General features: G+C 39.6%; 4 protein-coding genes across 28 annotated transcripts; 2 read left to right on the top strand and 2 right to left on the bottom strand.

Annotated features, from left to right (window-relative positions):
* The first annotated feature begins 5,954 nt into the window (after positions 1-5,954).
* fmodb (fibromodulin b) lies at positions 5,955-8,930 on the top strand. Its single transcript, XM_080294589.1, has 3 exons — positions 5,955-6,085; positions 6,271-7,163; positions 8,173-8,930. The coding sequence occupies exons 2-3, from the start codon at positions 6,272-6,274 to the stop codon at positions 8,322-8,324; spliced, it is 1,044 nt and encodes a 347-aa protein (XP_080150715.1). The 5' UTR covers positions 5,955-6,085; position 6,271; the 3' UTR covers positions 8,325-8,930.
* Positions 8,931-10,064: 1,134 nt separating this feature from the next.
* csf1b (colony stimulating factor 1b (macrophage)) lies at positions 10,065-20,602 on the bottom strand. Of its 5 annotated transcripts, none has more exons than XM_026154879.2 (9): positions 20,361-20,602; positions 18,610-18,729; positions 18,472-18,534; positions 18,188-18,358; positions 17,826-18,039; positions 17,596-17,732; positions 10,815-10,858; positions 10,684-10,721; positions 10,065-10,533 (listed from the first exon to the last, which is right to left on the bottom strand). In XM_026154879.2, exons 1-8 carry the CDS (start codon positions 20,400-20,402, stop codon positions 10,685-10,687), a joined length of 828 nt encoding a protein of 275 aa, XP_026010664.1. In that variant the 5' UTR covers positions 20,403-20,602; the 3' UTR covers positions 10,065-10,533; position 10,684. The 5 variants fall into 5 exon arrangements, with proteins under 5 accessions (XP_026010664.1, XP_026010668.1, XP_026010669.1 ...); XM_026154883.2 differs by having other exon boundaries at positions 10,684-10,716; positions 20,361-20,601; XM_026154884.2 differs by having other exon boundaries at positions 10,065-10,529; positions 10,684-10,716; positions 20,361-20,601.
* A 6,035-nt stretch (positions 20,603-26,637) lies between these two features.
* Positions 26,638-51,051, bottom strand: ren (renin). 2 transcript variants are annotated; one of them, XM_026154279.2, is made up of 10 exons: positions 50,914-51,051; positions 49,821-49,914; positions 30,875-31,022; positions 30,281-30,404; positions 29,975-30,093; positions 29,668-29,864; positions 27,941-28,063; positions 27,692-27,833; positions 27,499-27,597; positions 26,638-27,151 (listed from the first exon to the last, which is right to left on the bottom strand). In XM_026154279.2, the coding sequence occupies exons 3-10, from the start codon at positions 31,004-31,006 to the stop codon at positions 26,990-26,992; spliced, it is 1,098 nt and encodes a 365-aa protein (XP_026010064.1). In that variant the 5' UTR covers positions 31,007-31,022; positions 49,821-49,914; positions 50,914-51,051; the 3' UTR covers positions 26,638-26,989. The 2 variants fall into 2 exon arrangements, with proteins under 2 accessions (XP_026010064.1, XP_026010065.1); XM_026154280.2 differs by lacking the exons at positions 49,821-49,914; positions 50,914-51,051 and adding an exon at positions 31,432-31,868.
* A 343-nt stretch (positions 51,052-51,394) lies between these two features.
* Positions 51,395-143,730, top strand: LOC113013040 (membrane-associated guanylate kinase, WW and PDZ domain-containing protein 1-like). 20 transcript variants are annotated; one of them, XM_080295198.1, is made up of 25 exons: positions 51,395-52,193; positions 80,034-80,150; positions 106,603-106,722; positions 108,500-108,688; positions 109,812-110,079; positions 110,360-110,407; positions 110,663-110,745; positions 111,334-111,372; positions 113,853-113,910; positions 114,067-114,179; positions 115,468-115,590; positions 116,731-116,916; positions 117,133-117,744; positions 125,962-125,996; positions 128,270-128,525; positions 130,883-130,974; positions 131,689-131,884; positions 132,028-132,330; positions 134,862-135,065; positions 136,294-136,378; positions 137,853-137,913; positions 138,708-138,851; positions 138,984-139,122; positions 139,678-139,769; positions 140,609-140,888. In XM_080295198.1, the coding sequence occupies exons 1-25, from the start codon at positions 51,896-51,898 to the stop codon at positions 140,663-140,665; spliced, it is 3,918 nt and encodes a 1,305-aa protein (XP_080151324.1). In that variant the 5' UTR covers positions 51,395-51,895; the 3' UTR covers positions 140,666-140,888. The 20 variants fall into 20 exon arrangements, with proteins under 20 accessions (XP_080151324.1, XP_080151315.1, XP_026009387.2 ...); XM_080295189.1 differs by lacking the exon at positions 139,678-139,769 and having other exon boundaries at positions 109,857-110,079; positions 140,609-143,730; XM_026153602.2 differs by lacking the exon at positions 139,678-139,769 and having other exon boundaries at positions 111,337-111,372; positions 140,609-143,730.
* The last annotated feature ends 449 nt before the right edge of the window (positions 143,731-144,179 follow it).

Here is a 144,179-nt window from a genome sequence, read left to right as displayed (position 1 = left end):
CTTTAAAAAGATGTCTTTGAGATCTGGAGAACAGTTATTCAATATTTTGTTTCCTGCAGGAGTCAGTGGAGGTCCCTCAAACGCATGTTCAAACTAGTTCTAGGAGCAGGATGCCTGGGTGAAGGTAAAGGTAAGTGTTGGCACTCATGTGTATATATTTAGTACTACATCTTTAATGCTGATTTTTTCCAGTACATTTATTGCTTTTTATTTAGGAAAATCATTTCCAAACAATGAAATCTGAATTCATGTATGGCGTGTAGTATTTTAACTGGTTGCATTTGAAAGTGAATGATGATACTCCAGCAAGAAGTAAGTGAAAGATTACAACGAATTAAGACTCAACCAGTCCTAATAAGGATAAAAACTAAATACACAACCATGTAGCATCCAGGCTGAATAATTTTTTCAACCGTTACCTAAATAACATGTATTAGAAACAAATGTTTTCATTAACTCTAAGGAAGGTAAATTATAGTATCAGTCTTTAGTCTGATAGTTTAATATAAACCTTCGTTCTTTCGTAACAACATTATTATTGTGTCTTTGAAATGATCAAACTTTGTGGTAAAAATCCATTAAGCTTTATTATTATTCATTTTTTTACTATGTAACATTACTGTATGTTCTTTAAATATGAAATTATTAGCTGTTCCAGAAAAAATGTTTCTTACTTTAAGGATTTTTTTTGTTTCCTAGCGGTGGTACAGTATATAGCTTTAATCACGCTCGCTTTCTCTGATTATGGGAAAATAATAACTGCTAATGATTCGGTACTAACTAAGCTGTTCAAGTTTCTAGATTATTTTTCTCCATAGCAGAAATTGGAAGCAGTAGATGAAGGAAAACAACAGTAAACCTTTAGATAAAGATAATAGTGCTGGAATATGGTAGGAAATGCTTGACATCGCTATTATACACTCAATTTTTTGCTATGAAATTTCTTTGTTTTCCTCTGAGGTTTTTTTTATGTTGTGTATTAAAATCAGTGGCTTCCAGCTTACTTGTAGTATTTTATATAAATTTTTTTGTCTTGTAAAATGTAAATAAAAACATTATTTCTGTCAAATAATGAGACTAAGGCCTATTTAAATTTACAATTTTTAACTATTGAAAGTAAAAATTCTCAATTTTAATTTGATGCCAGAACACAATTGAAAAAATTTGGTAAATCGAAAAGTTGTTAGCGCAACAGAGAACTTAAAAAAATATCCAAAAGTGGATAAAAGCACCAGAATTTGCAGGGAAAAATACTTTCCTTTTGAATTTTGATTTTTAATGCTTTAAACTGTAGTAAAGTAAATCAAGGTAATTGCATTGACATATATGTTATTGGCTGCTCCAGTGGCCCACTCACAGGTGCAGCTGCACAGTGCACTGCGCATTGAGAAATTCCTCTTGTACTCCTTTGATATCTCTAGGTTTGCATCTGGTGTCAATTTATTCCTGTGTGATTGAAAGAATGTCATGTATGTGATGCATGAAGGCTCGTTTACTCTTCACTCAGCTCTTTCATGCTTGCACAAACCAATTTTTTTTAAATCACTTATTCAATTGACGAATCCCGGAAATTGGGTAAGAGACATTATATTGGTGAATCAAGTTAATGAGGTTAGTTATCTAACTCTAAACCCTAAGAAGACTCCCACCTGTGATGTCACTAGTGTCAGCTGATCTACTGTGGGAACTTGTAAATTAAATTTTCTATCCAGATGTTCTGTGTTCTGCGCGGTCCATAAATAGTCTGCGATGTATTTAGTCCTTTTTTACTCGACTGCGCTTTTACACTGCAAATTGCATCCACAGACATATTTTAAAGTCTTGCACACACATAAACCCAGATGGATATTTGAGGTGTGTCTTGCACAAGGACACTGGGATGCAGGAGCTGGGGGATTTTGCCACTGACCCAATGAATAGTTGACATCCTGCTATAAATCCTGAGCCACCACAAACAACAAGAATTTCTTGGGAAGGGGGGGCATGGCATACGTGAAGATTTGGTAAACAGTGAGGAATGTAAAAATGAAATAGTATTACTTAATATTGTACCACATACCCAGTTACCAAATTATATATTAACAAACAAAAAAAACTTCTGAGTAAATTCAAAAGATGATTTTTCGTAATTGTATCCACTTGTGAATGATTTTTCCCATAATGTAAATGTATTTACTGCACATTAGTGCAGTAAATACATTACTCAAAGGTCACACCTTGTGGAACTAATTAGGTTAATTGAAACAAGTCAGAGAAGAAAGTGTTTTTGAGCATTTCAAATGTCAACATGGGAGGGTTTCCCAGCTTTGTGAAAGGCCAATAATTAGGCAATTTTAAAATAGCATTTCTCTTAGCGAATTCCAGGAATTCTTTACTTTTTAAACTAACTTAGTTACAAAATATGGCCTGGCCAAAACCCAGTTGTGAATGGACGTGATCTACAGGCCCTCGGGAGAAAGAACTCTGCATTAAAAACAGACACAATAAACTTCTGAAAAGCTTTGCCAGTAAATATAGTTTGTGGCAGTATCCACAAATGCAAGTTAAAATTGTACCAAGCAAAGAAAAATATATATATAAACAAGATCTAGAAATGCTGGCGCCTTCTCTGGGCCCAAGCTCATTTATGATGGAATGAGGCAAAGTAGAAAACGGTCCTGTGGTTTGACCAATTAAAATTTGAATTTTTGTATTTTTTTTTTAATCATGGACACAGCACTATGCAGGGTAAAGATGAGAGGGAATGATTGTTATATTGGATAGTTCAAAAGCAAACATCTGTGATGGTATTCTGACATATTTTTCAACGAAGATTGTGCTTATTTCAGGAATACGATGCCAAACCAGATTCTGCACGTACTACAACAGCATGGCTCCATTGTAAAAGACTCCAGGTGCTTAGCTTACATGCCTGCAACCCAGACTTCTCACTCACTGAAAACACTCGGTGCATGACGAAATGAGTAATATAACATAGTAGGCCTTAAACCTTTGAGGAGCTGAATCTCATATCAAGCAAAGAATGTTTTTGAAACTACAGCAGTTGCTCTCCTCAGTTCCCAACAGCGTTGTTAAGAGTGTTGTTAAAAGAAGAGGAAATGCAACACAGTGGGAAACATGCCCGCGCCCCAGGTTATTGCATTTAACAAAAACTAAAGTAAAGCAACTTGTAAAATAATTAAACCATGGGTAACTAAAAAATTTTTTTTAAAAAGACAACTTAAACAATATTGTGCACTAACAAAAATAATATAGAGAAAAAGTGCTTTAGTTCTCATTAATTTGGCCAAATGTACCAACCCAATTAACCTCAGACAACATTAATATCTATACAGAACTTCTTATATTTAGCTCTTTACAAAAAGATTATTCACATTAAAATTATTAAAAAAAAGAAAGTAAAACTAATACTGGAGCCAATAAAACGACAAAGCAATTATAACTTTGCTCTGCCCCAGCTTTTCTTAGGGATGTCCATGCTATGTTCTGTTTCTGTTTTCTTTATATTGAAGGTAGGACTTAAATTAGACACAGCACTGAATGGCCCCTGGGCCACTTCATGCCTGTTGGTTGCCTCTGATTACCCCTGTTATGTCATTGAGAAATAAGGTTCAAATTTTCAGCCAGTTTGATACACTCCCTATCAGAGAATAGTTTACTGTTTTATTTTTGCAGTTTTGTGGGAAATCACAAAAAAATTTATATTTTGAAGCCAAATGCAGATTTTTAACATTTATTTTTTGAATTTATATAAGCACTGTGAATGGAGTTTTACTGTAAATGCATTGAAACTGAAAGACCTGAAAGATTAAAAAAGAGTTTTTAAATTAGACATAACACTTAAAAGTATTTATTTATTAAAGTCAGATGTAAAGCCCTATTCATAGTTTGTGTTTTGCAAACCTTAGTTTAAGGATTGTTTTAATCACCATTATAAGATTAAACTTGCAGAGAAATACCAGAACTTCACTGATGTAGAGTGGAACCTTTGCTAGCAAGCTTTCCGGGCTCCACACATCCAGGGATGGAAAAGTCTAGATGAGCTTTGTGATTTCACGCAAATGTCATATCTGTGATAGAGCTCAATCGGAGGAACTGGCAGATATTCATTCAACGAAAGGGACTATGAGCAGGAATTCACACCAGCAGCTAATTTAGAATAACTAATTAACCTAACACACATTTTTGGAGTTTGTACTATTATTATGGAGATGTGTGGAGTTTGGAGTTTGTGGGTGCAAAAGGCCCCAGCCAGGCAGACCTAGAACTATCTTGCTGTAGGCAACAATGCCAACCACAGCGCCACTGGTCATGATTTAACAAAATAGCTGCAAAGTCACTGTTATGGTCGCTAACCAGCTTGCATCTCTAAACTGTTTGGAATGGTAGCATGCCCATGTTAGAACCATAGCATTTTATGTTAGGATTAAACTTAATGACATGAACTTCCCCCACATCCAACAGTTTACTGCCCTCAGTATAAAAACTAGTGTGTCCATATATACATGAAAATTAAAAACTGTTCTGCGGTCTTTGCCTACTCTTTCTTCCTCTAACTCTTTTAAGAATTCTTATTCAGAAATTTTCAAATTAGCATGCTTACTTCCTACTATTTGTATTCAGTACTGAAATTCATTTACAATAAGAAGTATCATATTTACCTGTTGTTGTCAGGTCACGAAGCAGAGAATGGGTCTGCTGAACATTTATTGTGTGGTGTGACGTACTCATGAGTGTAAGCCACGGTTAACATTGAGTCAGATGTTTTGGATTAAACACGACGTTCACATTGCAAGAAAATACCTTCGGTTTTATTCAAATCCTGTTTTAATTCAAACTGTCTTTGTTTTGTACTCAAAGAGAAAAAACAAAGCTGTTTATCTCATACTATCTAAAAATCTGGGTTGTATAAAGAAGATTAAAGTGAAATCTGGATTTTATGTGACAATGATTGATCAAGGCCAAAGTTTTCACACGGACATGGTTCTACTGGACAGATTTTAATTTCTTTCACCAATATTTCTACTTTGGAGGTACTTTGTGATGAAGCATAGCCATTTTTAATTGATTTAGCAGAATGATATTTGATCATCGGGTCTTAGAAAATGTAGCTACTTAGTTTGATAGTTTAGAAAACGAGTTCTTTAGGGATAGAGCGTCTTGTTGTTTCAGAAAAAAGGGGAAAATCTTCCAAGTCTTTCCTGGAACGCTTCCCATCTGTTATCCTCAGGTTCCCTCATCTTTCATCTAAGATCTAAGAGTTTGGTTAAGGTATGTTACGTCTTGAACCACTTCCATCTTAAATCAGCACATTGCCTCTCACTGTCTCAGAGGGGCGCAGAAAGAAGACTGGAAAGACACACACACACACATAATCCCTGAAACTCTGCATCCAATTTGGAGGAGGACATGAATGAAAAGGCCTATTCTGAAATCTATCCGCTGCCTGATAATGATGCACTTCTGTCTGCAGATGCCAGCAAAAACACATGTTATCTTTCTTCACCACTTGAATACAGTAATTGAGAAAAGTAGTGCTTGTAGGCAAAGATAGTAAAAAAATGACAGGGTTTGACATACTTTGTTGAAACATACTGCATAGTATATACTGGACAAAAACATACTGCCATTTAAAAACTGTACTTGAAATTATACTTAACTCTTCCAGTATTTCCAAGAAATAATGGCGCTAATTTAATTATCAAGGCAACAGTGCAATTCCATACCATAACCTCCACCCCAATTTTTCCATGACCACCACACCACAATAGTAAACATCAAGCCAGACTGCATGGCTGTACTAATGATAAGGCGTGACGCAGTAAAGGAAAACAAGGCTGTTAAAAAGCAGATGTCCATACTAGTTCACACATGGTATTGATATTTGCATAGCTGGAGGTGATATGTTGATGTGTAGATAGTGGAAAATATATGTGCACTAATGAGACAGAGTGGCTGGGGCCACAGGGGCTACAGCCTCAGAGAGAGGGGATTTACTCTATACCGACAACATTTTCCACTTATTCTGAGAAACACACGGGCAGCGTGAGCAAGGGAGGAAGCATCGTCTCAGATCGGCCAACTGGTAGGTATACTGCACCTACCTTACATTTAAAAAGTGGAGCAGGAAGAATGAGATCTGTCTGAAGTTAATACAGCAGCGTAAGTCAGTGTTAGTTGCCAATCATTTCCACAACGATCAGTGTTGTTAAGACTTATTATTACCTTTTCAACTACATAATTTCTCCCCGTTTTTCCTGGGTTTTTCAGAATGATCATGTGGACATTGGTGTTCCTCACAATAGGAATAGTGGATTTGGGTATTGGCCAACACTACAGCCAGATCCAGTGGCTGTCCCACCTGCGCAGGCGACAATGGCACGCTGGTTTGCAGGCTGAGGATGCAAATTGCCCCCTGGAGTGTAATTGCCCCTCAGTCTACCCCACAGCCATGTACTGTCATAGCCGCAACCTTCAGCATGTTCCCTATGTCCCCTCGCATATAAAATATGTCTACCTGCAGCATAACCAGATCACAGGCATCCAGGATGGGGTGTTTGACAACGCTACCGACTTGGTCTGGATTGTGTTATTTCACAACAAGCTCAGCTCAGACAAAATCGGCAAGAACGTCTTCAGCAAGCTCAAGAACTTGGATCGGCTCCTCTTGGATCACAATGACCTAACACACGTGCCTCCTAACTTGCCCACTTCAATCACAGACCTGCGACTTGGGCACAACAAGATATCAAAAGTCCTTGCCAGCTCATTCAAGGGGATGACCAACCTCACCACCCTTCATCTCCAAGCAAATGCCATAGAAGACGTTGGAGGTGTGTTCAAGGGGTTCAAGTCTCTGACAATGCTGGATATCAGGAAAAACAAACTAAGGAAAATCCCTGACAACCTCCCTGTGAGGGTGCAGCAGCTATACCTGGAATTTAATAATATAGAAAGCATTCCAGCAGATTTTCTCACCATGTATCCCAAACTGCAGTTTGTCCGCTTAGCTCATAACAAGCTGACTAATAAAGGACTTCCTTCCAATGTCTTCAATATCAGCACGTTGGTCGAGCTTGACCTGTCCTTCAATAAACTGGAAAAGATTCCTGTTGTCAGCATGAACCTGGAGAACCTTTACTTGCAAGGCAATAAGATTAAAGGTATGAGGACTTCTATTACTTTAAATTAGATAATGCCTTGAAATATTTTATGGGCACAGAAAGACAAAAAGGTTAAAAATAAGCAAAGAAGAGTAATGTGATTACATACACCCTCAGTGCAGAACTAATTTCCTGAATGTTGCAGGCTGTCTTTATGTAAGACTCGGAGCTCTCCAGTAGTTTAGTGATTTTACTCAGCGAGACACACACGATGCCACTCATGCATATAAAGCGAGTGATAATACAGAAATCTTGAAGACTTTAGATGTAATGTTTAAAAGGACTGTGCTTTGTCCAAATATGGTTTGTTAGTCAATTTGTTATGCTCCAGGATGCCTCCAGTGGTGTAATCCTCTCCCATTGCTTGGTTGATAAAGACTCATGCTAGTTATCCTGTATGCTTCTTAGCTATATTACTCAACTTCATTCAAACGGTCATCCAGCTTGTATGTATATATCCACAAATGTGTTTATTTGGCTTATCAACTTCCTAAAATTTAATTTTTTTCCCCCAATCTTTAAATAAGAATCATTTAATGCCTGCATGTGATGTTCGGGATCGGAGCTGCACATGCAGCAAAGAGAACATTTCAACCACTAGATGACAGCAAAAGCAAGATTTTCAAACTGTTTACCAGTTATTTAAATTATTCTGTTGAAGCAGGAATTTTCCACGAACTGTCTCTCAGTCATGGTAGAAACTTTACGAAACACCAGATATCCTCACACTAGAGCTCTCAACAGAAAACAATGCAGGTTTTTTTTTTTTGACAAACTCCAGAAAATAACTCTTTACTGACTCCATTTAAAGAAAGGTTTAGAGAAGATCTGCCCCTTCTGACACAGTCATACATTTTGGAGTTTGCACGGACTAATATGCATAGGTATATGTAGCAATGAGCTTGGTTTGGTAACACTTGTGGTGAACAGACATCATCAAGACATCATTTTTTGCTTCACATCTCAAAAGATGAGAGTAACCTATTTTCTCGCCCCTTTCCTCTTTCAGAGTTCTCCCTGAGCAGTTTCTGCAGTGCTGTTGACATGTCAAACTTCTCCAGGCTGAAGATGCTCCGTCTCGATGCTAATGAGATCAGTGCCAAAGACATTCCTGCTGAAGCCGCCTACTGTTTGCGACATGTTGCTTTCATTGATGTGTAGAGGTTTCCGAAATGTCTCTATCTGTAACACATGCCATGCTATTATGCTTCATTGCATTTTCCTTATATTACTCACTCTCCTCTTCATTAAAACATGATTGCATAATGTTTGTTTAAGCTGTTATGAAAGCTGTTAGCATTATTGAAATTATAAAACTAACCAAAAGGAAATACCATAGTTTTACAATCACATATCCGGGTGGCAGACATGTGGATGACAAAGAGTGAAGAGATCTGGTCTAACGAGTTACATCCGCTCAACTAATTAATTGGTTCCAGTTGTCTGGTAAAATGGTTAGTAATAATAGTGGTCAAGTATAATAGGAATATAATATAATATAATATAAAATATAATATGAAACTGCCAGCCATTGGATTTTTGCCTCCATCATGTGGCACCTGGTAGAAAGGAGCAGTAATTATCATCAATATGTTTTTGTGAACATTTTAAAATTATAATCAGTGATGCACACTGAGTAAAGCATTTACACTTTGTCTTCTGGTTATTCAGTCCATAGGACAATTTTGATTTTCTCCCTGTTCACATTTAACATGTGAAATTGTCTGGTTAAGTGTGTCTCTAATTAAATATGTATTCTACTTCAAATGAGCCGTGACTGTTATGTCTCACTGTTATCTAATTGTTTACTTCAGTTCACACAGTGACTTTTCAAGACCCTATTGGGCCACGTGACCCGTCAGAGTTTTTGACAACAAGTTAATTTGGTTTCCTCTAATTTGAAGGTAAGAAGCAGATGAGCTGGGAAAGAGGACTGTCAAAAGGTATCTCCACTTCTTCTAACTGATCTTAAGCAGTTCCCACATATTTATTGTTGAAGACAACTTGCCTTTTCATCTTCAACAGCTGCCTTTAATCCCTTGCAGAAAGGCACTAAATTGAATTAGAGAAATGCTTTACTTGTTTTGTAATGGTGCAGTGTCTTGGGATAAAGAATGGATCACTGCCATGCAACGGTGGTTTGCACTCTGATAAGCGGTAGCATGTGAAATTAAGTGTGTTATAGATTATGCTGTATTGCAGGTTGCAGTTGTTACTGCAGACGATGGGTCGAAGAGCTGTGTTTTCCGTCTCTGTTTTCTTCAAAAATTCATTGAAAACAAAACAGAGGCCAGCTCACATGCATATGCACATCCTTCGACATGATTTACTGATTTGGTCCTCTCAAAGCCACATGCAAATGTTTCACTTTTTGGGGAATTGTCCAGTTCTTCTGAAAACCATTAAAGTATTTATTAACACAAATAAAACATTTGGCCTGACCATCATGGAGTAAATACAAGTGAATACAAGCAACTGACAGCATTAGAGAAACCCACGTGCACAAAGCCTTTCTGTTTTCTCAGTATTATAACCAGTTATTTGTCATTACATGCAGTAATGATTGTAATGCGTGCGTATGAATAAATTGTGTTATTATTCCCACTAAAATCTGTCACCTCCATATGTAATAAAACACATTTCCTTTGAAGCTGCAGCAGTGATATGCATCTATTGTAATAATTTCCTAACTATTCTCGTAACCAACAACACATTATTGTACAGAAGTCATATTGAAACTGTTTGTACAGTTTTGAAATACTTAAAAAAAACAATCACATAAAAAATCGAATTCTCTTAACAAAAGAGCAACTATGTAAAGACTTTTTAGATTGATAAACTTTGCAAGTTTTTGCAAGAGAAAAAAAAATTCCAACACAAAATGTACAACAGTGGACACTATGAAGTGGCTATAAATCCTTTAATGAGAACATGACCCGCTCTTTAGATGTGAATGTACTGTGTTCAGTTATGAACTGGACAGCTGGTTAGCTAAATAAAGTTTCAGCTGATTATCGATGGTTAACTTTTATTACCAATACAGTGATTGAATAAAGTGACGATAATAAATAATTCTTGGAAATGTTTGGCAAATAACATTAAAAACATGATGTTAACTTGTAGCAAATAGAAACACATAATTCAACATACATAACTGCTTTAAAAAACACTTTTTTTGTGAACTTAAAAAGTTATCTGCAATAGAATATGCATAAACATAATATACATACCACATTATTAACAATAAGTTCCATCTTTGGTCTCAGATCAAGCAAAGCTTCTTATCCAAAAGGTGTGCATGATACATTACACACATACTGACACAAAAACTCAGGTTCACAAGTGCTCTGTCTGCTGCTGCAGTGACTACCTGGAGAGAGAAAACAATACTGAAAATACATAAAAACATAAAGACATATGTGCAGTTATACTGCTGCACACAATGCATTTGTTTAACGCATTTAAACAGCTCCAGATGCTTAACTGTTAGCAATGCTTTATAGGCCAGTAGGATACTCACATTACTGTCCCTCAATTTCTATGTCCTGCAGGTCTGTGCTTTAATAAGACCACAGAAGCATGCTTTAGCGTCATTTCAGTAAAAAAAACGCAACGTCAGTCTTTTTGCTTAATTAATCCGTATATTCTCACCTTGCGTTTGTTTGTAATCTTGATCCATAAGGGTTGTAAGTTTTCTGTATTGGGAAAAAAAAAGCACATTTTTTACACATCAACATATCTGAACACATAATACAAACAGTTGGACCTGTCTTTATTGAAAACACTGCATAATCACTCACATTGCCAGCTTGTAAAATGTGACTTATTCAAAAACTTCTTCAAGAAGATGAGATGCGTGGGTTGTTTGAGGCATGCAAAGTCTTGTTCATGGTTCACTACTTTTTTCAAGAAGGATTGCATTGTGAATCATGCCGCAATTGTAGAAACTTTCACAGAACTTTAGAAGAAATATTGTGAAGATGCACTTAGTAAGGCTACAGAAGTGTGTCTGAAAAGCTTGATGTTCATCAATTCACAATAAGAGAAAAAATGTCTTATGTGAGCAAATATAGGACTTACACAGTGCTATTTTTTATTTTTATTTTAAAAGGCACTACAGCACACAACAAAGCCTCCACCATGTCTCCCAGATGTTAGACATGGTGGAGGCACCGTTGTAGTTTTGGGCTGCTTTGCTCCCTTAGGGCATTGCGTCCATTGAGGGAACAATTCCATGTGGGAACATTTAAACAGCTTTTTTTAGGAGAAATAGAACAACATGTATTCACTGTTGTCTTAAGTCTTTTAAACCACTTTGAGCACCATGTAATGGAGAAAAGAAGTTTATATAAGTTACTGAAGCTCAACAGTTTGTAGCAGAGTATTTTCAGTCTTCACTGTGCTTGATTGCTCATTATGTTCAATAAAGACATGAAAAGTACAACTCTTTGTTCATTATTAGTTTACCTTTAAGATGAACTAATATCAGACCACATTTTTGTGTGTAGTCAACACAGAAATTCTCCTAATTCCAAAGGGTTCAGAGCTTTTTCTGGGAACTACAATGTCAAGTCATAAGAGATAAAATCAGTTCCACTGCTTGAAGTGGTCTTGTTAGAAGGAGGAGAATAAAGACTAACAGAAAAAGATACGTTTTTGATTAACAACCCCAAGTAATGAAACACACCAAGGTTCCTGTCAGTATGCAAAACAGTTGCGAAGATTAGCTCTCACTTCCTTTTTGGCATCCTTCTAAGTATGGCCAGAAGTTCTGTTCCAGTTGTGGAGCACATTCCAAGATGACTGTCCTGGGAATATTTTTAGATATTTCATCGTGATCCACTGTGACAGTCAAATTTGGTAATTAGAAGAACATTAGAAGTTCAGCCTCCCACTTTTCAACAGACAACAAATATTTGTTCAAAGCAAAAAGAAAACAGCCAAAATGTTATTTTGCTCCCTAATGGTTAAATACCACATTTCATGCTTCCCTTTCTGAAACTTGGTATTATATGTGGCACCATGGTGCAGTGGTTGACACTACTGTGTGCATTCTCTCTCTGTGCCTTATTAGGTACTCCAGCTTTTTCCCACAGTTCAAAGACTTGCTCAGTTAATAGGTGATTCTTGGCTGTATCTGTTTTTCTGTCCTGGACTGGTTGATCCAAGGTTTAACTCAACCAAATGACATCTGGGATAGGTGTCATTTAGTGCCCCAAATGCTTTGAATTGTGGCAGCTTTTCTGCTCTTTCATTTTGTAAAGGAAAGCCCAGAAGCTCCTATGCAAAAAAGGCAAGTAAGGAAGCACTGAAGCACCTGTCTTTGAACTTTCCTTTACTGAATTCATCTAACTTTTTTGTGTCTACAACTGAACTTCTTTGCTTTTAGTGTGACTGATTGTGCCCATTTTTTGTGGTGTTGCTGGCATAATTTGGCATAAACCTCCTTAAACTTTGAGAAATAATGTTTTCATGAATTGCTGTATATATCTGTGAGATAACCTAAATATTTACTTCAGTCCCCTTAGACCCAACACCATTGATTAAGAAGCTACTATTGGCTGCTCCCTTTTTCATATGTGGTTACCGCAACAGGCGGCACTGCATTTTACACTGAATAAAATGCGATCGTGGCTCAAGAGTTGGGAGTTCGCCTTGTAATCGGAAGGTTGCTGGTTCAAGCCCCGGCTTGGACAGTCTCGGTCGTTGTGTTCTTCAGCAAGACACTTCACCCGTTGGTGGTAAGAGGGCCCGATGGCGGCAGTGTCCAGCAGCCTCGTTGCGCCCCTGGGTGGCTGGGGCTACAACGTAGCTTGCCATCACCAGTGTGTGAATGGGTGGATGACTGGTTGTATAAAGTGCTTTGGTGTCCTTAGGGACTAGTAAAGCACTATACAAATACATTCTTCCTTATGCAAACCCAAAGATATGTGTCTATAAAACACAGGAAAAATGCTAGCGAAGGTTACTAATGATATTCTGATGGGCTGAGACAATGGAAAAGTCTGGGCTCTTTCCTAACTTCAGTGCATCATTTAATATGGTTGAACAAACTTTTTCCTACAAATACTAGAAGATACTGAATGTGCTGTGTTGGTTGCGATCATATTTGTCTGATAGATTACAGTTTGTATATACAAATGGAGAGTCGTGAAGTTCTACAGGATTCTTCCCACATAGCAGATATGTCTGCCCCGGTTCGGGTGTCAAGGCGGCACTGCTGGCTGACTTCTGGCATGTTAAGTGCTATGTCATCCACTTATGGGCCAGGCCTGGGTTAGATGGCACTGTTTATGTGATGGCATGCCACATCTGGCCCGATTGTGGTTTGGTTTATGTGGCCCAGGGTCATAGACCTGGCACTTCTGACTGACTGGTGACTCATGGCAGGGTGTATGTCAACCAGATGTGGCCCAGGTCTGGCAATGATGGCACTATTTATGTTCCTATTTTATTATTTTAGTTAGAAGACCCAAATCCCAAATGTTGCAATACTATACTGCTATGGTAGCCAACGTTTCAAATGCAGTTTTGACAGGTTTGTGAGTGTACACTTTATTCAAAACCTAGTGAGGGTTTACTCATGCTTACCACTAGGTGGCTGTAGCTCAGGACGTAACCCTACTAATCGGAAGGTTAGCGGTTTGATCCCTGGTTTCGCCAGTCTGCATGTCGAAAATGTGAATGTGTATGAATGTAGTTAGGAAACACTCGCTTTACAGAAAGTGTTTGATTGGGTGAATGTGGCATCTTGTATAGAGCAAGTACAAATACGCTATATAAGAATCAATCCATTCACTGTCTCAACAGAGTTCCGGCTTCTTACTTTTGCACTATTATGTTCTGGCACATGTTGTTGTTACATGGCTTGATTAAGGTACACATTAGGCTGACATCTGGGACCAGAGCTGAAACTGTTCTGGGCCAGTACAGGACCAGCAGTGTGTCTGTAACTGGCCTTGCGCTGGCCCATGTGTGGGCCACCTCTGGCAAACCAGATCTGGGCCACCAAAGGGCCGTCATTCAAGCACATGAATGGCCCAGATCTGGGCCATTGCAATTTCCGCTATGTGGGTTAGGCAACACTATTAGAAAACACTGCATTCATATCAATTGCTGCCTAATTGTTACCCAGTTAGGTTAATCAGAAAAGCCAGACCAGATTAAAAATGTGTCTAAACAGACCCATTAAATAAATCACTTCTTTCATTTATATCATATAAAAATTAAGAAAATCCTGTGTTAGAGAAAACTAAGTAATAGAGCTGAAAACATCACATTTTACCTATAGGCTGGGTTGTTCTAATCATCAATCAAATGTCCTCAAAGTTCTCTCACAAGCCTTCAGCTAATCCAAAATTCTTACTTAAAACTAGCTGATATTTTTCCCTAATATTAACTTATCTTTATTAGATACCAGTTATTGCAATGTGGGTGGAAACCAAACTATTGATGAAGCCCACACAAAGGTACAAAGAGAACATGGAAAAGCCACAAAGGCCACAGCTGACTAAGGGTTCAAATCAGGAACCCTCTTGCCACCCCTTTTTAAAATCCAGAAATGCTATTTAAATCTTTGATCATGCGCCATCACATCTTAACAACTTCTTGTACCCTATTATCCTAAGAGAGCACATTGTTCTCCGAATGCAGTCTTACTTGAGGTTCCCAAAAGTATAATGGAAGACAGAGCTGTAACCTGTCAGTCTCCACTCCAGTGCAAACAGCACAAACACTTGGAGAGAGACACCCTCTATACTTTTATCATTAGCTTCTAAAAGTGTGTAAAACAAATCCTTGTTAGGTTACTAGCACCACATTGCTGGAAAACAGATGTATACTTCCAGGTTATATTATTGAAGTGGCTTATGCAAAAACGGCTATTTATCAGCAAATGTTATTACAAAAAACTTTCTATGCAAATTGGCTACAGGAGACTCCCAAACAATAATGCAGGACAGGATTGTATACACATAAAGATACAACAGCTGTATTTTCACGTATTTTACAATAAATTGATAAAGTTGAACGATACTGTGCAGAAAAATTTGAGTATACAAGTGCTACACAAAGCTTCTATGTGTGATACAATATCTTTTCCACCTTCCAAACTTCCACTATTACATTTTCAAATCCAATCTTACTGCTATAAATTAAAAAACGCCACTGCAGCCTCCATGCTCCTCAGCTGAGTAACTTATAGTCTTTTTACAGCGATTTATTAGGTTTAAGGCTTTGGGAATGTAATGTTTATGTTACTGTCTATCTCATCCCTGTAGACAAAGCAAAGCTACAGTAGATCTTAGTTCTCAAGTGGTGAGTGGTGGCCCAAGGTAGGTCACAAATCATATTTACCAGAATTGTAGCCAAAATGATCTTTTGAAGTCAAACATATTTTCATTGGATTTTGATCAACTTGAGGAAGACTGTTTTTGAGAGACATTTTGTTTAGCTTTGGTTGCTAAAAACAGCTGTATGTTTGTCTCCTGTTTGGATCTTTATTTATGCAGTTGGAGGTTTGAATCAAGCAAAGTTTTACATCAGAACTACCATACTTTCTAAAAAGTGGACAGAGCATGCTTATATTACTGTTTACAACAAAGCTATAGTTTAAGCCATGTGGCTCAGCAAGCTATGACAGCCTATAAAATCCTTGAACATCTGACTTTATTTTCACTTTATTTGCCTTGACAGTTTTTTCCCCAGTAAAACATTATAGAAAAGCTGCATACTGTAATTAAACAGCCTACACTACAAACAGTATAAGCACCTTTAAAATGAGGCATGGTGATTTATATTCACTAATCTACAATTCAAGGTGAAATAACTTTGCATCCATGTATCAAAGAGGTTCAAAAAAGAAAAAGAAAAAAGCTGAACAAGGTCCAAGCTCCAAAATGCGGTTAGTTGGTTAAAAATAGCGTTCCACAACTGTCCAACACATACAGCACTTCACTGAGGTTACCAGTTGTCAATGTCAATGTTTCTGCACTCACCGCCAGCCATGCAAGATCCCTAATAGTCTGCTGCATGTACTCATGTCACTACATGTAATTAGCTAAACAACCATGCAAAATCATTAATTCCTGGAAGAGAAGTCAGAAGTCAGTTCCACTTTCTCATGCTGTCTGGTCTCTTTTCATCTATTTGTCTTTTTTTTTTCCTTTTAAATGCATTAGCTGCAGCATTCAGTGTAATTTCTGGTACACATTCCTTATTTGTTTAGCAATTACTGGTGAGTGTCACTGCCTAAAAACCTCAGTGTCTGTCTGATGTTGGATTTGATATCGGACATCAAACATCAAATCTGAAGTTGGATTAATCAATCTGATTCTGAATCAGCTTCTTAGTAATAATTGTCAAATCAAAATACTGATAAGAATTACATATGGACTTGAAAGAGCTACTTAAATTAATACCATTTGTTTGCCTTTATCCTATCACTGTGGAGGTCTAATGTGACTGTAAAATTCTCTGCAAGGATTAATAAAATTGAGTCTGTCTAACATGACACATGACGCTAAGCAAAAACATCTTTGTCAACTATCATTCCAGTTTTAGACTCTCCTCAAGAGCTAAACCATTCACGGTTTTCCCTTGAGTATACATTCTTGACAGCTGCTGCCTGTAAGAAGCAGAGTGCTTTGTGACCATGTTTGATTTCCACACAGAATCAATGTAAAAACGCATGTCGACTGCAAGAAAGCTATAGAGCATGGGTGGCCAAACATTTATAGTTCTGGGCCAAATGCAGAAAAATATGTCGAGTCTTAGGGGGGGGGAAGCCTATGTATTTCACACTTTTGTGCTTTTGTAACTTGAGAGACAATAAACCTTCACTGTAAAGTATTTTATCTCTTTTGACTTAAACGCTGTTCTGTTAGAGGTCTTATTAGCATATTATTGTTTTCAGTGTTCTTAGCATGCCATTTCATTGCTTTGCTTTATAGGATTTCTTATTAAACTTTGTGTGTGTGTGAGAGTTTTTAATAAGCTATTCAGCCTTTTCCAAAATGCATTTGTTGCATTTTGAAGGAATGAGTGAAGGTTAAAACCAGCATTATGTTAAAGTCATGACTTAGAGTCTGTGAATAAAGTCACTATAGATTGTAAGCCTCAGCCAGCTAAAAATCAGTGTACTCTAAATCATTCAGCTTCTCAAGCTATAGCTGACTGCACTAAATACCCTCAAATCCATAAATGCAATGCTTGCATTTGTGTATTTTTGTGCATGTGCTGCTGCAAAGTAGGTGCCAGCCTACACGGTATTTATTAGTGAGAGAGGGCCAGTGCTTCTGCAAAAAAGGAGTGCCCCGGAGAACAGAGCTGACTGCCAAAGTCTACTCATTTGCAATATGACTTGAATGCCTGGCTAACTTGACAAGGGCACATGCGATCTTGTAAATTAAAACAAAAACAGAAGCTCGGATACCTTGTGTGTGATGAGGCAGTAGAGAGTAAGAATGAACAGCAGTCCTCCACAGATAGATGCGATGATGAAACCCAGCTTGTACAGGTCACTGACTGGTTCTCTCTGAGAGCCCTGCACAGAATCTCTGTCATAACTGTCTGTAGGAAAGGACACACGATTTGTGATCTCTGCAGTTGCCGCAGACATCTGAGTGTTTCATCACAAACTACCCAAAAAATTGAGATTCTCACCTGTAAAGTGTTGTGTGATTGACTCTGTGTATAACTCTGTGTATAACTCTGTGGTAGAGCCAAAGGTTTCTGTGTATTCATGCTGGCACCTCCAGTCAACCGGTGCATCGCTCGTCGTTACCAGCTCCCAGTAAACCATTAAGACTTCTAAGACCTTCTGTAATGCATCCGAAGGAGACCCTCTGTAGAGCACTTCAAAACTCTCTGGTTTATCCTGAAGCAGATTCGAAGAAACAAGTATTTCATATGTCTTTAAGGTACTGCAGATTCATGTGCTCACACTATTCATATGATTTGTCATCTTCATATGACATTATAAAAGAAACAGGCTGCAAGTTCAGCATTCGGAAACTCACGCTGACCTCAATCTCTTCATTAATCCAAGGCACACATTTCTGAGAATAGATGTTGAGGATGAGCGCCCTCAGGGACTGAACATAGCCATCATTTACTGAACCCCGAATGTATTTGAAGTGGGTCGTAAGGAGCTCCAGTATCCAGGGTAATGCAGCTTTTACAAAGCAACATTTGCTCTGTTGGAAATCAGAACACAAGGTAATAAACACGAAAAGCACAAACCAGTTAATGGAAAACCTAAATCAAAGGTGTTTGGGGAAAAACAGTTGCATAAGGTTATATTACCCACCAAACTCCTCCGTTCTATGAATGTGTAGTTTATTGAACACCCACTTCTTAACTGGTTATCCATCTGCGGAAACAACAATTGCAACATCTCAGCCTGGGACGTGCAGGGTGATTGCTTTAATGTTGTTTCAACACCTACCAGTTGCCTAACTGTCAGCAGGTGTTCCCTAGTGATGGAGTGTCTGCATGGGCCAGGGACCTCAGCCATAGTCAGAGGGAAGCTCAGGAACATTATCATACACAGACACTTTACCTGCAACTAACACAACCACATAGTGTATTCATGAGAACTACAAAAACCCATTAGAAGTACTATCTGTAGACTAAAAAAACCCACTCAAGCAGACAGTCCTTGTAGACAGTGTGAAAAAAAAACCTAAACTGAATAATACACTCGAAAAAAACAACTAAACCACAACAACATTCTGGGCAGCCTTTCCTTAACATTTCAACATGCATGTACTCCTCACCCTGTAGCAGTCCAATTCAGTGACCCCTCCCAAGTTGTGCTAATCTAAAATTATTTCCAAGAAAAGAATAAGTTCAAAGCAAACCTAAGTTGAATTTCCACCTAATTGAGCTATAAAAATTTAACAGTAGTAATTCTTTCCATCCAAAATATCTACATTCGAAACGTAACAGCAATACTTTCTTTCCAGAAAACACAGTGTTTGTGTTTAACTGCTCTACGCCGTCATCTGGATCTCAGCTCAGATAAAATATCAGGTTTCAGATTGAGTTTGAGAGGAATGCATAGTGATTCCTTGCTGCAACACTACTAGTGACTGATGTTTAAGTAAGTGTGGAGGACTGTGGCGTGGGGGTGGATAACCTCAATTTTTGGTCAAATACTGCCCTCTACCATGGAAGCCTAAGCAGGGAGAACAATGTGCACAGGATCCAACTGTAGCTGATGTATGTCTGCTACCAAGCACCTTTTGGCAACAGTAACAGTCAAATGGGCTCCAGATGGAATTAATGCTTCCACTAAGGATTAAAACATGGTGATAAGCACATGTTCTTCACACTAAAAGCTAAATGATTACACAGAAAGGCATTTCATAGGTACCTCTTTGACTCACTTGGCTCCTAAAGTTTGATGCAGCTTTTGCAATAAATAGTCAAGATAGAGGGAAGTGAATGAAACAATAAAACAAGATTTATTTGTCTCCAGTCAACTTCTGAGATGAATTAAGGTAAATGGTAAATGGTAAATGGCCTGTATTTATATAGCGCTTTTCTAGTCCCTAAGGACCCCAAAGCGCTTTACATATCCAGTCATCCACCCATTCACGCACACATTCACACACAAAAGACAATTCTTTGAAAGCCGCAGAGACAAGAAATAATCTTTTTATATTTGGTTTTCTGTTCCTAATACAATTTTGAGCTGTTGAGTTTAACTCTTACTTGGTTTTCTGGACTACAAAGCACTAAATCAGTGCACATGGCAGGAAAGAATTATTGCCAGGACCAGGAGGAAAAATAAGTTCTGTGCCATCAAAGTTTTAAGTTTGATGCTTTGATGTAGATTTAAAGCAACATGCTGAATAATAATAACAGAGTTACTTTTACAGTAAAGTGGGATGGTACGTTAAAGACTAACATGCCATACTAATAATAGTAACCAGCATAAATACTTAATGATTAAATTAATGATATTAAATAAAACTATTAATGGGACTGGTACTTGGCAAATGCAGGAGCACATGATGTAAATGTCATCTATCACATGATTCATTTTCTCCATGGTGTCCAAGATATCTCTATGTAGGTCAGCAAACGCATGATCAAGCAGATAACTTCATATAGAGACTAACGCAAGCATTGCGCTCAGTGTAGTAGCGGTGTTTTTGAAAAAATTCTGATTAGAGAAATGTTCTCACCTACCTTAGCTTTGCTCTGAATCAGCGTGGACACAAGGATGGTCATCTGGTACGTGTTTGACAATGGAAAACACCAGACTCCTCTGTCAGACACATTGAAGCAAAGAGATCCTTTTCAAAAATTCACCTCCACTCCACCGAAAGGAATCTGTTATTAAGTAAATTTGACACTTCGTCATGTGGCGCTGCTCTTCAAAGCATTGCTTGATGTGTTCCCCCTCTACAGTGTGAGTTCAAACTGAGACTGTTTCAGCTGATGGACAGCCCTTTTAAAGACCTCCCACCTCACTATGTGGGACAAGATACACATTCCTGAGTCTGAAGACCAATGTTTTGGGGACTACAGATCAATTGACGTTTCTTAACAATTTCATTTTTTTGTATTTTAACATATCTGACTAAAACATTACATGTAAATATTAAAACTAAACGGGCAAAGAAAATTCTGTGAGCTTGAGGTGCACACTAACATCTGTTCTTGTCGAAATGCTTGAAGCGGGTTGAAAAGTGATCATAGTTTTTCCTCGGGAAATACAGGCTGTGAGTGAGTGGACCCAACTGAGCAAATGCGAGCAAAGAAAAACAAGATGTTCTGAGCACTCAAGGAGAATTTTTCTGACGATCATTTGGGGCAGAGGTTGTCAGAAGCAGGTGATGTTTCATGCTGCTTGAGGAATCCAAAACTCCTTTTTAAAATAACGTCACATTTTTCCAAGCCCGAACCTAAACCAAGGGAGAAGCACATTCACATAAATGCTTTTATGAGCTCTATTTTGAAGGGAAAACGAGGAAGAAAGGGAGAAGAAAAAAGAGTGGTTCGAAATTCAATGCCACGGGAAGATTTTACATTTTTCTCACATTCTTACATCTAATGTCATAAACGCCTTCCTCTTCCTGCTATCAGCCTGAGAAATGTACTGTCACTTTATACAATTCAATCAGCATTGGAAAGAAACCATTTAGATTAAGAGACGCCCTCCCCATCGTCTTGGAGGTGGCCCTAGCCAGAGTTATTATAGTTTTGTATTTTTTCAATAGTTTTTTTTTTTTTATTAAATTTTGACTTTCAGCTTTTCAGATTAGTTTCAGTTAGTTTCCAGATTTTCTTGTTTCAGTTTAATTTTTATTGTTTAAAAATGTTTAGTCTAAATCATGTTAGCTTCAGTTTTAGTGTTTTATAATTATTATGTACGGAGAGCATATGCCAGAGGCAAAATTCTGGAAAAACAGTACATGTATTGGAAGTGAGGAAGCCACTCACTTATAGACAACCAGAGTCTCAGCAGAAACGTCCACCAAAGCCTCAGCAGGCAAGTAGTAAAATCCTTTTTACCAAATTAACAAATATTAAAACTGAGATAGCTTGAGCTACCCAATAAAGGTTCATTCACTGTCCTCAGACCAATCAAGTTTGCCAATTGTGAATTCACACCCCATGGTTATGTTGTCAGCCCTCTTCTGTAATAATCTAAACTGTGGTGTGTTAAAACACAGCAGGCCAGACAGTCTTCACTCACCACCAGCCAACTTGCTATATTTTCCTCACTCAAATTTAATCTGCTTCCCGAACATTAAAATCAACTGGAAGGTTGAAGCTGTTTTGACTTACTGGAAAAGATCCAGCATGCATTGCCAAGGCACGAGTACAAGGGGACAAAACAGGACCTCTGTGGAGCAATCTACAGATTTTAAGTCAAGGGTTTGAAAAAAAAGAAAAATTGGGCCAGTTCCCAGAACTGTTGGGCGCTGGGGGTGGATACTTTAATCTTTATTGACTTAGTTATGGTTGATCTTGGAAGAATGCAGTATAAGTCCCAGTTTTCTTTGGTATGGTTTTTTGAATGATTATGGCTACATTATGCTTTACATGAGCTACTCTTTGTAGGCTGAAGTGGCTGATATACAGGAGGCCAAACAAGATGTTTTTCATTTCAAAATATGGCATTGTCTCTAGAGTAGGGCTTTCATGATACTAGAATTTCAAAGGTGATACCAATCTCCAGGAAATCCTCAATACTTAATGCTATGTTCAATATCACAGGAGGAAAAATGAGTAAATTAAGATGTGCATATTTAAAAAAAGAAAAAGAAAAAAAAAACATAATAACACTGCTATGTGCAAATGTATACCACTACAGCCCTATTTACTTTCTATGCTTCCAGCAAATTCGGACCATATTGCATTGCTTAGCAAATGGAGTTGAAAGGGTAGGTTTCTTTCTCAGATTCAGTCTGGTAGTTCAAGAGGAACACAACACCACTGTTGGCACAGAGTATTTGAACTTGACAGGCAAACAACTTTGATGGGTTGGGCATTTGGGTCAAGTCACTTTACTATTCTGCAAAAAATAAAAAATAAAAATACAAACAAAAGTAAAAAAAGAGTGCATCCATGCTGTCATTTGCAATTTTTAAGAAAGTCCATGCTTTAAAACTACACCACATGGATTAGAGTATCTTCACATTACACCTACTGGAGTGGCTTCACCATGAAGCTCCCAGCACACAGTTTTTGAGCTGATGTTAATGCCAGAGGACGTTTGAGCCTTAGAAGTTACCGAGTTAGAAGAGGGCTGGCGACTTTTAATCAACGTGCACCTCAGCAGTCTCTGCTGCTCTGTCACTTTGCTTGATCAACCACTTCTTAGCTGAGTTGTTATTGTTCCTAAATGCTTCCTCTCTGCCACAAAGAATTGATTGTGGAATATCTCAATAATTATTTCTTGCTTGGGCTACAGTAACTAATTAGCATTGGGGGTTTTTTTTTAATCTTTTCTCCTAACTTAATGTAACATAAGTTAGTTGTGTTTTTATGATGTGCCTGAACCCCCAAGACTTGTCCATAATGCTGGTGCTTAATAAAAAATTTTTAGACATAAATAATTATGTTATCCTGTTAAATTAATAGCTCCTACAGTTTTATTATTGTTATCTAGCTGCTTTGTTTATGATATCTTGACAGACAGCTAATGTGGCCAAAACTGCCATAAGGTAATTGCTAAGAGTTTAACGGCTATTTTTAATGTGCACTGGCCAGGTTAATGTTTATGATAAATGCTTAATGCTCAATGTTGAAAAAGAAGCCTTATTGGCCTCTTGAAATTCTTCATAAAACCCAGGGGTTCTTTAAGATTCTTGGCTAGTGTTGTTGCACTACTGTTCCTGTGTTTGGCTGCTAGTGGGGGGAGGGGCTTTGCACTTGCCTATCTGAAGTAGTACTGTGTGAAGTAGAGCTGTGCAATGCTACAAACTGCAAACTGCTTATACCAGTAATGATACTTTTAAAGTATAAAGGCAGTTTATACATGAAATAGCAGTGTGTCATTATTTATGACGTAAATCATCATCAGTTTTAAGACCATTAAAGACCACTAAAAACATTTCAAAATAATTTGATTTTCAACCAAAGGAGGTGAACACAGCACAACTGGTATTGATACTGTTGCAAATGAGTGTCTAATCTGATGGTCTGTATGAGTATCTTTTCTTTTTCTGGCAACCCTACTGTCTAGAGAGCATTTCCAGAAGGTTGCCAGTTTTTGGTTGGCCTGTAGTTCTGACCAAAAATGGGTCTCAAGAACTTCAGTTAGTCCCATGGTTTAGATTTTTATGCAAGATTTTCCATTGGTTTTCTTTTTGGTTGGCTAGTGAGGCTTGTTTTAGAGAAACCTTTGGGTATGTTATTTCAGTTTAGTGCTCATGTATTAACTCCAGTTTGTTTTGGTTGCTGGAATTTTGGCAAAACAGACTGTGGTTTGTTTTCCAACTGCAGGCAGTGTGTTTTTTGAGTTGTAATGAAGAAACAACTTTTTGATTTGTTGTAGTGGTGGGCGGATGTCAGAGATTGAACTCCTTTCCAGCCTATAAAAGCTGTACCATATGTTCACTTGGCCTCCCTCTTCCACTCTTCCACCCACCAAATGTTTTTGTTAATTTATTTTCATAAAATTCTATTTAATCTATTTCAGTGACTTTCCTCTTGTGCTTATCTTGAATCACTTTGTGTTAAAGGGTACATTGCTTTTTGCAGCACCGGGAAACTTTTGTTGCTAAGCAAACTGGGACTAACCATGTAAACACCAAACACTGATTACCCACAATGCTAAAACCAAGACTTAAGGGAAGTCTCACCTGTTGGAACGTGGACGCTGGTTCTCTATAGTGTTGTCCTGTGGGTAGTAGTGTCCAGATACTGGGAGGTGGTAGCAGATGCTTGCAGATATGAGCTTAGTGCATCTGGCTTGTTCTGGTGCACATAGCAGTAGCTCAGATCTGGGGAGCTTGGCCATAGCGTCTAACCTCTTTGCCCAGCTCGTGAGAAGCATCTTTTTTTTCAGTGTGGCTGCATTCTGCTAGGGAGGAGGCTGAAAAGGGCAGGTCTGGTCAGCAATAACATTTCATTAGCTGGGAAGGAGCAAGACATTGCACAACACTATCCATATTGTCAACATCAATAGGTTTTTTTTTATGAGAGTTGTTTGGTGTATGGTAAATATAAAATATGGAGGATCCTGCATGAAAAAATACAACAGTAGAATTACGAAGGTTATACCATATGTAATTTATTTAATTTTTTTCCTTTTCTTAAATGCACACCAGGATGAAACTTCAAGGGTGGGTTGGGTTATTGTCAATTCTAAAATTACATCAATAATTACTGCACCAGCTGCAGACATTTCTTAAATTTAAAAGGCTCACTTTGAACTGATATTCCCTTTTGGAACACAAACTCCCACTGCTGAAAAGAAAAGATGATGTCTTAAACAAATTCCAGTGTGTAAGGGTAATCACCCATCACTTAATTTAAGCTATAACAGGAATCTCTGACCTTTTGAAAATGCTTATTGGTTAATTGTACACAACTAGATGAAGGGAAGCAGCTATCCCAGCTCTGTTGGTTACAAATTCTGCACATAACCACCGGAGTCTAACATTTCATGGTTTTGCTTTTCTGCAGATAATAAGATGGCACTAAATACTAATGTCCCAACTAATGTGCTTTAAAAGTCGTGCGAGGGAGACTTGGTTAGTTCTTGAAAGAAAATGTGTCTTAAAAGAGCTTGAATTAGCTTAAAAGTACAGATGTATAAACTACTGTCTTTTAGTTTAATGTGTACATTTTAATTTGTGATAAACTGTTTTTCAAATGTTTATTGTATCACATTAGACAAAACTATTAATGTTACTAATACCAAAGACCTGTCTTCATTTTGAAAGTTCAAAAAAACATTGCGTAACAGTAAATGGCCATAGCATGGGATCTCTTTGAGCAACATTGCTGCCTGCATGTTAATTTTAAGTTTTTAGTTTTATACAGTTTACGGTTAGAAAAATATTTGGTAGGATTAACATAGATTGCATCTTACAAAACATTGGTTGTTTAAGTAGGTTTGCAGCTCAGATAGTTGTTGACTCACACTAAAAGATACATTTTTGCAGTTTTTTGACTCTTGATCGAGTGCCAGTATCAACCCTCGCCTCTCTGCACTCTATCAATAGATAAAATCCAAAGCAGACAATTCATGGATGTGAGGGGCGAGGAAGCATGACAACTCCACTGTCGCTCTGCTGTAGTATGAGAGGACTTCCTTAACCAGTTCAGAGAAAGTGGAACAAAAAGATCTGACCCGAGAACATGACAAATCTACATTTTTAGATTGTTATCTATGTTTTTTTTTTAATCTGCGTGTCCTCTGTCTGCTAAGCAAGCAGAAATGCCTTCCTTTTTTATTCACTCGTTGAACGACCTTAAAGGTTGGCATTTTGTTTTGTTTTTTTCTCCAAAGGTTTTGTCATTCAGAGCGTTTTATAAATGAGATTTACTCTGGTAAAAACAGCTGAAGCAGAGTAACTTGTTTTGCTGCAGAAAAAGGCAACTCCCAAAGACAGGGATCGTACACTGCTGAAAAACTTGAAAAAGCATGATTTGAGTTTGAAAACTAACTGACATGACGCCAGCCGGGTTTCACTCCTATTGTAACTTTTAGTTGCGTAAATGAAAGTCCCACTTTGCCGACATAACTGGAATGAAACAGAGCAAGGTTTCACATTACACTTTCTAGCGCATACTCTATGGCTGACATTTAATTGTATACCCAATAGTCACCTAAAAATAGGCATCCTTATATTATTAAGCGACAATGACAAATATTTCTGTGAAGAATGCGGTGTGGTTGATTAAATCTGCTACAGCAATCTGTTTCCAAGTTCAGCCTTGACTTCCACATGGTCATATAATGCATTAGCCAGACCTAGAAGGAAAAAATGCAGCAAATTTAGACTCAAGTTGAAACTTCAATTTTATTATTTCGTCAGAACAATATATATATAATTTGGTTGTGGCTGTATGACAAATACAAGAAGCAAGTCACACAGAAAGAAACATTGTATTTGTTGGTGAATGCATTTCAGAAGGGGTTTAGTGCAACTGATTCCCAAATATAGAATAGAAATGCATGCATGCATGCAAGAAATGTGAGGATGACATTCCTTACAATTTCTTTAATATTATTCAGGTCATGTGTTCACGTAAAAAACAAGCAAGGGAAGACCCGGACTAAAATTAAAAACATCGGGAGACAGCAACGAAAACAACAAGAAAACAGAAGAATGTGGTGAATATTTAAATTCCTGTCAGACTGCTGTGGCAAACCCTATCCGATTATTGCGGCGATCAAACTCTGTGTAGTAGCGTGCAATGAAGTTGGCTCCCAAAATCCATATGGGACCTGTAGGAGGCGGCACATCCAAGCCCCTGAAGGTAACGGTGCAGACTTCCCCTTCGATCTGTGATTGCTGGAGCCACAAAGAACAGATGTATTATAACACAATAACACACCAAACAAAGTGCTAGAAGTAAATGTCTACTATTAAAATTGTACTCAAAAGTATTATCTGCATAAAGGGATTACTGTTGTGGTCCTTAATTTTCATATTTTATAAGCCTAATATTACAATTCACAACAGCAGAATTAAAATACACGTAGTGCTGCAAAAATTTATTTAAAAAAATAGAAATACGTCACTAAAGTGCAAGTACCACAACATTGTACTTGGCTGTAGTACTTGGGTAAATGAACTGATTTACGTTTGAACAATGCATGCCTATGTTAATACAGTTCAGCATCCATCAACACTCTCACCCATAATATATAATCCTCCTGTGTGAGCGAGTATTCCTGGCCACCGAGGAGGAACGTGACACTGGGTAGCGTCTTCACAGTATCACAGTTGACTTTGTACTGGCGAACAACAGAGTAATAGTTGGTGACAACTCATGAATTTCTGCAAACATGCTTTTTTGTGGGAAACTGTGTTGCGTGTGTAAAAGCTTACTCCACTTTCATCCAGCTGTGCTCCGATGGTTTTCATCAGCACGGACACAGAGGAGGCCGGGCCTGTGATGTAGGAGGAGCCCGTGTCGATCACAGCTGTGCAGCCCTCTGCGCAAAACATCATCTCCCTCCCCACAGAAACACTGAAAGAATGAAAGAGGAGGTAGAAATGAAAACACATGTACTTTCTGAATGGCTGCACCTTTGTACTCATGAAAACACATTACATGATAGCAAATAAAGATCATACCCTTTCATGGTAAGTTCCCATTTGCCTGTCTGTCTGGTGTTAATATAATTAAAACTTCCAGTGTAGTAATTTGGATCTGTTCCACCGAGGACAAGCTCTCCGCCTGGGGAGCGTTTTGGGTCCCTGAAAATGATAAACAAAATACCCTTAAAGTTGTGCATTTTCTCTTTGACAGTAGAAATTGTAATTTTGCTGGTTCACACAGGTTGCTGAGCTATATCACATATTAAAAATACAGTACTGTGCAAAAGACTTGAGCCACCCCACATTTCTTTATATTTTGTTTCCAAGCAGTCAGACTTTCTTGTAGCTTTTGAAATTGGTATTGAGCAATATTGTTCCAGGATTTCTGAAGATCTTTCAAAAATTTTCTTTGGACATGTGCTTCTTTCTCACTCACTTTCAGTCCAGTGCTTCAGTCCAGGTGAATGTTTTTTTGTGTTGCTTTTTTATTTGTTTGTTTTTTAAGCCATTTAACACTGACCTATAAATCATTCAAGCACACAAATGGCATCTAACTCAAGGGATGAACACACATAACCGACAACTCAGAACAAAGAACACACCCAAATCACAATCAAAGCTTTGGGCGTGTTATTAAGCGTCTTGCAAAAGCACAGTTTGTTCCCATTTCATTATCTGTGAAAAATTTCAGAGATGCCGGCGAGGCGTGATTGTAGATGCCGTGCAGGTGAGATGAACTCACCTGCACAGCATCACAGTCCATGCCCCATTACAAAGAGCGTTAAATATCCTTCAAGAAGCCGGAAGAACTATTTCTGAAGACTACTTAGAAAAATCCTGCCTAAGAGAGTTTAGGCTGTTTTAACGAAGACAGGTGATACCAGTATTAACTTTCAAACTCACTGGTTTTCACATGTCTTACATTACAATCAAACGCTGCAAATATTTACCACTTTCCTGGCAAAATGTAGAGTGATGAGGAGTGGCTCAAGATTTTTGCAAACTTCTGTAAATAATAACAAAAAATCCAATTCCCTCTGACAGTAAATAAAGATCGTTTACAACTTAATCATGAAGGCACCTCAATTTTTAATATGTTTATTTGAGTTATACCTACTTCTTAAATCTTACATAAAAATGCAAGAGGCAAATTTCATGAGTAAAACATGGGTTGATGCATGTTTCATGAGACATCCAACACATATAAAACACAAAACATTTATTATATCTTTTCACTATTTCATTTCATATGGGACGTTCTTTTAGCTTAAATTGATTCTTTCGTATGGCGCTTCCCACAGTAAAAGAAAACATCATAATATTTTTTCAACTGGTTTATTCTGGATATAACCAAGTATAATAAATGACAAAGAACTATGAGAAAATACACATAAATTTTTTTGTCTATTTTCTCACAACACCCTTGTGTCTCACACAGATCCAAATCCATTTCGTATGATCTTCTTCAAGTTTGGGTTTTTCTTCTAATTCTAACTTTTTCAGCTCAACAAGCAGAAATTGAAAAAACGTGATCCTAAAATCTAACAGATGTCCTGACGAGACATTATTTATAGTTATAGTGTTTTTCTCTCTGATTGATCAATTCAACACTTGGCAGCAAGTTCATTTTTTCACTGCAGCATAAATATCATTGACAGCTTGATACATTTTCTTCAGCATCTAAATTATTGTCATTATTATTTTTTCCTCGTGCAAAAGCCTTTCATATAAAATGTCAGTTCAGTTGATTTACTTATACCCACCTGCTGTAGTAGATGGAGAAAACTTCTTCTTTGAGGACGTGTTGAGACATGATATGATCGAACACTGGGGTTATGCCATCAATGGCCGCGTTGGGGTATCCCATCCCCAGCACTCCATCAAACTTGGCAAAGATGAAGGGCATGGCAGACAGAGCCGTGGCTTCAGCAAACACTTGCACTACTGGGATGCCACCAACCTGCAGCAATAAAACACTGCTAATCAAAAGTTTAAAGTGTAGTGTGCAAGAGGAAGTTTAAAAAAGAAACAAAACCCATTTAATTTGTAGGTTTCAGACTTGAAACTCACCACAACCACATCCTCGCTCAGGAATCCCCTGACATTTCCAGAGGCATACTGGATGGAAAATCCTGTTCCATTCTCAATGTAAGTCCGGGATTTGGAAGCATCATACCTGTTGTGAGTAACTGAAAGTATTTAAGCATTTAAGTCCAACAGCGAATGTTTACCTGGGAAGTTTTAATGAACAATGTTCCCTAAAATATTGCATCTATTTTTTTTTATTTGGCCAGTGAGCATAAACTAATGTTGGCATATTGTCAGTTCATTAAGTTCACTAAGTTCAGAAAAAAATGTTTGAATATGTACACTTACAACAGGCAGTGGAGAACGGTGAGCAGCTTTGCGAAGGCACCCACAGGTTGGCTGAGCCTGTGTCAAACACCACATTGAACATCTGGGCCGGAGAGCCAATACTGATTTCTCCAAAGTACTGCGTCTATTGGAAGTGGAAAAATGTCCCACGTCATTGTTGTTTGAATAGTTTTTCATTCCAGTGTTTTATAATTTTTAAAAAAGCAAAAAAAACACAAAACCCCCCCAAAAAAAAACCCCAAAAAAAAGAAAAAAAAAAGAAAAAAAGAAAAAAGAAAAAAAAGAATAGTTTTTCAAAGGTTTTCCCACATGTTAAATGTCACTTTTAAGGCCAATGACAGAGAAACGTGGAAAGTCTGACTCATAAAAAGAGAATATTTCAAGAGGCTAATTCAAAAGCAAGTTCATCTGCTGTTGTCGTGAAGACATCTCAATGCTCATCCAAGAGCAGAGATGAAACCTTTAATCATAGAGGTTAAAGTCTGTATCTATCTTCAGAACTGAAATAGAAAACGCAGGTGGTTTCAGTGCTACATTTTCTATCACATGTATCATCTGTAGCTCTAATCAATGGATCACATTAAGGTTTCTCACATCCAAATAGTTGGTTAGCGGCGTGGGAACAGTTCCGTTGTTGGTGTCAGCTATGCTCTTCTGGGCCAGCTCAGTCATCACCTGCTCTACAGAAACTCCCAGCTCCTGCAGAGTCTCTCTGATAGATGGCATCTTTTTCAGGGCAATTCTGGAACCAGAGCGGGAAAGAGGAAACATTCTGAATGAATGCAAAGAGCAAACTCGATAGCTAAGGTCATGTTAAAGAGGTACATGGAGTTTATTTTCTGTGCTATGTATCTATTACATATGTCTGGGGATAATCTCAGTATGAACCTTTAACAAAGTACAGACCGCTTTGCTCTCAGCACCCAGCCAATCAGATGAACAAAAACACATGTGAACCCAAATGCTGAAATCATTAGCTTTTGTAATGAATCAATAAAACACATTTGTTTTCATGTCCTTATATAATTTATGGTTTACTGTCATTACGTTTCTCCAGAATGTTATCTATAATGCTGGTGCAGAAATCCAGCGAGTTAGATCCTTTAAGCAAATCAGGTAGGCATGTAAATGATTCTTTTCTTTTTTTTTACCTTCTCAAAGCATGGCTCGTGGTCACTGTCAGTGATAGAGCAACCAAATATATCCACTGATTCATCAGTAGTGCCATGGCGACTTCTCGGACTTCACTGATGTCGGTTCTGTATATAAAAGTTGGTTTTCCTGGCTCTTCTTCTCTCTCGCTCTCTCCGATGTCGTGCACCTCAACTCTTTTTATACCATGCCCTCTTTTAAGTGCTCTCACCCATGGGCCTGGCTCTGGTTGGGAGCTTTCCTGGAGGTGACCACTGGAAAACAAGCCCTTCTTCCCTCCCCCCACCTTGCACTCTACCCCTCTGCCTTGATCACACAACCTCTTCTGTGATAAACAGGTCCCAGTGAAAGATGTGAACTCTGACCCCTTAAGAAACACTGATGACAGAAAGCAGGGGTGAAGAGGTCTGCATATTAGTGACGTAGGTAACCTGGAGACCCTGTGTGAAGGGCTGTGAGAAAATTCGAAGCAACCAAATGATGCTTTGAGTTGTCAGGACAGATTAGCTTGTTTACTAAAGTCACGTTAAATCCAGATCTCGCTGTGCACTTTTACATTATTTCTCTAACCTGCTGATGATTTCATTTAATTAGATCAGGGGTGTAAAATTAGTTTTTGATCATGGGTAGCCGGCCCAGTGTGATCTGAAGCAGGCCAGACCAGAAAATCTAATCCGTAATAACCCTCATAAACACCTACAAATGGTTCCCTTTCGCTTTGGATTAAAGAAGTGCATTTTTGAAAAATGTTCACATTTATTGAACCAACCATTTACATAGGTCATAGGTGATGTCTTTGTCAAAACACATGACAGTCAAGACAAAATTGAGAAATTGAGCACCTGTGTAACTCAGTGAGTGAGCAGGTACTGATATGCCACGTGGCCCAAAAGTAGTGGCCTGGGTTCGAGTCTGACCCGTGGCTTTTTGCTGCATGTCTTCCTCTCTCACTATCTAATAAAGGCAAATGCTAAAAAAAATAATATTAAATAATATTAATATTAATTTTCTGGCAAGTGATGAATGACCCTTTGGGAAGCCAGCTGTGTCAACATTAGATGGGGTTTTGTTCTTGAAAATAACAAAAACAATGATAAGAATAATGATAAAAGAAACAAGATGCTTGTCTGCATTTAACACACCTTTGAATTTCTTCTATGTGAAACAGTCAGTTAGTCTTTCTGAAAGACACACACTGTTTAAACCTCTGAATACAATATCAATGCTGCAGATTATATTATTAATGCAATGGTAATGATGATGATTATTTACCAATAGCAGTAAAATAATTTCCCTGCTCCACAAGTGTTTACTGGGTTTTACCACAGGGAGGATTCCCATGGTATCTTGCCTGTCACAGCTGTGTGGTGAGTTGGTACTGTGCTGACCACCAAGTCAAGCCAGGAGATATGTGGAGGTCCATGTCTGGCGCAAGCTCAGACAACCGTAACAGAGGCCAGAGGTCAGCAGCTGAGATACTCCCTGTTGACAGATCTTCCAGGGAATGATGCCATGTTTTCATACAGATTATAGAGGCAGAGATGATTTACAGCAGAGTTATATTGCACTATGTTCGCTTAATAAACACTGGAAGATTCTACCGCCACTATTACCAGCATACTTTCTAAATAAATGCTTTTTTTCATAGTGATGACAAGTGACAAAGGGATGATTTACAATAATAAAAACATAAAAAGACTTTTCAGCTGAATCTGCAGCTCTCCTCAGCTTTACGGGGCTTTATGGGGAGTTTAAGCCCATCGTTTATACATCCGGCCGAGCATTACTGCTTTGGCTCACTCTTACTGCAAATGCAGATACATTTAGACACCAGCAATTCCACACAAAGCAGCATTCAGCTGCTATAGAGATCAAAATCAGAGCAAATAGAAGCAAGAGAAAGGGGAGTGTGTCAGGCTTATATGCATCTTGTTGTGTTTACAACTGTTTCAAGTGGCCAATAAAATAAGTTACTGCAGGTTCAAAGCTTTAATGATTGATTTTTTTGGCTTCTTGGCACATGTGCAAAAAGCCATAAACACATTATTATTGTCTAATAGAGCTGCTGTGGTGAAAGTATTACCAAACTATTATCCATTTACCAGTTTTACCAGAGGCTTGTTTTAAAAAAATAAAAATGGATAAAGAGGAGGATATGGACAAGTATTACCATCAGTTTTTACATTTTTAAGACACATATTACTTAGGAGGCCCATGCCTGTTTATTCTTTAATACCATTAGGCCTTACAAGCAGGTTTTGATAGTGCACTTTGGCAATCTCACAGACACCTGACTCTTGACCAGCTAGGTTAAATGGATACCCATAAGTTTCTTTCCCACACTGCCTAGGGAGACCCATGCGTCACTGCTGCATGGCCTCCCACCTCTTCACTTAGGCTACTCCACTGGTGCACATGGGAAATGTAAGATTATCTCCTGCATAACAATTTATATCAGTTTTATATTTGTTTTTTGTATGTCATTAATATTTCCTTGTAGGCCTTCACTTCAAGCCAAAATTTAGACTTTGGTCATGCAGAACTACTCAGAACCGTATAATAAAAGCTGTTGAAAAAGGTGCAACTGAGCAAACCTCAAATGTGTTCCTGCTGACAGATGCATATCAGAGGCAGAATTCGTGCGAGAAGCTATAGCACGGTTGCGTAGGGACTGTGTTATCTCTCATAACAAGAATGATAAGAAGCAGAGCAGTGGTTGTTAGCAGGAAACAAGACTCAAGGAAGTTATCACTCAAACAAATAAGCCTGACTGCCAAAGCCACAAAAATGCAACATTCTGCCCATCTGGCATGCATATAAATGCGACATGTCACTTTTTCTAATTAGTTAGTTCATATAATTAGCTACAAAAGAGCAGCGAACAACAATTTGGTTTCACAGATTTTATACCCAGTTATGTTTTCATCATTTGAAATCCATGAACTTCAAATTAGGAATGATGAGTCTGTGATTCCATCTGGAGACAATATGTATGAAAATATGTGGGGCAGTCTTCACATCAGGAGGTAAAAAATGTCGAAATTGAGATCAAAGGTGGCAGTAAAATCATGTTTTATGTACAACAGATTGATAGCCATCCTCAAAAGCTTGGTTGTATGATTACATTTGATCTTACACATTTTGTTTTTATTTTATATATTGATAGTTGGAGTTATCGTCCTGAATTGGTGCTTGAATTTTCACTAAGGAGCAGGGGTTTTTTTTTTAGACCTTTTTGCTGCTTGATTTCCGACCAGCAGAGGGCAGCAATTGACTGAAAAATCCACTAGGACAACTCTCAGGAGTTCTTCCTGTTCTTTGATCACATGCAACTCAGAAGAAAAACATTACTTATTAATCTCCGTGAGACTGTTTGTAGGATATGCACGTGTGTCTTCATCCTTACACTTCAAGATAAAGACTGTCCAGACTCATCTTTAAGCTGCACTGGGACAAGCTACCTCCAAAAGAATTGACATGATGTCTGAAAATCCCTGTTCTTTATATTCAAGCTTTTCCATTCTAAAATATTTATAATACATTTATAATTTAAGCATAGAATGGTATAACTCAAGGGATGCACAGTGTTAACAGACGACTTATTAGAAAAAAAACAACTAGTATTACTAGCAGCCTGTCCCAAGAAACAAATGTGGAGTGCAGAATGCTTGGACTTGAATGCAAGATACAGCAAAAAAAGGTTAAAAAACAACAAGTGAGACATTTATTTGTCTGGAAAAGTAAAACAAACAAACAAACAAACAAACAAACAAACAAACAAACAAACAAACAAAACACCCAAAAGACAAAAACAAAAACAAAACTGAGGTATAACATCCAAAGTACAAGGAGCCCAGGGAAAACACAGAGGAAAAATACAACACAACAAGGGAGAAGTAGAGGACAATATATACACAGGAAGACAGTGCCCACTAACAAGGGAAGCGGAAACAGCTGGAAACAGCTGGAAACAGCTGGTGATGACAATCAAGACAGGAGGGAAGAAGCAAAACTAAACATGAGACTAGAGACAAATGACTATCAAAGTAAAGCAGGAAATGAAAATCATCACAACTGAAACCCAAAGAGAAGAACATAACAAACTTAACAATGTACATCATTAAATGGGAAAAATAATCCCAAAAACTACTTAAATAAATTAAAAGAAGGCTTGTCTAAAAAGGTTATTTTCAAGCTCACTGGAGTTAGATGACGAGATATGAAAAGATATTGTGGGAAAAAAAAAGTTTTGCGCTCTATCAACATTAACTGCAATTCCCAGAGAGCTCTATTAGGAAGCAGGTGCACTGTTAGGATAAAACAGCTGGAGAACACACCAGAAACCATGGCAACTGCACTTGTTTTGCTGCTCAGCGTTTGCGACTCAACACAGTGTGCCCATCCACCTGGATCAATGAATAACAGCAGTCACACAGTACCTTAATTATAGTTAAACAGCTCTGGTTGGTACTTGCTTGGCTCATACTGTACATCTGAATTACTCCAACGTATGTTAATTGGTGGTAGTGGAGTGCATAGATAGATACTTCCTCACCACTGCTACCACTCTACTCCTACCACTACAGCTACTGCTAATACATCTCCTAATGAAACTACTAGTGATGAGTAACTCATCCAACATGTTTAATTCACTGGTCTTCTACGTGTGATTTCACACGGTGATGCTTTATGATGTCACATTTTGTATTGTTAGGGCCCTCTGCAGGCCTGGATGCTAAAACTAGTTCAACAAATAAATCCTCATTCAACACCATACAAAAGGTTTTCATTTAGACATCATATGCTTGATGTAAAATAGAGGCATAACAGATAAACATATTTTATTAAACCACCACACCGGAAATACACTGATTGACTAATAGGTTGTATAGTATGGCTTACATTCTACATCAATCAGTAGTAGTAACATGTAATCAAGTAGAAAACAAACTCACAAATGGCAACATGGATACAAAAAATGTAAAGGTAAAAGTATACAGACCACACAAAGACAATCTTGAAAGACTCAAAACAAAATTGTAAATGACAGAGCACAAACCTCATAAACAAACGTTTAACAAGTTCCCCAATTCTTATGCTCTTTCACTCTTTTTAAATAAGTGCCATTTTTAATTCTTAATATAATAACAAGCATTAAATGCAGTATCTGTCAAATCCATTACATTTTTACAGAATAGCAAGCTGAAAGATGTTGTGGTTACTGCAATCACAGCAGGATTGTGTGTACAGGATATCCTCATTTAAAAAAGACATCCTCCTCTAATTGCTTAGCTTTGTGACTTCCTGGACAACAAGCACACATATCCTTGCACTCACCAAACATCCTCTGTGTGGCGTTAACAATAATGGGCTGACTCATCTCTGAAGGAGAACAATGGAAATCTCTTATTGTATCAGTCTGATTGTTGTTATCTGTCTTGTGTGCCTGTTTTTTGTTTTTTTCCTCTGCTGCTACTGTGACTGTCATTACTCATCCAGAAACACAGTGCTGGATAGATAAAACTGTGACATCAGACCAGAGTAAAGCACTCTCAGACTGCCTTAAGTCTTTGCTCCATTTTTAACAATCAGTTGGGCTAAACTAATATGTTCATTTTGACATGCCTTCAACTATGTTCAAGAGTTTATTTGGTAACTCCCTTTAATACAGCCCGTGACTGAGGGCATAATTCCCTTTAATTAAATATAATTACATTGGTTTTTACAGGAAGCAAATAAATACTTATACTGTAAGTAAATTTATTCTGTAAATAATTTTTAGTACTGCATAAGTTAATATATTTTAGAGAAAAGAAGAAACAATTACATTGTAAGTAGCGAGTCTACATAAAAGTAAAATACTTTTTCTGTAAAATACATGGAAGTTAGGCACGGCATCCTGATATATGATATAAGTTAAGCTAACCTAAGCTAATTATCTATTAGGGAATCACTTTGTTGGAACAAATGCTTTGTACCCATTATTGTAGCTACTCTCATTTATGAAACTTTATAGACACAAAGACTGGACTGAAAATCTGTGAAAAAGCAGCCAATATAAAAACTTTGAAAGAACTTCAGAAAACTGGAGAAACAGGAGAACTATTGCTCAAGGCCACTTCATTGTATTAGAAGAAAGTCTGGCTTCTTGGGAGCAAAATAAAAAGAAGGGAGGGGTGGCTTAGGAGCTAGCTGCCAGCTCAGCTTTGCAAAGAGACTGGGAGCAAAGACAAGGGCCTAGCTCTGCCCAAATGTAATAAACCCAGCCTACCAACACTCACTATAGAATGCTCACATTACATTTCTTTATATGCAGAAACAACTTTTGGTTTTTATGATTTTATAGAATATATTGGCTTAAAAGACTACAGTTCTATAAAGACTAAGTTGGAAAGTAGGTGACTCAGAAGAGCAGCTGGCAGGCTGACGGGAATCCATGAAGATGAAGAGGGATTCAAGGGTAGGCATGCAGATGAGTTACAGGTAAGTATTTTTCCTTACAGGTAAGGAGGCAAACTGGAAAGTTCAGATGAGTGGATTTAAATTAATTTTCATATAATCAGTCTATAAATTGTGGCTCATCTCTGTACTTTCTCTCTTTTCTTTTTTTTCAAATTTCTATCTGGTGCTCCAATTGTATTATATTTTATTATTTATTATGTTTTTATTTTGATGAGTGGGTTTTCATGGAATTCATGGAACCTCTGCAGTAATTTGGACTTCAGACAGGTTACTATGGAACAGACAAGAAAACAGGGTTGAAAAGTCCATAACACAAGGGCTACTGTAGATGAAGACACAGTGAAACACAATTACCATCCACAAAGGTGCTAACGATCCGGTGGGGAGTACCTGCATAAGCCGGTCCTAAATACCATGATGAACGACTACAGAACAGGTGTGAAGGTGAGAGCCCAGGAAGAAAGGATCTTCTCCCTGTAGGCTGTCCATCGAGGAGAGCCAGCCCACAACCTCAGTGTAAAAAAAAAGAGAAGCAGCGAAAGAAAGGGGGCTAGAGAGAGAAGCTATGGAGAAAAAATGAGTGAGAGAGAAAGAGACGCAGGGAGAAGGGAGAAGAAATCATGACAGTGTGTGGTTTTTCCAGATATCTCCACTTTGGTCCTGTCTGTCCCAGGGACATTGTTCCGGATGTTTTGCAGTTTATTCAGATGCAACTTTGCAAATCCAAGCTGTGCTGCCATGTTCTTTTTATTGAGAAGAGGCTTTCTCCTGGCACCTCTTCCAAACAAGACATGCTTGTTCAGTCTTTTTCTAACTGTACTGCAGTGAACCTTTAAATTTAACACTCTAACTAACACCTGTGGTGTCTATTGCTCTTGAGTTTTTGCAGTTTCTCTGCACAGTCTGACTTTGGAGTGAATTTGCTTGGATGTTAACTCCTGGGAAGACTTTTACTTTAAAAAATGCTATCAGTTCTCATTATGTAGATTATCAGTGCCATAAAAGTAAAAAATATTGTTAACTTATATTTCACACAACATAATTAATCACAGGAAATTAAAACATAGTATGAAATGTTATGGTTTCTCTGAAGCTTACCATATTATTTAAATCAGACAAACTGTTGTTTAATCATAACTTTGATTACAATACCTAAAACAAAGCTGATGCTTAAATTCTTTGGAGGATTAACAGATGCATCATAAACAGAGCAAGCTAGACAGCTAATGTTATTTAACATAAAAAAGACACATCCATGCCAACTGATTCTTCATTGTATGCCATGAGCTGAACATGGCCTCCTCTCTTTCAAAGATTGTGTCACACTCCTTTGAGACAGGCAGTCACACAGCTGATCAAACAGTAAATCTGATTTTGCCTAAACAGCTTCACTAACTTCCTCCTTCCAGAACTCCAGAGCTTGCTTTTCTTTTCAAAGGAGAACAACCTCAAGTTAATACCCGATTAGCTTAGCCACCATAAAAATAGCCGACAAAGTGAAACACTGGAATTCTTCTATGAAAGAATATCAGGTCTAAACTGCTCACTGTTCTTGAAAAATACATCATAATTTGTGGTCTGTGCCAGCAGCTGAGTCGGATTGTCTGCTGCCTATTTTGATCTGTGAGTAGAGGTGGAAGAAAGTCATATTATCTTGTTTGGTGAAATATTTTTAAGTCAAGCATGAGATCTGAGGGGGATGAGAATCTCGTGGTTGGTAATAAAGTGCATTAGACTGGGATATGTGGTTACGTGTTAGTCTGGAGGCAGGAAATGTGTCTGTGAGCATGCCAGTGATGTAAGTTAACTTATCTTTGGAAACCTCATGGCCTGTATTCAGAATCTTGCTGAAGTTAACAATAAAAGTAGATTATCATTACACAATGACGCACTGGCAGATAAACAGCCTTAAAAGATCTTAAAAAGTGTGGAGTTTGTTTTTTTCCTTTGACTGCAGCAGAAACTGTATGTTTTCTTTTATGACAACCTTATTAGCAAATATTATTTCTACAATAGGGTCACTATTTACTGAATTTGCTCAGCTTTGACATGTTGTATTGAGTAACCTTTGCAGGCTGTATGTAGCTCCATGGTTTGCTCACATACACACTGATGGTCCTTACACAGTTTTTATGGTAATGTGCAAAATACATATTTTTTTTTATCCTGCATCAGATTTTGCCAATAGCTATATTTTAATGATTACTCAGATGTATTAACTTTTCCAAGAAAGGTAAAATGTTTAGCTGTTGTTTTGAAAAAATAAAATAAATAATAAACCAGGATCTAACCTTTCTGTGCACATAAAAATCCCCCTTCATGTTACGCATCCATCATTTGTTTGTTTGACATGAAGTGCAAATCACAAAAATAAGCGACGACACCGAAGCTGCAAATGGACGTAGCATGGCTCTACAGTATTTAGAGGCTGGTAAGAATAGAAAAAGGAATAAAGTGGGGGAAAAGAGTTAACAGCTCTATGAAAACTGTATGTGGGTCAAGCAAAAAAATCCAATATTTACTTATCCAGTATCTGACGTTGTTATAAAATGTTAGAATTAGATTCAGTAAAATGATTGCCTGTCTTATGTGGATTTGCTATTTTTGTGAAGTCATGTTTTATGTGCATAAACAAGCTAAAACACCTGCATTTGACATGTTACTACAGTTAAAATCACATAAAAAAGTCATTATTAAAATTGATGCATTAACATTTGCATTATTAAAAGATACTTTTTCAGACCAATGTGGGCAGAAACAATACAAAATATTCATATAATTTTGTCAATCCATCAGTCCAGTTTCAGTGTTTACTATAATATTTTGTGACTTCTGCATTCTCTGTTTTTGTCATGATCCTGGGTCCTTTTGACCCAGCGTTTTGTGTTTTCTCTTCGTGATTTTGGTTCTGTTCTTCCTCTGGTTAGTGTTTACTCTGTTCTGCCCGTGTGTTCCTGTATCTAGTCCGCGTTTCTTAGTTTGTGTCCTTTCATGTGTAAGTTCCTGTTTTATTGTGAAGGTCTGCGTCTTATGTGAGTGTTTCAGTTTGCCTCCCTAGTCTCGTCATGTTAATCACTCCCAGCTGTGTTTCCCACCAGTGTGTAATCTCCCTGTGTTCTCTGAGTGTATTTAAGTTGTGTTTTCTGTCTTAGTAGTTGCTGGTTCGTCTGCATTATTTCCCCTCCGCCATTCTGTGTTTATTCCTCTGGCTTCCTGGTCATTCTCCCTGCAAGGTACCCTCGTTCGTGCTCTGGTTTTGTGTTTAGTTTAGTTTTCCCAGTTTAGAGTTTTTACCGTTCTGTTTCTCGCCACCCCTTTTTGTTGTACTTCTCCGGTTGTAAATAAAGCTCACCCTCCACTTAAGCAGTCTGCATCTTGGGTCCGTTATTAATCCACACGGCCTGCCTTGGCAAACCGTGACAGTTTTTCTTTCAACATTTGAAAGTTCACTTTTCAATCTTTTATCCTGCAGCAGATTCTACAATTAAAGATATTTTCTGTGATCACACAGATGTCTGCTCTTTTCCTACAAGGATAACGTGTTTTGCTGAGAGAAACTCCAGTTTAAATCTAATATTTCCACTGACTGCTGCACTCCACAGTGGACTTACTTTCCACATACCGTACTTTCTAGGGAACAAGTTTAAATATTAGATTTAAACATTTGTTTTGCCTGGAAGCTAACATTTTATCCTTACAGTCAAACTGGTATATACTGTATTTCATGACATGAAAGACCCTTGAAGACATAGCCTGCTACAGGACAAAAGGACTGAACTGATTCCTACATAGAGGTTTTCTACTCTGCTTAAGGACTCAAAATGCTTTATACTCATTCACCAATAAACACACACTTTCATACATGCGCTTTTTTCTATGCCTAAGTGCTTTCTAACATTCAACATTCATTTACCTTGTGTCACAGGTGTCCACACGTGCAGAATAAACAATTTCACAACAAACAGTGCACTAGATTAGAATTTGCATAAATAACCAACTTTGTCTTTTTAAAATCTCTTTGCTCTGTTTCCCAGACTAAAGGCAACACGAGCTTCTTCCCTCCGCTGCTGCAATGTTCTCTGTGCCTGAATAATTCAATATTGCTCACTGTCTGCTGCTGTTGTGTACTGCATGGTTAAGAGCCAGTGAAGGGGAAGGCTCAATGCATGGGGACAGGCCTTGTTTTCTACGCCCGCAGCCAAGCGTGCATCTTATGTAAGGGAGGGGGTTGGATGGCCAAAGTACAACATCCACAGCATAAAAATTCATGTCGCTTTGCCATCATGTCTTTTTCCAGCCCTACTCTCACTTTCTATAGTACAACCCTAGTAATGCTCTACCTTTTTAATGTTAGGTCAACATTTTCATCACAAATTCTAAGTTGTTCTGCCCTCAGTTCTTCATCTTTCATCGCTGGCCCCACACCCACCTTGTAGTGAGTGAAACAGGCAGGAGTTCTGACAGGACATGAAAACCATTTTAGACTTCTCGAGGAAAATTGCATTTTAATAACAGTGTTCTATGTTCTGATCATGCAATTTTGCTATGTTAAAATAAGATATAGACTTTTGTTTTAAATGTAACTGTGACACATTGAATGTACTTCTCCAACTTCTCTAAAAGGGAAGAACCTTGAACCTTGTCTCCTCTGAGACATCTGTGATGTGAGAATTCAATTGGTATTTGCATTATTTAACAAACCCTCTGGTCCTCTGATCTTTTGCAGGTATACCTGAGTCTGTTTCCCATGATCTCCCACTTCACAAACAGTATGCCCCTCAAATATAACCTTGAAATTCAAATAACCATAGACTTCATCTTTTCAGCAAAGACTTTGCTCAAACTTCAAGTTTTTTTTCAGAGGTTGTCTGTTTAAAATACTTTCACAACATTAAAATACAGCTTTTAAATGCATTTGCTCTCAGATACTCATAAATGTAGAGCAATATAGCTCAACACAAATGAAGCACAGTGTGTGCATTGCACAGCCAGGGCATGTGGGCATTTTTTTCATGAGCAGCGGAAATAAATCTCACCAAAGTCCAATGACCAGCTGTTCATCTGTGCTCTAATCTCTTTCACATGCACAAGAAGGCATCAGCTTGCCCACATTTCACACTGTTGTCCTCCACAGTAACATGTAAAGCAGCTATAATTGGTGTCTTTATAACACACATGAATACAACTCTGTATATTTACATAGAGGAAATTATTACTTTAAAAAAGCAAGGGAAGAAAAGTTAACACTGCCTAGTAACCGCAGCAAACAGTTGGAGACTAGATTTGAATCAGTTGGATTTTTGTTTTGCAACTAACATGACAGATATTTCCCTTGTTTAAAAAGAAAAAAGTGAATATTTGACCAATCACCAGTTTTCCTGTGTTTCAAATTGCTGGATGTTGCTGTTAAAAAGTTCCAAGACTAATCCTGTTCCACTTCAATGGCACTGCACTGTCACGCACATGCAGATGATAACGGCAGTGACCTTTTTGTGACCTTTTTTGCTCATGGAGCAGAGAAAACACCATGTTGAAGCTTGCAAGGATTTTTGTTAACAGGTTCAGAATGAGCAGTTTTCATTCTGAAAGAGTTCACTGTCCTCTGGGAGAAACAAACCATGTCAAGTAAGTTTCAAGAGATGAGCTTATTCTGTTATGAACTTTTAGCACAAAGGATGTTGTGGTGTTGGTTTAATACTCTGCTTGCTTACTATAATTTGAAAATGTTACATTTTTAAACTGCAGTATAATTACAACTACACACCTACCACACTTACCAGATTCAGCTCCAAGAGCTACATCAAAAGCTTTGCCCTCCTTTTCAAAGAGAAATGAAAACCCAAGGGTCATTGTTTGGACACCTAGGAAGAGTTCCAGATCACTACGCAACAAAAGACAGTTAGTAAAAGAGTAAAACAAGATTTGTTGCTTATTTTACCAAAAACAACTTTATAAGCAAAGTAACCAAACTGTTTAATGGCAACTCATTGATAACTGCATGCTATCAGCTAAAATTTTATTACATAGTGTACTGTATGTCAGTGTTTTTCAGCATTTTTCAGTAGATATTTAAACACCTAAACCTTCACTTGCTCAGTTTAGCTAGTGTCTATGTCAATTTCGATCTACCAAGGTTAGCTCAAATTAAACTAAAATTAAAAATTAACACAGAAAAAATATTCTGATAGGATTAAAATATAAATGTTTGAAAAGTTCCACTGCCTATTTGATTTTTTTCCTCTCTTTCTCTCTCCCAACTTGTAAAATCTATGTCGATGGGATTTTTTCTCATCTGTGTTTAGACAGCAGTACCTTGTGAAGGGCTTATGCTACCACGATTCTTTATTGAGAGTGAGATTTCTACATAATTTAAGGTTTAAGGTTTTGTAATAATTGTTCTGATCTTATTAAATTTTGGCTTACCATACCACACATTTCATAATAATAACAAAAACTACATTGAAAGCAGAAAGTCCACTTTGAAAACTAAGTGAACTCAAATAAAACCGATAAACTCAAATTTAAAAAACCGTAACAATGCTGCCTCCCACACACACCAAAGACATGCCTTTTATCTTAACACTTTCATGCATTATGACTACCTCAATCAGGATTTTTTTCTTGAGTATTTTATTCATCTTTAGGCATGAAAAGATGAATAAAATAAAATACTTTTTTAAAAATACTAAAAAATCCTGATTGAGGTAGTCATAATTCATGCGTGACAGGGTTAAATAACAATAATTTCAATGAAACACATCATGCATCTATAGTAACATTAAATGGGTGGCAGGGTATGGAGGGACACATCAGTGTCCAGTGTAGTGGTTTATGTGCAAGTATACCATCAACACTGAGACAAATACAAGCAAACAGCCTTTGAATAGCTGTCCACATGTGTGAAAGGGTTAAGAGCTAAATCTGAGTTGACCTTGGGTGTAGGTGTGAATGATTGTCTTTGTCTCTGTGATGGATCAGTGTATGCCACCTCTTTCCTGGTGTAGGCTATAACCCCCTGCAAAGTTGCACAAAGACTTAAAGATAAACTTTTGTCTCATGTTTTCTGGCTATAAAAGTTTTTTACCTCTCATATATTATATTTTTATTGGTAAAGTTTCAAAGTAATGACATTTAATTCAATGTGTAAAAGAATGCACTCGCACAATAAGGATGTACTTGCAGAAGGACTTGTGTTTATGGTGCAATGCATAAAAGCACTTTGAACAGATCACCTAAAGAAAGAGAATTCTTTACAAAGCGAACAATGGGGGGGTTCAATGAAACACCTCGTATTAGCACGCCGCGCTCTCCTTGATACGATAGATTTTTCGCCCTGGCGGCCACAAGAAATCTGTACAATCTTTGACTTGCTGGTTAACATTTAGCAGCTGTGTATTGATTGTGAACTTTATGTACCACTCACAGTCAAGCCTTTGTCATTAACAAAGAGATTTACTTTACTTTCTTTTCATATAAAAGAAACTGTTTGTTCAAATTTTTAATGTTGTGAGTTGAGTTATCTAATTATTATTATTAGGGGCGATCGTGCCTCAAGAGTTGGGCGTTCGCCTTGTAATCGGAAGGTTGCCGGTTCGAGCCCCGGCTTGGACAGTCTCGGTCGTTGTGTCCTTGGGCAAGACACTTCACCCGTTGCCTACTGGTGGTGGTCAAAGGGCCCGGTGGCGCCAGTGTCCGGCAGCCTCGCCTCTGTCAGTGCGCCCCAGGGTGGCTGTGGCTACAATGTAGCTCGCCATCACCAGTGTGTGAATGTGAATGTGTGTGTGTGAATGGGTGGATGACTGGATATGTAAAGCGCTTTGGGGTCCTTAGGGACTAGTAAAGCGCTATATAAATACAGGCCATTTACCATTATCTGCCAAGAGTGTGTGGAAGAGTTTGTTTTATGCATTGCTGTCTTTAGGGCATGCATACTTCTTCCTTTTGCTTTCATTTGACATTAACATCTTTTAACATGTCATATAATGTTCACGAGTACAACTGGTAAAAAAAAAAAAAAAAAAAAGCACACATGTCAAGGGTTTCTTACCTCTCCTTTGTTTTATGTTTTGGTCTCTGACAATTATATAAAATAAGTACACCAGTAAAAAGAAAGAAATGTTCTCTGTCAGTAGCGCTGGAATTCTTTAACCCAGCAAAGTTATGTAACACTGCTCATTATTTCAGATTTAAGCCTTACAAAAAGTACATTATTTAATTTGGGTTCAAAGATTTTATAGAGTTTAATCAAATTCAAAGTATGCTCACACACACACACACACACACACACACACACACACACACATGCATACAGACACAAACACACACACACGCATGCACGCACACATGCACACACACATGCACGCACACACACACACACACGCACACACACACATGCACGCACACATGCACACACACACATGCACGCACACATGCACACACACATGCACACACTTGATCCTCTTCAGAATTTGAAAGTCTGTTTGCCTCAAAAGCACCCTGTTATGTTAGCAATCAGTCAGACTTTAATAATGTATTGTGTACTTTGTAACCAGATTATGTTATTCAGAGACCTGAAGCTACCCTCTACTAAGGATTCAAAGCAAAATAGTTACGCAGTTGGAGATGTAAACTGTGTAAGTGTTAGCGTGTTCTGTTGGTGGGTATAACAGGAAAGATGTGAGGAGTAGAGGCAGTGAAGATGGACATGTTTAAATACTTGGACTTAAACATCCAAATAGCAGATAGTGCACAAGAGAGGTGAAGAAGCAAGTGCATTCAGGCACAGTGGCTGGGGTGATTTGTGACAGAAGCATACAGCAGCAATAGTGAAAGCAAATGTTTACAAGAAGGTAGTGAGACCTGCTGCAGTGTGATTTATGGTTGAGAGACAGTGACACTGTTCAATAGACAGGAGGACGAGCTGGAGGTGGCAGAGTTTCATTTGGAATGACCAGGATGGACAGAGTTAGAAATGAGTATAGAACAGGAACAGCTCATGTTTTGCATTTTTAAGGCAAAGTTTGAGAGGATAGAAGAATAGAAGATACACTGGACAGAGGATCTTGAACAGAAGAAAAAAAAGAAAAGAGAAAGAGCACAGAGATGGAGTTCATGGATGTAGTGAAGGAGAACACGCAGAGGATTGGAGTGACAGAGGCAGATGCAGTCACACTGGAAAAAATATTACAGATAGTAAATCTAAAAGTCTTCTTACTATAATGCTCCTTCATAAGCAAGAAATTGTTTCTTTACACAAGAAATGCTCCTTATTAAAGAACATTATGAAAGGGGATCAGATGCATTTGCTGGACATAAATCAGCATAATATTGCAACATGCAGTCACAAACTTATTGAGTGAGGAACGATATGTGGTAACTTTATCTGCAACATAAACAATAAATTGTGTGGGGAAAAATCAACAGAGTAAATAAAGTTTTGTAATATCCTTAATAAAACTCCAGAATTGAAATGTTGGCATATTTCATTTAACAAAAAGGTTAATGTCCACAGCTGCCATTACATGGAAGACAGGAGTGGTTTGGCATTGTCACCTGACTTCATATTCTACCTCAATATATTTTATTGAGTTTCCCATTTGACTTACTTGACTGTCATATGTATATCATGGTATACACAAAAAATGGTATGGTCCCAAAAAATCCCTTTACATTTTTTTTTTAATTGATTATCTTTGGCCTGTCAAATTGTCTGGTGTGAAAATGAATTATTGACACCTCTCATTAAATCTAATCTCCACTTTACCCCCAGAACAGGTTGAAATAGTTAAAATAACTCAAAATATCTGCGTGTGTGTGTTCAGGGCATTTAAATTTTACAAATGCAGTAAAATGTGGTTTGATTGCTGGTTTGAGGGTGTATGAAAAGTGTCTGCAACATTAAGCTTTATTTTATTTTTTGAAAACTGGCAACTTGAATCAGCATTTCTTTGATTTTTCTTTCACCTTGTAAGTGATCAAACAGCAAATGAACCATGTACAGTACATTGTTTCATTCCAGACAAGGCCCACAAACATATATATGCAGTGGAGGTTTCAGATGGTGATGTAACTGAAGTTCTTCATCTAGGAAATAGTTCACCTCTCCACTCAGAATACAGCAGTGCCAGGGATGTGTGCCATGCACCATGACTTGCAGCTATTTATGCTGACTTCACCACCACACGCCCACCTGTTTTGAGAACGTCATGCAGGCCCGGCCCTAACCAATCTGGCGCCCTAGGCAAGATTTTAGGTGGCGCCCCCCTACATCGGCAGTGTAGTGTATGTACTCACAAGAAACCGAATAGCTTTGTCTTTGACCTTTTTTTTTTTACTTAAAGAAAGCAAATTCACAATCAGAATAATTAACAAGATAAAAAAAGATATGAATAAATAAATGAATACAAAAAATAAAAAATGAATATATGAAATACAATAAATTTTACATACATAAACACAATAAAACGTGTCAACAAGTTGGATAAAATAAATTAAAAATACAATATAAATAAGGCAACAGGAAGACCGCTTGATGCTGCTGCATCATGGCTGGGTTGTGCTGCTGATGCTGCATCACTGGTGGGTTGTGCTGCTGAAGTGGAGGCAGCAGCGGTAGATGTGGTAGATGGCCCAGGGGTGGGATTTAGAAACTTCAACAGTGCGTCTGAAGAGAGGAGTATGTGACACCACTGAGTATTAAAGTCTAATAATAAAAACATATGATTCCAGGAATAAAATGAAATGATATAATATAAATGAAAAACCAAAGAGATATATGTATGATGTTAACTCTTATGCAAATTAGATTAGATTCAATTTATTGTCATCATTACAGTGAAATGCTGAATAGCAGAATGCAAAGTAACAGTATAATATCATATGAGAATGTTATGTTATGATTATCTTTGACCGAATCACAGCAGTGCTCATATTAAAAAACAGCATTCCCTCTCATGTGATATTGCTTAATTAACATTAATGATGTGCACTTTAACAACTAGGCTTACAACTATAATATATACAGGGGTGGAAAAGTGACTATTACCTGCAGGGTAAACGTTAGCTAACCAGAAGGCAATAACAATGTAAACAAAAAACACCTGCTTAAAAGATGAACACAAATGAGGAATGGTGGGAAAGGTGGGAGTACTGTAATTACCTAACGTTACATTATCATTTTCCATAACAATTTAGCCCTCTCCACAATATTAACTGACGTTAAAACAGTTAACTAGCTATTTATTGATTAGCAATTAGCGAATCATGTAACATTAGCTTAATGCTAAAAATTTAGGTTACTATCACATTCAGACAAATAATTTCATGTAGGCTAACGTTACCTACCTCTGTCTTTTTCTCGTTTCTCCTCCTCTTCTTTTCTCTTTTTTCTTCCCTGGCCACCTGACAGTTTTGGCCGTTTTGACATCTTGTGTTGATTTTTTGATGTGGTGACGTCCAAAAGGAACCATGATACGGGAAGGGAGGGGGCGCATCATACGGGGAGGGGGGGCGTAATGTTGTAACAAATAATGTTTCTATTAAATAAACTTTACTTTGCATTTTAATTAACGTGGGATTATTTTTTGTATTTAGAATTAATAGTACCAACTTTTTTTTTTTCAACATTTATGGCACTGGCGTGGCGCCCCCTGATGGACGGCGCCCTTAGCATTTGCCTATACGGCCTATGCCACGGGCCGACCGTGACGTCATGTGATGTGTGACCATCACAAATGAGCCCACTTTGCAACACACAGAGGAAATGATAGTAAAACACGCAAAAACATTTATAAATCAAGTAAATTTAGATCTTAAAAGAAAAGGATTGATGCCATTTCCTGGTCATTTGAAACGAACACTTTATGAAATAAACAGGAGAGGTAAAAAGTGTCACTGTTGCCTCACCATGAAGACTCCCAGCACTCACCAGTAAGATGAAATGGGATGGAAAGCTGCCTTTCATGCACTGCTATCCAGGCCACTGCCCTCACAGTGGTAGAGTGCCAGTTACTGTACTTTATCTGAAGAGGCAGGAAACACAGAGAGCCTGTTTTTCCCTTGCTGTGCCATGTGTTTCTCACCTGATCCCTCCTCTTTTTTTCCAAACTGCAGAAACCACAGCATTGCTCTAGGTAATGTGAATGTGGACACTGCAGTCCATTGACTGGGACTCTGTTTAAATGTCAAAAATCACATTTTGTTTGGTCAAAGGAAGCAGAAAATGAAAAAAAAAAAACTTTCCCCCCAACAGTAAAGACAAAATTATTTGTGAGGTTAATAAAAAAAAAAGACTCATTAACTTAAATATCTTGTTTCACTTGCAAAGATTAGGCAACAAGCTTGTGAGACAGTTAAGTCTGCCTGAGTTTGGTGGCGAGATCCAAACTCTCTTTGATTGTTTTGAGTGACTTCCTCTCTTTGAAGTTGACAGGAACATGGTGGAAGTTGCTCTGGTACTCTCTTGTGAATCTGTTTCAAGGATTTTCATGAAACTGCTACTTTAGGTTTTTACTTCCAAAATGCATGTTATGAATTGTTCTTGGAAATGGTGACCAAGCAGCATCCTCCACAGGTTCGCACATTCCTGCAAGCCACAGTGTTTATACCACCAACTCAACAAAAGGGTAACATTCTTAATAAGCAGCAACTGCTTGCTGTCTGGGACATAAAGTAATACATGTATCTACCTCTGAGATCATAAGTGCTGAAAATTATATATTTTGTATGTATTTTTTTAGTAGAGTAAAAAATGTAGAATAACACTGGATTTGGTTTTCTCCACTAATAATCTAGTTTAACTTTACAGATTGTGATTTATATGTTTGGTTAACACATTAAATATTACATGCTAAAACACATTAAATTCTTTACTATGTATAAAGTTTTACTGAATTGTGCTGATCATACATTTTTCCAGTTTTCTTTTCTGTGACTCGTTAATGTCAGTCTATGCCAACTATAATTGTTCTATAACATTATACTCAAGTAGTTTTTTTTCTTAAGTCAAGGCATTTACTTACCGTTTATTAATCTTTTTGTTGTTTGTTTGTGGTTTCCTGCGGCGATTTTATTTAACTATACGCGGATCTTTCGTGTTTCAGAACTCTTTAACAACTTAAGGCGACACCACTGAATGTAAAGTACAGTTTTAACTTGAGTTTGTACTGCATTGAAACACCAGTTAACAGCCAAGGTGTGACTGAATTTACCCGTTTATGGTTCATGATGTGTTACATAACTTCCGGTTTTGGACTTTGAACCAAGAGCGCTAATAAACATGCAGCTCTTTCGTGTTCAGAGAGAATCGGCCCCCACTGTGTGTTTCCTTTATTTGTGAATAAAGACAACAGGCTGGATCTCGCGGGGGATTAGACGCAGAGATCGTTGTAATCCGTTTGCGGGCCGGCAGGCGGGGAGGAGCTTAGGACCCGGTAGGTGTGGGCCGGGTAGGATTTTTCCTCGTGGAGTAGCAGCTGGACGCATGCGCCCCCCTTCCACTAGTTGTCGATCCCCAGCCCCAGGAGCAAATGAGATGAATTGTCGTGTTATACCTGCTTAAAGGCGCCGCTGGTTTGTGTGAAAAGCTCAACCTGCTCACGGGATAGGTGAACATAAATATTTTTATTCTTAGTAGAAAGTTTAAAAAGTGCCAAATAGTTAAAGGAAGGGGGCAGAATTAAACGATGAATGAGGAGAAGAGTCTTTGAATGTAAAGCTGACAATCTGAGAGCGGATTAGATCCCACTGCGAGGAATCAGAGCGTGTGCTGTTGTGAAAGATGCGGAAACAACATCAGAAGCAACAACCATCTGGATTTTGAGACACTGTGATATTTACATGCACTGGCAGGAGGATGTCTTGGCTCAGGAGAAGAGTGAAAATTCTCCAGATTGGACGCAAACACACTAAAGTTTTCTTTCTGGGACAGTTTCAGGGCTGTGAATCGGATGCTTTTTGCACCGTTCCTCGGATCTAACGGGTTTGGTTTGGACCTGAATCACCATGTCAAAAGTCATTCAGAGGAAGAACCACTGGATCACCAAAGTAAACGAGTGCGCGGTCATCCGGGACGCGTACGGGGAGCTGAATGTAGAGCTGCGCGGCGGAGCTGAGAATGGAGAGTTTCCATACATCGGGCAAGTTAAAGAGGATGCTGTGCTTTATCAGGACGGCAAACTTAGCGAAGGAGAACTGCTCTTGGAAGTCGAGGGGCTGTCTGTGTCTGGATTACCTCTGTATGACATTTTTACTGTGATCAGTTGCTGCAAAGGTCCCGTAAGATTGAAAACTGTGCGCCAAGGTAAGTCAGCCATTTAAAAAAAAGTGATGCATGTTTGCATACATGCATGCACGCGCGTGCGTATGACAGGTGTGTGGGAGAGTGACTAATGTACATATACAAAGCAGCTGATGAAAGCCAGTGGTGGCTGTTGTACAGCTGTGGTGCAAAAAGCTCATATACAGTAACAAAATGGGGATGTGAGTGAATTAGGGCAGAGGAGAGCTGCTGATGCTGCTGCTGCTTCTGCTGCTCATCCCTCCTCAGCAGCCTGGAGTCTTCACTGGATTTGACATGAAGCTGCCCTGACAGTCATCCTGCCCCCATTTGTCTAATATTGCTAAAGCCACTCTGGGTCAGACTTGGAGCGTCACAGATTAGACCACCTATAATACTCCAACACTTTAAAATGTTCCTGTTTCTAGGGCTGCCACTAATTCTAAATCTTGTCTCTTTATTTGTTTATTTATTTTAGATTTTCTAAGGAGTAGAACATGTGAGACAGTCCTGAGGCCTCAAAGTTAAACTTGAACTTGTTTCTTTGTTTGTTATTGGATAAGGTTATTTTGGAAGCTGCAATATTCGGAACACCCCCCCCCCCCCCCAAAACTATTTATAAATCAGATTTTATTGTGATATTTTTATTCCGAGCGTCTCTTTCCAAACATTCACTGTTTAACAAAGCTTGCAGTGCCTCCTCTCTGGGGAAATCATTAACTGTGTTATATAACTGTGGGTAGTGTCAGTGTAGCATCTTTGTACTGTATGTCCATTAGTGGCTCCACAGTGAATGTTTCACCTCTGAAACTGAAGTCTCGACCTCAGGGACAAGAGCTCAGCACTAATGCCGCTCTGTGTTTGCAGAACTGGCATTTGTTTGACACATAATCAGAGCATGTTTGCATCATGGGACATTTTTAATATCCACAGTGATCCAATAGTTTTCTAATTATTCTTAACTCCTATGGAAACACTCAACGCATAGACATAAAGGATATCTTGGCCCATCTGTCATTAGTTTCTTGCATTAGTCAGCAGATTCTCCTTGTCTCTTAATTAAAGGAGGGGGATAGTCTTTGATTATCCGAGTAGCTCACAAGGCTTTCATTGTGCCTGGCAGTCCACTGGGCTCCCATGCAGAACCGGTAAGGGATAGCGATCCAAGTTGTCCCAGACCAGATGACAGGCCGTTGAGACAGATCAGATCTCTCTGCTTTTCATTCCAGAAAGCTGTGGGTCGTATTACACGAGACCACATCACCTCGGTACTGTAGGTGGAAACACAATCAGCATGTGCAAGTAGACGGTGCCCACAGGTGTGTCGCTCCCTCAGAGGAATGCACAAAAAAAACACCTGAAATAAACCTGAGCATTCCTGCAGAGAGTGTGGAATATTAAACTTGTGAGATCTTGATGCCTGACGCTTTAAAAAAAAGCTGTAGAATACTCAGCAAATAACATGTTAAAAAACCTGTTCAATAGAGGTCAGAAAGATTTTTAAAAAGGGTGATTTGTTTTGGTTTTCTTTAGTTAGTTTGTTTTTTACTTACTTTATTTACCCAGAACAAAGTGGTAAAAAAAAAAAAATTTAAAAAGGAAAATAAGATAGTTATCATATGTGTATAATGACTATTGACAGTAAATAACTGTAAACTTTATCTTTGGATTGATAATTCTTTTTATGGTTATAAGGCAGAGAGGGTGTGCCCAGTAAATGTAAATTGTGGCTTATAAGTACAACAGGCTTCAAAGTAACCAAACTGCAAAGCGTCTAGTATCACAGCTACAGCTGCTAACTCTGCCAGATCACAATAACTTTACTCCTTTGGTATTTACAACAACTGTATCCATCTGCCTCTTTCACCTCATGTTGAATGTTTGCTCCGCACCTCTCCCCTCTGAAAACCTCCAGCTCATTCAACCCGAAATAAAAACAAAGTAAACCATAAAGGAAAACACTCCGAGGCAATTGGCCCATACTTTCCTTTTTAGCCCTTCCAGAGGGCTGTGGTTACTTCAGATGTTTTAACAACAGTGATACTTACAAAGGTCAGGCGAATAAAATAGTTTTCTGATGTGGCATAACTTTCAGGTTAAAGTCCAAAGAAGGAGTTCTTTGAGACATCTTATGACTGTGACCTACTTACGCAGCTCTTCTCTGTTATCATCGGTTGAATCCAGCTCAGTGATGAAAGGTTTTGTTGTCACTGTGTTTTGAGCTTGAATGGCTGCTACCTTGGCCAGGTCTCCCTTGTAAAGGAGATTTGCTCTCAATGGGACTTCCTGGTTAAATAGAGGCAATTATAATAGCCTGACATCTTTTAGTGTCTGTAAAAGCGCAACAGTTCTATATCAGGTCATTTAGTAATACTAGACTAACAAGAGTGATAGTGAATGAAACTGTTTGGGTGTGAACAGTCTTCTCAACAGTTGAATTATTTGTTTTTTAAGAGAACCACGATGCCCTCCAGCAGCCAAGAGTCTGGGGGTTTATGATCATGAGAGGGTCTGGGCCAGGTGTCAGGCTGTCTGATCTCAAGTAGCCCTTACTCCCCTTAGATCTTGTGTTGAACCTTAGCCAGACAGAGGGGAATCAGGCCAGTCTGCTAGATGCCAGGCATTCCTGGGAGGTGGAGATGAGCTCTTAATGGAACACTCTGATGACACTGGCTAGACTTTTACACATAAAATTTTAAGTTTTTTACCTTTTTAGTTAGTCCTTTAGACCTTCTCTTGCTTTCTGTCATCACCCTGCTCAGTCCTTGGATGCAGTGTGGTATAGTTATTAACAAGATTATCTGTGTAGTCCTTAAACGATTGTGATAGTAAGCATCTGTCCTTACAAACAGTCACTAACAGCTACCTGTGTGTACATTTAGTATCACCAGACTCACCAGTTAATCATAATTCCCATTTGGGAGCACACCTGGCTGCTTTGATTGAGTTTACTCATTTCTATATGCTAAACACATAATGTTTCCATTTTCATATTTTCTTCAGTGGCAATAAAACACTATTAAAGATATATGTTGTTCAGTTCTTTATTTAAATGTTCTTGTAATGAAATATGAGCCAATCCAGTGTTGCGTTATGCAAATTTTAGAAGTTGTGCACATCTAGATAAATAGCTTCAGGCACAACTTTTCTAGCTGGGTGCTTTTCAAACCATTGCAGCAGAAGTGGGCACAACCAAATGATAAAAGCCAGTCAAACATCACATGGTTGAGGACATTCACTTTATTTATTCATAACATTATATACTCAGACAGTGATGAAAACTTATTTGATATAGTTCATTCTTTTTTGGTCAGATTTCTGTTACTTCCACTCAGATTTTTGATGCTCAAAAGAAAATTGCAGTTATTCAAATGCAAACTTTAGTTTGGGTCCACACAATAGTACAGAAATAGACCCCTGTTCAAGTGCATAAGTTTGTGAGTTTCTATAAAATTCACAACTTTTTGTACTAAGGGTTAAAAGTCGCCTGATGATGGGCGTGACCACTTTGGATGATTCGTGGTTCTGCTGGATGTCACGTCAGCTATGTTGAGTCACTGGACTCGACCTCTTGACTGTGTTGTTACAACGCATTCTCTCTCCAGACTAGTTTTAAACTGATGCATAGTCAGGAACCCTTTCTCACCACGGTTAAGTTACCTCCTTTCAACACGGGGAAGAAGAATAACCTACAAGTCAACATCGAGAGGCGATCATATGACCTTCAAACAGAAGATAAGAATTTGACTCCTTGCTGGGACAGTTTTCTTTAGTCACTTACTTACATTTTTGACTATACCTTTGCCGATCTAAACCTAACCTACCTTGTCAGATTTAGTCTTCACTATGTTAAACAAACACTGCATTAAAACTCCCATTTGCAACAAGCTTTTCTGACATTGACCGATTATGACGGTCCCAAAAAAAGCATTTTTGCTGTTTTTGCCGTTTCTATTTCAGATGTTGAGGGACAACCATTGACCTTTACTGGACCTCATACTGAGGCGCATGCTGATAAATGTCAGTAAAGTAGTACAGCGTGAAGCCTATGGGTCCTGCCTTTTGTATGTGATGATTTCAGAGCGGTTGGTGCCATTTGATGTGTTGTTGATGGTCCTCACATAGACAGACCAATAGTTTGTTTCTAGGTTTACCTGGTACAATAAGTGTAATATTCTATTTATAATTAATTAATAAGCAAATGTATGTGTCTGTGCAGTCCATACAGTTTATGGATTCAACTTACCTCACTAGTATTAGCTTATGATGGATCAACCCGCCTCTTATCCAAATAATTACTTCTAGCTCTAAAAATGAAGACTGGCTTCAAAACTGTATTCACAAATAAATGTGTGATATGGCTGCATCCATCTGTTATAAATAGATTATATGGGGAAACAAATAGAAAGTATACTTAGCAAAACTGGATTTAATTGTAGCTTGCCTTTAAATTCTATGTTTAAAACTGACTGGGATTTAAAGGTTACACTATCTTTTATGTGTGGTTAAAAAGGCTTACAGGCATCATGACAGTGTTTGCAGACGCAGAGCTCTTCCCTTACAGGCTTATTCCAGAATGCAAGTTCCTTGCATTTTTTAAGGACGAAGACTTTGTCAGTCTTGATTAAAAGCAACCGACTGCATGTAAGTATATCCTTGAAAGGCTTGTCAGGGGCTCTGTTCCTTCTGCTTTTTCCTTTCCTTTCCTTAATCGCCTTCTCTTTAAGAGCTCTGTTTTAGACAGCTGTTTTAGACAGCAGTGAGGCCTCTAAGATGTTTTGTGTGTTCCTGTCTTTTCACACTTATGCTTTTTGTGTGTGCACAGAATAAGATTTTGACATTATAAGAAATGTTACTGTGGATGTCTTCAAAATAAGTGTAAATATAGCCGTACTTTCTTGTGACTCATACTGTATGCTTTTTTATGGTTTATATGCTGCGGTTTTACTTGATGAATGTTAATAAAGGCAGCGCACCAGTGAAGGAACTATACAAGGAGCACATAAGCAGCTTGTGTCATTCAAGCTTGAACAAATGGCTGTGCAATTCACAGACTTTGCCTCAGGTGTCGTAACAATGAGGTTAGGATGGAGTGCAGGCCAGAAGGGTTACAAGAAAAAACCAGTGCTGTGCATGTGATGCTCTCCCAGGCAAAGACATTCATTCTTTGTACTCTTTAGCCTTGCAAAAGTGGCTTGTCGGGTGTACATTATTTTTGCATATATCAAACCATACAAAACCTGACATACAGTGTCAGATGTATAATTCGTGCTTTGCTTATTCTTTGCTTGTGTTTTGATATTTAACTTTACAGAAGGCAATTTACTGATGTTAGTGTTATATTTTGGCATGAGGACTAATACTTATCGCACTATCAATGAATCAACCAGATATTTTCTTAAAAAATCATTTAATGTATTTTAAGCTGAACTGCTGTCAGTATATTAAAGTATGGCCATGTTGTTTCACTTCATAAGTCTCAGGACCATATCAGTAAATTTGTGTTTGAAGGTGAACCTTCTCAGTGGTAAAATGTAAACTAGTGTCTGAGTATCAGTTATTTTGACAGTCCTGCTTGGTAAGCTCGCATGGTACATTTTGAGCATGCAAAATTTATCAGCATCAAGAATTATATGTTAATGACTTTCCAAGTTTGAGGGGAATACTATTCAGCTAATCATTAGCAACAATTATGTAGTGTGAATGAAGGTTATGCTTTGAAAATTGAAAAGTGCTTGTAAAATGACAAATATGACCTTGAGTGTAATTTGAGTGAAGATCCATTCGGTGATTTCTGTGATCACTGAATTTATTTTCAGTGCTTGGAATAACAGGAGCTTTTTGACATCTACAACCAGCTTTCATAAGAAAATGCTGTGTAGAAAAAAAAACATATCCAAGTGTATGGTTGATAAAGTGACAGCTTTTCAGACTGCAGTTCTCATCATAAAAAATGTGCTTCATTTGTTTCCAATGACCTCAGCTTGAAAGGAATGCCGTGGTGATAAAGAAGGGTAAATTCATGTCATTAGGTTCATGAAGAGATACTCCTCCACAGCAAAGCTGTAACAAGCATGAAGAGCCTTCTGGGTGTAAAAAGTGCTCACTGATTTACTCTTGCTTATCATTGCACACAGAAAAAGCATTGCGGGCAGTGTGTTACTGTATGTAGATTTGCAAAATGCATTCAGCTAAATGTCTAACAAAAAAAAAAAAACAAAAAAAAAAAACTCATCACTTTCCTGTTTCTTCAAACAGCAACTTCAAAGACTGAGAAATGAAGCCAATAAAATAAATAAATTAAATGGCCGATTGAGGTTGGCTATAAAAAGTGAGTCAGATGTAGTACCACATGTTAGGTTGGTTAACTCCAAAGAAGAAATCGGCAACTTTGAGGATTTTTAATTTAATTTATCCATCTGATCAAAAAAAGTTTAAAGAAAAATGGTTTGCAGTGTGAACAAATGCACAAAGAGCAAACGTCTCCAGTGTTGGTCATTTTATTTTATTTGCTGCTTAGAACTGATTAGCAGACAATACATCCATAGATCATGAACCAAGCACACTGGCTGATAGCTTAACAATTCATTTTCTCAAAAATGTGGTCTTTTCAGACCTCAGAAAACAAGATGGTGAACTTGAAGCTTCAACATGGAAATTCTCTGCACCAGTGTGTTACTCCACGATCTCTAAGCAAATCTTTTACAGGCTTTTTAGTCACATTATGAAAAAACAAAACAAAAAGAGACAAATTTCAGCCCAAACTAAAAGGAAAAATGTTTTTTGTTGCAGAAAAGTTTACATATAATGTCTTAGTAGTTTCGAGACAAGAAAAAATGAAACCCAGTCGTAAAATAAAGAACACGAATGATAACACCAGGGTGAACATGTCACAGTACGGCTGTGTGCAGGCAAAAGTAGGACCCAAACGCAAACTCAGAGACAAAAGGTAAACTCAAAAAACACAGCTTTATTGCTGGCGTGGAGTGGGACACGAAAAACAATACAAAATAGACTAAACTGGGAAAACTAAAGCACAAGGAGCCACAGGGAAAAATCACACAGCTATGGTGGAGACTACGACACTGACAAAGAGAAACACAGGGCTTAAATACACAGAGGGATAACGAGGGAATGAGACACAGAAGGAGGGCACAGCTGGGAGAAATCAGGACTGGACGAGACAGACGCAAAACTAGAAACACTCACATGAGGCATGGACCTTCAAAGTAAAACAGGAAGTATCACACAGAGACGCGAACTAGACACAGTGGAGACAGCAACTAAGAAACAGAGACAAACCATAAGGCAGAGGTCTAAGAACCAAAATACACAGAGGGAAATACTCAGCTTTGAACACAAGAGACTAGACTAGAGGGAGTAACAAAAGACCAACCATGAGAACATAATGCACAATGCAGGGTGACAGAAAACAAGAAACTCAAACATGCAAAGACACACCATAAACAGAACAGAGGGGGCACAGAGAGACATGAAGGGCAGGGGAGACTTAACATGGGTTGAAACACAAGGGGGAACTAATAAGCAAATCAACATAGGAGGCCTAATGAGCTAAACATACTATAAACATCAAAATGAACTAAAACTCAAAACACTGGGTCCTAAGACCCAGGATCGTGACAGAACACATGTAAATGTGCAAGTAAATTTGGAATCAGAAAAAATAAATCAAATTTTGAATATCTATTTTTAAATTGGTTTATCTATTATTGTTACTTAGAAATGACATATTTCTTCATAATTTCAAATGGTTTATATTTCAGGACCAACTGCAGACTCTATGTTTGTGGTTTGTCCCCATTTAGAGGCCACGCCTGTGCTTCTGATAGTTTTACTTAATCTAAAACTGACATTATCTTTTTTGAGATCATTATTTCACCTTCATCTGCATACAGACATGCACATTACCAGTAATACTTGATCAGTATAGGAGTTTGAACTCAGCTGAGGTTATTTATTTCTCTCTGTGTTGCTGTCTTTTTTCTCCTTTGTTACTGTGCTGTTTTCTGGAGTACCTCTCATATGCTATTATCTATCTGAATATATATAAAATCTTATTTCACAATAACTAGTATGTGAAACCATCAAAAAACAGAGCTAAATGGCAAATACGGGCCCTTTTTGGTCATGTGGCTAAATAAGCACCTGCAAACATCAACATGTAGTGTTCAGCTACAATATTTAAATAGTGTTTTCAGTGTCAGCAATTCTTTATGATACACATAAACATCTTGGAGTGCTTAGTCATTTTTTTTGAGCTCCATGGAAGCAGAGTATGATTCGGTGTAAGGTTGAAAGGCCTTCAGGTGTAAGCAATGTATTATATACACTAAACATGATACCAGATGCACTAAATGTGTAAAAAAAGCCAAATAAGCCTTATTTGCACTGGGCATTTTGCAATTTGAATCATCACTGATAAATAGAGTGGGTGTTATAAGACCTGTTTAGATAGATTGGATTTAAATTGCTTTTTTCTTCCTGAGTACAGTTGGGTTGAAACAGGGAAGTGGTGCAGGTATTTGGTAATATGGATACGCTCTTTTAAGTAATCTATTGTTTTTGGTTTCTACAGAAACTTTTGTTCCTTGACGTTTGCCTGTAGGGCTGTGCGTCTTCTGGGAATTTCGTGAAGAAGAGCTGTCCGAAGAATATACTCAGCACACGAATGTCTTTGATTTGTCCTGCCATAGCCTGCAAACATTATAGTGCACACAAATATTCACTTTTTCAGCCTGGTGACACAAGTAGCAAAATAAGAGGTTTTTAGATTTTAAATAGTATCACAAGAAAATACTCATTTAGAGCGAAAAGCGCTGATCAACTGGTAAATAAACTATGTGCTGCACATGTGTATGAAATAGTCCCTTGTTAGGCATCACTTCATTGAGTTAAGAACGTGACTATGACTCAGCAAACTCAGCAAACGGCTCTGAAGCTGTGAGCAGGATGGATTCAGTTTCAGTGGAGGTGCTTAGATTTATGTACTGTGTGTTTTAATAAACTGGTGCAGTAGCCAGTCAGAACAACCTATTTTACATTACTGCTGAAAGGTTTTTCCTCTCAATGCTACTGACGTAGTCTATCTTTGCTCTGATTGGCTGCTTGAAAGCAGGTGATCCAGGGAAATAAACACACTGATGAAGTTTTAAGGTCTTTCCACTAGATTTTCCCTTTCAGGCAGTCCCTGCACATGCAGTGGCGCTCATACACGATCCTCTACAGTCAATCAAGCACACATCTGCATGTTCACCGCAAGAGTCTCATACACTGGATATTAATTGACATTTAAGCTTCGCTCCTCAATCATACATCTGGAGTGAATCAAGTACGATTAGAGCTCTTTTTTTATACACGTGAATCACAGTTCTACTTTTAGCAAGTTTCTTTGGTTTTGTTGTGGTTTTTCAGGCACAGTAATTACACCTTATATAAGAAACAAATTGCATATACTGTGTGAAGCATTCTAATTTTCTTCAAGCTCCTCTGTCATCAGCTAGGTTTCTATATGAGCTGGGCAGAACATCATGCTGAGATGAAAATATTTCAGTAAAGCGCTCATTTGATTGTTTGTAAAATAAGACACTGCTACAAATGTACCATTATTTTTATTATGTGAACTGAGGGAGAGGCTTTTTGTTCTGCTCCTTATCCTTTCAGTACTTCTAGTGTGTCAGTCACCAGGGACTCGGATTGCTTGTGAGTGCTTGAGAGGCTAACCCAACCTTTTAAGGTTTTTGCAGCATATAAAACAAGTTATACCATCATCTCATATCCTGGCTTTAATGTTCACATTTAATCTGAAAGGGCACATGTTCCTGTATGTAACACACATTAAGCTGTTGTTCTACAACTCATCCTCTGGCCGCCCTGCTTGTTGAAATGTAATGATTTACAGGGTTGGTGAGTTCATGCTGTAAGAGGTTAACTTGCCTTGGAAACCGATTTGGAAATTCCCTCTAATGTCTGTTTCTCTATCACAGAATCAACACCTGTTTTATTGAAACAAATTAAAACAGAAAGTTTGTGTTAATTGACACCAGTGCACAAACTTTTATTACAATGATATATCATTTCTGGGTAACATGTGAGTAATTTTGACATGAAATACTTTTCCTGGAACATCATCAGCAAGCTGAGCTTGTTAATTCTGCTTTGGTACACAGAGTCCAGGCTTTTGTTTGGCTTAGCAAACATTTGTGCTAACCTCAGTCTCTTAAAGTGACAATCAAAATTGCATTATCTTTTTTTTAATGACATTACCTTATTTGGATCATAAATAAAGACTTTGTGAGCACGCTGGCACCATGTGGATTTATTCTGGAGAATTTTCTTATTCGCTGTTGTTTTTGCATAATTTCTGAACAGCATCATTTCAAATAACACATATTTATATAAACAAAACAACTGGTTTCTATGGTTTTCTCTCAAATTTGTTGCGTTTAAATGTGCTATAGAAATAAAATTGACACAAGTAGGGCACCTTAGTGCTAAATTCATCTATGATAACGCTGAATCCAAAACATTGCAATAAAATAATGCATATATGCATGGCATATACATATACATATTGGCATAGTAGGGACATAGTAGTGCTTATTTTTACATTCCTAGGGCTGCTAATTCGAATTAAATGTCAGCTGCAAAACTCAATTAAAAAAAATTTTTTCTCTGTAATACTGCTTTGTGTTACACAGTTGAGTTTTAATCATTATTTGAAGCTTACAGCGCACACTGGAGCACAAGACAGAAGTGTAATCATTGTTTTTAGTCACGCGGGTGTTGTGGCTTACAGGCGTGTAAACTCAAAGGAAAGGTTTCTCTTCTCGATGTTACACCTAAACCCAACCTAATACACAATGACTGGAGTCAGTAAGCAGAGCTGACTTTGATCTTGGAAGTGCAGAAGACCCAGCCTGCTTTTCCCATGATCTTGTTCCCTGACTTTTTGCCCTGTCAGACCATTGCCCTGACAGCTTTGAACAGGTGGAGAAGAAGGTTCAAACACCTTTATGAACTCTGTGCATCTGTGTGTGGGTCCCAGTGTTCACATTTTCCACTCTATTCCCAGTCATATATTTGTGACTTGTAACGGGTGGAAGGACACCTTATCTACATCAAAGCTTTGCAGGAACTGGCTTCCTCCATCTGATATTCTCATTACTGTTGTGATGCTTGAAGACAGTTCCGTCTGTGGTGGTCTGAGTTAGTCACAGTAGGAAGGAAAGGAAGGCCACAACAATAAATCTGATTTGTGCTGCAGGGACACATCTTTGGTAGCTTCACGAAAGAGTGACAGAGAAATAATGAAGGAAAAACATATGGCCGACTGCATTAGTTAGGGAAGTGTTTTTCTTGACATAGCCATGCTTCAGAGTTGCTAATGGTCAGTCAATTCCAGGTATTACTGTTTGGTTTCAAAATATTAACCAGACATTCTGCTTTGTGACACGTTTTATGTGCAATCATCGTGGTCAAAGTCAGTCTGCTTCTTATCTGTCTTTATTTGTTTCTGTTTGCACAGTGTTTCATTGGTCCATGTTTTGGGTCATGATCACTACAATATTCTCCCTCAGTCCTCTGGCCTGAGAGGACTGAGGGAGAATATTGTACAAATTTACTACAATCTGACGCATGCGTCCAGATATCAGACCACGTGCTGTTTTTCTTACAGCTGTTCTGAAGCACTGTATTGTAAATTTAGACTCCTTGTCAAAGTGAGTTAATTGATGGAAGCACTTTTACCAGCTGTCATTGTCAGCTAAACTTACTTTGAACATCAGCTTGTGTAACTCACTCTGTGTCTCTTCTTTTGTTACACTGCCTTTATAAACCTGACCTGAAGCTGGCTCGAATCTTATTAAGTTTGCAGAAGAAAAATAATGTTGTACTCTTTTATGTTTACTTCTGTTCTCAATATAGAGCTTCTGTGTGAGGTTATATATGGTAGCTTAGTCCGTTTAATCAGTTGAACATCACTGCAAATGCCACAGTCTGACCAAAATATCCTCAGATAACTGTTTTAAAATAAGGAGCAGACACGGAGGGGGGATATTTTTAAAACTCTCAGCAGAAGACATTATACGATGATAAAAGCTAAATATCGGTTCCTGCTGTTCTTTTAAGATAAAACAGATCCATGACACCTTCTGGGACTGTTTGCATGCTTCTGCCTGTACAAGGGAAGGACTGACCTTGGGCTGCAGCTGTTCATCACAATTTGGCAGCATCTGGCTGTGCTCAGGGGTGAGGTGTGCCCATGGGGGAGCTGGGCATACAGAGAGTAGAAATACTTTGTTCTGAGCTGGTTGCATAGAGGATAGGACTAATTAAAGCATAATCCATATAGCTTTCTAGATTAGAAAGATCTATTTCTGTCCTCCAATTGTACATTTAATACACTGAACATTTAGTTCTTCAGTCCTAAAGTTAGCAATTCTTGTACATTTGCAGAATGGCAGAAGAAAAAGAAGTTTGGCACGTCTTTAAATTAAGTACAATATAATATAATATGGTATAATATAATATAATACTGCATGATTAAATCCCAAAAGGTTGATTGTGTTCATCTAGACGTAGCGTTTTCAGTGGGGGAAACATTTCGTCACTCATCCACGTGACTTCTTCAGCTGACTGCAGGTTTCCCCAATCTTATAAACATTACATTTGCACAATAAATGAAACTAGCACCACTGAATGAACAATGGGCTGGGAGGTCAGTTCCTTGATCATTAACATGGAAATTCTCATGACCATTGATCAAAGACCACTGATCAGTGGACACGAGTACCATTCACAGAGACTTGGGGAATGGCTGCAATCGCAGCATTGTAAGATGGCGAAAGATGTACCCTTAAGCCCCCTCCACGATTCAGACGTGGTCTTTCCCTTTTCACGTAAATGGCCTCCCTGACTCGCTGCTCACACTCGTTGCTCTCTGTCCAGGATGTGTACATCCTCATCCTTGAAAGAGTGTCCACTGGCCTGTAGATCAGAGGCGGAGCCAGACATTTGAAACACCCGGGGCTTAGCCCAAAAGGATAGTATGCATGTGGGATTTTTTTTTCCCTTGGGGGGGGGGGGGGGGGGGGGGGTAGAAATGACTGAAAGATTAATTGGCTCTGTTTTGAGTTTTGTTCAAAAAAGAATGACTTCATATAGGGAAAAATATATATCACATGTGCAGAACACCTTAAACTAGTTTTTTAATTAAGCAGCAAGGCAGAACAAAATCAGGCCTGTATCAAGACACGAGGACTAAACCCCAATTCAACCAGACCAAGAACTGATCCAGAATTAAAACAGGACTACAACAGTTCAAAATCAGGACTACTTGGGACTTAACCAAGACAGAACCAGAATCAGAACTAGATGATAGTAGCACTAAAAATCATCATAGACCTGCACTACATTTATTTTTTAATTTTACCAAAGTACAATATTTAGATTGAGAAAGGTTTATATAATTATTTAGCCTTGTTGTGCAAACAAGCCTGCATAACTTAATAAATATAGAATTTGAAAAATAACAAACCTAAAAAGAAACACTAGGTACGAGATACATGAGTACCTATGATACGGTGATACTTTTGGTAAACAACCATTTGACTAACATGTGTCTCACCTGCTCTTGTTCATCTCTGTTCTGTCCTCATTCTCCATCTCCCTCTCTGTTCCTCTCTCCCTCTTTGTGCTGACAATCATCAAATATACAGATATTTACAAACTCTTCAGATAAAAACACAAACACTTTTTAATTGTAACATCAAATCAGACTAAATGTTTATTTTTTTAGATTGATAAATATAAAAAACATATTTGTTAACTTTAAGAGTAAAGAGAGAAATCGTCTGTATTTCTTAATTGCAAATGGCACCAAATTGTATTCAAAACTGAGCCACACTTATGGAGCTCCACAGTTCTTTTCCTGGTGTTTTGGTTGACATCTCTTGATTTTCCCATGTCACAGAAACAGGCTCTGTGTTTTGCCTTATATGCATCCACAGCTGTGCCACCTGTTTACTCACATGGACTCTACTAACCTATCAGAAGCTTCTTCAGCTCAGAATGGAATCGTCTGGAGTTTTCTTATTAATTAACAATAAACTTAGTGTACATGTACTCCTAAATTTGATGAAAGTGATAAAAAACAGAAAGCTCTGTCTCTCTTTATTGTGACATTTAACTAATTCAAAAGATATTTCAATATTTATCTAAAACAAAAATTTACTCTAAATTGATGTTGTGCAGTAAAAATGTTTTATGTTTTCTCCCTAAAGTGTAAATATCTGGTTACAAATGTGAATATCCTGCTGTGTACTGAAATTCCTCTTGTTTTGCATACAAATATACTGAACAACATACAAAGCATAATATATAAAATAACATTTACCTGAGTTTTTCTTTGAAAGAACCCTCTAATGTCCATTCTTATATTTCAGTACATAACTGAAACCGATTTAGTCGGGGAGGGTAAGAACTGAAAATATGAAATAAACACACGTAAGCTAAGAATCTCTAAAAAAAAATAGCATTTGTTCGGCTTTTCATTTCGCCATTTGTTGATTCACTTGAAGAGCAAGTAACGTAATATTGGTCAAGTGATCAGTTTGATATCAATCTTTCGTGATGCACCGTCATATTTACATTATTTGTACGGTACGAATGATTTGCTTTGGTACCTGGTCAAACTTAAGCTCTCCTTAGTATGGCTGGCTCCGTCTCTCCAACAGCGCACTGACGGGCAGCAGCTGCCCCGCCCCCTCGCTCAGTCGCTTAGTGCCTGAGCTTGGATCATACCAATATCAGGGGGGGATTCACGCACAGTCGTAAATTCCCACAGTGTGCACTATGTGCTTCGAATATTGTGTGTACTTTTTGTTTTATACAGTTGTCAGCCAGGCATCTAACTATGAAAAAATTGCACTCCAAAATACCCCGGGCTTCTGACAAAACAACCCGGGCTTAAGCCCAGTAAGCCACCCCCACGCTCCGCCCCTGCTGTAGATGTATGGTTTAATAAGTGTATAATACTGTGGCTCTCAGTAGTGTAAGGTGTAAGCAAAGGATTTTCTGTGCTGATTATTAAAGTTTGCATGCATGACTAAATGAATACAGGGTTTCAACCTTTCTATTTCTGCTTTTACAGATGTTTTTTTGCAACACTTTTTAAAAAATGATCAAGTGTTTGTCGTACAGGTGGATTTAAAATGGATTTTTAAGTTACTTTTGTTTAAATCGAGCTTTGCCCTACCTTTAACAATTGTTTTAATGCCATGTAACAGTTTTAGTGAAGAATAGCAAAGCTGAACTGAAGAGTTTATTTAATTCCTACGATAAAAATAGAAGCACTTGGCTGTGTCACAGTTATGATTTCGGTGATTAAAGATCCTTCTCTGTCTGCAGTTATGACAAAAATGAAACCTGGACTTTCTCAGATAAAGCTGTCGCCTGACATTCAAACAGAAAATAACTTTGCTATCAAACTGAACACAAACAGACTTTCTTAGGTAAGTTGAAGATGTCTGACACGTTAATATATACATTTCTTATTTTAATTCGACAAACTCAAAGGCTATGTCTCTAGCGTGACTTTGCGGCAGATGAAGTTTGCACAGCTGTCATGGTGAAATAAGAATACATATATAAAATGTAACAATTTACATAGAGGATTTCCACCAGACAGGTTGTTCAACTCTGAGGGTTCTTTCTTTAATTCCCTTTTAAGTCTTTTTCATCTTTTGATTTAATTGGGAACATAGTTTCATAAGATACATTAGCAAAGTTAATAGTTGTAACTTTTGTCTATAAAAAGAAACCTCAAAGTCTTTGGAGAAGCATGGAAAAGAGGAAAGAGTTGCACAATCAAAGATGCAACTGGAAACATTGCAAATGATGAAAGCAGCACTCAAAATGAAACACTGAACAAACTGGTCAGCAATAACCGCACAGTGCAATCACACGCCACACAAAATGACAGCTTCATTATCCATATGTAGCTTGTCGTGCATGTTTTCAACAGGAAAAGCTGTTAAAAAGCCACAAGGTCTTAACTATGTTTGGCGACAATTAAAACACATCCTTCCTTGTATTATATCTTGAACACACCACTGACTTGAATATGCCTGAGTAAGCACTGGAAATGGTCCAGTCTTATTGTCATGGCCCTTCTTGTCATATTAACGTAAAGTATGTGGGAAGGAAGGGATTACAAATTAGGTTTAAACATTCATGTGACAATAGCCTTGACTACAATACACCCACAATGGAAGTAATGACAAAAGACACCCAAGAATGTTCTTCACTATAATCTGAAAACATCTGAAAACCTATTTTTAAAAAAAACAGATTCCTTCATGAATACTGCTCCTACTTTTGGTTTATATTATAAGTGTTGATATGCAGTCACCCATTACCAGCAGCCTCATTAAAAGAGAGCTCAATAGCACAAGTACTTGACACATTATATCACATCAAACACTACGTCGTATTAAAGCACTTAAAGCATTCGCAGTTAAACTTAACAGAAGCAGAAGTGATTGGGAAGCAGTGCTTAATCTCATTGTAGTGATCTCAACAGACTGATGTAATATGTGGTTAAATTTCTAAATGAAAAACTTATGATTTTATTGTGTTTTTTGACCCCCCTTTCTTACTTTTAAGTCAACTTTAATCACTTTCACATGTTGTTAAGATCTTGTTTTATTTAATGTGAGTCCAAAACTGATTTGCTCTCTTATATGACTGAAAAAAGCAACAAATAGCTTTAAAAATAGCTGAAATATTAAGTTTTATATTAATAATTTCCATTGCAGAAGACTTCCCATCTTTAGGCTCACGGGTCCACATCGCCACTCGCTTGGTACGGCAGCATGATGAACCCCGCAAACACTGCCTCTTCATGTCTTTAAAGGCCCTCTGATCCAGCCTTTTTTGTGCTGTCCAGCTGTGAAGGAGAATCTGTGATTTCTTATAGTCTGAAGGTCGGGGAATTGATGGTTTGATGGTCAGTGATGTATGAAGGACTGCAGTCTACCATTATACACAGACATATATTCACTTTTAGTCTGAAGCAGTTCAGCACCGATGGTTTATGTGCAGAGAAAACCTTACTTGACGTAGGTTCTTGTGTTGCTTAAAATGCCATCTTTTTGTGCATCATGTGGTAAATCTTCCAATTTTTTTGTCTTCATTATTTTGTCTCTTGTTTGTAAGAGTCTTTTTTATCTTTTTGGGTTGAAGTCTGTCCATTTTTGCATGTTTTCTACACTGCGCTTACAAAACGGGACAAGCTCTTCTGTTCTCTGGACCATCTGTTAAATTGTCACCCATGGGGATGCTTAGATTTAACCAACCAATAAATCACATTGCATCACCAAAAGCCAGAAGCGGTGCATGAGTTTGGGAGGCAGCATCCTACAACAGATCATCCGATTTTTTTTCTGTTCACGCTCTGCTGCACCGTTTGATTGACTGATTGTCTCTTCGAGTTCTTTTCTCTAAACATAATGTTTTCATACTGTCCCGTCTGTCTTCCCGTTGTTTTCTTGTGTCTTCTTTTTAAGGAAAGAGAGCTTGTGTTGTGTGTTGAGGATGATTCTCTTTGAATAGCCAGGACTGAAATGCACCTGTGAAGGTTTTCAGCATCATAATAACCACACTGGCTGCTCAGATCTAAGGACTTTAGATCTGACTCAGGCTTTAATCTTATCTCAGCTGCTGATCCCCAGGTATCAGTCTGATGTGTGTTATGTGTGTTTGTGTGTTCATCTGTAAGTGAAACATTCTTGCTTTTTTTTGTTGTCCCTTATCGGTCTGCAAGAAGGTTTATTGAACCCACTTTATATCCTGTAATTCCTGCTCACTTTCTGGTTGGGAGTACTGTTTTTTCAGTATATTAGCTAAATCCTCTGACAAACTTGCACAGCTGGCATTTCTGAGATACTGCCACCTCTCAGCACAAAATCCTGGTAGCCATTGCATTACAAAGTGAGGAAATTCACATGACGGTTATAATTTAATGAATCTCCCTGTGGGTCCTCATGTTTTTCAGCTATACAGAGCCCTGTATATTTGATGGATAACCCCTAAGTTAGGAAGGGTATCTTTGTAAAAGTAGGGCTTCATATATGGTAAATTCATTATTACTTAGTTTAACATAGCAGAGAGTTTTTTGGATGTCCCGTCTCCTCTTCTCCCCTTCGAGCGAACTTCACTGGTTTGTTTGTGTGCTGGATCAACAGCACGAGCAGTCCCTTCAATTACAGCCCTCAAGGTACAAATTAGTGGTTATTACACTGGGCGGAGAAGCTTCCCATTTTCCACTCCTTCATCTAAATACATATAAACCATAATTCAAGCCTAATGTGGTAATTTCTTGTCTTGTGTTTTATTGTGTTTCATCATATACTGGCTGGTGATGAAATGTTCATCCCTCTGGTGTGATGTGCTCCAGACTGCTGCAGCAGTCGACAGGCGGGGGAATTAAAAGAGGAGGTGGGACACGTATCTCTTCCCTGTCTCATTGCCCGTGGTCATTGGCTCCTGTGAAAGAGGGGACATTAATGACAGAGGGGCCCTTTGTGTGTGTCATGACCAGGCAGGCAATGACATTTAACAGAAGCAGCCAGTTAGAACTGATGGCACGCTTGCATACCGACAGCTGTAGCCTGATGCTCTCTATCAGCATCAGGGAGGATTCAACTGGCCCAAAGCATCTTTTTTTTAACATATGTTGCCCATGGGAGGAAAACAGATACAATGGTGTATTAAAATAGTTGCTTTGTGTGCATTTTTTTTTTTTTTTTTTTTTTTAGAAACGTGGCACAAAGAAATGTTTTTCCTTCACATTACAAATGAACTCGAGGGATAAGAATAGAGATCCTGCCATCTGGAGTGTGTTGAGTTTGGTGTTCCAGTATTTGACAGGAAAATCTGTCCGTGTTTAGTCTGTGTTAAAATATTTTTGGCTGTTTATCTTGGATCGTGCCCACATCATTTAAGATCGACCCTTGTCTCAAACCTCAGGTTTCTAGTCTTTCTTTTAGTTTTCATAGCTGAATAAACCTTTGATTCGCCTCCTTGTGCATGGTTTTTTTTCATTCTTTCTTCATCCTTTGTCCTGCTCAGCCTGTAACACAGAGCAAAGGGAAGAGTAGGCCTGGGTTCCTCTGGTTATATTTAGCAATGAACAGATGCAGCGCACTGGAGTGGAACATACTGCCTCTGTTCGCTTTGCTGTGTGCGCTTGTGTGTTTTTGCGTGTCTTTGACTGTGACTCTTCCTTCAAACCCATTCTCCTATCATGCTCTGCTGACTCTGACTCAGCAGCACAACGCAGGACAACTGGGTCAGGACTGGGTTCTGCATATTAAACTACCTTGACAAAAAACAAAGCTTACTATTAACTATGTGCTGCTAACTTTTTAAAAAATGACTTTTTCATATAATACAAATACAAAATAATACTGCATAGAGGAGAAGTGTCAAACATTTAGCCCAGATGGGTCTGACTGGCTTCCTGAAATGCTCCAATCTAGCATTTAGGAACTACAGAGAAGGACAGCATACAGTTAGAAGGCATCAAGTTGTGAAAATGAATCATGTAAAGAGTGGCTAACTAAACTGTGACGACCTGCCATACCACACCAAAGTAAGGTGACCAAGTTATGCGACAGTGTTTCATTGGTTAAGGAGAGTTGAGTTTGTTTGCGATGACCGTACCGATTGATTGTTCTTTTCATAAGAAGGTTTTTTTGTTATGTTTTTTTAAATTTTGCAGAGAAAGGGGAAAAAAAGTCATAAATACTTTCGGCTGCTTCTTTATTCACGAGGAGCTGCCACATGTTATGGCATATTTTCATGCTGGGTGCCCTTCTTGATGCAATCCTTGCGTGTCTCCTCCTAGAACTGAACAATGTGTAAACGCTACACTGTGGAGGCACCAAGTCCCCTCTGAGAGGCATTTTTTAATGTTTGTCATTTTTCATGTTTGACAAAATAATTGTCAGATTAATAAATACAATGATTTCATTGCCATTCAAGCCGCTCTGTCCTCCCCCCCCCTTTTTTTTTTTGCATTTAAAAAATGTGTTATTCAAAAAATATGCAGCAAAACACAAACACAGTTTTTGCTTATTGTTGTTAGCAAAGTTAGTGTAACTTTTAACTTTTGTGCAGTCGTGACTCTTGCTTTTTAATTGGCCAACAAAATATATATATATGAAAACAGATATAAGGAAGACAGACTGAGTTTTCTCACTTTAACATTGTGTCACTGCCCAGATGGTGTTATTTTGCTGAATATGATGCTGACACTCGGGTTCTCCATGGTCCCATTGAAAGCAGGATGTTACAGTGGGAGTAACATAAAAGGAGTTCTGGGTGTGGCTGGTTATGGAGGTAATTATAGGAGGAGATGGCAGAGGACCAGTCCATAGCTGTATGGCAGACCTATCTGTGATTGTTGTTTTTTCCTCTCCATCCCTGGCACTCTGATTGCAGGGCTGCTAGTGGTGAACATGTGCAGATGACCCTAAAAGCACTTCCTTTCTGTCTCTGTATGTTCATATGGCTATAAAGGAGCGACAGAAATCGTGTGTATGCATTCAGTTCCCATGAGAACAAAAATGTGAGATCCATGTTTAATATCACTACTATCAAGTCTTCTGTATCAGCTGTCATTAACTGGGCAGGGTAATGGATGTGTAATAGCTGGAGATTGCAGCTACTTTATCACACCGAGAGAGTCAAGTGAAGCACATCACTGAGAGCAGGAGTATTTGATTAGTTTTGTCTCTTGCATCCCACCCGATGTTAACCTCTCTCAGACAGCCCCTCCTTGTATTACTGGATAATGTAGAGTTAAATGCTCTCATCTGTAACTGGAGAGTCTAATGTTGACTGACGGGATGTGCTGAGACCCACAGGAAGCTGCTTAAACAATGGAATTTACTGTTTAAGAACCAACATTTCCAGTTCCTTCTCTGTGGCTATTATTTGGAATCAGCAGAGGAAATACAATATTATTTGTCACCTGGAGGAAATACCATTTCTTTGTTTAAGCTCAGGGTTATCAACCTGAGATTGCTTGAAACATTCACAGAAAGCATTTCGGTCCATGCGTGACTTTGTGCCACAGATAGAAGGACGCAGCCAGAGTGGAGCCTTCTCAGTTAAGCTGTGATCGAAAAAGCTATTGAGGCCTTCGCAGTTTTGCAGGACGTTTCTCTTTGTTCATCTCATCCTGATGTAGACGGTGTTATGATGGGGAAGAGCACTAGATGAACTGTCTGCTAGCTTCTGTAAGTTACTGTTTAAACAGTTGGTTAGTACTATAGCTGAGATGAGAAGGTTAGTGCTACTCTGTGCTGTCACTGCTAACCTGCAGCAGCAGGCCCTTAGCGCACCATTAGGACTAGAAACAGTTAGGCCGGCTTTGACTGAACACAACAGAAGTTTGCACTAGCAGTTCTGCAGCTCTCTGCGTTTCATACCAGCCTCCCTCTGTTTCCAATCACTATGCTCAGCAGCTCAGCCAGCCAACAAAGCCATTCAACTATCAGCAAGGAAATTAACAGGAATTAAAACTTTCTTTAAAAGACAACATATTAGGTAATTTGAAAGAATGACTGGTGGCACCTGGAATTTTTATACCCAAATATCTTAACACGGTCACCTTTGCCTAACACCCTCTGCTTGGAAGTAAACCTTTTCTTAAGCAATAATCCGTCTGTCATCACCACAGGTGCCATTTTATAATAGGCAGAAGTGTGTGTGTGTGTGTGTGTGTGTGTGTGTGTGTGTGTGTGTGTGTGTGTGTGTGTGTGTGTGTGTGTGTGTGTGTGTGTGTGTGTCCGTCTGCATGATTGACTGTCCTGCTTTACACATAAGGGCAACTTGCCTACCGTTTAACATCTAATCGGTGCCAGCTGCAACTTCCTCTGGAGAAGGGAGGTTTCTCCAGAGGCTTGCTGGTGTTACAGAGTTATCTTTGGGGATGTTTATGTTTGTTTTGAGTCTACTTTAATGTAAATAAAGTGGAAAACAAGTGTTTAAAGTTTCCATTATTACCATCTTATCATACAATACACACTTTTCTTATGGTAATTACCACTTGCAGAGTATAAACTGTGCAGCATTCTCCCAGAGAGCAGCTGTAATTTAGGGATTCTTTCTGCTATGGCCAGCATGAAACTACGCCTGCTTGTGTGGTCTTTATCTTGGGATTAAACAGTTGTGTTGATTTTTTTTTTCGTTACACATGATTTGTCAGGCCTTGGTTGCAGACAGTTTTTATGTGCTGTCCAACTCTTTTTTTACTACTACAAACACCTTTGTGGCAGAGGTGGAAGCAAAACTAAGGTCACTAAGTAAAAGCAGCAGTAGTAGTACAGTATTTTTAAAGGATTTTTTTTTTATTACATTTTCCTGTGAAATGTGGTAAAGCAAAATTACAAAGTTACAAATGAAGTGAAAGCACTCTGGTCTAAAATCTCCACATCTTTTTGTTTCTTTTTGTTTATGTTTTCTTATTAGAACTCACATAATTGAGATCCACCACTGGAGGGCAGCATCCTCTAATGACCACACATGGCTCATGTCATTTGCAGGTTGGCTCTGTGTTGCCATGGTAACGGATCTGCTGGAATCAGGCTTGCAGGCTATGAGGATTGGAGACACAGAGGGCAGTGTTGAGCTTTAGGATGGGAGATGAATCCCAATCAGCAGCTGAGCAGAGCTTCACAGGCAGACAGCAAACACACTGATATGGTGGATATTTCCTAAAAACTGATGGCAAACGCTGCTGACTACTTTTACATAAAAAAACAATCACAAACACCTCCACAACACCGCTGGTGTTTGGATGCCTAAGCCTGTGGTTTGAATGGCATGTTTATTTCCACACGCTTGATTGACACGCAGTAGCAGTGACTCGTAGTGACGACAGCTGCTCTGTGGTACTATAGTCTGCAGCTGCTTTGCACAGTCTTCTGCTGATGTTTTAGCCAGTCACGGCCATATGTTTGTGTGCTCTTGTCATCTGGCCAGCATGTTTTAATGCATGAGATTTTCTTTTTATCCTCTTCAAATGTCTCTTCTAAAGACAAGCTCTTATGATAGCCTCTCCAATTAACATCACATGATCACGACGTGGATGCATTTTGTGTGTATTTATCTCTGCTTTCGCAGTCAAGTCAATAAATGTGAGAATGTGTAAATCTCTATCTCTTTAGATGTTTAAGTGCACATGCTGCGTCCCCCAGCCTCCACCTCCATTTCCAAATTGAGACAGGGATGCATAACTAGATTTAAGGTTATGTAATGCTGACTGGAGGCATGGAGGATGTGTATAATCCACTCTTATTTGGGTTAAATCCATCTCTCTCCGGCGCTCTCTGTCAATCTGGAAAAGGACAGGGGCCCTTACATATTCACACATCTCTCTTCTGCCTCATCAGACTTGAAAAGCACCAATCTCTGTCACACACAGTCTTTTACCAGCCAGCTTCACAAACATCCTAACTCCCAAGAACCATCTCTCAAAGCGCTAATGTCTCTGGTGTCTCAGATTTTTCCCTGATGGAGTGATTTGATTGTTATGAAAATCAAGAATATCTTCTTCAACTTCTTAAAGGATCTATCTTATCATTTAGACACAGATTCTCTGTCATTTTCACTGACAAAATGGTATGGCATTTTTTGGGCTGCATGTGTTCGTGAAAGACATTTATACTTACTATATTGCCCGTGTTTACCAAAACTAAGGTCTGATATTCATTATTAAAGTAAGACAGGCATCATAATATGTAATTAATTTGATAATATGCCATAATAACTTTATATTACAGAAGATAAGATCAGAAAATATTCATATTTTACATAATAAAACTGTGACTATTGTAAATATGATCTTTGAGGAAAAGCATTTAACCATTGTCTTTTAACTAATTCATTGTCTCGCCTCAAATTCCTAACTATCCAAGCAGTTTTGCTGTAAGGATAGCAATGTTAGTCAGTCAGTCATTAACTACTACAAAGTAAATATGTCCTTTGGTACAAACATTTAGAGGATGAACGCACTATTTCTTGTGATCCTCTATTTTTTTTTTCCTGTAGCAGCTGCAACACATTCATGGATGGAGCCTGTGTCACTGCTCTGTGTGTGGCTTATGTATAGATTTAAAAAATGCACACCAGGCCTAGTAAAGAGTACAAGCATCACAGTTTTGCTACTGTTTATTAGCACTGCTGCCATCCTGGATCTGTGGACAAATCAGGGTTGGAAGGGTTTCTCCAACTTTCTGACTGGGAAGTTCCATTTGAAAATTCCAATTGCAACTCGAGATTTCTGACTTTCCACTTCCATAAGCCCTTGGTTCTTGTTTTTAGACTTCTTCTTTTACCAGAGCAGTTTTTACTTGCTTACATATCTTCTTTTCTTAACCTGATTAAGAGACACCCATTCCTTATGGGCCATTCATACCCACCACACTGGATGCATTATGCACAAACACCAACACAACCAGCTCTGTACCAGTTACATCAGTACCGAGAGTGTTGGTACTTGCTGCAGTATTCTCCTGAACAATAGGTGTCACCACTTTGACAAAACCTCAATAACAGCACTATTACAGGAGGAGAAGAAACCAAACACAGATTCAAGGAAGCTGCACATTTTTTTAATCACATAATTTTCTTCCAGAAAGTTCAATCTGCTGCAGGATCTCTCTCTGTATTATCTATGAATCATTGAGAGGTACACAACCAGCCAAAACAACACCAAAGTGGAATTGTGCAAGTGGATATGACAGATTACTGTGCAGAATTCAATGACTCTGTAGACTTTACACTATAAATGTATTTTTCACATTACATCACAGATATTAACATTTTCCCATGTTATAAGGTATCAAATCAAAAATGTATATGTTCAGTGCAGTAGTAGTATGTGCCTTTTTAAAAAACAAAACAAAAAAAGAACAACAGCATTATAAAGACTGTGTTTAGGAGAGATTAGTTGTGGATTAGCAGTAGCTGTATGAGAATGTCCAGTACATTCCCAGTAACAATACAGCGCTCTTAGCGTACACAATACAGGGATCTCCATTCAGCTCATGGTGAATTGAACAATTCACCATGTCCATTGTTCAAAAAATCTGTGGAACACTGCAGCGCCGTCGTCGCTGAGATATTATCTCCACTTTTTACACCACATCTGGTTGTTTTTGTTGCATTTTAAAGCTTTGTGTCACATGCTGCTGGAAAACCGCTTTAAATAGGTCAAGAAAAAAATTGTGTTTTAGTTAAAGTCCTTGAACATGGTAAGAAATTGAAAAAAAAAATCCAAGGCCCCTTTTTCTTGCTGTAATAAAAATATATCAGAAATTGTGACACGGCTAATATGTATCAAATCAAACCATGAATTTTCCATGAGAAGAGTGCTTATTTGTTCAACATCTTTATAGAAATATTTTTTAATTTTACAGTTTAACTTGCAGAAGGTTGCATCTTCACCACCAAACCATTTGCTCATTTGCTTTGCACAACAGCATTTGTAATTCAAAATTCAGGTAGAATATAAATAAACGGCATATAAAGTGCATGCACACACACACACACATACGCATGCCACAGTGGTGCAGTGGTAATCTGTGATCCACATGCCTATAATCCTCATAAATATTGAATATTTGATGACTTTCTCATTGATGGAGCATGACACCTAGGCGGCCCACCCTCTGCTAACTGTAACACCCGTGGGAGGGGGGGTTGTTCCCGACAGCGGTCTAATCTCAGGGAAAGCATCTGAGCCAGCAAAACTGACAAGACAGTAAAGGCGCCCGCTAATGTATGTGTAACACATCTTATTTTAGATGAAGCATTGTTTGTATAAATCAAATCGCTACAGACATGAAAACAGCAAAGGATGCAGTGATTCAAAAAGATGTGTGCATGTGTGTGTGTGTGTGTGTGTGTGTGTGCTTGCATGTCTGAGAGAGTATGCTGTTGTATCTGTTTTTCCTCTTACAATCTGACTTCTGCTTGCCTAGCAGGGACCGTAATGATGGTCGTCAGCACTGGCTGGTTGCTAGGTAACAATTACCTGACTGTGCTTTGCTTGCACTGAATTACACGGTGGGCTATGTGTGTGCATGTGTGTGTGTGTACGTGTGTGCACAGAAACTGAAATATACAACAACATAGAATCTTAGCCACTGTCTCCAGTTTTAGGGCAGAAAACACCCAGGAGCAGAATCACTGTGGTATTATTAGCCCAGCACTCTTTCTGAATCTTAGCTGTAAACTTATTCTCAACTTCTATTTTAATATTGTTTTCACAGAGCTTCAAATTTGTGTGTAAACAAACTGTTTTGCAACTGTAATCTCATTCTTTATTCATGTTTGATTTAGATGTTTTTTGTTAATTCTCTGCGCCTTGCATTATTGGTTTTACTTCAGTGTTCAAGTGTTTATGGTCGTGTCCAAGTAGAGGGTGGTCGGGTGGATGTGACGAGGGGCAGATGATGATGTCACGTTACACGAAACCTCAGGATAGATGACCAGTAGTTTTGGGGTTTTTTTTCCTTCTGATGATTCTGCTTTGTCTCTTTTTTTGTAACGTTTTTCCTACTTCTGAATAGAATTTTTTCCAAAACTGGAAAACCTTCCTGCCTCCTTCCTGGCTTAGACTTCTCCACCCTGAAAAGCCTTTACTGAAACTAAAGGGTTTTAGTAAAAGTACTTCACTGAAACTCTACGGCTATGGCATTTCCAGGTCTAACTGCTCTCTACCATTATGAAGTTCTTATTTGAACTCAAACCATTAACCATTCTATTAACTTGAACAAACTTTTATCTTTTAAATTTTGCTTAGTCGTTGTCAAACGAAGGTTTAAAATATGTGCTGTATGACCTGCTCCTTGGAGGTGTACTAATTCAGGAAACAATCATACTGATCTTATTCATAGATTAGAGATACCCTACTGACACTGATCGCTTAGGTCAGCAGTAGTTAGTCACTTCATGGATCAGCTGGATCCCAGTTGACAGAACAATTGGCCCTTTTTATGTTACTGTAATGTTAAATTCCCTCCAAGTCCCATCAGTTGTAAAGTAAACAATACATCCTCAGTAAGGGCACTGACCCTGGCATCAGGAAGCACAGATCAAGGAGAGACTCCTCTACTATGAACTGATCCCGACAGGAGGCCATGGCACCTCCCCCAAGAACTGCGTGCCAGCTCTCCCAGACATGGATGATATATTTGGAGATCATTAAATGGTCCTAAATGAGACCCTGGCGTGAGAGCGAGCTCTGACCATCTGGCCCCATTGTGAGCGCCGGAGCTCTGTTCAAACTCAGCCAGCAGCATCCTCACGCCTGATTGGATGGTTGATGAGTGTGCATGAATATTCCAGCCAATCAGACAGCCTTATAAACAATTACCCAAACCTCCCTCAGTCTCTACCTTTCCCAAATAAACGGACCATCCTAGTACATAATGTGTGTGTTTCCCTGCTGTAGTCAAACTGTTTATAAGGCCCCAACTCTTTTTTTACATTAGCCCCATAGTAAGCACCACTAATTCTCTTGTGATAATATGTGATAATATTATCACATATTTACTGTATTCTTCACTATGAATCAGATGTATGTGTAACAAGTTATTGTTTATTTACTGTCTGAGAAAGGTCTGGTCCTCTGTCACTATTTGAACAATGGAAATGTCGTGGCCTTTCATGACATTACTTGAGGGTGAATGAAAGCATGTCAGCGGTGAAAAGATGTCCTTTTTTTAGGTTTATTTATTTGAGCTGTTTTTGTCTGGCCATGTTTTCCAGGTCACAAGCTCAACAAGGATCTGAAGCACTATCTGAGCTTGAGGTTTCAGAAGTCTTCTCCTGACCACGAACTGCAGAAGACAATCCGAGCCAACCTGTATCGTCATGCTGTGCCTTGTGAGTATTACTTTTTGTTGTTTGGGTTTTGTTTTTGTTTTTTACATAATTTCTTCATCACTGGCTTATTTTATGGCTTGTTTACCATCTTTTTTTATTTAATCCTTTCCTTTTTTATATAAATTATTCTGTTAGTCTTTATGTTCTTGTCATCATTTAAAATTCGCACAAGCTTTGCTTCTAATCAGCGAAAGGGGAAACATGTATTTTTCAAACACACTCGCTGTCATTTTTCTCATTACTGCCCATTAAAGCCACTTGTGTTGACCACGCCAGAGTACCATTTTTGCAGCTGTCTCACATCACTGTGAAAGATACAAAAAACATGGCTCAAGCCAAACACTCCGCGCTGTGCCAGACTCCACAGCTGGGCTCACTTACGTCACAAACAGTTGGATGTGCGGCTGGGTAACACAGCCCAGCTTTACTCAGTTCATTTTCCTACTGTACTCATGTCACGTTTGTGTTTCCAAAGCATTTGGCTTGAATTGTGTCGGCCACGAGGCTTGAGGCCTTAAGTGTTTCAGCAAAGCAGCACAGTAGATGTTTTCAGCTTGCAAGTGTATGTTAATGTTTCCCCCTGAGAACTTTATCTGATTATGATATGTACAGACATTAATTAAACAGGCACAACAGAGATCAGCATCACCATGACCACTCGCTCCTGTTTCTCTGAAATGGGACTTGGTGTTGGTTTGCATGTGTTTGCATTGCAGTGCTTCCTAATAAAATGTGGCTTCTAGTCTAATGGATTTTTTTCTCTCCCTGGGTCACTCTCTTGTTCTTTGCCTTTTCGCTCTTTGCTCCCCATCTCTGGGTGTCTTTCTCTTACTCTCAGCCATGTGACTGGTAAATCTGCCTCTCTGAGCCTCACCCGGTGCCCTCCCTGGGATTATGATGTTCTGATATATTGAAAATAGATTCCTGTCCGATTATGTGATGAGCATGTTGGACTCTTACGAAGTTCATTGTATGATGGAGAGGCCCCTGTGTGCTAGGACAGTGCTGACATAAACATCAAAACGAAAACTAAACAACAAGAGATTTTCAAAAGAATGCTACTGTAAGGTGGTGTAAGAGAGACCCAAATGATTGCAAGGATTTGTTTCTATTTTTTTTAACTTTTTTTCCCTAAGAAATTGTGGATACAAATAGAGATACAAAGATCACTTCCTTTTTAGAGATAACTGTCGGCAGATTTAGTAAAACTTTTTAAGATGTCTTTAACTGCAAGAAATTAATCTTTGGGTCATTGCACACTGGTTTTTATTTTTACAAGAGCGCTTTTATTAAGAGGCTGCACTTTTATCATAGCTGACTGATGAAATCCACAAGAGAGGAAATGTACCAGTGCAACTGAATTGTCATCATGAAGGTTGGTTTAAGTCTCTAAGGTCAGTGAGGAGTGAGATGTAGGCAGGACTGTGCCTTGTATGCTCTCTCTCAAAGACTCTCAATGTTTTTAGAGCTCTTATATTGTGCTTTTATGACTTGTGATACAGTGTTTAACTGATCCGTCATTGACCTTAAAGACTCTCCTAACAAATGTGTACAGAACAAACCTCTACATAGCTAAACTTAGCTGTTAACAGGACTAAATATCAGTGTCAGGGACCAAACAGTAAGGCACATGGGGCAAATATGTAAGAAGCATTTTTTTTTAAATCATTTTTAATTAAATGAAAAATTGTAACACTGTCCACAAAATCCCAAATGGTGTAAAGACATCCAAAAACTCAAAATAAATTCAACAAAAGAAAACCCAAGCTGAGATTAGGTTTATATATCTAACTTCACCTAACAATTCAGGCACACGGATTTAATGTAGACACAGGTTAGACAGAAAAGGGTGGGGCACTTAGCCAAACAATAACAACGAACAAACTTAGAAAACTTTAAAATAACATCAGTCAACTAATATTTCTTATAAATCAAGATTAACTTATATCAGATATAATCATATTTCTAATATATATCTATATAGATTTTTTCAAGTCTCCCTCCCAATTTCATATCCCCTGTTTTCAGTCCACTGTTGGACTCTTCCATTTCCTGCTCATATTGTATAAAAATCTCTCTAACCCAGCTGGTCAGTTTTTTGGAGCATGGTGGAAACACTTAGGGTAAATGTTACTAGCAAATAAATAAAAAAGCCTAAGACAGAACTGGTCACTATGTACTCAGATTAGAAAACAAATGCTTTGAATAAAGGTATTATCAAAGCAAGATTATGTGCCAATTTTTTTATTTAATTATGTTTGTGTGAAAGATAAAAAAAAAAAATGAACACTGAAGGGTGCCTGGTGGAGCCACTACAGCCAGTAACATGTTCACATTGGTAATGCTGATATGTAGCTGGTGTAATCTACCAGATTTGCAACAATAATTTAGCATGTGATTAGCACTAAACACTAGGGGTGGGGAAAAAAATCGATACTGTGTAGTATCGTGATATTTTGTTTGCTAATAATGTATCGATACAGGGACAGCAGAAATCGATATTTTGTTACAAAAAAAGTTTTTGTGGAATGGAACATGCTCTGACTTCAGAGCATGTTGTTCAGCTCCTTTTTCTGAGCAAGAATCCTGACATTCCTTCACTGTCCAAATGTGTTTAACTCTTTTTTTGGCAGCAATAAACATGACAGTTTGCTTATTTTAATTTAAGACATGTTTTATTTTAATTAAGTTTAAAACTTTTTTATTTAATGTAAAATTATATTTTGTTTTAATTTACTTTCAAATTCTTCAGTTGCTGAAGGGGCTGCATAGTTTTCATAAATTGCATAGTTCACAATAGCTATAATTGTACCAGATGGTTGCATTCAGTTAAGTTGGACTAGACTGTAATACAAACCGTTCAAGTTTGTCAACAATAAAACTGACTGAAATGAGAGAAAGACTGAGTGTGAAACTTTGATATTAGATAAAATGAATATTGATAAAGTTTACCTTTATGTACAGAATCTGAATATTGCAAAATATTTTTAAAAATTGCAATAATATCGTATCGTGCGTTAAGTATTGTGATAATATCGTATCGTGGGATGTATGGTGATTCCCACCTCTACTAAACACACAGACTGATCAACCAAGCTATTGGTTTTGCTGGTTTGGCGTCAAGGTTGTTGAAACGACCGATAAAAATATGAGAAACGGTCATAATAGCAGTCGAATATAATATATACTGACATGGCACTTTGCTGAATATAATGTAATCGGCCAATTACATGGCAGCAAGCTAATGCATTTTGACGTGGTCAAGATGACCTGTTGTAGTTCAAAGCAAAGATCTGAATGAGGAAGAAAGGTGATTTTAAGTTCTGAAAGATTGTTGGTGCCAGATGGGCTTGACTGAATATTTCGCTCCACTGGAATTTTCCCACAGGACCATCCATAGAGCTTGCAGAGAAACACTGGAAAAACATAAAAATATCCAGAAGGCGACAGTATTTTGTGTTGTCCTCAGAAGAGAATGGCCAGACTGCTTTAAGCTGATGGAAAACAAACAGTAGCACAATCACTTGTTGCACTTTCTGTATGCAGAAGAAAATGTAAAATTGGAAAATGTTGCTTGGTATGAGTCTACTTCTACTTCTGCATCTAGCTGGTAGGATCAGAATTTAACCATGAAAGTATGGATCCAACCTGCCTTGTATTAAAAATTCAGGCTGATGATAGTGGTGTAATGGTTTTGGGATATTTTCTTGGCACATTTTGGGCCCCATAGTACCAGCTGAGCATTGTTTAAACACCACATCCTGGATGACGATTGTCACTGACCCCGTCCAACCCTTTATGGCCACAGTGTGCCAATTTTCTAATGGTTGCTTCCAGCAGAAAATGTCACAAAGCTCAAGACAGATCAAACTGGTTTCTTCAACATGAAAATGATTTCACTGTACTCAAATGACCTCCACTGTCACCAGATATCTTGCACAGGAAATTTGCATCATGGGTGAGCAGCCAACATGTTTGCAGCAACTACTTGATGCTGTCATGTCAATATGGACTAAAATCTCTAAGGAATGTTTCTAGCAAATTGTTGAATATACATATATTCAACAAGTTATATACCACAAAGAAGGCACTTTGGAAAGCAAAGGGGGTTAAACCCAGAACTGGTAAGGTATATCTCATGAATTGTCTGGGTACGTTGTTGAGGGGACATAAACATTTGTCATTTATCTGAATTTTTTGAGTATTATAGAGTATGTTACAGACTTTTGCACTGTCCACTTCCTGCTGTGACAAAACAAATTTCCCACGTGTGGGACTAATAAAGGTTATCTTATCTTATCTTATCTTATAGTACTGTGTATGAGCTCATTGGTTTCAGTGATTCTGATAGTAGGGCTGGAGGTGGTTTCACATCTGAACGCATTCTTGTCTGTTGGGACTTTGTCAGTGAGCTCAGGGAGTCTTGTCCTTGGTTTTGTGGCTACCTTTGTCACGGTCTGAGGAGGCAGACCATGCGGTGGACCCAGGTGCGAACACACGAGAGTAGACTGGAGTAAACTTAACTGAAAGCGAGCCTTTATTGTGACTGGTGACAAGGAGTGCAGACAAGGCAGAAATGCAGTGACAAACTAAACTATGACTAAACTGGGAAAGTAAAACTAGGAAAAAACTATGAAGACACAGGAAACCATAACTATGAATACAACACTGACATTGAATACAGACTTTCAAAGTAAAACAGGAAACATGGAGATTAGACATGACATGAACTAAACATAACCACGCAGACATGACGCATGAACCAGGGAGACTTAGTACAGGGGGAGATTACATAAACAACTAAGGAACAAGACTAAACAGCAATCTAGAAATTAACTAGGTGAACTAAGCTAAGGCACAAATAAATACAAAAGATACATAAAACTCAAACACTGGGTCGCTCGACCCAGGACCATGACAACCTTGGCCACATCGTTCATTCTCAGCTCAGCAGATGCTACTGCTACAGCAGTTAGGTGGGCATTACGTAGCTCAGCTAGACTACTCCAGTCTATCAGGGTCAGCTCATTATGTCCACACTGCTCACTACTGTTCATATTGTTCTGTACTTTGGATCTTCAGCTTCAATAGTAGCTTTCTTACACTGACGTTATAGCATTGAGCTACCAGGTCAATGTGGATGTTTGCCTTCCACTTATCCATAGTACATGCATTGTAACATGATATGGCTTGGCTCGACTTGGATAGTAGCATTCCATTAACTCCTTGTCCGTGACTTGTTCCACTAGCCCACCTCTCATCAGTATTTGATGGTTCTCCAATACCTTGCTAAGCTGGGTAACAACTGAACCAGTATGACTTTAGTTGCATCTCTTGATCATCTTCCAAGGTAGGGTTGGGGTTCTAGCCTCGAGCTCCTTACTGGATGCATGGTTTGACCAGGATTCGAACCCCAACCTATTGTTCCAAAGACTATCCCGCTGCTATATAGTAAGCAGCTGGAAAGACACACAAAGACACACAGACATATTGTCTTGTGGCCCTTTTTGGGGCACAACACTGTGTGTGTGTGTGTGTGTGTGTGTGTGTGTGTGTGTGTGTGTGTGTGTGTGTGTGTGTGTGTGTGTGTGTATAACATTGAAACGTTTATATTGTTTACCCCCTTTCTCCCTTTTCCTGTTCCGTCTGCTCACTCTTTAGTGACTTACTATCCCTGCCACCTCCTTTATAGTGTCTCTACCACAAACAGACGCACACATGCAAATATAGTCTTAGCATGACAAGGCAGAATAACAAAAGCAGTCAAATAAAGGACACACTTCTCAGCCCTGTGCTTCCTTTGTCTGTGTCTCTCGTGTCTCCTCCCCCTTTCCTGGGTACATGTGTTGCTCCCACTCCACTTGGTTGACTCGAACAGGTGCCTTTAGCGCTGACACTATCTGAGGTATTTCTTTTTGCTTTTGGGCTTGTGTGTGTGTGTTTGTGTGTTTATAGTAAGAGCACCTCTGCCTCAACCCACCCTCTTCTCCCGCATATCCCCACTGATACAGATGGCCATTGTTATCATGTGCAGCAAATGTCACAATTGATAGACAAGTTGCTCTCTCGTGGGATTCATTTCTCTCTCACATCTACAGCTGCTGCTTGCGGATGAGGGTTATCTCAGCGTTTTGAGCAACAGAGTGAACCAATCTTCCCTCCCCCACCTGATCTCTCCCTCCCTCCGTTGCTCTCTCTCTCTGCTCCCTCACTCTGTCGTTCTCCTCTCTTCACATCAAATCCTCCTGTGAGTGTCAGCGTTCCTGTGGCTCGGCGGTGGCTGCTGCCTTCCTCAGTCTCTCTCTGTCACACTCTAGCTGCTCCCACCGTGTCCCTGCCTCTACTGCTCTCACCCACCATCTCCTGCTCTCTCTCTCTCTTTCTCCCTCCCCTCCTTGCTATCTTTCACTCCCTCGCTTCCTTGTTTTCCACTCCACTGCCGATCTTGGGGAAGTCATTGTGGGAGACAAATTTCTCTGTTTGCCGTTCACACAAAGAAAGGGATTACGGGTTGATTTGTTGGCTCCGGGCTCTCTCTGCATCCAGGCAAGTGGCAGCTCCTTATTCTATCCTTATTCGCTCCTTCTTTTTTTTCGCTCTCACCATCATCTACAATCCAAAGCCTGTGATGTATGCATGGTAGTGTGTGTGTGGTTGATGCTGTGTATATAGGCTAAGGGAATCAGGGAAGGTGGGGGTAGGGGTGGGAATTATGTGAGGGAAAGAGGGGGGGCAGGCACACTTGGAGCAGGCACGTCCAACCCAGAGGGACAGATGGCCAGTAGCCCTGGTGCTTTTTCCTCTTTGGTTTTCTAATTCACCCTGCAGGCTTTGTATAAGGCCCACTAATACACAGACCTTCTCTTCAAGAAGCAAGAGATGGCTGCTCTCTTTAGCTAGAAGAAGGAGGGGGGGCATCTGTATGTGATGAACGGACAAGGTATACGAGAGGAAGGAGGAGGGGGCTGCTCTAGAGGCAGAGCAGGTTTTTAAGAAGGGGTTACTACAGGAGAGAAGAGAAGATATGAGGAGCTGAGAGGGAATGGAGAGGGGGGTCATCAGCCTTGAATACATGGAGGTCAGGTCCAGATGCTGCTCAAACAAAAGGGCTTCTCTGGGGGAACGGCAGGGGGAAGCGTGGCACTCGCCATTGTGTGTGTCGCTGCATTGCAGGGTGCTGCTGGGGAGCCTCATGCTAATGATGGCCATTCATTCTTGTAACGGATGAGTGGGCCCCAGCTTCTGTTTGCCTTCTTTTCACATACACACGGTTCATATTTCTTTCGTGACCAAATATCAGCTGCGTTAACACACAATTCTCTCTAGAAAAGGCAGAGGAAGGAAAAATGATGGCTTCTAAGCTCACTGAGGAAGCTGGGCAAATATGTGTTTTTGCATAGTAATGATGCATGAGGACAGGTGCAGCCTCTGTGTTCAAGGACTTTGTGAGGTTTATGTTTAATGCATGTGGTGTTTGTTTTTAGTACATTTTGCAGATACAGTCACAAAAGACTATCATTTCCTACTATTAGAGTAAATAACAGAACCAATTTTCAAATCTACAAAAGAACTGCAGATCTTCTTCCTTGTTTGTCACTGTGATTGGCAAGTGGGTGAAAGTCAGCCCTGGAGGCTATGGTCCTATGTTGTTTTGTTACTGACAATTTCCTTCAGGCCCTTTTCTTATGGCACACTATTCAGAATTACCATTGTCAAAGCACAACCTCTGTTTCTCTTTTTATTTCTGCACTTGGAGGTAAGAACAAACTGTACTCTGAGCCTGGTCTTACATCAACTTAATCAATACTGCTGAAGAACCACTGTGATCATGAATATAAAGTGAGGCTCACAGTAATGTTATTGTTATTTAAAATCCTCATTCTGCTTTCCTCATCAAGCTCATCCATGTAAGACGGCCATGCTTTGATCGTGTGAATACTCAAGTAAGGATGTGAAAACCGTTGAGAGGCTAGTCTCAGTCACTCGGGTCAAGTTAAGGTGATCAGGCCCTGATTATTGAACCACTAGCTTGTTCTTTAACTGTAGAAGTATTCATGTACTGTAGTTCTCTCAGTTTAGCTCGGGGTGATTGCACTCCCTGCATGCTCAGACTAGACTCGTACTTCAGCAAAAGTAGAGCCCTTTGCCTCACATGAAGGAAAAAAAAGCTTGTGTGTTTAGAGAATATTTTTGACTAGCTGGCAGTCAAGCTAGCTGGTTAGCTGTTAGTGTTGTGTGTGACAATGACACCTCTTTTGAACTTTTTGAGTTCAATGAACTAAATTGTGTAAATAAACTGGCTGAACAAGGATTCTTTGTTGTGATCATGAAGACTAGTCTGTGTCTGTCTGTCTGTCTGCCTCGTGATGATTTGGATCTGCTGTGGTGGCCAGCTAGTCTACATTCTAGCTAGCCAGTTCCTGCAAGCAGTGACCATGACTGTGGCTCAAAATCTCTACAATCAGATAAAATCAATCTTCAGATTACGGTATCAGAGTTTGGATCAACACTCCCTTACTCATGATAAAGCCATAGTTGTTGTCAAATTGCACCCAGATTATTGCCCGACTGGTGCATTAACTACATGACATATTAAAAATGGACCAAACCTCATAATGTCCTTGAGGGCTTTTCTTTTTTATATCGTAACTGGTTAATTGAGTAGTGCATTTGTCCATTTTGTCCATCATGTAAGTGATGAGCACAGTTTTATATGGCAAATTGGTTGTGTTTTTAGAACTATTTTTAGAAACATTACATTTCAAGGTTGGCTTGAAATCCTTTAAATCATTGATTTTTTGCCCCTGCGGGCGGTTTATCCTTCAAGCTCGGGTCCTCTACCAGAGGCCTGGGAGCTTGAGGGTCCTGCGCAGTATCTTAGCTGTTCCCAGGACTGCGCTCTTCTGGACAGAGATCTCCGATGTTGTTCCCGGGATCTGCTGGAGCCACTCGCCTAGCTTGGGAGTCACCGCACCTAGTACTCCGATTACCACGGGGACCACCGTTACCTTCACCCTCCACATCCTCTCGAGCTCTTCTCTGAGCCCTTGGTATTTCTCCAGCTTCTCGTGTTCCTTCTTCCTGATATTGCTGTCATTCGGAACCGCTACATCGATCACTACGGCCGTCTGCTTCTGTTTGTCTACCACCACTATGTCCGGTTGGTTAGCCACCACCATTTTGTCCGTCTGTATCTGGAAGTCCCACAGGATCTTAGCTCGGTCATTCTCCACCACCCTTGGGGGCATCTCCCATTTTGACCTCGGGACTTCCAGGTTATACTCGGCACAGATGTTCCTGTACACTATGCCGGCCACTTGGTTATGGCGTTCCATGTATGAATAGGATGAGGGACCTATGGATATATATATATATATATATATATATATATATATATATATATATATATATATATATATATATATATATATATATATATATATATATATATTTATTTATTTATTTATTATTCTGAGTATATGGTACTGTTAGACATAATCTCTGTTTAGAATGAGCCTTCCTGCTCCTAGTCATTAAGCTAAACTAGGCTAATCTGCTTGCTATAGTTTCATTTCAGTGTGCATATATCAGAGTGCTTTTGATCTTCTCTAACTCTCACTAATTTTTCACTGCAGCAGTGCTATTATAAGTTACTTTTTTACTTCTAGTTGTGGTACAATGAGGGCTTATGTTGAAGTTGGACCAAGTGAATCCGAACAAAAAGCTGCAGTCCTCTTCCCTCAGGGATGCTCTGGGGTTTTGTGATCAGGATGCCTGGGCAGCAGTCCATGTCTGCACAGGTACAGACCTGTGCTTACAAAGGTTTCCTTTGGTCAGCCATTAGGAGCTTAATCCCTGAAAGTTACTAATTAAGTCAAGCCTCTCCGGACTAGTCTGGTCAAAGGATAGTAAACGGATCCAACCAGCAAACGCCGTACATAAGCATTTAGTAGACTATATGTGGCAATATATGTGGTATTGTTCTTCTACTGTATTCCCCTCTCATCTTTCTGTGCTGTATTCCCTTCTTTAACCCAGTGTTCAACCTTAGGGAGGTTTTCTCAGTCAAGGCACCTGCACAAAGCTGGCTGTATATCACGAGGGACCATGTGTTAGGTAATGCCAAGAGTCTATATTTATGACTAAGATAGCTGGAGAAGGGTAGAACAGAAAGGCAGATGAGAGAGAGAGAGAGAGAGAGGCAGGCAGTGGGCGGGAGTATGCAAGGGGCTGTGGGGCTGCAGCCATTGGCCTCAGACAGGAACTGGAGTGTGAATAGCTCACATTGGCTTAGCCTCTAAGCTGGGCTGGACCTCTAATTTGCTCTGCTTGTGGAGCTTTGAAGAAAAACGGCAGCTGCCTACTAGCTGCCTGCCTGAATGAGTTTGCAAGCTGGGAGCTAGCACTTGCTCACAGACAGCTGGATGATCCATGGATGGTTTGGATGGAGCAAGAAAAGCAGAATTCATCCTAGTCAAAGTCACCCTGCTTGGATTTATCTTTTTGAATATTTCTGTGGAATAACCAGAGAGAACGGGCACAGAAGCAGCGGCGTAGAGGTAATCTGTGACATTTACTACTTCTCCTGGGAATGATGCCGTGTCTTCCGGGATTACGTTGAAAGAGATGTGGGTGGGGAGAATAGATGGATACACAGAGGCAGAAATGCAGGCAGGTGGATTTTTAACAGACTGTGGGAACCGGTGCTTATGCAGATTTGTGGTGTGATATTGATAAGCTGTGATGTGTTGTGCTGTGCGTCTTTGATGACGGCGGCTCTCTTAATCGCACACACATGCATTATTGTCAGTCTGAGCTGATGTTTGATTAGCGGCTCACTTTAAACGCTGATCTGTTGACACACTACCATAGGAGGACATTTTGCCCTGCCCCTGGCTCCTGCAGCTACATCTTTTTCTTTCTGTCATCCACCTTTCCATTTCTCCCCTTCTTTGAGTCACCCTTTCTTGTGCACTAGCTAATCTGTTCTCCTCTCAGCTTTGCCTTTTAAATGAAAGCTCCTTTCTTCCTTTCCAATTTTGGGTTTTATTTCTGCACCGGTTTCTAGTAGAAGGCGAAAAACCCCACAAAAACCCAAACTGAAATCTTAATGTTATTTCATTAGATTTATAGCTAATAACGCTTCAGATTTTATATGCTTGCCCACTGTTCATTTTCAGTCCTTATTCTTCGTCCCCACATTGAAAAGGAGGGAGCTGTGGAAGCAGCAGGAGAGCAGTGGCTGGACTCGGCAGTGAGGAGCTGAAAGAATGCCCTGTTGTGCTGGGCAGCAGCAGCATTGTGTGTCTGGCCTCCTTCTCTTTAATGGGCAACTCCGTCATTCCTTTATTGAAACAATCACAGCGAGAAACCTTTTCTATGTTTAATAATAATTAAATAAATAGGCTCTTTGATACACAACCTGGCCTCTTCATAAGTAAAGGGCCGGGTATTGTTTGAAAACTTTCTATTGTAGCCCCAATAAAATAAAATCGCTACACACTGTGCTGGTAAAATACTTTCTTGTGAGAGCATGATTTTTCCATATTTCATGAAAGCAGCATTAAGGTCTTTGACGTCTTAAATGTTCAACCTCATCTAAACATTAATAGTTGTAAGGAAAAACACATCGGTTGTGAAGATGGTTTCATATTTTATTTAAAATGTTACCATCTGATCAAAAATCAAATAAGCAAAGGTATAAATCGGAAACTGTTCAGGTTGAATAGCAGGGCTATCCAAGTTATTTTCCTAATAATATTTTCATAATAAATATTAGCTTATAAAATATTAAAAACTAGAGATGACAAATGTCATTTCCAAGTCCTCCAGGCCCTGTAGTAAGCATTCTGTCTGACAAACAGTCCAGAACACAAACATATTTAGTTGTGTAAAACAGAGAAGAGTGAAATATTCAGATTTGAGAAGCTGAGACTGAAGAATCTTTTGCATTATTACTGAGGGCGTTTTGTTTTTTTGGCATTTCATAGACCCATTAGCTGACAGCCATCCATACACTCACACAGTTTTACTACAAAAATAGTACTGACATACATGGTGACACAGATACTCTACGCATTTGTTTTTGATAGTTTTTCAAATTTGCCTTTTTTGCCTCTATTTTCTTGTGTAAGACAGGAGGAGGCATTGCAGCACCTTGCTGAACCATCCCCAGCACACTGGTAGTTAACCGAACCTGCTACAGCATGGCATGCTCCCAGCAGCTGATAGGATCTGGAGTGGGATTGCTATTTGCTTAATCATTAATCTGAGGGCCTCCACTACATTGATTCTCTCCCTGTTCCCCTTCATCAATCATTATGGGCCAGCATTTCCTTTAATGGGGGATAGAAGTGCTGATTGAACGCAGCCATGGTACTGGGGACATAAAAATCATCTTGGTCCTGATCAGGGCTACAAAAAACAGGTCCAGAACCTGTCCAACTCAGCAACAGCAGCAGACTTCTAGCCTTCAAGCATCAGAATGAGGCTGGATCCTTTAATTAATTTTATGTTCAAATTATGTTCCTAAAACGTAAAATAGAAAAATATCTTATAATATGATGTATTTGTCCTATTATCTTTGCTAAAGACTTGTCCAGCTCACACCATAATGGATGCAAATGGCCACCTAACCATAGTTTGCGGTTGAGAAGCTTCCATCATCTGACCAGTGTATTAAGGGACTACTTGTGTGGATGAGGCCTTAAAGTGCTCCCTCAATCAATGCAGCTCCAGTAATTGGCTTAGAGGCCCAAGACAGTTCCATGCTAACTCCCTGCGCGACTGTTTGCTTTCTCTGCCCCGCCTCTGCTCGGTCTGCTCTGAGATGTTCATGTAATTTCTTCTAACGTCACCTCTCAGCCTCTGTTTTCATAACACACACCTTGCCCATCAACACAAAGATGTGTGTTTATTCTGGAAACAATGCCCCAAAATATGCTCTCGCTGTGGTTTAGATGCTGTACACAGGACTGTTACGAGCACGTATGATAAGATTGGGTTTCTTAAGAATATAAAGTTTGTTCTTTTATTTTATTATGACTCTAATTAAATAAATAATCCAGCTGCTGTTTTCATTACTGAAACACTCAGAGCATGGTCTGACATTAATTTGCTAAAATCCAGCCATCAGGTTAATCTCGCTCTCAGGTCAGTGCCTGTTCTTTTGTGTTCTCCCTCCTGCTATGCTCACGCTCACAACCAGCAGGGGTTAAAAACAGCAGATGTATGGCTGAAACGGTGTGCGTGTGTCCCCGTGTGTGTCTACAAGTTTGCCTATGTCTGCTAGACAATGAGTGGAAGCTCCTCAGACCATCAACAGCAGGAAGGCGATTGAGGGTATCAGATGTCACCAAAGTGCCGTTGGCCTATTGTTAATACTCAGGACGGTTTTCACCTGGATTTGTGTGTTTGTGTGCGTTCGGATGCGATTGTTGTTGTGGTGGCAGTGGCGTGCGCACACAAGGAATGTTTTTTTTTTTTTTTTTTTTTTTGCGTCATTTTACAAACTCATTAAGATTTCGCTGTCACTGGCCATTTGTCTTTGATATCTGATATATACATTTTATATATGGGAGAAAAGATCTCAGCAAGTCAACAGAGTTTGAGGTCATGTAATTGCAGTCAGAGAGGTCATCTTGGCCCCAGGTAACTGAACCATACTGACCCAAAGGTCAGAAGAGGACAACGTGAGCACGGGACGTAGTCGGCTTCTCGCACTTTGCTTGACATCCTGCATTTCACCTTCCAATGTAAATAACAACATCAAAAGAGGAACGATTTTGCAGTGAGAAGCAGAATCTTATCAGATGGCTTCACATGAGCAGAAGACAAACTCTTCAAACTGCACTTTTTTGCTTGGCAGCCTCAGCCCATCCTAAACTGTTATAATAATAAACATGTTGTTGTTTTTCGGCTTTTGAAAAATTCTTCAAATGGCCCACAGGAGCCCTTTCAGTAATGTACCACAAACCAAATCTCAGGTGAAACAGCTAAAATATTCTACAAATTCAGGGTTTGGGTGGGTCTTCTACTGATTGATTACTAGACTTAGTGCAGATTTACAGTAATCTATAAACTGTGCTGGTGTTTTGTTTTGTTTTTCTACGCATTTGTGTTCATATATAAAATACAGGTGAAGTAAACCTCAAATTTTATTTGCTATACCTACAAATTGCTGAAGCAACTAGATTATTCTCTTTATTGGGAACCCACCCATATCTTCACCTGGTATCTTGGGGTAAGCAGGATTTCACCCCTATACCTGACGAGGTTAGCTACGACCATCCAGAACCATCTCGAGCTGATGTTGGCTGCTGTGATTACCTCCCCAGTGGCTTTCTTCAGTTGTTTGTTCGGACTCCAGCTGGGTTGTCTGAAAAAATAGCACAGTGATGATGCGATCCTTCGGCCTCATTAGGCAGATCTTAGTAACTGTCTTTCTTCAGTCCATGAGATGGATAGCCTTTCACAAACTTGCCCCTCCCAAGGCATATATATTCACCATAAGCAAGAGTTCATGCAAGTGGTTGTTTCTGTTTTTTGAGTAAAATGCTAATGTGAAAGCAAGATCGTGTTTACAGTGTTCATCATCAAGTCGTTTTCGTCACCTCTGAAAAAAAGATTTTTGTCCTAGGTTTAAATCCAATGGTTAGCATGGTTAGCATGTTCTCCCTGTGAGCACATGGATACTCTTGATCCCTTCCTTAGTCCAAAGACATGCTTGCTAGGTTAACTACTGATTTAAAACACTAGCCTTCCATGCTAATATTTGCTAATTAGTGAGTTGCCATAGAAATCCATTCAACAATTACTGAGGTGAGTTAATTGAAAACCTGAACATACTTTATTTCTTTATGCAGTAGATGGTGATGCTAATGGAAAAATCGCAGATCATCATTTTGGAGTTTTTATCGTCAGAAATCCAATATTTGTAATATTTCAGGTTGGACAAAGGAAGATGATCAGGTCACAAGAACCTTATCATGCTGCTGACATAGTCTACCCATAAAACACTATAATTATAATATGTAATTTAAATCAAATATTTGAAAAATGTCCATTTCAGATATTCTCTACTTCCTTTCCCCCTTATTTTTAGCTTGTAAGTGCAACATTAGAACCAGATCTCCCCTTTATTCATTTTACTCATGTATAGTGCATTATGTTAAATGTGGATATCCCTGGTAGGCCTGAACCATTTTTATACAATACAAACATTCACTCAGCTACATGAATGAAATATTTAGTCAGCCTCCACAGACAACAGCTTCTCCCGCAGCACAAACTCTCATAGCTTTCATCAGGCCAGCAGAAAAGGCTGCTGTGCAACTTAATTGCATGCAAAAAAAATGTTTCTTCTTCTTTTTTTTTCTCTTTTTTTTTTAACAGTGTAACGTAAAAAGACTGTTTACACTGGTCAAACCTTTTTTATGTTTATCTGTGACCTTTGTGCAAACACTCACTGGTTTGGTGGTAGCTCAGTATTTGTGTTGATGATGTAGAGCGATATAAGATGAAAAATATGGATTTTTCACTGCCAAAACGGTGAAAGTTAAGCCTTGTGCATTGTAAAAGATTCAGAAGCCAGATGGCCTTAGAATCTGCTTTTCTCTGAAGCTAGATAAAATGGCCTCTAAATGTTTTGCCGCTCATCACTCGGGTGGGAGCTCATTTACAGCGTGCAGAAGTGTTCAAATAAATCTGGAGACTGTAAACTCTGAATTGTATCCAAGTCAAACTTAAGATAAATGGAAGTGGAAGTTGATGTGAAATGTAGAAATAAAGTTCTCTAAAGCAATTCTCTGTATGACTTCATGAGAAAGCTTAAATATAATAATCTTGGCCAATGTAATCCTTGAAGTCATGGAATATAAATAAATCAGTCATCATATTTGTGGCCAAGACATGTCAAGGAAGAGGCCTGGAGATGCTAAGACCAGCACAGTCACTCCAATAGTTGCTGATAATACGATTTCCTTCTATTTGTGGCACCTAGCTGAGAGAAGAGGTTTCTCTTTTGAACAATTTTGAGTCTTTCTGAGCTGTGAGCCTTCATCGCATACATCCTCTTAACCACCATACGCTCCGAGACAAAGACGGTTGCTATACGTGTGAATGAATCTCCACGAGGATGTCCATTTAACATAACTATTCCAGTACTCAGAGCATCTACTCTAAGGTGAGGACATTCCTCTAAGGTGTGCAACTTCAAGGTCTGTAATTAATTTCATAGCACAGCTCAGATGCTCCTGCAGTTTATGGTGCATGTTCAGTAGCAGTGAGTGAGTGGCCCAGTATTAGGAGTGAGGATGTGGGTCACAGCATGCACTCAAACAGGCCACTTCAGGGACACATGTCCCTTGCTCCAGAGCTTTTTATGAACTGCCAGTGAGGACAGAAGCTGGCTTTGCTAGCTTGATATTTATAGTCCATATTCTGAATACACTATATATATGTATTTACATGCTACTTCTGCCCTCTATCTTTGTCTTATGTAGCTGAAAAAGGTTGGGACACTGGCCACATACAGCTCACAGCTGCTCATAGCAAGTGATAACTTGTTCAGCCAGGTTGTCACTACTGGATTCAGCATGCAGAAAATGGGCACCGGATGACAACTCTAGCTGTTAATACATTGGAGTATTACCTGCTTTATTCTCACATCAGCACAGATCAGCACACTCAGACTTCACAGAGACTTTGTAGTAGGGAGCTAAAGACTGTTTAATGTCCTTACTGATTGCATTTCATACTGATTTGAGTTCTCCCAAGCTCCCCTCTTGGGTAATGTCAAGAAAAGTTCATAGCTGCAGCGCATGTGTGAGAACAGCTTCTTCTGTGCATATGTCAGTGTGGGTACTCAAAACTGCATGTGCGTTCTTGTTGTTAATTTGGTGTCCTATACAGATCGGAGCTAAATTTAGATCAAAGTGCAGCAGTGATAAACGTAGGCAGACACGCAACACTCTTATGGTTGTACTTCACTTCCTATTTAGGAAGGTCATTAAAACACAAACGCATAACAATACCATCCAGTCTATTGCACAATAATTTAATCACTCTGCAAACTGGAAAAATCTGCTTTACAAATCCAGCATTACTGCATTAGATTGCTTCGAGTTAAGTGAGCAGTGGGTCTCTTTCCTAAATGCTCAAGTGCTGCAACTGACCACTTTTGTGTTACTGAACAATTTGTTGTGCTTTATCTACAAAATTTAAAAAAAAAAAAAAACTGAAGTCTAAGATAATTTATTTAAATTACTTTTAAAATTATTTTTTAATGAAATACAAGAATGTTATTTAATCAAGTGAAAATGTCAAAACAATCTACCGGCTTAAGTCTCTCAAATGTGGGTTTGCAACTTTTCGTTTTGTGTATTTGTAAATTAAATCTATCAGTCGATTTATGAATGTTAATTAATTGTTTGGGATTAAAGAAATCACCTTTGGCTCTGGAAAACTGACAGCTGTGTTAATAAAAATACATCATATAACAGCATATTAAATATTATTTAGCAACATGTAAATAAAGCATTTTTTTCCCTTCAAAAAGGCAGAAACGACTGAGCATTAAGTGATTTTGCTTGTTAAAGGACCTGTAACTGATTATCCGAACTGACCAATTCATTTTTGCCAGTCATCTAATCAGTTCATTGATATTGCACAGAAAGGTGTTGCAGCACTACAGTGGCACAGTCACAGAGATAATGTTAATGATGTGGGAGAGGCGAGGACAGGCTTGCCTGGACTCTTTTATCCTTTTAGCAATGCTCTGCGTGTCACACACTCAAACATGCACACATCCAGCTTCTTAGAGAGTGAGATGCAATTCACTCAACATCACAACACCAAAACAACATGACAGTGGAGATGTGAGGAAAACCAGAGGCGTGGTTGTATGTTTGAGTGAGAAAGTGTGAGTTGTTTGTTCTGCAAGAGATGTCACGTGGCCATTAGGTGATTATTTTTGTTGTGTGTGTGTGTGCTGTGTATCTGTGCTGCCTTTATCCTCCTTCGCTCTCTCATTCTCTTCTGTGCTGTTCCACCATTTGGCAGATGCTCTCTGTCATAACAGCCTTGTACGTCCTCTCCCTCTGGGAACAGACCGGAGCGGCTGATTGACATTAAGCGAGAGCTAGGTACTGATTGGATGTTATGTGTTTGGTTTGTAAACTCTGCAAAGAGCTAGCAAAGATACACTTTTTGTGGTGGACACCTCAGCTAGAAGTGATTTGCCATTGCGTGCCCACTAAAACCCAGAAACGTTTTCAAAAGTATCAAGGGAAATAGACAAATTAACCTTACGTGAAGTGAAAAACCAAGATAAAAAAAAGAGTGGAGGAGTTGATCTTTAGGCACAGACCATTCACAGCAACAAAAAACGTTTAACAAATAAGGAATTAGGAAAATGTGTGAGATACTAAGATTCTTAAAAACAGTTCCAAACTGAGAGTGACATTTACAATTATTCATTTCAAACTAATGTAAAGTGCACTGAAGTGGATAGGTGAGTGACATGGGTACAAATTTTTCTTGATTCTATTCCATATCACTAATTGATATGATGTAAAAAAAGATGTAAAAAGATCCAAACCTCACTTTAAACAGTACAGAAACCTAATGCTTTAAATGTTCTGCTCTATACCTTATTTCAGTGTATACTAAAGTAAAATAACTAACACTGACTAACGGTGGAAAATAACAGATAGAAAAGTTCACAGTATCCTCAACAAGCCTCAGTATCACTATCATCAGACAGAAATTACCTTTACTGACTCATCCGCTTATATTAGAATTTTTTCAAAGTTTTACAGCCTCCTCCAGAGTAAATACATCAGGTAAATAGCAGACTGACAGCCTACAGTTGCTGCAGATGAATAGCGGCCACTTGCTTGTTCTACAGTGGCCACCATAGCTAAGATTATGCACTTGAACTGGGAGGGATGGCGAAGCAGACTTCAGTTGACTGAAATCTGTAATCCACCCACATCTAGTGGTGGATTTTTTTACTTTTATTTTTTATTTTTTTTTAAAGGTTTTGTTCTAGCAAGTCAAACAGTGATTTGTTAACCACAACACATTGCATCACATGACTCTTGGTGAACTGGCTGATCTTTTGTATTTTGTGCAGAATCTTCTTTAGAAAGCAGCAGTCAGGCCTGCATGGTAGCATAGCACGGTCTACTACTTTGACACCGATATGATAATGAAATGTCTGGTTTTAGTGAAATATTTCAACAACTGTTGCATTAATTTTTATGACAAATACAAGTCTCCATCAGCGTGAACTGGAATCTTGGTAATCTTGTCACTTCTTATCCAGCTTCAGCATCAAATCAAATCTCCAGCTGATTTAGTTGTTTTGGTTTTTGACCAGATAGTGGCAACATTGATTTCTAATTCCCATTGGCTGTCTTTTGTGCTTATCTACTATAATGGTTAACATAAAAACCATTAAAACCATCAGCTGCTTGCTTGGCAGTAGTCTCTTAGTGCTCTGTCCAAAATCACTTCCTACTGAATGTATAGTCTGCTTCATTTAATGTGCACTATTATATTTAGCAGCCTGAATTCTGAATGTGTAAATTTATCCATGAGTGCACAATAGAACCAAAAAAGGGTGCCCACAGCAAGTAAGTACGACTATTTTTGCTAGAGCCCCACAGTGCAATGGTGTTAAAATGACAATGACTCAACCGCAGACAATGATGATGCAAAATGACAATGGTTTGAGTACATTGACAACATTCTCAATTTCCTGCTCACTGCAGAGCAAACATGCCAGCCAAGCAAATACTTATCTGGAAAGCATCCTGGAAGTTTTTTTAAAAATTTTATCCACAATGAATTTCTACTTCTCTGTATCCCGTTCTTGATTTATTTTCAAACACCTCAATATTCTCGCATCTACTACCATGCTGAGATTTGCATATTTAAACCCATATATGTGTTGATAGAAAAACTCTCCTCAAAGAAGTCATTAACAGTGGCTAGGAGGCTGCAGAAGTTGTGAACTCAAACGCAGATGAAATTACACAAAGCTGATCTGTGACGGAATACAATTGATGGAGTTCCTGTTTGTTGTACGAGGCATACCCGGCTTATTTGCACAGGATACGCCTCCAATAATTGTTATTTCAGCCCTCACTGTGCAGCTTTAGATAAAGGTTTGTTATTCCCGCTAAAATCTTGGGTTTGTCCCGTGAGCTGAACTGAAACTGAAGTACTTCAGTTCACTATTTTGTACCTTTAGGATATAGCCAAAGACACCTTCAGCTAATATGTGACCAAGGTAGACATTTAAACCTTTTGGGAGGAGGCGGTAAAATTTTGTGAAGTAGTATTCATGATGAATAAAGAATCACAGAATGGTTAAGATTAACGACTGTTGCGTTTCACCCATGTAAAATTCTTTTGTTTTTGAAAATGTCTCTGTTTTTATACATGAATGAATATTAAGTAACCCAGCAATAATTGGGGATAATAGAAAAGACATTTTGATACGTTTTAACCAATTATATCTCATTTATACATATGTGTTGCATATAAGCCCTATGAGGTGTATCATTTACTGTTACAGACACTGCAGCCTGCACCATGCTACTCAACTCGTCCCACGAGCCTGTACTATAATTTAACGTTGTACCTGCAGTAATATCATATGCATGGGATATACAGAAGTTATGAATAATTAAGTATGGTAAAGTAATATTTGTATTTGCTGTTGCATCACTCAAGATATGCGCTGTTACAGACATTACAGTTCTGAAAAAGTTGACAACGCCACACATAATGTTGGAGATTTTCATACATATATGCTCTAAATAACATATCAAAAATATTCTCATTAATTATAAGCTTTTTGTTTTATTTAAAAAAAAAAATAAATCTAACATTGAATTGCTCTTTAAAAAAAAATCAAGGAATTGTGAAAAATTTCAAAGTGGGTAAAAATCCCTTGCTTATCACGCTCCAGCCTGCAAAAGTAGAAATATCAAGGTTTTTTTTTTTTCTTTGTTAAATGTTGTAATTAAAAACTGACATTAGAGGAAATGCAGATATGTTATATATCTTAATTCCAAAGGTATTTACAGTCTCATAACCCATAAAACCCTCAACATTAGCTCAAAATAATATTATATACTGGGAAATAATGTGTGTTCAGCAGAAAACTCCCGTGTCTGTGTGTGTGTGTCTGACCTGAGCAAGGAAAAAAAAATATTGTTGCATATCCTTACTTTGTTAGTCAGTTAATATTCGCTACTGAATAGCAGCCTGTGTTACACTAAGAGTGAGAACTGATTGATGGAGTTTCTTTCTAATATTGTAAGATCTTTACCTTACAATAGAAACCACCTTGACTTAAATGTTATTGTGAATTGGCTATGTAAAGAAAACTGAATTAACAATGTTAGCAATTTACTAAACCAACCCTATGTCATCATATATATTTTTTAACATTGAGTGGATTTAAGACAAATGTTCAAACAGTAGTGAACACACAGTCAGCAGCAAGTCCCTGTGGTAGCTTCAGTCTGGGTGAGATTAGTATGTTTGAGTTACTGTTGAAGGAGCTCCTGTGTAGCCTGACATGAAGCCTCTCTATCGGGAACAAGCTGTCTAAAAAACAGTCTCAGCCCGTCACTGTTATATAATGCTACGACTGTGTTGTTTATGAGTAGCACAAAACGCATTGTGCTAGATTTAGGTTTTACATAAGCCATTTTTAATGCTTATTGCTGCAAATTACAATAATTATGTAGCACAAAAAGCAAAGCTTAGAAAATGTATATAAGCACTGCCAGTATGGTATCACTATTAACAAATAATGATGATAACGGGAAAAAGTAGTGAAGTCAAAAATTTAATCCACTGTATAGTCTTGCAATAGTGCAATGAGTTTGTGAAGCTTATAATGTTTGTCGAGAGAGCTCATCCATCCATTTGTTTAGTTTTAAGCTTTGGATTGTGCTGCTGTACTGCCTTGATTTATTTATTTTTTATAAGGGGTTAGTGTTTATGTCCACCCTCTGTACCAGACTTGGTGAAGACAGAGTATTTACACTTTTTCATATGTTCTCTGAGCAAATAGTGGCTCAACTTGTATAGGTTAGTGTTAAAAGTGAAGGCGTTTCCAAATGTGCTTGTTTCTTATTTGCCATCCGTGCTTGTACAGGCTGTTTTCTCACAGTAAAACAACAAAGTCCATTGATGGCCGACAGAGTTAGTTAATCAGAGTTGGGGTCAGGACTCACCATGGCACTGTCATTGTTTAACTGGACAGAGAAAATAGACACTGACCACACTGATAATTCAGAGTTGAGTCTGACATCACTGCTACTGTCCTACAGTGAAAGCATTGAAGCTGTCTGTGCTGCTGTTTATTCAACAGGGATTATTTCCTACACTTGATAAAATGCCTTTAGTTTTGTTTATGGATCTGGCGGAATAGACTTTTCTAGAAAGACATCAGTGATTCTTAAGAGCACAAATCTCTTCATCAAGTAGACTGTCAGACGCTCAGTTTTTAAATCTTAGCTTTGCAAAGTAATTTGTTCTGTGGAATAGCAAAGGGGAAACATGGCGATGTAAACGAACACACAATATTAATTTGTCAACTGTCAACTGGATTTCACTGTCATATTTAGATATCTCTGAATGTATCAAGGTATTAGGCACTGAAATTAATAAGTAAAGCTCCTTTATAGTGAAACGGGATTTACAGGAACAGGAAATGTTTGGCATTTTTCCTTTAGGAATTAATAAAATGTTTCCTTTGTAATATGACTTTTACAGTAGACTACAGTACTGTAAGGTTTTTCATTGCTGGATTTTGACAAAACAAACATCACTGTATTCGTTAACAATGCGACCTTTGTTTATTTTATTAAAACATGCAAAGCACTGACTGCTTCTTGTTGATTATTATTCACTGAGAGGGACACAGACTTTCACATGGCTGTGGAAATAATAAAAAAATACATCATCATCATCATAAATTTCAGAGCAGAGGATTAAAGGACAATGGCAAAGTGACTGTTTTTCTGGTAACTTAAGCTGGTGTAAGTTTGTAAGGCATAACTGTGGAACTGTGTCATTAGATAATTGTTAACTTGACTCCCATTCCCTGGTCACTAGATTAATAATCCATCCATCCATTCGCTTCCGCTTATCCTTTCCAGGGTCGCAGGGCGTGCTGGAGCCTATCCCAGCTGTCATAGTGCGAGAGGCGGGGTACACCCTGGACAGCTCGCCAGTCTGTCGCAGGGCTAACACATAAAGACACAGACAACCATTCGTACTCACAGATTCACACCTATGGGCAATTTAGATTAATCAATTAACCTATCCCCCTTAACTGCATGTCTTTGGACGGTGGGAGGAAGTACCCGGGGAGAACCCACGCAAGCACGGGGAAGACATGCAAACTCCACTCAGAAAGACCCCCGCCTGATGGTGGAATTGAACTCAGGACCTTCTTGCTGTGTGGCAACAGTGCTAACCACTGTGCTGCCCTCTGTAGTGCACTGTCCAGTACACAGTAGTGTAGAGAAATCAACTACAGCCACTACAAGAGTATCAAGTTGGGCTCACTCTTGGGAACAAGAAGATACAGTAGTGTGAGACGTTTACTGCAAAAGAAAAAGATCGTGGCTTGGATTAAAATGGACCCTCTTCACAATGTTAACCACGTGTTAAATCTGATGTTAAAAAGCTATTTTAACCATTTAAAGACAACCTTCTTCTCTGCAAAAAATAGGTTTATCTGCATACACCTATTCCTTTACAGTGCACCTACTACATGATATAAATGATTGCGTTCTACATGACACTTTTACATTATTTTTAAGGTAATAAGTACTTTATTTATCCCAAAATTTGGGATAGTACTCAACTAGTTTAAGGATGAGGCTTTTCATCTGTACTGTAGTGTTTGACTAGTCTTTTTATCCTGAGCCATTATAAACAAGACATCACATCATTGCGATTCCTCAGTTGCAGTGATGGTCCTGGAGCAACATTGGTTGTGACACGGCCGTCTCAGATCGTTCCACTTGTTAATTCTGCTCATTTATAATGCTGATAACACTGACCAGTGATTCAGCTACTAAAAGATCCAAGCGTGATGATGCTGGTCATAAAAAGATCCTTTAAATGTTAGATGTTGTTTATTTAATTGATTTATTTCATTCCAGAATTAGTTTAGGTGTGAAAAATGTAAACTATAAATTTCCAGTAAAATTCTTCTTATAGTTTCTGCTTTAATTGACTACAGTGTAAGTAAGCAGTGAGCCACGGTGACTTTGTTTGGATTGAGATCCGGTGCATGGGGATTTATGTTTGCGATTTTATTAAATGCACCCAAATATGATGGCATTTTGGGAATGGATTGCTCGCAAGCAATAAGAGTGGTCCTTACTTTACTGATGCAGTTCCACTCATGGGGTTTAAAAGACAAAAATATTTTAAGAGAATGTTGTTTTATATATGATGGTGTGCTGATGTAACAAAAGCTTTAATATTTTATACTGCGGGCACATCAGAATTAGTCAGCCTATCAGAGCTTTCTCTACTGTGGGGAATATCCCTGAATAACAGCTCCATTCCCAGCTCAGCAGACAGTGTCATTAGAGCACACCGAGCCTCAGAAACATCATCTTCCACCATGGGACCACCCAGTGGTATGACTCAAACTCCCAGAGACAGTTACTTTCATCTTATCGTGATCCACTAAGAGGAATAAAAAGCATCACTTTGCTCGTGCATTGCTGCTGTATACAGACAGTTTGATGATTTATCATGTTTTCTGCATGTGAGTATTTTTACTCATGGTTTAAATCTTAGACAGCCTTGTGTAATAAAATTTCCTCCTCCCTTATCTATTTATCTCGAGTATCATTTTCAAAATGGCAGAAAGGAAAGCAAAAAAGAATCGGCGTTTCCTTTGTGGGGCAGGTGTGGGACTGAACAGTGCTTGGTAAAGACTTGTTTATTACAGGGTGTTTGTGGGCTGGATGCACCTTGAGGGATAGGATGCGTGCTTGCATACTGCATGGGCTGAGGAAAATAAACATGAAAGAGTCTTTTTGTACTCCTCGCTCGACTAGAACAGTGACTTTAAACTATGTGAGAAGCACAATTGCTGCACCCGTCAACTCAAAAGCAATTCAGTGATCCCCTGACGACAGAGATTAACATTTGTATTTTTGCCCATACACCTATATTATATGTCCAGTCTTGATTAAATGTAAGTAGTAATGTTAGTAGTGAGTGCATTATCAGATTGAATATTCAGTTTGTTTTTAATGTTAATTAATCTGAAACTATTCAACCATCCAACAAGCAGTTCTGAAGGATTATACTGATAGCTTCAGTTGTGTTATAAGGTAGCGATTTCTTTTCAGGTTTGAACTCCTGCTTAATTCAGTGAGGTTCAACTGAATGTGGCCTGCAGTGCTTCACACTGGTGCAAGGGTTGCGTGTTACATTCAAGTCTCTTGTTTAAGCCGGGTTTTGCAGTACCTGCTGTGTGTATGTAAATGCTCCTGTACTGATCACAGATGGGTTGCAACTTCCATCAACCATCTGGCACGTCATCTCATCTCCCTTCAATAAAGTCAAAGACACAATGGCCCCTGCCTCCATTGTCTGGTGTCAGCTTCCTCCTATAAAGTGTTCTCAATACAAAGCAAAACACAGCAAACCGCTAATCATTAACTCCAACAGGAGATCAGGCTCAGGGCAGTTGGGCCAGCAAGAAAGACAATGATCAGACTTCTAATGAGCATTTCTTTCTGAATATACTGACTTTCAGGTATAAGCTCCAGCTTTATTTTGTCTCAAATTAAAAGGCATTTGTTGTACTACGGTTAAACCGAACGGCACCTCAAAATGCAGTGTAGCTTCCAAGCAGTGAGCATGCATGCTTTAACAATCAATAATAATTTAGTTAGGATCCCTTTGGCAAAACGACTCTAATAGTATTATGTCAGTCCATTTTACAATTTCAAACTCACCATGAAGAAATTGAGAGATTGATAACACTATCAGGACTAGTGTATTGCTAAAGGTGACCTTTTTTCATCTTAGCGGGCAGCACTTTCCCATGAGACGAAGCGATGGCTCAAGATGCAAAGCCTTGATTTAATTTCCTGACGTAATATTCACAGCCACTCAACAGACACTGCGCTGCCAGTGATGGCTCTGAATTACAATCACACCCTCTTCATTTCAGAACACTTTGCTGTGGCTGGTCATCATCTCAAAAAGCTGAATGAATCTTGCAGCGCTGGCTGCATTTCTAACATTAATGACAGATTTTTCAGTTGAGAGAGAGAAGTATATTGAACATGTTGCGCAAGGAGGAAAAGTCTTATTTTGCTGTCATTCTATCCTAAAGATAAGGGTTGACTTCAGCAGCTTATTTTGTTTTTTTTCCTACCCCTAGGTACAACCCGCCCCCCTAGAGACGGAGAGGTCCCAGGGGTGGATTACAATTTCCTGTCTGTGGAGGAGTTCCTAGAACTTGAGGAGAGTGGCACGCTACTGGAAATAGGAACATATGAAGGTGAGGAGGAGGAGGGTGATGATGATGATAATGATCATAACTGGCACTTCATGTGACTCATGATTGCGCAGGTGTCCTCATTCTCCACAGATACAATGAGCGTAGCAGCCATCAGTGTTTCCTACATGTAGGCAGGCTACAAAAGCATGCATTCAGTTGATTCTGATTATACAGTGCATGATGGGAGGAGATGCATCAGGAGACAGCAGGTCACTCCACATCTGGCCCTCTCACTCTGATTAGGACGGTGCTGTGCAGCGCTAAGTCTCATACTAACACAAACCTGTGTGTTTGTGTGCGTTGTTGTCGGCGCGTGCGTGCCTGTTCACAAGGCAGTGTGTTATGCACACAGATTTGTGTGTGCGTGTGCATGGGCTTGGTTGGGAGGGAATGTTACGACATTAATCTGCTTGGCACCGACTCTGCTCTGTGTTGGCACGTTTCTTCCTTTCACGCAGACAATGTCAAATACCTATCCACAGGAGGCTGTGGCCATCCATGCTAGTAGATGAAGATTGGATGATTGATTCTCAGCAAAATCTGTTTGAGATGTTCAAATGTCTCTAAATATAACTATAGAAATAACTTTAGAAAATGCCACTTTTTTAAAATTTGATTTTAGTGGAAGAGTTGAAATGAAGGGAGGGGATATAACCAAATTTAAATGATGGCTTGACCATCTGCCAAATGTTCTTGTCTTCCTTTTAAGTTTAAAGATAGAAGAGTCATACGGGTCACATGCATGAAAATGTAAAGCTATAGAATCCACATGGGTAGCTCAGCTGAGCATAAATTCAGAATTGCAGTTTGTCTCTGGATAGGGCAGGTTACGCTTTTCTCCCTGCTTCCAGTCTTAAGTCAAAGCTCATCAAACTGGCTGCGGGGTGTAACATACTGTATTGATTTATTGAGTTTTGCAAGAAAGACAATGAGTATATTTTTATCAGGCAGGCAAGCAATAATTCACTGCTTCTGGTAATAGCTGGAAGTGGTTCTTGTTTACGGTCAGTTGCTTTTTTTTTTCTTTTACATCTCAGATAGGCTTGTAGGTGGGGGATTTATTTATTTATTTTTTTGTAACCCATGGACGGAGCTAGTTTAGTTGTTTTTCTTTTCTAATGCAAAGCTGCGCTAACTGGTTCCCCTGGCCAGTTTCAACTGCAGAGTAGTTAATTGATTGAATGTATGGCTATTGAGTTCACACTGGCATTATGCGGTGTACATAACACTATACAGCATATACATTATATACTAACTTGAAGAGTACTTTGAGGACTCAGTTTCCCACAAAACCCAGACCTTGTGATCAGACCAGCGTTATATTGAACAAGCTGTTTCTTTGTTTGTGTTAGATTTTGCTTAATCTTTGACAATCAAACACTAAGTAGCTTGTCACACGATACTAAAAACATACTCAAGGATGTAATATTGATTCCCACTTCCCCAAAACAATTTTTTGGAGCTAAAAAGTGGCTAAAACAAGCTGTGTGCTGAGCTGGTCCACAGTTTTGATCGCTATGCTTTAAAGCCTCAAATCCAAACTAAAATCTTTTAGCTTTCCAACCAGCTTCTTATTTCTGCAATTTCTAGTCACATTGTGATCCAGCTTTATGTCTTTTCCTCCTAGCGTAAGATTAGGAGGTTTCATAGATGCTCTTCCTGCTTATCTTCCTGTCCCCAACTCTTTCATTTTTATCCCCGTCTTCCTTTCTCTGTTTCTCGCTCTCCCTCCTTCTGCGTCTCTCTCAAGCATACTAATGTCCTCCTTGTTGCCTAGGTAACTATTATGGGACCCCCAAGCCGCCAAGGCAGCCCATCATTGGGACAGTGATTCTCAGTGATGCAGGCTCCCATCAGTCCACCCCAACACGCACGAAGTCCTACAATGACATGCAAAACGCCCGCGTAGTGCCTGCTGACGACGACGATGACGACCAGGCCACGGAAATGAACAACAGTTTTACAGGTGAGGGCAACGCTGCCGATCCCAAAGTTTGGAAATCCAGCTTTCTTGGTTTCCGCATGTGTAGCATTCCCCGCGTGTGCTTTGCTTCTTCTCCACTGGATGTTTGTTTAAGCGTGTCTCGGTAAACATGTATGTGCCCAAGATTAGGAACACAGAAGGAAAGAGATAATGTGTGTATGTTTATTATCCTCTCCTCTGCTGTACGGTGATGGGTGTCTGGCGGTTACATCATGTCTTTGTGATGCTGATTCCTTTTCTGTGAGCCTCCAAACACTGCCATCTGCCTGTGAGGAGGGGTGTAGTGGGGGAAGGTTTAGATTACAAACTGCACTCAGTGTTCAGAATTTTCTCCTTGCCACCACCTTGCTCTGGTTTCAATAACTACACTATTTTTTTTTAAAGCTTTCTCACTAAATTGCCCCTAACATTTACTCACATACCAATTCTGAATATTTGTCCCGTGGCTGATTGAAATCATGTTTATGCCTGCTGATTCTCAGCATATGTCAAGAGATTAGCTGCTGTTATAAACTAATTCCTAAACAAAAAAACTAAAGAATGAGCCAAAGTTTTTCACGATTTTCTTTCTTCTGAGGGGGTTTATCCTGTTTTGAGTGCAAGACATGGTGTCTTGTTTTTTTTTTTTTTTTTTAACTTGATCCTGTGAAACTATGCCCTCTCTGTGTCCCCCTGCTAGGCTGCCAGAGTGTTGAATTTGCATTTGATCAACCCTGAAAAGCCCACGGAAGTGGTGGAGGATATTTGGCCAAAACTGGGGAAGGAATGGGAATGGGGGTTGGGATTGACTAGCTTTAGGAGAAAAAGGCCTGTGGGCAGAGAGGTAAAACGGGTGGGGGTCAAAGTGAGTTTGAGAGACAGTTGCTGAGGAAATTAGCATATTCCTGTGACCCTTTTCAATACACTAGAAATGGGCGGGAACCAAGCAGAAGAAGGGAGAAGTGCTAGCACTTTAGTGTGGCTAGAGTTGCCTGATGTGGTCTAAAGAGAATAAAGACTGAGCATGTTTGCTTTTTTTAATCTCTTCCTTTCCTGCATGCATGAAATGTGATTATTATTTTGTTTGTTTTCTGTTGTTGTGCTGTGTTGTTGTTACGTCACCCAGGATCCTTAGTACGTAGTCTCTTTCCCTCTCCTTTGCTGTGCACAGGTAACCCTAACGACCAGGATGAGAGCCGCAGCGGCATTCTCCGGCCGTACCCTGCACGTGACAATGCTCTATCCTGTGTTCTGAACAATGCGGCCACCTCTACTGCAGAAAGCGGGCAGCAAACCCTTGCAGAACCACAGGTCTCTCCAGAAGACCCGCTGGGAGCACTGCCTGAAAACTGGGAGATGGCTTATACTGAGAACGGGGAACTTTACTTCATAGAGTATGTATCAGCAGACTCTCGACGCCGCCTGTTTATACTTTTTTTTTTTGGCCATGGCTCACGCTGTAGTCGGTGTTTTCTGCATTTTACCTGCACTATTATCCCTTTTGTTCGTCCAGTTGCTTGTCTTCCCACTTGATTTGGTTTTTAGGCCTTCCCAGCCAACCTGCCCAGCCCCCTGGGTGCTACTGCTTTCCTGTTAATCCCTGCATGTCCCGATCTCAAAAGGAGATCACATCCTGATCACCTGACTACCTCCACCTCTCTGTCCTCTCTGCAGCACGGCAAAGGCACAACACCAGGACATGGCTGTGTATTTTCAGAGCTTGTATGTTCATTTCTGCTATCACTGAATTACAGAATGTTCTTGTTTAACAATTGAGGGAAAAGTCAGGTCGCTTACTGTTTATTTCCTTGCTGTGCCTCTCTGTTCTTTTCATTTGTGTTTGCAGCACACCTTCTGTCCGCTGTAAACTTGCTGACGTGTTTTTCCTAATTCTCATTGATGCATTTGTGTCCCCCTGCTGTGTCAGTCTGACGGCCTGTGTTGAATTATTCGGTTCTCTTGTTTGCTTCCTCTCAGCCACAATACAAAGACCACATCATGGCTGGATCCTCGGTGTAGAGACAGAGCCTCCAGACCGCTGGAAGAGTGTGACGATGATGGTAAGCTTCTATTCCTCATTTATTAAATCAAAGCGTTCATCCACACTCCTGTGTAGTGGTTCAGGAACAGCAGGGGATGCTCGGGGTCTCAGAAGTGAGGCTCCTCTTGTTTATTGTTGTGATGCTGATGTTAATTTCTGGTGCTGTTTTTAGTACACTCATTTGGTTTTGATTGAAAGATTTGTTAGAAATTGGAATGTGCTACATTTGTCTTGTTGTTAGCTCTACTGTCATCAAAACCTGACATAATTTTCAAATAAACAGAAAAAAACATTTGATTAATTCCAAATGACACTTTGTTTACAGCTCACTCCAAACACAAATTGCATAATTACCCCATCAAGTGGTGAAATCTAGAATGGCACCCCAAGTCTCACTAGATTTCTCAGGGCATTTTGAGATGTTGTTATAGCCCAAGTCAGTCTTTTTCTAAGGGTTTTCCCTTTTTCTTTGTCTTTCTCTGACTGGTCACGTCATTCCTTATTTGCTTTGGATTCCTGCATCTATGATCCACCTTCCATCTGCTATCATCCCTTTTTTTTCCTCTTCATTTTCTCTTCTTTGTTTCATCCTGCTTTGTCCTTGGAGAAGAAGGGATACATACAGAAGACCTGGAGAGTGATCTAGGTAAGGTTTTTGGAGGTTTTATGGAGGATGTTTTGCTATATTAAAATTATATTATTTCAAAGATGCCATTCAAAACTGATCATCTCAAAGAGGAAATTTTAATTGGGCATCGGTTTCAAATGCAAGGCCCTGAATTCTGTAAGGAAGATATATTAATTTAGTTTAGAGCAAAGGTAGCTGCAAGGGTTTAAATGAGTTGTTTTTTTAAAAAAAAAAAGCAAAAACAAGCATGCATGATGCTCTAGTGCAGGGGTGTCCAACTCCAGTCCTCAAGAGCTACTGTCCTGCAGCTTTTAGATGCATCCCTGCTCCAGCACAGCTAAATCAAATGGTTGGATTACCTCTTCAGCATGCCATCAAGTTTGGCAACGGCCTGATAACAAGCTATTCATTTGATACAGGTGTGTCGGAACAAGGATGCATCTAAAAGTGCAGGACAGTAGCTCTCGAGGACTGGAGTTGGACACCCCTGCTCTAATGCAAAGTTATATTTTCATCTCATGGGTGGCGAGGGATGATGACCATAATATATTCTACTGGATTTTGTGGAAAAAAATATGTTGTTTTTTTTCTCGAATATCTCACAACATTATCAAGCAGAACTATTAGTAAGAATACATCAGAATGGATGTTCAATCTTTAATCTGCCCGCTCCAAACTACAAAGCCTGTGTAATGTCTGATTTCACCCACGTGAGAATAGTGCAGTGAAGATGGCGTCAGTTCAAGGATAGCAAATAAATCCGTCCAGTGTACCATCATAACTTGCATCTTAGTACATGTCGATTTTTGGCTGTTGGGTTTTATATTTCTTGCTCTTCTATCTAGATATATCTCTATAGGCTTTAGGCTTGTAATGAAATCCCAGTATTTATCCATCACATGCATTACAGTGAAATATACTGTATGCTATTGTTGGACCTGAATTTTTTTCCAAGATTCTTGTTTGTTTTAGGAGATCTGACTCATGTAATCTGCATCGGATGCAATAAAACGTGATATTTTACTGCATGAACAAGAAGAGTTATTAGCCCTAAGTGCACTAGTACCATTTGCAATCCGTTATACTGAGGTTTCACTGGGGACACAGGTACATATATGCACTCAGAGTTTTCTCGCAAGCAGGCAAATTGCTCAGCTGCTGATTCTCATCCCATTTGCAAGTAACACAAACAGCCATGCAATGGAACGCAAGCTCTGTCTTAAACAAGACTCTGAATGTCTGGCTTCGAGCCTTTATTATTCCAGGCTGCTCAGATGCAGACGGTCTGTGATTATTGATTGTGAAATCTAGACTCTTATAAAAGTGTTTACTGGACTTCAGAGAAGCCCACAGGAACACAAGGAGGTAATGTCTTTGTCTGAAATCAAATACAGCGAGATAGGAGATCTGAGATGCCAACATCTTAATGGGAACATGTCAGTTTAATAGGCGCGTGGTCATGAAATGTGGTTAGGTCTGTGTACAATGTGTAGGGGTGTGTTCACAGAGGTAGTGATGTAATGTATGGTAATACTTAGCAAAATAACTGCATCATGCTTTTCAGTTATTTATTAAATGGTCAGACTACATTTGTAGCCACATGTCTTTGCGGTCTTGTTTGAAGCTGTTTGGTGTTATTTTCTCAGTTATTGTGTTTTGGCCATAATGAGGATGTTAAAATTGGTTACAGGCAGCTGGAGAGAGATCCAGCTTATTATTTAATAATACTTTATTACTGGTACCCATGGATTGAAATCCTTACGATGTAAAGGGAAAAGAGAAGAGTTTGTGCTCCAAGCACAGTTTTACAAAAAGTAATAACCAGGGGTGCACATAAGTGGTCCGCAGCTGCACATTCGCTGTCAAAATAAAAGACGCGCACCAGATAAGAAGTTGCAACGCGCGTTTGCGGATTTTCACAGCATATTCTGCACCACATCTCTGTGCGTTCATCATTTGTTTGAAGCCAGCTCACCTTCTGCAACCACTTTTCCAAGAATACGCGCTTCTTTTGCTGTTCGGACTCCTTCTGACATTTCTTTGGAGGTGGAGGAACACCAAAGTAACTGCTTAAAGGAGCTTGCTTCTTCGACATCTTTAAGAGTTCGAAACAAATGTCTGTCATCCTCCAGAAAATCTTATGTACGCAAACGCGCGTTGCAACTTCTTATCTGGTGTGTGTCTTTTATTTTGACAGCGAATGTGCACCTGCGACCACTTATGTGCACCCCTGGTAATAAAGCTGAAGTTTTAACATGGACGATGAAAAGTGTTTTTCAGTGGTCAGCAGGACAAAACCAAAACTACAATTTCATCCCCTTTTGGCATGTATGTTAAAATCCATTGTTGGGATAAAGGCAGCGTGTCCTTTCTAGTGAAATAGTTTTTCTCCTATAACTGTGGGACTGAAAGACTGTGTTACCCAAACCAAACTATCCCACTGAGCTCTGCTAAAATGTAATTTTTGTCTTCAATGCTGTGTACCTTCTCTATTTCAGAGCTGCCTCCAGGATGGGAGAGGATAGATGACCCAGTGTATGGGGTGTACTATGTAGAGTAAGTGAATCTCCTTATTGGCAGCTTGCAAAGACAAACGGGGTTTCTCCAGATGAAACACCCTTTTACAAATCTCTTCTCTGCTTAAGTGAATCTGAGACTAATCAGTCTCCAAGTTATTATCTTGTTCTCTCTCCCTCTCGCCCTCTGTCTCAGTCATATAAACAGGAAGACTCAATATGAGAACCCGGTGGGGGAGGCGCGGCGTCGAAAAATCCTTGAGCAGCAGCAACAGCCGCAGCCTCCAGAAGGTGAGCGGTATATTCGAGGTTCGTTTCCTGCCCTGGCACGGCACCATTTCTTTCTTTCTTCATGTCTGTCAGTGTCATGTCCTTATAGTTTGTCCACTGCTATCCAGGGCTTTGGCCAGACTTCTTGTCTCTGAATTAATTCGACTTTAACGGGGGGGGGGGGGGGCAATATAAATATATATTATTGTTACTGAAATCCAAAGGATTAAAAATGGATTCTCATAAGGACGTTTCACAAAAGTAGAACTGGCCCAAGCCAGGGGTTGTCTTTGATGTTTAGGTTTTAATTTATGTGATTTATAGTCATAAGTGCCATTTTGTATTTGATCATTTATCCTGCATTACCATGAAAAGGCAAGAATGATGTTTGCTTTAGAGATTCAAAAACTTTGAGTTGGCAGTCGAGGGTGAAAAGACTGAAAGAGGTGAGGCAAAGATACATGCATGAGGATAAGGGCTCACGATGATGCACTAACAGTAATAAAATGCATTGAAACGCAGTATATTAGCAGCAAATTAACTGGCCTGCTTGCTATACTAATGCAACAGTATCCTGCCTTTATAGCCATATGCTCTATTTTTATTTCTTAGCTGTGCCAATCCACGAGCAAATTCAATTGGTTCCAGTATCTCTTCTTTTTTTTCATCTCAGAAGTAAACTTTGTCTATTATTTATTCATTCAAACTCAGATATGATCAACTCAGTTTAAGTCACTGCTGTTCAAGGTACGCAAAAAATTCAATACAGTGGCAGACAGTCTAGTCTAATGGCAACGCAACACAGACACAACTGCTGTGATTTAAAAGCTGCCTGTACGTCCATAAGAACATCGGAGAACAGAAGTGACTCACTCATAAGTAACTCAGCATATTTTTAAAAGTGCCACTGACTGCATGAAAACATTACTCTTCACACGCTCCACAACCCACAAAATGTGATAACTGCATTTCACAGTTTGCATGATGTAAGTCAAAGAATAACAGAGTAACAACATCCATTTCTATTAATTGTTTTCATTTGTTTTAACAGTACTAACACTCAGACTGTGTAAAGTGTTTGTAATATGACGCTTTTGCGACAACGGATATAATTTTGCTGCATAACATTTGCTGAGATCAACAGTATGATATACACGACAAAAAAACACTAGTAGAAGTACAGATAAGTATGAATAGTACTTCCTTTCAGCTCCGTGTTTGTGTGTATTTTGCTGTTAAGTGTTTCTGTGTGCATGTGTGGCATGTAAATACACCTCTGTGTCGCGCGTGTGTGGATTAACGTTTGGATACAAATGTGTCTGTGCAGAGTGGATAGAGGAGCACTCCTCTGCAGCAGCTCCACTGGCAAACTACGCACCAAACCATCTGGAGACCTACAGGGACCCACAGATCCCTCCAGCTCTACCTCCTGTCCCTACAGGAGTCAAACGTAAATCATTATGTTTATAGACTTTATATATTATTACTCTTTGTTTTTTCAAAAGAGTTGTTTCAGCTTGCTTTTTCTTTGTCTGTTTGTGGGTGGCGTTACTCAGGAGGTAATTTTTGGAGTCCATTTGGATCTGGATGTGAATCCAGGAATTTTTGGAAGGATTCTATACAGTTTACAATAGAGCAAAATTGGACTTTGCACACAATCTTCAGAAAAACAAACTGAAAAAATATGATCATAAACCAATCCAGAAAGCTTTCTGGAACTGATTTCGTGTCTTTGTTTAGGGAATTTTTAGCTTTGGCTGAGAAATAGCCTTTTACTACTTTTTTTTTTTTTTTCATTATGCGTTCTTAAGAGTCCCAAAACTACATCCTGTACAAAATACTGTGCAGTCCACCTAATAGCCTTAAATGGTACATTTCATAGAACAGTCAGTTTCCGAGAAAACAGCTCCTTTGTCGGGGATTAAGAAATCTTGCCAATTTCCCAACTTCTGTTATTATACAAAGCATTGAAGAAAAATGTGTACCTCGACCATCAATGCATTATTGTGAGATGGGAAGTAGTACTGCAAAAAGGCATACTGTATATTGCAAACAAATACAAACCAAAGAAAATAATAAAGTAAAGAAAGTAGGATTCAAAGGATGCCAGACGAACACAGTGTCCAGTTTTAAAACCCATCAAGTTGGTTTGGGATGAACTGAACAGAGCTGTGAAAGCAAAGCAACCTAATAAATGCAACACTTTTGGGAAAATTCTGCAGTAACATTAGGGGCATATTCATTCAGAATACATGTTGTAAAATGATTTTACACCGAGAAATGATGAAAGCTGCATTGTGTAAATTTCAATACCAACTGGAGAAGTGGGTGTGGTTTGACCAGTAGTGTTGTTTGAGTGAAAACAGGAAAGTCATTTCAAAAACATTCATTTTTGTTTTCATTTCCACTAAAAATTACAACTGTGCCTTTTCTTTCATTTTTATAGTCATCACATATTTAACTGCAGAAATTCATGTGACTTCTGAATCTGAAGGACAAAATTCCCAACATGCCACCTAAAAGTTATTTGTGTTCTGTAATGTATGTTATGCAGATTGATACAAGAGTTTTTTTCTGCCCCACTCTGCAGGGGGGAAACCTTTCTTTACAAGAAACCCAGCAGAGCTGAAAGGAACCTTTATCAACACAAAGCTGAAGAAAAGCTGCCGCGGCTTCGGTTTTACTGTGGTTGGAGGAGACGAGCCAGATGAGTTTCTACAGATCAAAAGTCTAGTGCTGGATGGGCCTGCAGCTTTGGATGGCAAGATGGAGACAGGTGCAGTACATGACCACCATCCACAGAGGGCACTGTTTTCTTTTTAAAAACGTTGTGTTGTCGTTTTCTGAATGCATCTCTTTATTCTTTGAGTCTAACCGCCACACAGCTGTGATTAATGCCAGATATCACTAACAGTGTAATGTGAATCTGGCCTGGTAGGGGTTTTAACTGTAAACGGCAACATTACCAATATTGTGATCTTTCTTTGTGCAGGTGATGTCATAGTCAGTGTGAATGACACCATTGTGCTGGGCTACACCCATGCTCAGGTTGTGAAGATCTTCCAATCCATCCCAATCGGCTCCATGGTCGATCTGTCTTTATGTCGTGGGTACCCGCTGCCCTTTGACCCTGATGACCCCAACACTAGCCTGGTGACCTCGGTCGCAATATTGGACAAAGAGCCTATCATCGTCAATGGACAGGAAACGTTTGACCCACCTTCCAACCAGGCCGGACCCATTAACGGCTTGCGTGAGCCACGGCCGCACAGCCCATCAGCCGAGGTGGCGTCTAACGGCTCACACGGCTACACCAGCGATGTGGTCACCTTGGCCTCGTCCATAGCCACCCAGCCCGAGCTCATCACTATCCACATGGAGAAGGGAGACAAAGGTTTTGGCTTCACTATTGCTGACAGCCTGACAGGGGGGGGTCAGCGGGTCAAACAAATAGTGGACTATCCGCGATGCCGTGGCCTAAAGGAGGGAGATATTCTGATGGAGGTCAACAAAAGAAATGTCCAAAATATGAGTCACAACCAGGTGGTGGACCTGCTGAGCAAATGTCCCAGAGGCAGCGAGGTCACTATGCTGGTGCAGAGAGGTATGTATTACATGTCTTATAAATGTATATCAACAGGGTCGGAGAAACAGATGCAGGTAGTCAAGTTTTGACATGAAAGGCTATGAGATCAAATACACAAAAGAATATAGTGCTGAACAGACAACAGCTTGAGCAGTTGGCACACTAAGAGTAATAAGGGGGGGAAAAAAGCAGCAGAGACAAGTGAGGAGGAGAGTGGGTGGCAGAATGAAAATTGGACGGACCAGAGCGGATGAAATGAGAAGAGGTAAAGAGACGATGGGATGAATTAGAATGACTGTGGACGAGCAGATGAGTGTGGGAAGGAGTGGGAGGACGGGTAAGAGCTGAGATGAATGAATGAGAGGGGGGAGGAGCACGTTAGGTCAGGGACTTGTATATCAGAGTGGGCCTTCACTTTTACTACCTGATGTTAGTTATTTGACATGTTGAGCGATTGGTGTGACTTCTCATCTTCTGTTTTGATGTGTTTTATTTCCAAATTACCCTGGAAATTACTTTGGTCCTGAAAGCATCCTGAAAAGTCATTGTTGAACAATTTCGATTCTGGCTTCAGCTATAATGGTTGTTTTTTTTGAGGGGGGGGGGTGTTGTGTTGACGTGATTGTGGCCGTTTCATTTCTCAATCTGCTCCCTAGCCAATCTTGTTCCGAGATGTTGCACTTTTGACCTGAAACGACCCGGAGTTAAACGTTTCTCTCGCTGAAATGTCAACAAATCATTTTGCGTGACAGAGTTTAGAGTATTCACGTGGCTACTGAATGACATTCAAGGTCCCTCGTTTGTGTTGAGTCCTTATTGTTGTTAAATTGTCATTCATGTTGGCTGACCCAGATCTGTATTAGTGGCAGGTTGCACCCCACATCAATTATGTCCTCTAATGAGCTGACCTTGTGCACTGCAGCTGGAATAACACCACTGTATTGTGTTAAATGTCAGCATCATTATGGACCAGTGTGGGAGAGAGAATAATATGGATGCAGAGCAGTATTTCCCCCTGACAGAGCAGAGAGGGAGAGGTGCAAAAGGAAGGAGGAGGCCATAGGCAGTCACTGGTGACTGACAGCAACGTAGATCATCTCCATTATGTTTGATATCAACCTGCCATTACTGTTGGATCAGGTGAGTGACCAGGTGATGAAGGACAAAGTACACAACCACAGGCTGCTGCATAATACCTTTTATTAACAGCTGACATCCAGTTCAAGGTCACGGGGTACCTGGAACCTATCCCAGCTGTCATAGGGTGAAAGGTGGGGTACACCCTGAATAGGCTGCCAGTCTAGCGCAGGGCTGCTGTCTGAGAATAACATTGATAACTGTGAGATAAACCTCGTAAAAGCCTCTAAACAAAGACTGCCAGTTCAGAGCTTTGATGACAAAAGATGACCTCGAGCAAAATTCAGAGAGAAGGACAAAACTGTTACAATGTGACTTACATCTGCAAGCATGCAGTGTGCGCTGACCAATGCAACATCTTTGAAGTATGTTTAATGCAAATTTCACTAAAGACCATCTTATGATACTATCAGAGTAGCTGTTCAAGTGACTATTGAGCACACATTATATAAATCTGCCTTTGCATGTTTCTTTCAAGTAGTCTTCAGGAATAGTTCTCTAGGCTTCTTGAAGGACACTCAAAGCTCTTCTTAGGAAGTTAGTTGGCTGCCTTTTGTTCCATTCTCTATCAAGATGATCCCACAATCTTTAAATAATGAGGTCTGGGTTCTGAGGAGGCCAATCCATGACTGATAGTGTTCCATTATCAGTTTTTTCTTCTACCCAGATATGCTTTTCCTGCATTAGCAGTGTGTTTGGGATCATTATCATGTTTGAAACTTAAGCCGTTGCCATTTAGATAGATAGCACTGATCTGATGATACTTTCCTGCATCCATAGTTCCATAGATTCTGACACCACTGTCTGAAATCCAGTCCCTAACCATGGTTCGATCTGCCATATGTTTTACAGATGGCTATAAAGGCTACACATGGTCACACATGGCTTCTGACCTTCCATTACTGACAATGATTTGAACCAAAGTGGGGAAAAAAACCTGCCATTAATACCTGTTGCCACTGATTTTTCAGTCCAGATATTTGTAGTTTGGCACTTCTCAGCCAGTTTCCCTTCCTAAAGAAGTCAAGCTTCTTGACAGCCCGAGACCATTTTTGATGAGTAAACAGTAGATGGATCAAGTGAGGGGCCGAAAAATCCAGCAAAGATGATGAGTCACATCTTTGCTGAATTTTTTTCCCTGTTTTTTAGAGACATACTTGATTGTGTTCATCTGCTGTAGATAGGTGTTTGTTTGTTTTTTCAAATTGTATTTAATTTTTTTTAAAGACATGTGCCAAGCTTTGCATTAATATCTCTTTGGGAATAACTCAATTTCTTGTGCAAAAAATCAGACCTGTTAACTTCAGGATTGTTTGTTGATTTTAGATACAAAATTGGTAACAAATGATGTGTTTTTGCAAAAAGGTTAACGCGCCTAAAGACACAATTTAACATTGGTTCTTTGCTAAGTTGTTTGACACGAATACTGGTTTATCCCAGTATCCTCAATTAGGTGCCTTTTTATATTTTAATAGTTCATAGGTCAGTATTAAGTGGCTTACCCAAAAAAAAGGAAATTCCTCAGAAAATGGTCAGGTACAAGGATGGGGAATCCTGGAGAGCTATTGCTCAAGACCACTTTAAAAATTAGAAAGTCTGATACATTTGGAAGCAAAATGAAAAAAAAAAAAATGAGAGATGACTTTTGCACAGAACTGTATGTAAAAACACCTGCCTCAAACAAGTACCAGTCCTGGTTCTGCCCTCCATGCCAAGCTGGACAAGAGTATAGCAGGAGTCTTTCCTTAGTACTAGCATGAGAGATGCCCAAGTTGATATCGTACAGTATTGTCAGGTATAGCTTGCACGTGTTTAAGAGTGTAAAAAGCCACCTTTAGTTGCTCAAAAGAAAATTAACTTTGAAGGCATTTATCAAAAAGCTGTCCGTTCGATAACTAGATCACGTTAACTGTCGATTAGGTGATTTTAAAATGCCATTATGGTAAATTATGAGTAGGTGTACGTGACAGATTAACCAATAAATATGAAAAATAGTTTATGGTTGTAACTGTTGTTCTGATCGAGATTTGTGTTCTGTTTTCTAAGACTTATGCTGTGACCTTTCAAGGATCGCTAGTAGCTAGCACATAATTGTTCCCAAACAACAGTTATAGGAGGTAAAAAGAGTGAGATAAGAGGAAAAGCAGAGGATGAGAAATATGAGAACTGGGGATCATGTTTTGAGAAACTGGAGGTGGAGGATTAGAGGAGAGAGTGTGAGATTTGCTGAACAGCACTGAAAGTTCAGCAAGGGGAGCATATATGAGGGGATTGGTTTTTGAGATGGAGAGGAGGAGGAGGAGGAGGAACAAGGTGGACTTCAGCTAGAAGAGAAGTTTAATCGGTTCATCTGTGACTCATCAATCTGCGTCGTCTGACTCAGTCAGCAGAGTCCGGTTTTAGGAGAAGGCGCAAATCACAAGGTCAGAACATCACAGTGATTTATCACCAGGATTGTTTTCCATTCAAATATGACAGCTATTTTTCTGTTTCCCACGCCGGCTGCAATTTTTAGTCTGCTTTTCTTTTAATACAAAATATTCTGTGGCAAAACTAGAAATAGATCTTCATAGGTTGAGAAAATGTGCAAAACAAAACCGAACGTAGTTTAAGGTTGTTTTTTTTTTTGTTGTTTTTTGGTTTTTTTTTCTAAGAGTCAGATTGAGTTGTCTCTATTATCGCATATGCCCAACAAAGTGAGAAAACATCTTCTGGAGTCGTACACTCGTTTGTCCCTGTCGCTCTGAGGCAGCATTGCTCTGAACTGTGTCAGGGCAGTTTGGTGGTGGTTAATGTGAGATAATGTGCACAGTGAGTTCAGAAGCTCTGTGACAGAACACATTGGGTGTGCATTTGCAATAACTGTAATGCTCCCTGCAGTGACGTAACAGTGAAATGAGCAGAGCCACATTGGCAATCGCTGCTCCTCCAAATGTGTAGTTATCGAACATCTTGAGCAGAGGATTTCAAAGTTCTGGTGACTGATTTTTAGAGAGCCTTCATATTCTGAATGGCTTCACAGAATAAAAATGCTTCATGTAAAACAAAAAAACTTTAGGTGTAGGTGGATGGTGGTTTATTTTGGACATTGTAGGTTTTAGGGTTGTTGTTTTTTTTAACATTAGGGATGTGGTTGTTGCAGTGTTTTAACGTCTGCTGTATTTCTGAGATGGGAAGGTTCACTTTGCTGTGAAGATTAAAACAGATGTGAAGTAAAAACCCTCCTTTAGTCACCACCTGTGCTGCTAGATAGTAACATGACATGAACTATGGATGATTAAAATGTTCTTTCCTCACTACACTCTTGCTGCACTATTGGCCTTACGGGCTACACTTTGAAGAGTCTAGATCTAGAGGAAGGCAGAATGTGTGTGCAATTAAAATTAGACGTGCAAAAGTACCCTGTACAGGTGAAGGAAGTACATGTTAAACTCCTGCATAGCAGAAGATATTAAAAATCCAAAACATAGTTGTGGATAGTGTTCTCGAGCCAGGCGGGTATTTTTCTAAAATCGAGTCTAATTTCTACTAGTTTATCACTTTACCTGCCCTGATCTAAAACCACTGTACAAATAAATCCACTCTCATGTGACTAATGTGCAATGAGGAAGTGTGGATTGCAAGATGTACCTTTTAGCATTTTAATAGATTTTAATTTTTTTTTTCTTAGAAAACTTTAAAGATAACATCTGGTGTTCTCAACTGCATGATTCTTCTATGTAAAGGAGGCCAGGCCAACTATAACTCCATCTTGTCTTCCCATCGTTGTTGCCATGACAATCGTGCACAGAGCTCCTGTCCCCTGAGAGACAGAGAGAAAGACGAGAGAAAATGAAAACCCGGAAGAAAGGAGAAATAAAAATGGAGAGGAAATAAAGGCATTAGAAGGAAAATGCAATAAGAGATGAAGAGGAAGTGAAGGCAATATCATTTAGGGTAGATGAATGGAGAGAACCCCATTGGATAATGGGACAATTCTTATATGTAGTGAAGGGACAAATATTTACAGATTTGTCTCATGCTGTACACCCTCTGACCATGTATATAGAAAACCTGGAGGAAGGACCATTCGCACTCTTCACGCTGTGTGGGCTCTGCATAGACCCACCAAGGCCACAGCATCAGTTGCACATTGAAATAGTGGGCCACTCACAGTGCTGCAGATTCAGTTTAAAAAAAACCCTCAAGCTGTTTCACTGCTTGTCACTCCAAGATAAAAGAACGCTCCCCCCTGCATGCATACTTTCTACCTACATGACAATGGGGGGGGGGCAAACCTTATCTCAGGTCAAACCTACTCCATCATACAGAGGATTTTCTTTCACATGCATACTTTCAGTCTACTGAACACAAATGTCAACTGGTTTGTTGTAATATTGCAGCTTTCTAATGTGAAAAGCCATTTTCACATTTTCTCGCATATACATAGACAATATAAAATTGAAAAATACAAAAGTACTATTGGACACTAAACAGTCTTTAACCTGTCGACTTCCCAGTACAACGTGCATGTGATGCCCAGTTACGCCAGTGTGAGAATAGAGTAGCTAACTGTCTGGGAATCCAAAGCAAGTGAGTAAAAAAAACTTGTGTGCAGCTTGAGAGTCGTTCAGTAATTATGCCATTAACGTCTTTATCTGTAATGCTGTGTGATGTCACAAGCATACTTCTCTACTGTAAAAGGAGAGGAATCTGCCTTCTAGACACTGATACTCAAAGCCACTTCTAGATTGTTTACATCCTTTCCCATATGAATGCTAATGGATGCTATTTTAGTCTTTCCGTCTAAAGATCGTCTCAGTATTAATAAATGCTTACCTTTTAAGTTGGCCTTTTGTTCTTAATCATCATTTCAGAGTCTTTTAAAGAGAACTACGTTTATTTATGGAATATTGAGCATGGTTTTACCGGAATACAACAGGATTATGGAACAGGTGCCTAATGTAAAGTGTGTGTGTGTGTGTGTGTGTGTGTGTGTGTGTGTGTGTGTGTTCTCTGCATAAATAACCGCTCACCTTCTTGAATGTGTGCCGTCATCACATATAGCGTGTATCGCTCTACGTATTTATTAATACTTCTCGTGAGCTGCGTGTGTGCACAAACATGCAGTCAGCATACTTATTTCGCTGAGCCTCGGCTGCTCATAAATGTTACATTCGAACAGATCCAATCAACTTTGAATTCCATGTATACAACACATCAACATCACAATGCTAGATTAAGTTAAGCAGATTTAAAGACTGCATCACGCATGAAGATGCAAAGCTACCGTTCTAGCTGGCACACACTTCGGTGGGTGAATTTAGAGCAGGGGTCAATATGAGTTTGTTCCTCTAATTTCTATTCCCCTTTAGTTGCGTGCTCAAATTTATCAACCGTACGGCCATAGTTGAGTTCAATTTCTATACCCTTAATGCTGATTATGGTGACGTTGTTGCCCGCTTGGAGATTTTCAGAGGTTGTTTAAAAGTTAAGGATCTTCACTAACCTTCCACACTGGCTCCACAGTGCTGTAAAAAGAAACCATTATTATTGACATCTGACCTTGTTGTGTATGTCCATCCTGGGCTAGACACACCCACACATTCACTCTGACGCTCTCTCTCGCTCAAGAAAAAAACCAAAAAACAAGCATCCCTCTGCACGTCAGCAGTTGTGAGATGTTCTACTTGCTCCAGTAGCTGCCCCCCTATAATATGAGAGAGAGGGAGAGAGAAAATAGGGATAAATTATGAATCACGTAGAGAGAAGGGCTTTGCAGCAACAGAGTTTTAACATTTAATGATTTTTTTGCCAATGCAGCAGAAAGAGCCTAAGATGGATGCTTGCATGTTGTTGCGTGTTTTCATGTCACTGGAAGTTTCCATTAATAATCCCTGCATGTGCCGGTCCGTTAGCTGCTTTATATTTGTATTGGTCTTGACAGCATAGATGGAGGAGTTGTCTGCAACAGATCAAAGGTCTGCAATTAATATAGATATGTTGCACTGCTGCTCAATTCTTATGCTTAACAAAACGGACTGCCATCGTTGTATACGGAAGGACTTGATTGCCGTGGCAACAGCAACTCCTTGTCCCGATCCCGCCTCACGTCGTTCATGCATTCATTTGTCTATTTTTGTCTCGGCGCACTGTGCCGTAGTAAGAGACGGGCAAAGGTGATTTAAGACAGGAAAATAGCGTTCTTGGAAAGCGATTCACAAGCTGTGTGTAGGTCAAAGCAGTCAGGTGGAGTCTGAGCCGATAGGTTGGTCTTAGAGGTAAAGGAACATACCCACTGAATAACTGTTTGATTGTGATGGATGTGGGGAAAGGCTATTATGTGGGAATGTATATTAGTCTGCTGTGAAACATCTCTCCTGACAGCTGGCTCCATGTATTAATATTTCATTAGCACAAATGAGATTGATCGTCTTGGTGATTCTTAACACTGTATTAACTGGCACATATATGAGAGAGAGAGGGAGAGAGAGGGATAGAGGCACAACAAGTCATGGTGCACATATGAAGAGACGGGGGAGGGAACAAGAAGAAGGGCAGAGAGGGAAACCTTCTCATTGTAAGCACTGAGTTAAACAGTGGAGTTGAGAAGAGAGAAAGCGGCTCTGTAGTTACAAAGAGGATGTGCATAGTAAGGCAGAAACTCGGGCTTTCCTTTGACATGATTCGTAAACTGCTGAGCCCTTACTCTCGTGCCGGAGACGGCTGCTGTGCAGGCTGTGGAGGCAGGACTGTGGCTGCTTATGAGGACCTGTAACTTGTACCAGCAGTACAAGGATGCGGCAGGCGGTCAGCCTGTCTAATGCGGATAGATCAGTAGCTCTTCTTCTAGCAGCACGGGTGAGAGCGCGGAGTGGAGCGTAGGGGGGCGGAGATCACTTAGATTAGCGAGCAGCCTAGCGCAGTGTGTTGCTCAGAGAGAAAGCAACAGAGAGGAGGAGGAGGAAGAGGAGACAGAACCGGGCCAGTTGCGCTCTGCTCTGCAGCAGGAATCAAGGGTTCATCCGTTTGTCCTGGGGAGTTTTTAATAAGAGGGGACAAGTCAAGAGCACCGCAGGTCATTAATGCTCTCTCTGTCTCTCTGCCGATGTTTTGCAGGAGTGGTGCCAGCCAAGAGGAGTCCAAAGCTGGTGGTGAGTACTATGAACTCTTTCGTGTTTGTGCATTTCCTTGCGCTTTCCACTGAGTGAAATGAGTTCTATTTAAAGAACAAAAGACAGACATATGATAGCTAACTCCCGCTTTTACAGTTTCAGAAATTCTTCCCATTGTTCCTACTGCCATCATATCTCTACTTCGTTCCCAGTCTGACACTTTGGCTCTCCCTACATCCTTCTCTCAGGGTTTTTTTCTGCTTTTTTGTCATCTGTTTTTTTGTCTCGCTTTCTCCTTACATCCCTCCGCTCCTGCCATGCTGCCATCCTGTGACTGATTAAGCATAGCCTAGGCAGAGCAGTGTAACATTGACCAGCTGTTGGGGAGGGCACACAGCCTCAGACGAGGGAGAATGGGAGAAAGAAGCATGAAGAAAAGATAGAGAAAAAGGAGGAGAACGAGAAAAATGGATTGGCCCACAGCAGTGAATGCCTGTGATGGCCCACAGATAAAAAAGGGAGCACTGAGGCTAACTCGGAGAGAAAACGGGGCAATGTCTCCAAAGTGCACTGGAATCAAACAATTAGGGAGCTGGGGAAGCTGGATGGGGGACTTTGATAGATTGTAATGTGTCTTGTAGATGTTATTTATAAGAGAAAAGAAACTAGAAAAACTGGATGGGCAATGTGAGGGGTCTTTTGTGGGCCAGTGCAGGTATTCAAGAGTCCAAAAAGCAAATGTTTCTTTGTTTTTGCAACTCATCAGCCTGATAACAAATCAGTACAGTCTCAAATTACTGTCACCCTGTTTTACCCCCTGAGAGCCACCAAGTTGAGTTGCAGGTTCAATTCCTCCCACTTGAGAAGCAGAAACCCTTGCACCCTTGCAGCAGTTTCTCTTCATCAACATTAAAAGCCTCACCTCAGCTTGCTGGATATTGGGATTAGGATTAGTTTCAAAATGGCATTCGTCAGAGCTGTGGGTGTCACCTACTCAGATCACATGGTGTGGCGGATGGAGGAGGGGGTGGGCACTGTAAGGGGGTTGAGTGGGACCAATAGTGGCCTAGCCTGACTGTCACTTTGGATTAGCTTTCCACTGAGGAAAAGCCAGTTTTCCCTCCCTCTGTGTTATGTCAGTGAAATGTCACGCTGCATGCGACTTCATGTCAGCCCAGAACAACCGCTTTGCCTCCAGTTCAGCATCTAAATAGATGCTCACAGTAAACTTCCATATGCAAGAGAGACCGTGCTGTCTCAACTCATTAAGCAAGTCTGCAGTGATCAAACAAGAAGTCAATTTCACATGGCTGTAATGCAGTGCATTACTGGAATTTGACCCTTCATCTCATATAGTGTGATAAGTGAGAGACTGGGAGACTTCTATATCTTTTCTTTTTTTGTTATTCATATCAGAAAAAGTGATTAAGTAGTCACATTTGTGCTTTTTCAGTATTAGAATTATTATTAGTAATTTTATCCGTAGGAACATTTTTAAAGTTATAACCTGTTAAAAAAGAACATCAGCAAATAATAACATGATAACATCTATGCACGTTTTCTGTTTACAGGAACAGAACAAAAGGTTGAGGTATAGAACTGCATTATTAGACCATAAAAACGTAGTTCTCTTTATCTCAAACCAAGCATTCAGTGCTATGGGTGTTATTTTCATTGATGCTTAAACAGATAGAATTAACTATGGCTGTGTTTCATCTTATTTTGTCATGTGATTATGACCGTGAAGTAAACAAAAAAAAAAAAAAAAAATTCCGTTAAAACGACCGACTCTGTACACCAATTTCAGTGGGTTATTTTCTCTGCAGCTGAGATTTTAGTTTGCTTTCAAAGCAGATGGCACACATTCCTGTTTCAACTCAGACCAACCTTGATTCTGTTTTCATGCAGAGAACCTTCTGCAATGAACAAAGAATCACAGGGTTTATAAAAGGCAATATCTTTGTTCATTAAAATTCCCTCATATTTCTGTCTGTCTTTGTCTCGCAACCATGGAAACCAAGGCGAGATTTTTCTTTTTTTTGTCAAAGTGGGAGATGTTCTGCTGCATCTAAAAAAGATGACCTTGGATACTTTTCTCTCTTTTTGTCCTCCATCAACTCTTTTTCTAAGTCGTCTTGTTTGTCCTCTATGTCACCCTTAACATTGACTCACTTTCTACTCTTCCTTTCTTCTCGTCTCTCTGCCCTCTATCTCCGTCTTCTGCATGTATGTTTATATCCGCCCCCATCGCTTATATACACACACCTCAATCTCTCTCTCTCTCTCTCCCTCTCTCTGTTCTGTCCACCCAGCACCAGCTAGAAAGAAAAGATAGCCAGAGCAGCTCCCAGCACAGTGTGTGCAGTCATCGCAGCACCCACACTGATTCTCCCAGCCACCCACCCTCTGTCATGCCCAGTGAGGCGGTGGTTCCCACTCCTGCTGCCCCCACCCAGCCCCTGCCAGGTCTGCCCCCTCAGGATCCCGCAGATGGCACCCTCACCCTCCAGAAGAAGCCAGACCCCTTTAAGATCTGGGCACAGTCCAGGAGCATGTATGAGAGTCGACGTGAGTATTTTTTTTTTTTTTTTTTTTTAATTGAAGAATATGAAAATTTTGCAGACTTTAGAGTTTAAAAATTCAGGAGGACTTATTCTTTATTCTTTTTTTACCGTCTGTAAGAATGAGTACCAGCCTGTCAGTATAGATGCGATGGCTTAGATTCAAGATGAAAACGAAAAAATAATCTTCTTAAAGATCTGAGGCTTTTCGCTACATATTTTTTTTATGTTTTCCTTCCTTTGTGTGCGGGCTTCTATTCTATAAATTCTATGGTATGATATTTAACATTATTTAATTGAAGGTAAGTAAGCAATGTCAGTTTAGTGGTATGTAAAAAGCTCTACTGTGTAAAGGTAGGTAGGAGAAAAGATTCCCACTACGCTGACCCATATGAAGCAAAAAAACGCCCTGGACAAGGCTCTGATTGTTTAAAGTAGATCAGCAAATGCATTTACCTGCGCATTTGTGTCCATTAATGCCTTTAGTTTGTTTGCTCAACAATTGTGTGCTTACCAGTCACAGCTGATCCTGTGACAAAAGGTGCCTCCAAGAGAGAAGTGTCCTTGAAAACGCACAAAAGCAGCTGACGAGTGCTGCTGTGACGCTTGTGCATGTCAGTCGCACACACACGATATTATCCCCAGACTCTGGGATGTGAAATGCGAGTGCACCCGGTTTGGTTTTCCAAAGGATGATGTGCAACTACCATAGTCTTTCCCTAAAGTTTATAAAAGAAAGTGTTTATGTTATTAGTAGGCAAACAGTTATGTGCTGTGCCATGTTTACTGAAGGGAAAACAGAAAATTCAAAACTGGAACACTAGAAAGTGGGCAGTCTCCACATAAAATTCCACAATATCATTTGCAGTCACGGCCCACTCTTGCATAATTCATTGGGTAACACTGTAAGGGTGTCAAACCACTTATGTGTTTCTAATGGAAGAGTCTGCAAGAAATAGAGGAGTGTTGGATATCCTCAAAAAGAAGCACTCCACTCGCCCGTTCTGGCTGAATTACATCGTTCACGCCTCCTGTACTTGGACCACTGGTGATACTTAAGAGGAGGATGGATTTGTATGGGCTGTGAAATAAACCTCAGTATTGCCAGAGATTGCATTGTAATAGAGAGAGTGATGTCTCTGGCAAGTCTGTTGCATTAGCTCGTCACACATTTGTGACTGTTCCCAGCCAGATGTGCAAGCTGCCCACATCCTGTGTATTGCAGTGCATTAACAATCATGGCTGCCTGTAGAATCTAGGACTGCTGCTGATTAAATATTAACTGGGCCTGGAGAGGTCTGCTTTAAGCTGTAGCTGATTGGTATATCTGTTTGATAACCACTGAAGGAGCTCTAGCCTTTTTTCCATTGAGTGGGGGAGGAGAGGAGACACAATGAAACAAGAGAGGGAGACGCCGAATGAAAAAGAGGCCCAGATTCTGTGTGTTTCCATGTTTATTCATGTGCATGCTGCCACATAAGAGTGAACCCAACTTGAATTTTTGAGTAGGTGCATTCATGCGTCCACCAGAAGAGCACAGTTTCAGTGGCAGAGCAGTGTGGCTGAAAGGTGAGCTTTTGGGAATTCATGTTACCTGTTGCATGATGAAGCGTCACAAAGCAGCACTGTTAGTTACATCGAGCTTTGATCACTACTCTGTAGTTGCGGGTCAGCAGAGGGTTAATTACAAGTCCAACAGCTGCAGTTTAATTCACACCAGGCAATTTATCGAGGGACCTAGAAAGCTGAAACGAATGGGTTCACTGCTGGCCTTGCGTGGCAGCCGTGTAGGCAGCAGGCAGAGCAGGAAGAAATGGCCTGTGCCTTCTGTACATACTGGCCCTGTGGGTTGAACAGACTGACACCAAATTGCCTGTGTCCTCCTCCACAGTCTGCCCTGTCCGTGCATGCAACTGTGAGGGGAGGTGTGTGTGTGTGTGTGTGTGTGTACAGAAATAGTGCATGGGAGGCAGATGCTATGAATTAATGCATGCAAGAAAGACTTGACTGTAAATGAGAGCTAATAATAGGGCTCTGCGTTGAGTTCTAGATTTCAGGTCTGCAAGTGTGATGAGGTGACAGCCCGAGACCTTGCAGCCTAGTTTGCGCTCTGAACATGAGCATGAGGCAGGAGCAAGCAGCTGTTGATCCAGCCTGCTCTCATTCTGACACTGTTAGAAATGCAAATGCCTTATTGATCAGCAGATTTGCCATAATCAAGCGAACATTTGATCAGAGAAAAAAGGATCCAGTGATCAGTCTAAATAGATTCTAGCAGGAAAAATTGAGCAGAACCTGCAAATCTTTGGTTTGGGTTTGGTTGTTGATGTCCATGGAGTCCTCACTGTTTCTCTTGTGTTTCAGTGCCAGATTGCCAGGAGCAGGACATTTTCCTTTGGCGGAAGGATACAGGCTTTGGCTTTCGCATATTGGGAGGAAATGAGCCTGGGGAGCCTGTAAGTCTTCCTTCACTTTAAGTCTCATCAGTTTATTATAATTGCTTGTGAATGTGAATACTATGTTTACATATACATCCATCCACAACAACCATTACTAAATGCTCTGTTCCCTAACAGTTTCTTTGCTTCATTAGTTTCCGCTGTGTTTTACATTTCCTGTGCCTCTTTCAGTCTGCCTTTAAACCAAATAGCAGAAAGACCTAATGCATCACTCTCTCTCTTTAACTGGAGCTGTTGCTCTCTGGAGATTTGTATAGATAGCTTGTTAAGAACAGCAAAGGCCTTATCCACCATTCCTTCTGGTTGTGTGCCATATATTTGTCTTAAAGAAGGTTTCGAGAAGACGAATGGAAGGCAGATAGTGAAATAAAATGGCAGCAGGTTTCAGGTCTGCCCCACAGGAGTTAGTACTTGTTGTTTGTGCCAAACATGCTGCATGGTATTTGTGCACTTGTTTCTGGCAGACCTGTGTACTCTCCCACACAATGCCTAGAGCACGCTAGTTTCTCCACCGCCCCAATAGGCTGCACCGGCCTTTTTGGTTTTTCCTGTGTCAGCCACAAATACTTTGAAGTACTGAAACAGGAAACTTTGAAAAGCTGCTGTATAAATCACACGGATTCAGTGCGGTGTGTCTTGAATGATCTTTTGTTTTCTAAGCTAATGCAATTACTCTGTAGCAAGGCATTTAATGTGCTTTCCCTTTGGCAGATCTACATAGGGCATATAGTAAAGTACGGGGCAGCAGATGAGGATGGTCGCCTGCGGTCGGGCGATGAGCTCATCTGTGTGGACGGCACAGCAGTAGTGGGCAAGTCTCACCAGCTGGTGGTGCAGCTGATGCAGCAGGCCGCCAAACAGGGTCATGTCAATCTCACTGTCAGACGCAAGAGCCCTGGATACGGAGGTGAGGAAAGTTTTAGATAAAACTTAAGCGTGTGCATTCATGCATGACTCACGCACAGTCACATGTATTTTATGCAAATATATCACATGCTTCTTGCTTGAAATGTAGTCTAAAGAGTCTATTCTCACTCCCCTCATCCCAAGTTTCAAAAGGGGAAGGTGATGTCCCTCCATCACCAGCATCCTCCCACCACAGCAGCACCCAGGCACCGAGTCTAACAGAGGGCAAGCGGACCCCCCAGGGGAGCCAGAACTCACTCAACACTGTCAGTTCTGGAAGTGGATCTACCAGCGGCATCGGCAGTGGTGGCGGAGGAGGCAGCGGTAGCGCAGTAGTGCCGGCCTCCCTGCAACCGTACGATGTGGAGATCCAACGAGGAGAGAACGAAGGATTCGGTTTTGTCATCGTGTCATCAGTTTCCAGGCCCGATGCTGGAACCACCTTTGGTAAGTGAGGCAGACTGAGCTGAAGCTAGTTGAGATTGACAGCAACTTCAATTCAGTCTGACAAGAGAAATTATTTTGTTTACTATAGCCTGGCTCTGTCTTCAAAGCTACAGACAGTTCAATTTAGACATTAATCAGATTTAACAGTTTGATTGTTCGGGCATTTGTAATTTGAATTGGTGCAAGTGATGTTTTCATCTTCTTCTATCCTCATGTCTCTGTCATTAATTCACTTTCTGGCTGTGAGCAGGATGGGCAAAAAATTCAAAAATAAGCAGAATTCCAGTCATGATTATATACAAACGCACACGTGTGTATGCCAGTGACTATTAAGAATGTACTGAAATGATTATAATGAGTAAATGACGGAATAAATGGAAACTTCTGTAATTTAAAAAAAGCACCGAACAGCATCTTGTGCTCAATTTAGTTTATAGATTATCCCCTGATCACCAGCTTCAGAGACAAAAACAGTGTATACCCAGAATTACTGCATTTTGAGGGCAAGAAAAAAACACATCAACACTTTTAAAAAACTTTAGTACGTTCTAGAGTGTGTGTGTGTGTGTTTTCTTTATTACAACTAAAGCCAAAACAGTTCATCCCAAAGAAACTGACAGGTGGTACATGAAACTGCCTCCAGCAAAACACATCCATACAAAGTATGAAAGCACTACAAAGTTAAATGATTGACGCTATCTCCTGGCAGAATTAACATATTTTTTTATATTTTTATCACTGAGTTTCCCCTGCTTATACGCAGCAGGGGGGAGGTGTTTAACAGGAGGGTGCTTAATGCCACAGACTGAGGTCACAGACTATCATAAGCTTAAGGATAAAGGAACCCTTCGTGTGCGAGTGCACTCTGTCAGGATCGAACCGGCTGCAGCTTTATCACAAACGCCATCATCACACATTGATGCCTCGGAGGTGCCCTCACCAATTCATTCAGCATGTAATTGAAATATACTCGGCACAGTCCATAGCTGTCCGTACCATTTATGTATCGCAGCAAAAGAGCAGAATCACATGTATTAACGTGAGGCAGGCACTGATGAGGAATTGTAGACGTCCTTGAACAAATTTGGTATTAACCTCTGAGTGATGAATTTCAAACATGAATGTCATAGCAAGGTCCCCTGTGTAGTAGCCATTATGATGATGTACTGTGGTCTGTCATAGGCATAACACAAGAATGGATGACACGTTACCCATGCTGAGTGCCTGGGGAATATTTCATTGATCCCACAGGCTGAGGGCGTCGCTCTGCAAAATGCGATGCAAGAATTAATGAGTTATTTAAAATGACACCTGTGACGGTGCTAGTCAACAACCACGTCTAGACTACTTCTACTTTTCAGGTGCCTGTTTTTGCTGCTTCCTCGCTGTGCTCCCCCCTTCTCTGCTCTGTCACTATTCCTCTCGGGAGAATGAGATGAATTGACTTTGTGCTTTCACTCACTGATCTAGGATCACGCTGTAGCATCCTGCACTCACTGGTCTAATGGATTCTAACCATGTGGGACACGAGCTGAAATATGAAAGAGGAATGTGTATTACTAAAAAAAAGCCCAAACAAAAATAAAAACATGGCATGACATTGCTGCAAGGATTCTTCCAGGAGGCTAGATGGGGTTTTTTTTTAAAGCCCTGGTGGAGAAAATAGAGCAATTTCAGCTGATTCTGTCTTCCATACATCAGTGATGCATAAATCACTTTGCACAAGTCCATTTGCGCCCCCCCCCCCCTCCCCCCCCATTTCCTACCCACATGACCTGGGGGTTGGTGTTGTGCTTAACAGATTGGGTATTAAATCCTTGACACACCCTGTCCCATATTTCCTTTTTTAAATAGACTGACAGAATACAACTGCATTTTTTTAAATCGAGACACAAGAAGGGTAAACTAAGGTGATGTAATAAATATGGATGCCGCAAAAAATACTGGAGGGAAAAGTGTCGTGAGCAGCGGAGATAAAGGGAAAAACATGGAGGGAGGGTGAGAAGAGCTGGAGATCCCCTGGGTCTGTTCAAAGCTTCTGTGTAAACGAGGCGTGCAGTGTTGAAAACTGTCAATCTGTTGCTGCAAGTATTTCTTGCAGCATTTGCACTGACTAAACTCCAACTGCAGTATAGTCTGAACATCTACATATCCAAATTCATCTGATTTCGGAGCTGGTCAAGCTCACTTAGTTGAATATCTAACAGGAGTGGTGCTCCACCTGCTTCACTGCGCATTGATTACCACATTGCCCGCATTGTCCCAAAGAGCCTGTAAATTATATTGTTCTCCTCATACTTTACAGTGCATATGTATTTTTCAACAGGTCCTCAGCTTTATTGGTTTTCTGTGGGGGAACTGGGACGCAATGATTTGCATAATTAACCCTTCTTCGTTCTTTCTCCCTGTTTTCTTTCTCTCTTCTTTTTTTTCCAAACCTATAAATCGATACAACCAATCAACACAATCGAAAAAATCATCATGATGTGCAAAATGTACACACAAAACAAACATGTTTATTAACACAAAAGCTGGAAATGCTTGTGTGGCCATGCCCCACAAAATAGGACGCATCATTGAGGGCAGCCCGGCGGACCGCTGCGGGAAGCTGAAAGTCGGGGACCGAATACTGGCCGTTAACGGCTGCTCCATCACCAACAAGTCGCACTCTGACATCGTCAACCTGATCAAGGAAGCCGGGAACACAGTCTCGCTCAGGATCATCCCCGGTGATGGTAAGGCGTGCAATGGCTTCCGGCCTCACGATGGCTGTTTCATAATGCATTGTGATGTGACTTATTCATGGTTGTGGTGGGAAGCAAAGGGCACTGACTCTGTTCACAGGCGAGAGCACTTTTCACGAGGGTGTGAACCCTCGTCTCCTGAAAGTGAGTCACTGAGTAGGAGTAAGGTGAAGTTGCCCCCAGAAATTGCCATAACACTTCCCGAGTTTCGTTCCACCCCCCCGAGTTTCTGGTTTATTTTATTTTCTGGATTTGTTGTCACTTTTAACGGATTAAAAACACTGCTCACATTTAATCAAGTGCTTCCTGATGGTGTTAAGCTCTTTAGCTTAGCCTAGAAAAAGAAACGGAACTGCACAATATTGCAGCACAAGCAGTTTGTGACTCAAAGCTCCACGTTTTGGCAAAAATATGTCAAGCGCTGACACAAAGTGCATGTTAAAGACTGAGCCATTGGTCAGCTCATGCAGACATCGCAAAGAGCCACGCAGCTACATACTCCGTAGAGACATAAAATTAAGCTTAATGAAGATGGGAGGTGACAGAGGTGGGAACAAACTCCCACGCGCACATGTTCAGCAACTCACTCATGAAGAATCACAAGGCAAAGTTTGGTAGTGTGGCTTTAGAAAACCCTGTGCCTCAGAGAAAGTGAGAGGTGGCTGCAAGGAAGTCGTATTTCTTTAAGTAATGAGGGAAGTAGGCATGAGTGAGTAAGGAGTCTAAGACAAATGAGTCAGGCTGATGTTCTTGCAGACAGAGCTGTACTCCTATCAGTGGTGCGGGTAACTTATACATGTGCTGCTTGTTTGTGATACAACAGAAAAGCAAGAAAAGACGGTCATTCTTGCTCTTATTAATTTTTTTTTTTGCCCTCCTGGAACAACTACTAAATCAAAATGATACATGTCCTGTACATGTGGCAGAATTGACAATAAAGTTGACTTTGACTTTGACTTTTTTTCTTTTCCTTTAATGCTATTTTTCTTTCGTGCAGTGGGGCCAGTGTTGTACATGAGTAAATGGCAAATGACAGCATCACAGGCAGTTAGCATCAGGTTGAATAGAACTGCCTGTGGGTGGTTCAGGGGACTCTTGTAGACTAACATTTTGTTCTCCAGAGTATCTTTTTAAAACGCAGCTAGAGGCAAATGCATTTAACAAAAGTAGTCACTTTGTTTTCTATTGTTTATCTCTTTATTGTATTTTCTCTTTTCAGAATCTTCCAATGCTTCTCTGCTGACAAACGCTGAGAAGATCGCCACTATCACCACCACACACACACCTCAGTCTGCAGACTCCCGGTAGGTGACGATGTGGGTTTTTTTGTTTTTTTTTTTTCTTTTTGTTTTGTTTTTTAATTTCCACGAATAAAAATCATCTTTAAAGAGTGCACACCAATCAGACTTGTCTTATGTCACCAAAACATCATTAGAATGTTACTGTTAAACTAAAGAAAAGCGGATGGAGATTGTGGCATGTCCAAAGTTTATGTAAACATGCGCAAAATGTGATCCTACTTTGTTTGAAATGGTTGATTGAAAGACTGGGCCTGCAACTACTTGCTGTCTTCAGACTTAGGAGCATAAAGACAGCAATATTAAGACAAGTCAGTGTCTCACTCTGCTACTGGTTTGCAGTTAAAAGGAGTTAAGTTGGCAATTACAAGCAATCCTTTTGTGATAATACAGCAGTTAGCTGTGATAAATCATTGAAGATTTAAAATCTGTTGCCATCTGTTGCAGCTCTGATTACAGAGAAATTCACATTAACTACTTAGATTCACAGTCAAGCCAGAGCCTTGTAGATTTGGGGCTAAAAAAAATAGAAGTTCTTCCACAAAGATTGACGTAGTTTCTGCACAGTGGCAATTAAACTGCAAAAATGACATTGTCAATAAGCGGACTTTTGCAAACAACTCATTACTGATTCAATTTAAATTTATTTATATAGCACCAAATCACAACAACAGTTGCCTTAAGGCAAAGACTCTAAAATATTAGAGAGAAACCCCAACAATCAAACAGCAAGCACTTGGAGACAGTGGGAAGGAAAAAACAAAACAACCTTTTAACAGGAAGAAACCTCTGACAGATTCAGACTCGGGCCCGGGTTGCCAGAGACACGGGACAAAAGGCAGACTGTAAATGGTAAATGGCCTGTATTTATATAGCGCTTTACTAGTCCCTAAGGACCCCAAAGCGCTTTACATATCCAGTCATCCACCCATTCACACACACATTCACACACTGGTGATGGCGAGCTACATTGTAGCCACAGCCACCCTGGGGCGCACTGACAGAGGCGAGGCTGCCGGACACTGGCGCCACTGGGCCCTCTGACCACCACCAGTAGGCAACGGGTGAAGTGTCTTGCCCAAGGACACAACGACCGGGACTGTCCAAGCCGGGGCTCGAACCGGCAACCTTCCGATTACAAGGCGAACTCCCAACTCTTGAGGCACGATCGCCCACTGTGAACGAGAGCCAATCATTTGCACAGCCAAATCATGAAATTCAAAGCAAACAAAGAAAAAAAAGAAGCAAAAATTAGACTTAAGAGGGCCTAGACCCTGAGTAAAGAGAAAGTTATCTACTGGGTCACGCGTGCAGTAACAGTATGTAGGTGGCAGAATATTGCACTGTGATGAGATAATGTTTCACTTCACCTGACAGTGGTTTCACTGTTGTGGCGAATGATGAAGCCATAAATACAGCACAATATCTATGCATTACATGTATTAACAGGTTGTTGTTGTTGTTTTTTTTATAACCCAAGGAATAACCCAAAGTCAAAAGGAGCTCCACCTCCTCCTCCCACACAATCTCTGATCACACAGGTAAGAATGGATTTTTCATCCATAGTTAAAGGTCATCACCATTTTACTTCAATCTATCAGTAACATGCAGTAAGATATGCTACAGTTATTATCAAAGGGAAATAAAAGGATCATTATGGCCGCAATAGAATCTTCCACTCCTCTGTGGAATGTCACCTTAATGTATTTCCACTACTTGTCAGCTGAAAAGTAGGTCATACTGTAAAATTAGTGGATAGTGGTTTTAAGGTTGCACGAGAAAGAAAATGAGAAGAGCCCCTACACATGTGTGATGCATTACAAAAAGCAGGCAGTGGTACCACGCTATTTTCTGATCAATAGATGGCAGTAACATGCCAGCATGTGCTGCAATATTCCATTTCAGGCCAGAAGAGGGAGGAAGAAAAGCGCAAGTAAACATGGGGAGATATGTACCACATGTGGATGGCATAAATATTTTTGTGTCAAATATTCAAATAATCCTTATTACATACAGATACCCCCTCATACACACACTACCATACTCTTCCATGCGCTGGAAGATTCCATAACTCTTAACTTTTTCATGAGTAAGGTAAGTTTTGGGTCCAGCCCTTGCGGTGCCCTTCCCTCAGTGATCTGTACCCAGCTCACAGGCTCATGCATCATTAATTATTCATGCATTTGAAGGTATTGCACTGCCATTGACACTTTGAGTTTTTTCTGGGACAGGGCTTGATTAGCCCTTAAGTTTGAAATCACCTTTCGACTCTTTGAACTTAGTCACTCTGGTGTCTCTGTGACTTTCTCTTTGTCAACCCTTTTCTATCTTTTAGGATGCAGAGTTCTACTCTGTGGACCTCGAGCGAGACAGTAAAGGTTTTGGCTTTAGCTTGAGAGGCGGCCGGGAGTACAACATGGACCTATATGTGTTAAGACTAGCAGAGGACGGGGCTGCTGTAAGAAATGGCAAGATAAGGGTAAGAATCTGGGTTGTTTTATTTTGATTCTCTGTCAAAATACATTTTCATGTACTAAATTTCTTTTTTGCAGTGTCGATGAAACCCTACCTTTAGCCAGTTGCCACAGTAACATGGCCTCTCTGTTTTCAGGTGGGAGATGAGATTTTGGAGATTAATGGTGAGAGCACAAAGAACATGAAGCACTCACGTGCCATCGAACTGATCAAGAATGGTGGTCGGAGGGCACGGCTCGTCCTCAAACGGGGAGATGGATCTGTACCTGAATATGGTAGGTAATGCATTATGGTGTGGCGCTGAAACTCATCACTGTCACTGCTGAACCGCAGACTAAAGTTTCATATCTTTGTAGTGCACCAGAAAAACTTTATATTCCTTAAAAATGATCTTCAGCTGCACTGCTAACCTAACTGATAAATGTTTAACAGGAAGACATGTTCAAAGTGTGATTAATATGTAACAACCTGTCATTTATTGTTTATCCACAAAACTGATCTTTCAAATATATATTTGATCTTAAAGAGCTATTGCACAGATTTCCTGTGTAGGATTCTTTTTCTCATTGTCAATCTACTGTTATTTGCTGGTTCAACTGGGATTTTAATTTTCTGACACTTTCTTTTACCCTCAGATTGTTTTCTTTTGATGCTTTATAAAGAGTTTGTGTCAATATTCTTTTGTCTTTGACAAAAAATAACTTCCTCTCTCTTAATAAGATGTACTGTAAAACAGCCTCCTGTCTGTTTTATTTGTTTTCTCCTCTCTGCTCCTCCTCCTTTCTCTCTCTGATTGTCTCTCGTTGCTGGGCTCTTCCTCCTCTCTCCAGCGATGATGGCTCCTCATCTCGCTGTTGGTACAATGAGAAATGACAAGATGGGAGAGCCCTGTTTCTACCTAATGGGCCAAAATCAGACAACGGTTTGTAGCCAAAAGTCTGTCCCACTCCACTCTCCCTGTCACCGTTTTCCTTTCAGTTATATTCACCCCTTCTTTCAGCCCATACCACCCTGCATCCCACTGTGTGTGCGTGTTGGCGTGAAGACCTGTTGACATTGTATACAAGCTTTGTCAGCCTCATTTAACCCATGTTATTCAACTTCTGTATGCATATGATATCCCTACCCATGTGCCAGCTTCAGACCAGACATTTATTAATGGGACTAATTTAATTCAACCCGTCATCACACGCTGCTGCCACCTGCAACCTGTCTGTTTTGGGGGGGGGGGATTGGCAGACTTTCACCCAAACAGTTTTTTTTGCTTTGTTCCTCCAATTAATGTACATTAAACTCATCATTTTATTTTGAATGATTTCCTAGGTGCCTGCTGTGTTATCGATAACCCCCTGCCCTACACTTGCTGATGTGTTGCACCTGCTGTTGTTGCCGAAGTCACCTTGTGTTTTAACCTGCAGCCCTTATAGCGAAACCATATTGAAATCATGTATAACTTCAATGCATTTTTTGTGTGCAGATGTGTTAAAGTGTTACACATCAGCTTACATTAGCCGGATTTATTCTAAGAATAAATGCAGCAAATGGAAGTATACCAGTATGCATGATTTCCATCAGTATCTGCTTTGATTTTTTTTTGTTTGTTTGTATCATGTCAATGCAAGAGCTCAAATCAGCCAACAAGGAAAATCATGTCTGCTGATCGCAATTAATTTCACGTTTTTGATTTTTCTTTTTTTTTTTTTAAGTTTCTTTCCGATACTTGTTGAAAAGATATTTCCCGTTCTTTCTTCCCTCCTGCAGACGGCAGCAATGACGGGCACCCTTCCGCACCCGGGGCACAAAACACTCCGGAAGTGAGAACGCTGCCACCCAAAAGCCGATATCACACCTCATTGGAGTCCAGTTATCCACCAGACCTTCACAAACCATCACGCCAGGAGGAGGCTGTGCGTGGCCGAGACATGGACAGGAACAGGGACAGGGATGGGTCAAATCAGATGGACTACCAAGGCTGGCAATTTAAACCCCATCATCATCACACCTGGAATAACAATCACAGTCAAAGTTCCCCCAGACAGCAGTCTCCTGACAACAGCAACAGCAGTAGCAATGGCAACAAGAAGAGCCGGGGCCGCAAAGTCAAGAAGTCTGAGTCGGAGAGCGGCATCTCTAAACTCCTAAAGACTCTGAGGAAGGACAACTCGGGGAAAAAAGCTGCAGCTGCCGAGAAACTGAGGGAGCGAGAGCTCTCAAATAGCAGTTCTACTCTGGACGGGAGATTTCGTCCGCAGCGCCGCGGCTCCCTCGACCGCTCACCGACCCGAAAGCGCGCCTCGTCCCCTGATCACCGGCGGGCCAAATCGATGGACCGCAGGGCAGAGCGAGCACATCGCGACCGTACACCTGAGAGGGATTACGATGATGGAGGGTTCCTCGCAGTCACCCCCGATCGGAAGTACAATGAGCGGAGGCTCCTCAAGGACTCGCAGATGACTGGGCAAGTCAGGGAGTTTACCACCCCGGAGCGCACCAACAACAAAGGGGATTCCTTTTCTCAAGCTAGGGGCCGCACATACGACAGAGCCACAAAGAACGGCAACCTTCTGCGAGACTCTTCATCGGAGAGGAGAGAGGAGAGACATCGGACAAACGGGAAAATGGAGAGACTGTACAGAGTTGAGCGGGACTCTTCCCCTGATAGCACCTACAGCCGGGATGAGCTGAACTATGCAGCCGCACCAAGACTAAAAGACTACTACAGCATGATGAAGAACAACGCTGCACACAGTAACGCTGCCTTCAACAACACCGGCCACAACAATAACGCAGTAGGCCGCAGCCCGAACCAGCTCCCTGAGCCCAAGAGAAGGCTGTACAAAGAAAGCCCGAAAGACCTCAGCATCTAGAGCAGAGCAGAGATCCCCCTCACCACTCTCTCTATCTGTGCAAACTATGTACCATACACTGGAATTGGACTTCTAAGGATACTAACTCTCGTGCTTTATTTGGTCGAATGGTTTGATTTGATTAACTTTACTACTTGTGATCCCATCCAGAGATTCATAAAACAGCAGGAGTACAATCCTATCAGTTCACACTGTTTTTGTCATTGTTTTGGTTATTTTGAGCATAACAAAGGTTGTTGTACTATAGTAAAGGTATTGTATGTGCCTGCATATGAAATCAGTGATATTGCTTTTTTGTAGGCATTGCTGACTCTAAATATTTGTTCCCTCAGAGGTATGAAACATGCTTCCAATTGTGGTAACTACTAAGCTTGTTTTCAACTTGTTTTTAGATGTCTTTATCCATTCCTGAATTGCTTAAAAAAAAAAAACTATAGCACAAGACACTGGTGGTTCACGAGAACTGTGAAAATGGACTTTGCAAAAATCTAAATGTTAAGATTTGATGGTGAAACTAGAATGATAATTAGATAATTAATATATGACATTTTTGCATTTGCTCACTATTTATTTTTGATTCGGCACATCTCCAGTAAGAGTCATTCGATCTTTTATTAAGGACCAAGGTAAAAGTATACAACGGACTTGGAAATGCATGCTGAGGCAGTGTAACCTCTTTTGCCTAAATACACGCTTCCAAAACTCTAACGAATTATGTGAAAATTGGCAGTGCTATTATTAGATTTCCCCCTGGAGAAGGATTGAGGAAAAAACTGTGTGTACTGATGCGATGGGAAAGGAGCTCGACTCGCTTTCAGCTACAGGCAACAATGTTCTCTGTTGTGGAAAAATGTAATTTCACCTTACACAAGTCTGCATTATGCCATAATACCAGCCGAAGCTGCCATGAAATATGATTTTTGAGATATGCCAAAAAAAGTAAATATGTAAATTATCCCTGTGCAAGATGCATGTGTAAATTAAAATGTAGTGTGATCACTTTATTTGATGGGTCTGAGTGAGAATAATTGATAAAGGAACATGCACTGTAATCCCACAGTAACTTTAAGCCCTGTCCTCATGTTTATTACAAGCACGTTTGTGCACCGACCACCTCCTGGGTACAGAGGCGCAGAGCCCATGTGGTTACTTGTGTCGGTAACATGGAGATTCCCGGTACAGGGGACAACTGATCTGCCATGCTGAGCCATGCTGTCATGCCACTGGAATCTGACTGCTGCTTTTTACTGTTGTTTTGTGTGTATTCTCTGTTTTATGTTTCATTTACAAACTAAAAATATATTGGGAGGAGGGGGGAGAACCACAACAAATGCATTGTTTAATCACCATTGTCACCATGGTACTGTATTTAACAAAAAAGAAGCGAATCTGAGAAGTGTTGGCCATCGTCTGTAAAGATTTTTTTTTTCTCCAATGTAACTACAAGGAACCTGTGGAGGAATAAAATGTTGCCTTTTTCTTGTACAAAAGAGAAATTTATGAAAACCCTCAGTAGTGAGGAATGTGACATTGTGTTTATATCTCTGAAGTGGACCTGATGATTTGTGGGGAAATATGTTGATTTACTCTGGATCAGGTATGTAAAGACATTTTAAAATGAAAGACTGTATGTGGTCAATCAGAAACTGTTTAATGGTTTGAATCTCTCTCAATGGTTAGCCTGCCTTTGTATTATAAAGCACTTGTATGCAGTCTGTGTTCTTCAAGCATTATTTCTTGCAACGTGCTCCAGACATAATGCTGTCTCTGTGTTGATAAAAGCAGTACATGTATATGGGCCAATCTTTTTTATATAACTATGCATATATAAATACTACATTGTTCATAGCTTTATTTGACCCATGAAGCTATACATAACATTAGTCAAAGTACAAGTAGATGTGGACTTATCCAGCTTCTTTCCTTGAGATGGATTACAATGTATATGTAGCTATCAAAAGAAGTCTGTGAATGCTATTTTTATTATCAAATAAAGTTTTCCATACAAATTCAAAAGGATTTCTTTTTTTATGCCTGACTGCACATCTCAGGATAAGCTTTTGCGTTTGTTCAGGTTTTTTGATCACGTCGCTGGTGAGCTGGTCGTGGTTTTGATGTGCAAGTGTAGAGACTGGCAACCGGAAGAAAGAACAATGGTGATTGTACAGTCACTGGCCACTTCTTTAGGTGCAGCTGCACAACTGCTCGCTTATGTGAACACACGAGAGCAACTCAATGGGTTTAGGAATGCACACATGGTCAAAACAACCTGCTGAAGTTCAAACTGCACGTCAGAATGGGAAATAAAGGTGACGTGGCATGGTTGTTTGTGCCAAATGGGTTGGTTGGAGTGTTTTAAAAACTGCTTATCTGTTGATCACACACATCTCTAAAAAAAATTTAAATACCTTCTTCAGAGGAGGAGAATGTGTCTACTGACTCCCACACACAAAAAAAAAAACATG

The sequence above is a fragment of the Astatotilapia calliptera genome, chromosome 20 (genome assembly GCF_964374335.1).
Source record: "Astatotilapia calliptera chromosome 20, fAstCal68.1, whole genome shotgun sequence".
NCBI lineage: Eukaryota > Metazoa > Chordata > Actinopteri > Cichliformes > Cichlidae > Astatotilapia > Astatotilapia calliptera.
The sequence above is the reverse complement of the archived record's forward strand: the minus strand, read 5'-3'. Positions and strand labels throughout refer to the sequence as shown.

Excerpts from the sequence above, each read along its gene's own strand:
- fmodb (XM_080294589.1), top strand. The coding sequence starts at position 6,272 with ATGATCATGTGGACATTGGTGTTCCTCACAATAGGAATAGTGGATTTG. Across the intron at positions 7,164-8,172 it reads GCAAGGCAATAAGATTAAAG|AGTTCTCCCTGAGCAGTTTC; the intron begins GTATGAGGACTT and ends TTCCTCTTTCAG.
- csf1b (XM_026154879.2), bottom strand. The coding sequence starts at position 20,402 with ATGACCATCCTTGTGTCCACGCTGATTCAGAGCAAAGCTAAG. Across the intron at positions 17,733-17,825 it reads AATCACACAACACTTTACAG|ACAGTTATGACAGAGATTCT; the intron begins GTGAGAATCTCA and ends CCTTTCCTACAG. Across the intron at positions 10,722-10,814 it reads AGATTACAAACAAACGCAAG|CACAGACCTGCAGGACATAG; the intron begins GTGAGAATATAC and ends GTCTTATTAAAG.
- ren (XM_026154280.2), bottom strand. The coding sequence starts at position 31,508 with ATGGCACTACTGATGAATCAGTGGATATATTTGGTTGCTCTATCACTG. Across the intron at positions 31,023-31,431 it reads ACGAGCCATGCTTTGAGAAG|AATTGCCCTGAAAAAGATGC; the intron begins GTAAAAAAAAAG and ends CTCTGGTTCCAG. Across the intron at positions 30,405-30,874 it reads CGCTAACCAACTATTTGGAT|ACGCAGTACTTTGGAGAAAT; the intron begins GTGAGAAACCTT and ends CACTTCCAATAG.
- LOC113013040 (XM_026153601.2), top strand. The coding sequence starts at position 51,896 with ATGTCAAAAGTCATTCAGAGGAAGAACCACTGGATCACCAAAGTAAAC. Across the intron at positions 110,080-110,359 it reads GGGGAACTTTACTTCATAGA|CACGGCAAAGGCACAACACC; the intron begins GTATGTATCAGC and ends TCCTCTCTGCAG. Across the intron at positions 136,379-137,852 it reads CCTCAGTCTGCAGACTCCCG|GAATAACCCAAAGTCAAAAG; the intron begins GTAGGTGACGAT and ends TTATAACCCAAG.